General features: G+C 36.4%; 1 long non-coding RNA gene and 1 pseudogene across 2 annotated transcripts; one reads left to right on the top strand and one right to left on the bottom strand.

The window, feature by feature from the left end:
- The first annotated feature begins 3,632 nt into the window (after nt 1-3,632).
- Nucleotides 3,633-57,424, top strand: LOC144616035 (uncharacterized). Of its 2 annotated transcripts, none has more exons than XR_013554894.1 (2): nt 3,633-3,728; nt 57,330-57,424. It is a non-coding gene; the product is annotated as an uncharacterized LOC144616035 (long non-coding RNA). The 2 variants fall into 2 exon arrangements; XR_013554895.1 differs by lacking the exon at nt 3,633-3,728 and adding an exon at nt 31,361-31,446.
- Nucleotides 57,425-91,336: 33,912 nt separating this feature from the next.
- Nucleotides 91,337-91,460, bottom strand: LOC145715462 (U4 spliceosomal RNA; annotated as a pseudogene).
- Nucleotides 91,461-121,911: the final 30,451 nt, after the last annotated feature.

Here is a 121,911-nt window from a genome sequence, read left to right as displayed (position 1 = left end):
CTGACTCTAACTGACTTGAGGGACTCAAACCCTGCACTTTACAAGGAAAAGACTGGCCCTTGGCTGGCTCCTGGAGATAATAACCTCTGGGCTTTTGGAATATCCTGCCTGATTAAGAGTGTTCCTGAAACTTTGGGCAAGCCAGATAGCTTATGGTTACAATGTGATTTATTTCCCCTGGGGCCCTGGGCCACACAATCAGTTTGAGTTCTGTGGGAGCTGGAGACTGAGTAGCTGAAGTTCGTTGCATGTGTGTGTGCTGCAGCCCTATCTGACTGACTTCTAGTAAAAACTTCGGACCTTCAGGTGAGCATCTCTGGTTGGCAACACTTGATACTTGTTTTACCTTGTGAGGGGAGTTAAAGACTGTCTCTGAAACTCTGCTGGGAGAGGACATCTGGAAATTCATGTCTGGTTTCGGCTGGACTTCCCCTATGAGTCTTTTTCTTTTACCGTTTCTAGTCTGTAAGCCATACCATGAGTATCACAGCTTTTCTGGGTCTTGTGTGTCTTCCTAGTGCATCACTGAACTTGAGAGTGGTTTGGGGTCCCTGACACAGTAGGTGATTGCTGTTGCATTTATGCCGTAGATGACAGGAAGGAGCCCATGACTTTCCAAATAAGGATACTTACTGGAAGTTGAACACAATACTTCCATTCATGTATTATTGGCTAAAATCTCGTTACAAGGTCACACTAGCTATAATCTTACAGTTTGGCAGCAGTGGGCTCATCCAAAAATTGGATTCTTGTCACTAAAGTAAAAGGGGAAAGTGGATTTAAGAAGGAATAAGCACTCTTTTCCACAAGTAGGATTAATTTTGGCTTTTGAGAAAAATATACCTTTAATCTATCTGGATGTTTGCTTACTTTTTAAACTTTTACTTTTTCTATTTAATATTGTATAGTTTTAATTTAGAAGTAAATTTATTTATTGCTTTAAAAACTGTCATTGAAAATTTGGTGTTTTAATATAGATTTTTCTGTCCTCCTTATGTATTTTCTTATTTAATATATGCATGTTGTAAGCCTTATTCAGGCCCCTGTGCTAAATTAATGAGGCACTGCTAATGCAAGTAACTATATTTGATGAAGACAAAGTGTTTGGCAGGAATTTAGCTATTTTTTTTTTTCTTTTTTTTAGGACCACAGTGAAATCTTAGTTTTGCACTTATCTAACCACCACCCCCCCCCACCCGTGTATCTTCCTATCAACTAATGGACCTGTATTTATGGCGACATTTCTCAATTCCAGACTGTCCTTTTAAGTCTTCCTTAGAGCTAATGCATTCTTTCTCTGGCCTTGATGTACGTCTCATCTCTTTACTCTCCCTATGCACTCTAGATGTGCTACCTCTCCTCCTCCCTTCCCCTTTGTGAATCTATTTCCCTGTTTTCCATCACTGTAGTATTAGGTTGGCCACAATATTGGTCCTCTTAAAAGAAATTCCCTGAAAAGGAAGGAGGAGGTCTAAATCATTCTAGAGATAGGGGTGACCATGGTCTGTATCATGTGAGAACCTCCCCATAACCCAGTCTTCACCGAGATCTGCCTGCTCTAGGGTGAACACTTGACCATGAGGTGATCTGATACATGAAAACTCTGCCCGAACAAGAATTGGCTAGGAAAATGGCTGCTTCTCTTGTGAATTTCAACTGAAAATTATGGACCAAATTAGGTAGTTGAAGCAGAAGTTGAAAAAAAGAAAACATTCAGAAAAAGTGGTAGGACAGGAAAGCCATTAGAAAACAAACTAAAAGGTATGAGGGCTATTGTTGACAGTTTGTGAAAGGAGAAAAAACAAAGACCAAAGCTGAATATCATGTAAACAGAGAAACAGTAAACTCTTGGTTCCTAGGTAAAAAGAAAATCCATTTACTTCTTAGAACTCTGTCTGAGTCCCCACTTCTGTTTCAGTCTCTGTGACATTCTATCCTCTAAGATTCCCATGAGATTCCTGTGGTCCTCATGTGAACATGTATCTTTACAACAAATCTCTCATTACTTGAGGTAATCCTGTACAAACCTAACTTACATCAGCTTTTACCAATTTTAGATGATTCTTTCTCCTTTATCCTCAAATGAGTATTCTTAGTTCAGAACTCTAATCCTCTCCTTTAGTTCTTCACAACTTAGTTCTCACACGCCATAGATCTTCACAGTTCTGTTCTTGGGAGAGTTCCCTTGTACTCTCATCATGGGCATAAACTCTTTTCTTGTATATTTCTACAAGGACTCACAATTTATATTTATGTGTCAAAGCAAACCCTCGCTGGCTGCTGTTAAACATTTAAACCAACCCCTATCTTCCCTCAGCCCCTTGGTCTCACATTTCTGTTGTAAGACACACTACCCAAAATGGAGAGTATTTTCCCCATAATTCACAGTCTCCTGGAGGAGTAGGACTGGTTCTCTCCCCTTCCATTTCTCTGTATAAATAGATAAGTTTATATTACTTGTACAAAACTATAGCTGTTTTATGGTTTGTAAGTCGGATCTTGGGAATTGCTAGAATGACTCACTGGACTAAATGATATGCAGAACACATTAACAAAATGTGTGTGTCAGGGGGTTTACATTTTCCTTTTTGAAAACTTTTATGGTGACACTGTCCCTTAGCAGGTGGTTTTCAAAATTTCTTAAACAGTTGAACCATTTTGCCAAATGTGAATCCCAATATATAAAATATGTAGAGTGGAGCTGTTCTGTTGGAAACAGGAATAGAAAGCCCCAAGACTCCCTGTATCAGTGCCTTATCCTGCCAAATCCCTGTTGGCTGCTCCCTGAGGTGCCTTATTAGAGCTCCACAGCTCTCAGGAAGGCAGTTTGGAGACACTTCCCTGAATTTTGAGACCCATAAACAAAGGCTACGTGGTATTAACTGGTGGAGGTGAATAGTTGGCCGCTATTGAGGGTCAGACTTCTGCGCAGTCCTGGGAAGCCCTGAGTCGCACTCTCACACTCTCAGGGGAAGGTAGTTCCTCCTTTGTCAAGCCCCTACTTGTTCCCCACCACTTTTTTTTTTTTTTTTTTTTTTTTGGTATCTGATAAGACCATTCTCACAGCTTTATGAGTGGTTCTGGCTGACCTTTCATTTGTTTCTTGAGGGAGTATAGTAACTTATTCCAAAGGATATCTGTGCTTTCCTCCATAGCATACTGGTCAATACTTAATAATCTTCTCACATTTGCCTCCCATTAGACCTAAGATACATGTCCCATGAGCAGTGGCACTGAGCCTTTGGTTTCTGTGATGTCAGATGCAATAATTGAGGTACTGAGATGACCAGAGACGGTTGGTATCCCACCTTTGCAGACTACCTGGATTTCAGTGAGCCATTATTGAGTCTCTGAATTACACGCACACAAGGCACTAGGATCAGTACAGGTAGGAGACGCCCTGAAAGAAACCCCATCTCTGAGGATTGCCACAGCATTTAACTGTGTTGGCCAGATCGAGTCCTGCATCATCACAGGGCTGCAATACTCAGGGGTCTGACCTATCTTAGAATGACACTCTTCTTTTCTTTCCTGTTCATATATACTTTACTCTTCCTTTTTTTTTTTTTTTTGTTATTTAAGCATGATATAAATATATCTTTCACAATTTAAAAGAGTGACATGTGGAGCTCTCTGAGTTCCCAACCCAACTTTCATATCCTGATCCTCTCCTGCTCTGTCTTCGTGGGAGGTGATAGTGTAGCAACACGAGTTACTTGGAGCAGCTGGTAAGGAATCCTCTGAAGATGAGTGACAGCGTGTGAGTTCTCCCTTCCTGGGTAACTTGGGAGAACAACCATGACTTATTTGTATGACTGCTTAAAGGTCCAGAAGGTATTAGGGAACATATTCGAGGGGTAAAGTTATAGCATGACAAGTTAATCTTGTCAGAAGAGGGACTTGGAGTGATAATGTGGTGACATAGTTTGCCGTGGAAGCAGGATGAAGTTGTATAAGGATTTAATTGGTGTATATATGATCTCACTGAGCTCATGGCAAAGACTCACACCACGAATAGTAGTAATCTTGGTTATTATGGTCATGATTTTTGTTTGTTTTAACATCAAGCTGCATTTGGGTTGACTTTAGATTGACAATATGACATTAGATCGTTTTGAAGACTAGTTAATTTTGTCTTTCATTTTGCAGGTATATTGCCAGCATTGTTCCCCTTATATATGTTATTATGTATGCCTAGTATTGTAATGGGTTTTCAAAAATAGTTTGTGGAATGACTGAGTTCGTAACCTTGGCATATTGTTTCCCAAGTGTGTATTCTGGCATGTGGATGAATCCGTGTACACCTATCACCATGAATGGAAAAGTAAAGCAAAACTGCTTATTCTACTTAGTATCATTTTACTAAATTTTGGGTTTGCTAATGTCCCAAGTTTTGATGCCAGCTTTCATTTGTTCAGACTCCTCGCTTGTAGAGGGGAACTCATACTGCTATAGGAAGCCTTGGGAAGCCTTACAGATGTTTTCAGTCTGTGTTTATTAGGCATTGACAGCCACTTGAGGATGGCTTTTGGCAAAGGCAAAGTTGCTGGAACACAAAGGTTGTGCCATATGCAAAGCATTGTGCCTTTGCCTGCACTTTCTTTGCTTTCTAACAGTTTGGAGCCAATAGTGTAGAACACAGTGGCTGTTAAAACTAGGTTTACACTTCAATGAAAGGAGAAATTTTATCAGATGATAAATTTTTATAGTTCCTGCTTACGGTGTGGTTGGCGAAGGAATAATTAAAATCTATAGCATGTTCTTTTTTTTTTCTCCATCTATTTTCTTTTAACCCAAGGCCACCTAAATGCCCAACCAAATCAGTCAGCTATGGGAGCAACAAGTTTTCTTTGTGCATTATAGATATTCTTGCACTTTCTTAGGAAAGTTACAGAATATTTCCACAGAAGACCTAACTTTCCTTGATGCTAGGGTTTATCAGGGCCCCACTGCCTGTGTTTGAACGGAAGCAGTGTGCCTTTAGGGGGTGGAGAACAATAAAAAAAAAACATATCCTGTTAAGTTTTGCCTTGTGGTTGTAGTGGTGGAGGAAGAGACAGGTTCATAAGGAACTGTTTTGCAAACTGCACTAGGAAAGGGGACATACTTGTTTCTTTAATCATTTCAAATGCATCCTGAGCAGAAATCCCCAATATATTTATAGTGCTTTAATTTTCTGCACACTTTGAATTTTATAACACTGTTTGCCAATTTTATATTTTGCTTCAGGTATTCAGTTCAAAAATAGCATAACTTAGAAGTACATTCCATTTTTAAAAATGATAAAGCCATGTTCTACAAATCCTGATAAAATTATAAGGAAGGACGGGAGATGCCAAAAAATAGCTGAATATATTAACATCTACAACCCAAGCTTTGGTCATGAAATTATCCCCACTCATGCATAAACTTGGTTAAAGAGACATAAGCTAGGACCCTAGAAATATTAGATATTTTTCTTTAGAATGAATTAAGGATTTTTTTAAATCATTTTTTAAAAACCAAATTATAGCGGTTTGAGAATAGAGATTGAATGGTGTCAGGATTCTAATTTCTATGCTGCCACTAATCTTATTAGCCAAATAGACTAGGTTTTATTTATATGACTCAAAAAGCTATGTGTGGAGTGAGATAATGTTTTGCATGATTCTCTCTTCTCAGAGAGAGAGAGAGAGAGGGAGAGAGAAAGAGAGAGAGAGAGAAACAATCATCACTGGCTAATCTACAATCATGTGTTGAGAAACAGTTATGTGTCTAGGTCAGAAATATGAGAGGAATAAAAGAAATGGAGTAGGCAGGCCTATTGTCTGGTAGAAATTCAAAGGGAAAATATATTAAATGGTTTGACTCGTGACTTATAATAAATGCCATTTGTTGGTGGCTCCTAGTTGTTGCTGTGCTCGGTCAGTCTCCATCGGTGCCACCTACCCCTCCCTAAACAAACATGTCATGTTCAAATAGTGCTAGGCTCAGACCTAACTCTGAGACACGTTACCCTTCACCCTCGTGCCACTTCCCATGCCTCAAATGGTAAAGTTCACCAGGAATTCCGGAACTTTCTCTGATGTTGTATTTTTTCATCACTGAAAATGTTGCTGTTTCTGTGCTTCATGCTTCCTCACAAAAGGAAAGTATCTTTATGAAAATTCTCTAGTCTCAGAGCAGCATGCTTTTTTTCTATATCTAGAGATGTGGTCCCAAATAAGTGTTTTTGTTGACCCAGAAAATGATTGTAGGTATGCTATATAAGTGCTTTGCCTAATTCTATGCTAATAAAGGATCTCTTAATATAGGACTAGGGAAGAGATGACATTTGCAAACACAGACTTCTTCCACCAACCTCAGGACAAGAGAATAACAGCTGTAAGTTGTCACATATTCCTAATTAAGATGCATTTCTTTAACAAGGGGTCCTGAGGGGGTGCCTCGGTGGCTCAGTTGGTTAAGCGTCCGACTTCGACTCAGGTCATGATCTCACAGCTCATGAGTTTGAGCTCCGTGTCCGGCTCTGCGCTTCAGAGCCTAGAGCCTGCTTCAGATTCTGTGTCTCCCTCAAAAATAAATGAACATTAAAATCGATTTAAAAAAAAAACATAAGGGGTCCTGAAATGTAAAGTGATGCACAATTATCATTATTTGGAGGAGATATGGCTGCATTCAGAAAAACCAAGACCTTCATCTGAAAAGCTAAGTATTATTTCAGATAAGGAGAACAATGTGAAAAAAATTTAAAGCCATAAAATGCTGTTTAAAATGTATTAAAATCTTGGGGCGCCTGGGTGGCGCAGTCGGTTAAGCGTCCGACTTCAGCCAGGTCACGATCTCGCGGTCCGTGAGTTCGAGCCCCGCGTCAGGCTCTGGGCTGATGGCTCGGAGCCTGGAGCCTGTTTCCGATTCTGTGTCTCCCTCTCTCTCTGCCCCTCCCCCCTTCATGCTCTGTCTCTCTCTGTCCCAAAAATAAATAAAAAACGTTGAAAAAATTTAAAAAAAAAAAAATGTATTAAAATCTTAATAGAATACTACTTAAAATCAAAAGACGAATAGCAGCTAGGGGAAAATATTTGAAAATATATGAGCAGGACCTAATTACAAAATATATAAAAAGCTCCTACAAATTTTCTAAGGGCAATTTAAATATGAGTAAATGACCATGTTTTTTGTAAACATTATCAGATTTTATAGGGAAAAAATAAAAATTATTTTTAAGCAAAAGAAAAAGCATTCAACTTTATATATAATAAATGTGTACATTAATAATTGAAAATGCTTTTTCACATATTAAATTGACAATGTTTTTAGTAACAAAATTGGTAAAAACTGTTGGCAGGAGATTTACTCTTTTATTGATGGGAGTGTGAACTGGTTAAAACATTTTAGAGAGATATTGGGCAATATCTATTAAAATTTAAAACGTATCTACTCTTTTACTCAGAAATTCTACTTTGAAAATTTATTCCTAAAGTTTATATATATACAATTTGTGGGTGCAATTGTGTGTACAATTCTAACTTCATTAACTGAGGAATTTTTGGAACAGCCAAATATTGGAAACCACCTAAATGTCCATGTAGATCATAGGTTAAATAAATCATAAACCACTATCATGTGGAGCGCTAAGTAGCCATTAAAAAATAACAAAACAGCCTTGTATATATCATATGAAATGATCTTTAAAATCTGTGGTAAAATGAAAAGTAGTTAGACACAAAACAAGATGCATAATATGTATATAATTTGTGTCCTATGTAAACACATACACACACACACACACACACACACACACACACACACACATGTGCGTGCGCATTAGTATACAGTATAACTACAGAGTACAACCAAAACTGATAACATTGAATGCATCTGGAGCATGGGAGGGAAGAAGACAGGACAGAGAGAGGAAGATTGATTTTTTTCTTTGTATTTTTTTCATGCTCCCCAAGTGAATGGGGTTGGACAAATTAGTATTTACCAAATTTTGAGTGTTTTATCATTTATAACACCATTATTATGGAATTTAGAAATCATATGAACAGAGAGATAGTGTCACATATGTTTTACAGATGAGGAATGAGAGGTTAGAAAACTTATAGAAGTTGCACAAGGTTACAAAGTTGGTTGGAGTAAAATCAGGAAGTGACTCCTAAGGGCATTCACTTGGAACAGGCACAGCTGTCCTCCATGGCTAGGCCCAACATTCGGTCTTTTAGCTATTGCCACCCCTCTTAAAATTCCTTCACATAGCACGTGTTCAACTATGCTGATATCAGAGGATGAGCCTACCACTTCATATCTGAAAACACACACGCGCGTGCACACACACACACACACACACACACACACACACACACTGCTGAATTTATTGCTTACTCAAGTAAGGGAGAGTTATCCTGGTTAGATATATCCTCTCTGAACATAACATCGAACTGATTCTATAAAGGGCTTTTGGGAAATGTCAACTCAGGGAGTTGGTGGAGTTTTTGAAATGGGTTGATGCCAGCTACAGAAACATGGTTACTTTGGTACGACTGTGGCTGATAGATTGGCTTTAGAAACTTGCTCACTGAGGTAAGCCTATACCTAACTGGCTGCCTTTCAAAAGAGAAGGACTATCACTGGTAAGTTCGATTGCAGAAGTGTGTTCACTGAGGCAAATTATCATTAATTGATTATATTGATTTGAAACCAATTCTGTTGTCATGACTACAACATAACCAGCCTTTTCTTAGGTGTATGGAAACTTCTAAAAATGTTATTCTCCGTGATTATAGATATTTCTTTTTTCTTAAGTTTATTTATTTATTTTGGGGGAGAGAGAGAGAGTGAGCGAGCATGAGCAGGAGATGGACAAAGAGAGAGGGAGAGAGAGAATCTGAAGCAGGCTCCACACTGTCAGCACAGCAGAGCACGACTCAGGAACTGAAGTCACAAACTGTGAGATCATGACCTGAGCTGAAATCAAGAACTGGACGCTTAACTGACTGAGCCACCCAGATGCCCCTGATGGTAGATATTTCTAATACTGGGTGGCCTACCTAGCTTATCTTCTCATTTCCAAACAACCTATCTTCAGTGGCATACAAATGTGTCTCCTGGGGCACTTAGCATGTGGTATCCATTGTTGTTGCTCAACAACTTACTTATTTTCTTCTCTCATGTAAAAGATGTGTGAAAGAAGCAGTGACATTTTGAAGATAATATTCTAAAATTCTGACATCAGCCTTGTCTTTAGTAGCCAGAATCTTTGCTGAACCCAGAGAGAATTCAGATTTCCGTGCCTCTATCTGAGTAATTTGTGATTATGGGAAACTAGTGGTCCGTTTACGTGGAAGCCTGATTATTTTGGATGAGAGATGAAAGGAGAAGTTGGTGCACAAGATTCTTGAGAAAGTATAGAAAATCACAATGAAGAAGCCATTAAGAGTCAAGTTCTCTCTTAACTCCTTATACATTTTCTTTTCTTGTTTTTAATTTTAATATTTATTTATTTATTTATTTATTTATTTATTTATTTATTTATTTAGAAAAAGCAAGCAAGTGGGCATGTGTGCTCAAGCAGGGGAAGGGAAGAGAGAGAGGGAGAGACAGAATCCCAACCAGGCTCCACACTGTCATTGGAGAGCCTGACGTGGGGCTCAGTTTCATGAATTATGAGATCATGACCTGAGCCAAAATCAAGAGTCAGACACCCAACCAACCAGGCCACCCAGGTATCCCACCTTACACATTTTCTTGCATACCTAGGATGCAAGACATAGGATGAAGCACTGTTTTCATGAAAAACATTTTCATAGAGGATGAGAAGTAGCACAATAGTTTGACTTAGATCATTCAGACAGCAAAAAGTTGATAAATGTAAGAGCAGGGCAGTGTCTTTGGTCTTTCTGATTCTTATAGGTTGGTGGTTTGCAGCTCTTGGGAGATAGCATCCTTGTTGACTTCTCACAGGAGTCACCATCAGGAAGTACAGCATTGAGGCACCTTCAGCTAGGTGGGAGAGCAATAGTTTTTGTCAAGGAGAAACTAGAGCAAGAGAGGAAGGCAGGGGAGATGTTACAGGGTATTGTGGCTCTGAGGAAAGTTTGCAGACACGTGCTGTGTCTCACCTGTGGAGGTCTATGAAACACGAGGGGCACTGACTTCAAGCAGTCTGGAGACTGGGCAAATGGGGAAAAGAGCAGATTATTTGTATGACTGTCACTTCTTTAATTATATAATTGTCAAAATGACTCCTGTCTGCATTGATAGGATTTAGTACTAGCGACATTGAGTTTACATGTATTTAATTCTGATTAAAAACCAATGTTAAGCCTGTTCTTTGAATTTTGTTGCTTCAAGACTCATGAGAATTTATCTCTGTCTGTTTCTATTCATAGTCAATTTATTCATTCATTCATCTAGTCATTTATTCATTTAGATTTTTGGATAACAAATATTTAATAGGTGTTCACAAGGAGGAAAAGATAGTTTCTATACTCATAGTGGTTGTGTTCTAGTCTGGAGTTAATCGCATTGACAATATTTTTATGTGTGTACTGGAGTTATTTGCACAGTAAAAAACAGAGTAGTAGGAGCTTAAATCAACTGGGTGGAGTCAGGTAACACCTCCTGCAAAAGATGAAAACTGAGTAGCTTCTAGACGATGATGGGAGGGGAAAGATCCCAGGCAGAAGCACCTGCAAATGCCTAAGAGAGTTGTCAGGGAATGACAGGTGATTTTAAGTTACTTGAACGCTTAGGGTGGGAGTGGAGGGATGGAGAGATGCAGTGGGATGGATGTTAGGGGCGAGTAATGAAATGATCCTTATGCCTGTACAAAGTTTATATGTGAAACAATTGAAAAAGGGGTAACAGAATTAGATTTGTATCAGTGTAAATCACATTGATGACATTTTTCAATACTATAAATATAAGTAATTGCATATGGGTATACATTTGCATTCTTTATTTTAGTTGTCCAATTCTCTATATTTTTTAAGCTCTCTACTTTTCTTCTTCTCCTCCTCCTTCTCCTTCTCCTCCCCCTCCCTCTCCTCCTCCTCCTCCTCCTCCTCCTCCTCCTCTCTTCTTCTTCTTCTTCTTCTTCTTCTTCTTCTTCTTCTTCTTCTTTTCTGGATACCTGGCTCAATTTCACAACAAACTGTCTCATAACTCTTTAAAAATAGAATAAGAATCCTTGAAATGGGTCCTAGCAGGGCATCTTAAGATGCTCTCATATGACAGCCAGTGTCATCTTCCAATCTAGAAGCAGCAGTGCTGTTTACACTAGACACTAAAAATATATATGGAATCAGCTGCTTGAGAAACATTTGGTAAAGCTATTCGCCACAGAGGAATGTCCTTCTCTATTGTTCCAACTGAGCATTTGGTTTCTAGGAGTTCATCAAATAAAAGTCGAACTGCACAGTTTTGCCTCTGGGCACAGCCTTTTTTTTTTCTTCTTCCAGCTCCTCCTTCTCCTCATTAGGAATGTAATTCTCTTGGGAATCCCTGTGTAAAGAAAGACACCTGTTTCCATTTTCTTCTTCCCAGAGAGACGAACAGGAACTCTATACATCATTGAATAGATTAGTACCATGAGTGTTAGGGGTTTCTCTGAAGCATAAACCCAAAGACCAGGGAGAATCAGGGACACACAAGACAGGATACAAAGTGTTTCCCACACACGTTAGGATTTTTTACTGCTACTGCTACTGTGCGAAGGGAATACATTTCTCTTTTTCGCATTTTCTTTACCCTCCCTTTCTCCTTTCCTCTCTCTCTTCCTTCCTCTTTTTTCATTTCTTCTTCTTCTTTCTTGTAATGTGTACAGTTAGCAAACAGACACAGAGGTATTCTACTTCCTCTGGAAGTGTGAATTTACATTTATATTCTAAACTAGAAAATTATAAATTTTGTTTCTATAACATCTCACAAGTAAAATGTGTCTCAAATGGTTCTACAACTCAGAAGAGAAGTATAATTCTAAAATTATAAAAAAAATATATATAGGGAGAGACAAGAGACTAATGCATAAAAAAAGATGGTATATTTGCCTTTCAAGTACCATGGTTAATTCAATTTTTTGGTAATTCATTTTGGATGAAGTATATTTTATGAATTATGAACACAGTAATAGGGACTGATAAATTAGTTTACTATCACAAATCAGTTATCTTCAAAAATATACATAACTTCAACTAGGTTAAGGTGGTTTGATCTTGTGACTTTTTTCTTCTGCAAATTATTTTGCTCTATCAGCATGCCTTGAGGGAGTTCCCTTTGTACTATTTATCAGTCTCTTTTTTTAAAAAAAATTTTGTAACGTTTATTTATTTTGTGTGTGAGAGAGAAACAGAGTGCGAGCAGAGGAGGGGCAGAGAGAGAGAGAGAGAGAGAGAGAGACATAGAATCCAAAGCAGGGTCCAGGCTCTGAGCTGTCAGCACAGATCCTGAACTGGGGCTCAAACTCACGAACTTCAAAATCATGACCTGAGCTGAAGTTGGATGCTTAACCGCCTGAGCAATCCAGGTACCCCTTATCAGTCTAATTCTTATATTTCATGAATATTAGATAAGAAATATACCCCATCATATGTTGCATACATAACATTTAAATATTAAACATTAAACAAATCTTAATATTTGTTGTTTTTTAGGAGAATGTTAGTTTTTTAAAAGAGCATTTAGTTTGAAACTGATGGTTGAAAGCGACAAGGAAATCAACATATGTCAAAGGCACACTATGTGTCAGGCTTTGTATATACAATATATTATTTAAAGCTTACACAAATTCTAAATTAGCTGTTGTTTTCTCCATTATACAGGTGATGATGCCCAGGCTGGGAGGGGTTGAGAGTTTTAGACTTGTTTGTATAAAATCGAAGTACTGAAGTTTTGAATAAAATTCAGATCTGCCTGGCTTCAAATCCATGCTCTTGGAAGAAATTATATAACAAATTTGAAGACTAATGACACTACTGAGTAAATTAAGTGTTTTGTGCCGGATTCAGATAAGATCTCACACTCCCAGAACTTGTTTCCAAAATAGGCTTATCCTAAAGTATGATTCAGTCATTGTTTTAAGTAGTCATTTCTTTAAGCTAAGGATTGTTTCATTTGCTGTCTCCACCTTGCTGGGACTGCAAACTGGTAAGATATTGAAGCTAGAAGTTAGAAGCATATGATATATAAGGACATCTGAGTAGATTTTGGAAGAGGAAAGAAAACAGGGTAACACTGCTAACCTTTATGGCTGGTGGGGTGTGTGACAAAATAGCCATTTCCCTCTTCCAAGTCCTAACTAACACACTTGCTGTTTCACTTCTCAACTGCTATCTGATCAGGTACTCATTTACCTTTTAACTAACAAGGAATTCAACCTGGGAGCTAAATGACTTTGGTGCATGGTTTCCACAAAAGAAAGACTAATCCATCCAGTGATTCAGGTATTGTCTTGTGTATTTTTACTAGAAGTTGATGCACTTTCTGTTCTAAAGCCTTTATGTAAAAAATGTAAAGTTATTCCTTGAATTCCAGGTTTTTTCCTTAGAAATATGGAAGACATTTTTACTTAAAATTCCACCAAATAATAGGTTTAATGCAAAGTCCTTCTTTATAAGATAATTCATATAAAGATAAATAGATAGATAGATAGATAGATAGATAGATAGATGAGAGAATGATAGGTACAGGTCTTGGTTTCTCAATCTGGGCACTATTGACGTTTTGGCTTGGGTACTTCTTTGTTGTGGGGTGCTATCCTGTGCATTATAGGATATAGAGCAGCATCCCCACACTACATAGATGTCAATAGCACCTCCCCCTTCAAGTTGTGTCAATCAAAAATGTTTCCAGGTATTGCCACAAATCTCCTGAGGGACAACCACTTTTAGAACCACTGTCAAAGTGGTTCAAACTTTGTTAGGGCTGTTTGGGATAGGAAAGAGAAAGACAGTCTTGAAGACAGAGAAGGGAAGATAAGAGAGAAAAGTAGGGTAAATAAGTAAAATTAGATATGAGATGGTAGGATTATTCATAATATACCCACTGTAAACAGTCCAAGTGTTCTTCAACTGGCAAATGCATAAACAAATTGTGGTACATCCATACAATGGAAATTTAGCCATAAATAGGAATGAACTACTATTGAGCAATGCAAAATAATTTTGCATTTTTAATGAATTTGAAAACCACTATCTTAGTGAAAGAAATCAGAAACAAAAAATATATGTATCCTATCATTCCATTTAAATGAAGTTCTTGAACAGATAGAACTATAAGTGGCAAGAAGCAGGTGAATGCCTGAGGGTGGGCATGGGGGGGAAGGACTGACCTCAGAAAGGCATGAGAAAACTCTTGTGGTGATTAAAATGTACTATATTTTGGCTGTAGTGGTGGTTCCATGGCTGTGTACATTGCCAAAATGTATGAAATGTATACTTAAATTGGGTTAATTTTATTATATGTAAATTATACATCAACAAAGCTATTAAAAATAGATGTGAAGAAAAAGGAAGAGAATATAATATAGAGGATAGGATGAGGAAGACATTTTCAGACCCATCTTTGTAAATAGTCTGTGACAGTTGACCTCGCAGAAGTGGATGTGGAAGCCCAAGGCTGGAGGTGATTGGCAGGTCTGATTTTTGTCTTGGGAAAATCCTGTGGCAGTTACTATTTTTACACAGCAGCTTGCTTCTAGTGAGGCCAGTCAGAATTGTCTCAAAGATGATCTGCCAACCCCTAGATCCTTGGGAACTATCATCTAGGAACCCAGAGGCTCCTTTCAGAAACTATGAATAAGAGGTAGAAGGCTTAACGCTGCAGCTAAATTCAGCACTAACAATACAATGTCAGAGAGCAACATCTCCTCAGACTCTGAGATGCCAAGCCAACATTAGGAATGACCTTTTGGAATTTGCTCATTATCTAAGAAGAGATTCAATGTTTCTTTCCTCCTCAACCTACCTCAGGAGCTTCTTGACATAACAACCTGAGGACTTAATGCATGCTTAACATAAACAATTTTTCCAGGAAATGGTAAGCAAATGGTAAGAAAAATGCCAAAGAGAGATAGCTTCTGTCTTGGAGTTAGAAAAAGGAAGGAAGCTTTCAAAAAAAGAAGTTTAAAATTGACTTAAAAAAAAAAAAGGCCTTAAAACTGGACAAACTGGCTTAGTCACTCTCTAGCACAGTGACCTTGGATCAGTTATTTTCCTTTCTGAATCACAGTTTCTTAGTATAGAAAATGGGACAATGCATTTATTTATAGTTATGAGAATACTAAAACACTAAAATATTCATGCCCTAGGGTTGTTGACAAATTACCATAAACTTGGTAGCTTAAAAAATGAAAATTTAGGGGCACCTGGGTGGCTCAGTCAGTTAATGCATCCAACTTCAGCTCAGGTCATGATCTCGTGGTTCATGAGTCAGAATCCTGCAATGGGTTTGTGCTGAAGGCTCAGAGCCTGAAGCCTGCTTTAGATTCTTTGTCTCCCTCTCTCTCTGCCCCTCCCCTGCTCGGTCTCTCTCAAAAATAAATAAACATTAAAAAAGAAAAAAGAAAATTTAGGGGCACTCAGGTGGCTCAGTTGGTTAAGCATCCAACTCTTGATCTCAGCTCAGATCTTGATCTCAGTGTTGTGAGTTCAAGCCTCATACTGGGCTCCATGCTGGGTGTGGAGCCTACTTAGAAAAGAAAAAGAGAAAGAAAAGAAAAGAAAAGAGAAGAAAAGAAAAGAAAAGAAAAGAAAAAAGGAAGGAAGAAAGAAAGAGAGAGAGAAAGAAAATTTATTCTCTCACAGTTCTGGAGGACAGAATTCCAAAGTCAAGCTGTTGTCAGGGCCACACTCCCTCTGGAGACTCTAGGAGAGAACTCCTCCTTGTCTCTTCCAGTTTCTGGTGACGGTCAGGAATCCTGTGGCTGCATCATTACAATCTCTGTCTTTGTCTTCACATGACCTTCCCTTGTGTGTCTCTGTCTGATCTCCCTCTGCCTTTCCTTTTATAAGGCCACCTGTCATTGTGTTTAGGCCCTCCTTAATCCAGGATGATCTTGCTGCAAAATCCTTAATTGTATCAGCAAAGACCCTTTTTCCAAGTAAGGTCACATTCAGAGTGACATATCCAGAGTGACACATTCAGAGTGACAGGTAGACATATCATTTGGGTGGGGTGGGGACACAATTCAACCCACTACAAGTACTTTTAGAGAGAACACAGTGTCAGCTCAGTATTCGGTAGCTATTATGTTCATGATTTTATTTTTATAATTTCATAAGAGCTAAAGAAGTAACTTCTGTAACGATTGTTTGAATGCCTCAGATTTCATGTAATTCTATTCCTGTAAGCACAATAATGGATGAAGACAAATAATTTCTGAAATTAATGGCAGTTCTGTAATTAATTAGCCCTTTTCCTAACACTGTGTTAGTGTTTCTCTTTTGCCTTCTTCCAATTTACCGTGTAGCCTCAAATTCTCCAAGCAGGGGTGAGCATTAGAACATACAGTCATTATTTTTATTTTATATGTTATTTTAATAACAAATAAGTATTGAACAACTATGACGGTAAGAGCGAATTGGAAGGTGATACACGGTGTAAAATCTGATAATCTGGGAATTAACTCTTGCTCCATGGACTGGAAGTGGGCTGATCCGTCAGGATCTTTACATACAATATCTTATTTGCTCCTGTATTAAGCTATGAGGTACCTGTTTTAATACCACTCTCCACACAGACTCACACAGAGGTGAAGTCACTCAAGGTCACATAAGTGGTATCAGTGTCTTGGCTAGCTTAAGGACACCTCTACATGTGGAGCTATATGTATAATACACAAGATATGTAAGCTCATTATCCCACCTCTCTTTCCAAATCAGAAATTTTAATTATGTGCCTCTAAAACGTAGCAGCTTTTGAAGTTATGATTCAAATGAATCTCTGATCTGCTACGCAGGAGGATTCCGTGGAGTAGTCTAAACTCCAAAGAAGCTCCCCCCGCCCCTCCCACTTTCCGTAGGTCTCATAGCAATCTTTCCGATGTCCCTTTGTAGTGATGTGCAGGCTCGGTGTATTCTATAGATACCACAACACGAGATCAGAATGTGCAGAAGTAAAATAAATGGCGGACGAGGATCATCTGTTGTCTGTAAGGCAGCGCGATGGCAGCAATTCCCTTTGCTTTACTGCAGACTTGACAGGCATCCTGCTCCCTGACGGTGCAGCTAACCCGCCTCGGCAGCGGCTGCAAAAGCAGCTCCGGGTGATTAAATCTCAGTCTTTCTGTCAGGAAACCGCCTGTGATGTCTTTTCTCACAACTACTTATGTCTCATTACAAGCCTCCTTTCTTCTCCTTCCATTCGACTCTGGCTTTGGGAGGGAAAGTGCTCACGCGGCCTGTCTTGCTTTCAGATCCCTTACCTTTATATTTTAGGTGACAGGCTGCTTTATTTGCTCGTTTAACAAAGAAGCTCAAAACAGAGGAAAACATCTCTGAAAATATTGAAGCCTGCACATGCATTTCTAGGCTAAATATAAATGCTTGAGCTTTTCTTTTTTCTCCCCAGTAGATGATGAATACACATCATTGCTCTGTTTTCACTGATGTTTTCTAAGCAAAGATTACATTTCAGTAAGTATATGTAGTGGATGTGTACAATCTTTTAAATGTATAAAAACATGAAATTTACCAACAGATTTTAATAAGTGATCCAGCAGAAGCATAGATTTATATTCTGAGATAAATACTGTAAAAATATATGTATACATTCAGCTTGATAATAAGAATAGGCGTTTGGATGGAGGTGACTTGTGGAAAAAAAAAAAAAAGCAAACAAACCCAAATCAGGAAAGTTATGAGTAACACTGAGCTGAGGGTTAGCCGGAAGCATCATCTACATCACTCAGGAATAGATATATTTATTTAAAGAAAAAAAAAATCCCCAAAAGTCACAGGAGTTGACATGCATCTCCCATCCCTTCCTGTAGTTTGCCTTCATTTCTTTCTTATTTTCACTGATAAATGGTTGTGATGTTTTTATCAGATGACTCAATTCAGGAATTAATGAAGTTAAATGTCAAGTTATCCTAGAAAAAAGCTGGTCTACAGCTTTGGGTTGGATTCCCTCGAAACAGAGCTTTAGACGGAGATTCAGGTACAATTATTTTTTTAATTGAAATATAGTTGACACACGATGTTACGTTAGCTTCCGGTGTGCAATGTAGTGATTTGACAAGTCTATTTGCTATGATGTGCTCACCACAGTGCAGCTACCATCTGTCACCATACAATGCTATTACAATACCATTAACTGTATTCCCTATGCTGAGGGGCATGTGTTTTATTGAAGGAGTGGTGTTGTTCAGGAAAACCCTCTAAGGGAGAGAGAGAGAAGCAGAGCAGAGGGGAGAGAACTAAGGATATTGTCTCAGGTAAAGCTCAGAGTTGGCCTGGCCTACAAGGGGTGGGTTCAGGAGCATCAACTGTGACACAAAGTAGACCTCCCCTTGAGGCAGGGAGGCCGGTTTATCATTATTCATTGCTGTGGGGTTGTGTGTGAGTCTGGATGGTGAGGTGGGGTGGTAACCCCCTTAGCTCCCATCTGCTAAGGCCAATTCACCAGGGGAAGGTGCAGCTGTGAGCCATTAGCAGCCAGCACTTACAGTGGCTGGGGGTGAGTGTGCTGGCCCAGCAAACGGGTTGTTGGACTGGCATCCCACTATCCTCTACATATAACTTACTAGGGTCTAGTATACTAAAATAATGTGTTTGTGTGCGTGTGCGTGTCTGTGGTGCACGTATCAGAATTTGGCCAGAAAGGACCACACATCTTCAACAAATTGGCTAAAATTTTGCCTTTTGGAATTTATTCTGTGAGCAAATGAACTCATCACTGTTCAAAATGCTGGCACCGTGGGATCGTTAATACAGCAAACATTTCACCTCACCTTGTGTTAATTAATAGATTACTGTTCTTTTCAGAGCTGGAGAAATTTAGTTAAAAGAAATGGATGTGAATGACGCATCAATAACTTCAACTTGAACTTAAGATACTTGCATAATAGATAATATAGTAGGACCTTTGGACAGTCGGATGGATGGAAAACTTGGGAAAATAATAGCAGCAGCCTCATTGCTTTGGGTCAGACTGTCCTGTGTGTGGCTATGTGAAAATATCTGCACAGTCATCACAAAGTCATAGATCAATTTGTAGCTTATTAGTTACGTTTTTTAATTCCACAGAGCCCTTATTATGTGTAATTAATCAAGACTAGATTATTATGCTTATAATTAGTGTTAAAAGTAGCAAAGAGTTTTAGCAAACATAGGTTGAAGGAAGTAGAAAAGCTGAAGTTCACGATCAAGTACTTGGATCGTACATATCAGAAGTTCAAGACTGGAACAGGGGAGAGGCCTGTCCCCATTCCAACCAGTGAACGTGTAGATTAGTTAGGCTACATATAGTTTGTGTGAGCTGTTGATAAAGCATCTACAGCTGTATATCACTATAGTTGTGTTTCACTTCCTATAATAAACTTTCAGACATTAGATTTTTTATGTTGATAAAAGAAAACATGTGAAACATTCCATAATGATAATCTTACAAATAAAGAGAAAGAGTAGTACCCTTGCTTACAAAATAAATAAATAAAGAGTAGTATATGTTAACTGTTTGATATTTAGGTTGGTTCCAATTTTTATTAGTACTGTTAAATAATAATGCAATAAACATGCCTCAACCAAACATTCCCCTTTATTTCTGACAATCCTATCCTCTTTGCCTAAGGGTACATCAATCATTTTTTATTTTCTGCTTTATGGTTTCAGGACTTCTGAGAAAAAATTGCAATGAAAAGAAGCATACCTAAGTATTAGCTGTGTTTCCGATGAAATTTATCTGTTACTGGTGTGTGTGAATATGTTTGTGGTATTAAGTTCAGAAATAAAGTGAATTGAGCCATTTTCCTTAATTTTCTAGCCTCCAGCTATTATTACAGTTTTTAAAAATTTTCTGCTACTCAGAGATTTAAAAGAGCTTGTTTAAATTACTATGATATTAGGAACTTTATTTGGAGGTAACCTTTTAAGATAAACATTTCAGTTTCATGGTTTTTCATTTATTTGATTTCCTACTTAGATCAGTTTTAGAACTTGTATTTTTCCTACCAAAGTGTCTATTATGTTAGAATTTTCAAGTTTGTTATCTTGTAACTGTACATTATGTTCTTATAAAACACAAACACCAAATTTGTAACAAAACTCAAACTCTCATTGTATCATCTATCCCCTTTCTCAGTCTCCATTTTGTTTGTTCTTTCTTTCTCTTTCTCTCTCTGTCATAATGTTTTTTTGTTCCCTTTGCATTGAGGATTTCAGGATTAAAACACAATTAATGTTCAAATAAAAAAATTACTAGGTTAGATTCAAGTTTTACCCTTCTTATATCACTAAAGTTTCCTGGAATCCAAGTGCGATTTTTTGGCTCGAAGAATCTGAATTTTCCTTATATTAAGTATCTGCATATTATACTTCCATTGGCACATCTGTAATTTCTAGCCTAGAATAATTGCTTACTTATGTTTGTTCTTGTCTTTTCTCTCTGCATTCTGTGAAGGAGTTTTTTGTTTGTTTGTTTTGTTTTCCTCTTTCTCATTAGCAATTCAATTTTAGGCTGTGTTTTTATTTTCACAGCCTTCAATGAGCAGTTGAATTGTCACTGAGTTTTTTTTAATTTTATTTTTTATTTTTTAAAATTTACATCCAAATTAGTTAGCATATAGTGCAACAATGATTTCAGGAGTAGATTCCTTAGTGCCCCTTACCCATTTAGCCCATCCCCCCTCCCACAACCCCTCCAGTAACCCTCAGTTTGTTCTCCATATTTATGAGTCTAATCTGTTTTGTCTCCCTCCCTGTTTTTATATTATTTTTGTTTCCCTTCCTTTATGTTCATCTGTTTTGTCTCTTAAAGTCCTCATATGAGTGAAGGCATATGATTTTTGTCTTTCTCTAATTTCACTTAGCATAATACCCTCCAGTTCCATCCACATAGTTGCAAATAGCAAGATTTCATTCTTTTTGATTGCCAAGTAACGAATTTTAGATTTTTTTCATGAAATTCTACTTTTATCTATTTTTTCCTTACATTATCCTTAAAGCTAAGCCCATTGAATTTTATCTTGCTTTTAAAAAAATGTCAAGAATGTCAAACACATTTTTATTCTTTAAAAATGTTTTTTTTTCATACTTTTCTTGAAGAAAGTCATTTTCATAGACATGAACTTCATTTTCGTTGGTGTCGTTAGGGCTATGTTGCTTGTTCTTATGCTATAGTGTTTTTTATATTCCTTATTTTCTCCCCTATTACTTATCCTAGGAGAGCTACCTAGATCTAGCTTTAATGAATGGCCTTGGCAAGGTTGATGACATGTCCTTTGACCTCCAAGTAATAACTTGGTTAACAGAGGCCTCACCTCCCAGATGTAATTCTGAAAATCAGGTTGGTAGTCTCTTCTCTGTTTAATATGCAATGCTTAGTGGACATTTGTCTAGTCCAGATCTAATATGTTGAAACTGGATTGCCTCCTCTTACCAGTTTTGGGATTCTCTGACTTGTTTAAGAGTTAAGGATAGCACATGGCTGCATTCTCCAGCCATTCTGCTCTCAGGGCTTGTTCATTCTTTGCCCCTGTTTACAATACCTTCCCAATGAGATTCTGCTTTCAGATTGTTCAGATCTTTTAACATTTATTTAGTGAAGGAAGTTTCCTCCAGCTATGGTTTGAAACTCTGGTAGGTGCTGTATTAATTCACAGAGCTGCCATGATGAAGCTCCACAAACAAAGGGGCTTAGAACAACAGAAACTTACTGTCTTACAGTCTGGAGGCCAGAAGTCCAAAAGCAGGGTGTTGGCAGGACCATGCCCCCTCTGGAGCCTGTAGGGGAATCCTTACTTAACTCTTCCTGACAATCCTCGGCTTTCATTGGCTTGTAGATGCATCACTCCAGTCTCTGCTTCTGTCATCACTTGGTCATTGATCCTGTGTCTCTGTCTTCACATGGGATTCTCTTCTTCTTATAAGGAAAGACCACTACTCCTATTGGATTAGGGCCCAGCCTAGTGACTTCTTTATAACCTGAATACATCTACAAAGATCCTATTTCCAAATAAAATCACACTGACAAGTACCAGGGGTTAGGACTTCAACATATGTTTTTTGGGCACACAATTCAATCCATAACATGTTCCATGAGGTTTCCTTGTTTTCTGAGGCAATAGAAAGTACAATGCCTTTTTTGCATTATAAAACTCAGTTTTGATTTAAAAAATAGAATGTCTAGTTCATGACAAAGGTAGGCCTGTAGGGGCATCTGGGTGGTTAAGCGTCAAACTCTTGATTTAGGCTCAGGTCATGATCTCACAGTTGTGAGATCAAGCCCTGCATCTGGTTCAGCATGGAGCCGCTTGGATTCTCTCTCTCTCTCTCTCTCTCTCTCTCCCCCTTCCCCTGCTTGTTCTCTAAACACACACACACACACACACACACACACACACATTTAAAGGTAGGGCCTGTAGATTTTTTGCTCTCCATAGAAAAGTATAAGGTGGATTTCTTTTTCTCATTATTGTCAGGGAACTCTCCCATTTGTAAGATGCCGTTTCTAATCTTCTTGGTTTGGAATGGACAAGGAAAAGGTAAATGAAGGGTGAGTGTTCTTATTTTACTAGGATGAGTTGTAAACTGCCATCATTCTCTCTACACCTAAATGATGCTTTAAATTGATCTTTCATGGCTTAGTTAGAGGCTCTTCTGGGGAACCTTTTGACTATAAATCCTGTGATATCTCTTCTTTGTATACTGTTTCTCTCCGGTTGTTTACTCCCTCCTTGGCTCCTGCTTTTCCAGCAGTGACTCCAAGCAGATAGTCCCTGTTGGAGACTATTTGCCCTCCCATGCTGGCAGTTTTATTGGGAAAGAAGCTTATCTCATTTTGGCTTTCTATACAGCCTGGTGCACATCTGGTTCTTGGGAAGTACTAAAGTATGTTATAGTCTAGAAAGGTCAGCTACTTCTCTTCAGAGGAATCAACTAGCTAGCCAGTCTCTTCTCAGTTAAGATTTCTCAGGTGGTTCAGTTCTCTGTGCTTCTAAACTACCAAGACCAAATACCTACCTCCCATCATTGTAGCCTGTCTTAATATACGTTAGGTGAAGAGGTGACAAGAATTCTCTCCTTGACCAAACTCTGGCCAGGCCCTCTGAGCCCTCTTCCTAAGTAGGCTTCAATCTTGGCCTATAAAGACTTGAATAAACACTATCATAGTTTCTAACAGCTCAAGGCTACATCCTTAGGATGACCCTTCTCACCCTTAAACTGCCTGTCTGATGAAACTTAAGGCCACCAAAAGAATTTTCTGTTTGTTACACACAACACCTGAAGATATGACTCCTGTCTCTCAGTCTCTGTTGGCAAGTAGGAGCCTGACTTCCATAAACTCTAGTTAGCAAATCCAGATGACTTTCACATGAACCAACACCTCCCCTTCCTGCCTTTTGTAATTTTTTATTTCCCTGACTCTGAGTCTGTGTTCAGCCTTCTCCCTAGTCCCTCATTCTCCCTTTAAAACACTTAGTCACTTCTGTAAAATGGAAGTTGAGTTCAGTTCATGCTGGACTTTCCTGTTGCAATAGATATGACTGATTAGAATCTGTCCTTGACACTTTAACTAGTATCCAGTTTTAATTATCTTTGACAGAAAGGAGTAACTTTTTCCTCCCCTTTTCTTTAGGAGCTGAGACATATAGCACTCTAATATCTTTTTCCAAAAAATATTCCCATGCACATAGTTGTCTTGAGTCTCCATGCTTTTATATACTTGATTAGGTGAGAGACCTCTGTGTAAAGGGCCCAAGAATCATATAAATGGTTAGCATAGTTTGTATTCCCCCAGAAGCAGGCCCTGAGATAAAGATTGCATGCAAGTAGTTTATTTGGAAAGAATAGAAAACATCAGCTGGGCCAGGGAGTTAAGTAAAGTGAGAAAAGAAGGAAAGGCTCTAGAAAGAAGATAGACTATTAAAACAGCTACCATGATGGAGAATTGAAGCTTAATCGCGCAGGGAACCTCTGAGAAATTGTGTAAAATGCATGCCTCTGAATTTTTCCACAAGTGGGGTAAGAGAGAAAGTATATTTTTGTACCAAAATTGGTTGCAGAATGCTTCTTTCTAGCAAGCAAGAAAGAAAAAACGGTGTTAATTTCCTGGCACTTCCAGCCTGCTGCACCTGTGAGTAGAACTCCTCTGTAGAGATCCTAGAATCAGCCTTCAAACCACAGATGCCCAGATCCTGGCACTTGAAAAATCTCCAGATAACACTAAATAGAAAGACTCAAGGGATATGGGTGGGGATACTGACATTATTTGCTACAGTCTATGACTTGCATGTTTAGGTTCCATTTGTGTCAAGGTAGTGGCTGGTAACAAGTTCTTAAAGAAAAAAGACTTACAATACAGAGATTGAGTGTGTAAGATAGAAGTTCTGCTGCCTGCTACTGCCTTTGGTCCTAAGTCCACAACCGGTGTTTATCATTTTCCTCCTCTACCAACATTCTAGATTGTCCCACACTCTCACCTAGCATTTCTGCTGATCTCTTTTTGCCCAGTGTGGTAACATAGACTTTCATGGATGCCTTGTCTACATCCTCTCGGATCCCTTCATAATTTTTTTTTTTTTTTTTTTTTTTTTGTGCACACTGCATCTCAGTGTGCTTTCATATCCAGCAGCCAGTACTTTCATCACTTTGGCACTGGGCTACCTGATGAAGCTGCTGGAACCCACTTTGCCTACAAACGAGGAAACTGAGAAGTACATGGGAATTTACACCCACATGGGGGCAACTCTTAACCAACAATTGAGGTTCAAGGATGAAACTCTCTGGTTCTCTTACCCTTGCTAAGTAGCGCTGTGAGATGTCACACACATCTGTGGGTTGGCAAATTTCTTTCCATTGGTTTTTGCTTGATATCATGCTATTGCTTGGGCTTCCTCCTTGCCCAGTCCCATTTCACCTAATCGCCTACTAGTTTTTCCTAGGAACATCTCCTGTATAAATAATTTTTCATAAGAATACTTGTCTCAGTGTCTGCTTCTGAAGAAATCCAGACTTAGACCTTTATCTGGAGTGGGTGGAACCTCTGGTTACTTTCCCTTATCACACTGTGTGTCAGACATTTGCACAGTTAGGGTTTAGAAGCACCAAGAAAACCAGTACAACTCCTGAGTTCCAGAAACACTCATTCCTGCCACACTGTGAAACAATAGCACCATCCCCCCATGATAATCAAAGTTAACTTCCCTTGTCAGTGTAGTAAATCTGTTTTTTAACCTACTGGTAAACTGGCATAAAAAGTTCCAAATGACCAGATAGTGGCCTAGCCCTAAGTTTAGCTTAGTGGGTACCTTAGTATGCCCTTTTGTAGTACCCCTTCTAAAGCAGGTAACAGTAATAGTGAGAAGTATCACTTCTTTTGGGGATATAACATCATATTATGGATATTGTATGGGATAAAGTATGGGTAACATATTTAATGACAATGTCCCAACATTGCATAATATAATCTCCAAGACAATGCTTTAGTTGACCATTTCCAAGACCATTCTAAAGTTCTAGGAGGCAGCTGAGTTTGGATAATGTGATAAGTTGGAGGAACAGTGACTATGTAATCATGGAGTCATAGTGTCATCTTTTTAAAATTTTTATTTGAAAAAAATTTTTTAATGTTTTATTTATTTTTGAGACAGAGTGAGTAGGGCAGAGGCAGAGGCAAAGAGAGAGGGAGACAGAGCAGGCTCCACACCATTGGTACAGAGCCCGATGTGGGACTTGAACCCATAAACTCTGAGATCATGACCTGAACTGAAACCAAGAGTTAGACACAACCAAGTGAGCCATCCAGTTGCTCCCATAGTCACACCTTTTTAGCTGAAGAAGTGGACCCTTGTTCAGGGATGATAAATGTAGTATTCCATGATGACAAATCAGACAGTAAGTGAGCCCATAAAATGCTTGAGATAAGTCAACTGCCGGCAGGAAAGCCAAACCCAAATCTCTCCTCAAAGTACTGTCTTATAGAACTGTCTGCAATGATAGTAATGTTCCACATCTGTGCTATCTAATATGATAGCCACTGGGCATATGTGGCTATTGACACTTGAAATGTGGCTGGTATGACTTAAGAATTGCATTTTGAATTGTATTTCATTTTAACGTAGATAAAATTAAATGGTCACATGTGGCTAGTGTCTATAAATTGCAGAGCCCAGAAATAGGTCAGTGGATTTAAACATTTTGTTAGTACCTTTTATAAAGTAGTTTTGAAAATTTATTTACTCTCAACATTAAAAAAAAAAAAAATTAAAAAAAGGGACACCTGGGTCGCTCAGTCAGTTGAGTGTCCAACTTCGGCTCAGGTCATGATCTCACAGCTCCTGAGTTTGAGTCCCATGTCAGGCTCTGTGCTGACAGCTCAGAGCCTGGAGCCTGCTTCAGATTCTGTGCCTCCCTCTCTCTCTGCCCCAGCCCATTCGCATTGTGTCTTTATCTCTATCAAAATAAATAAACATTTAAAAAAAATCAAAAAAAGAAAAATAAAATTTATTTACTCTCATACATACATACATAATTAATTAATTAAGTTTTTGTTTATTTGTTTTTGAGAGACAGAGAGACAGAGCCTAAGTGGGGAAGGGGAAGAGAGAGAGAGGGAGAGAGACAGACAGACAGACAGACAGAATCTGAATCAGGCTCCAGGCTCTGAGCTGTCAGCAGAGAGCCGGAAATGAGGCTCAAACCCACGAAAAGTGAGATCATGACCTGAACTGAAGTCGGACGCTCAACCGACTGAGCCATCCAAGCACCCCTCATACATATTTTAAAATTAACATGAAAAACTCTATCACATATTTAAATAAAGATATAAACATATTATAATGTATATAAAATATATAAACATATTAAAAGCTTATAATAAAATGTCAGTTTGTTTCAGCCAATGTCTTCTCAGTAAACAGAAACCATGTGGTAATTTGAAAAAGAAAGTATAATATAAGAATTATTTTGGAAATTATCCCCTTATCAGATATATGATTTGCAAATATTTTCTCCCATTGTAGGTTGCCTTTTCACTTGAAGGACTGACTGTTTCCTTTGCTATACAGAAGTGTTAAAAGTTTGATTTAGTCCTACTTGTCATTTTTTGCTTTGTTGCCAGTGCTTTTGGTGTCATAGCCATGGAGTCACTGACAGGACCAATGATATGGAGATTTCCCCTATGTTTTCTTCTAGGAGTTTTACAGTTTCAAACCTTATGTTTAAGTCTTTAATCCATTTTAGTTGATTTTTGTGTATTGTGTAAGATAAGCATTCAATATCATTGTTTTGTATGTAGATATCCAGCCCCCACCCCCCCACCCCCCCACCCCCCGGCCACACACACACACACACACACACACACACACCATTTGTTGAAGACTATCCTCTCCTCAGTGTGCAGTCTTGGCACTCTTATTGAAGACAAGTTGACTGTATATGCATGGATTTATTTCTGGGCTGTCTATACTATCCATTGGTCTATCTGTCTGTCTTTATGCCAGTTCCATGCTTGTTACTATAGCTTTGTAATATATTTTAAAATCAGAAAGTGTGATGCCTTCCACTTTCTTCTTTTTCAAGATCATTTTGGCTACTTGGGGTCTTTTGTGATTCCATATGAATTTTGGATTTTTTTTTTAATTTCTGTAAAAAAAGTGCCATTGGGATTTTGAGAAGGATTTCATTGAATCTGTAGATCACTTTGGGTTAGCATATTATTTTAGCAATATTAATTCTTCCAACCCATGAACACAGAATATTGTTCTTTTGTTTGTATTGTTTGTATCTTTAATTTCATCAATGTTTTATAGTTTTCAGCATACAAGTCTTTTACCTCCTTAGTTAAGTTTATTCTTAAGTATTTTATTCTTTTTTGATGCTATTATAAATGGGATAGTTTTTCTAATTTCCTTTTCAGATAGTTTATTATTAATGTATAGAAATGCAACCGATTTCTGTATATTTTTGTGTCCTGTAATAATAATGAGTATATCTGATGAGAAGTTATTTTCCAAAATATATAAAGGAATTCTACATCTCAATAGCAAATACAATCAAACAAACAAACAAACAAAACTGACTAATAACATGATTTAAGAAATGGGCTAAGAATTTGGATTGACATTTTTCCGAAAGACATACAAATGGCCAATAGGAATAGAAAACGATGCTGGGCATCATTAATCATCAGGGAAATGCAAATCAAAACCATAATGACATCATTTTGCATCTGTTAGGATGACTATTATATAAAAACAACAACAACAATAACAAAAGGAGCCAAGTGTTGGCAAAAATGTGCAGAAATCGGAACCCTTGTATGCTGTTGGTAGGAATAGTGCAGCTGCTATGGAAAACAATATGGAGGCTTCTCAAAAAATTAAAAATAGAGTGACCAGCTGATCCAGCAATCCTGCTTCTAGGTATTTATCTAAAAGAACTAAAGTCACAATAGTCAAGATGTGGAAACAACTAAATGTTCATTGACAGGTGAATGATAAAGTACCCACATGCCACATTTTGAAATATAATGAAATATTATTTAGCCTTTAAAAAGAAGGAAATACTTCCATTTGCAGCAATATTGATGAACCTTGAAGATATTATGTTAAGTGAAATAAGCCCCATCAGCAAAGGATAAATAGTTTATGTTTCCACTTCCATGAGGTAACTAAAATAGTCACATTCATAGAACCAAAGAGGGGAATGTTCACAGGGCACACTGCATGGAGTTCACGAAGTCGCCCTCTGTAGGAACTGGGTTCTAAAAAACAAAATCACGCCTTGGAGGAGCTCAGTGCTTAAGGGAGCTGTTAATCAATGGATATAAAATTTCAACTATGAAATATGAATAAGTTCTAGAGGTCTGCTGTATAACATCATGCTTATAGATAACAATACTGTATTGCATACTTAAAAAAATCTGTTAAGAGGATAGATTTCATATTAGGTGTTCTTATTACAATAAGAACGAAAAGAAGATTTCTCATAATGAAAGAAAAACTGAATAGTCAGATTCAAAACATTCACTGTATTTCAGTGACTAAAAAAAATTAATAAAGATAAAAAAAATACTGAGATTATCCGGTACACTGACTGATTTTCAAGTTTAAAGAAGAAAACTTTCAAGTATCCAGGGAAAAGAAACAGAAGTTCACTTAGAAAGGAAAATAGGAAGATGACTTTAGAATTCTCAGCAACTTTAGGTGGCATATGACAACGGAGAAGCCTCTACAATATATAAAAAAGAAATAAATGTAATCCAACATTCCTATGATCAGCTAACTTGTCATCCACATGTTGAAGTTGACAGCCCAAAGTTCAAGAAGTAAAGCATTTACCTACTCACTGGTAAAATGTATACTGGTGAATAATTTCCATTTAACCAGAATTCTACCCAATTAATCACAGAAAATAAAACACAAAATATAATGCAAAAGGTAGATTTTTTAAAACAAAGATGCTTAATATGAATAATAATTTAATTCTAAAAACAAAGCAAAGAATTATTAACTAAAGCAGAATTTGGAATAACAGGGAATTAGCTAATAAGAAGTTAAAAAAACCCCAAACATTATAAAATGAATGAATATCAGATATAGTGAGTATCATTTCCTATCTCTGGGGCTGAGAAAGAACACTCAAGGATGAATTACCCACCCCTGCCCCACCCATCTTGGGCTGAGAACCATACTTCTTTGGAGAGGGCAGGGCTGGGCTTACTGAATGTTGGAGAAATCACTGAGTCACTGTAGCTGGTGAGACTTGCTGGGAATCTGTCTAGGGTTCTGTGGGAGCCATTCATGAGGACATGCTATGTCTCAGGACGTACTAAAAATTAACTGGAAGAGATGCCAGGGAAGGCTGCTAACTGCTGGCCATTACACACTGCACACTGCACTGAGTTGAAGAAGTTGCCCTCTATAGGAACCAGGTACTAAACAAACAAACAAACAAACAAACAAAAAACAAAAAACCACCACACATTGCAGGACCCCAGTGCTTGAGAAATGGTGATCTGAAGGAACTCAGCATCAGAAAAATGACAGTCTACAAAAACCAGAAGCAGAGAAAGCTGCACCCTATAGGACATAGCACTGCAGAAATCATACTCTAGGAGCTGAGCGCTGATGTGTGGATGGATGCACAGAGGGAATCATGGCATCAGAAACTTGTCTACCAGCAGAGCAGCACGAAACCAAGCAGGGGCAGTGCCCATGTCAGAAGGAACAAAGTGATGTTGTCACAAGCTGGGCCTGGGATCATGATCTTACTGAAGGACTGCATGTTCTGGGCATGCAGTTGGGACAGAGAGAAAATGGATGCCCCCATAGACATCAACTATAAAGTAGGAGCAAGGAACAACCCCAAAGAGCAGTACGCTGGAACTGGGAAGAAAAGCCTCTTCCTTTTGCAATATTCCTCGTGCTCCCTCTAATGATAACACCTAATGTCATGCTTGCTGCAAAGGACAGACGCTTAAAGGGTTTAAATCCATTATCACAGGATAGATAGTGAATGTAGACTGAGAGGCAATAAACTGATAACTGGCACATAGGTATTTTGTGACTTTAGCAGTAAAATAAATCTGTAACCTCAACTTTTAAATGTATCTAGTGTTATCTAAATAGTGTGTGATTTTTCTACTATTTTCATCCATTTGTAAATCATGGAAACTCTTCAAGTCAGAAATTTGGTCATTTTTTTCTTTTTATTTCAACTAGTATTTCCATTTTACTTCTGAATGGCTTCACTGTAGTTTTTCACAATGATTTCATACTTCTCTGATACCAAATATGTTTGTGAACTGAAATTAAATGTTTAAATTCATTATCATAAGGTGGAACTTGGAAATTTCAGGAACTTTGTGTAAGCAATGTCACTCAATTCTTTTAAGTTTTTCCTGGCTAAATACCAAATATAGCATACAGATCTACAAACTGTTTTCAATACTTTCTCACCTGATGACTTGACTAGGCCTTCCAAGTTGTCAAAACAAATAACTGGAAATCACTGGTTTTGTGACCCAGTCATTAGAGTCACTCACTTTCCCAATTTTGTTGAGTACATCAAAAACTGTTTATAATAGACAACATAGTTTCCAATTTTACCTGTTACTCTTTCACTTAGAACCTTATAGTCAAATATAGATAAATCTGGGATAAAATCAAATGTATAAAATTAAAAATTAAATATTTTTTCTTATGAACAGTGAACAAAGACTTAATATAGTCCTGCCAATCTTCAAATTTTCAAAGTGCCTTAAAAAACCATAACAGATGGGCAAAGAAGACACTTGAGAATTTTTGTAAGTAGAGATAAATTAATAATTTCATTTTATAATTTTAAGCAATAATTATACATATGAAAGTTATATAATTGTGCATATGAAATAATTATGCATATGAAACGTGCACTATTAGAATTAGAATAGCATGATAATAACTGAGAGAGAGGACTTATTTATGTTGCAGTGAAGGTGTTTTTCTCAAGTACAGGTCATTACATCTCCAGTGTCTCTTTGTGAATAAAGTGTGTCACAATGGTACATAATGTTCTGAACATCCACACGTTTACCCTTTGGTCCCGATTTTCAGAAATTTTGACCTTGTAGCTATCAGAGATAAGGAATTCTTTTAGAAATCCATGAAAATCTTCTGGTCTCTTGCCCAGATTGGAGATGCCAGAAGGAAGGTTAGTTGACTTGAAGGTAGATCAAGTTTCTTCCAATGGGAAGAACATGGAAAAAAGAGATTCAACAAAAACGAACAGAGCCTCAGTAATCTGAGTAACATATCAAGTCTAGTACGTGGCTAAAGTCTCAAAAAGGTTAGGAGGTATTTGAAGAAGTAATAGTGTAACTCTAAAATTTGATGAGAAAACAACTTATTGATCTCAAATGCTCAGCAAACCCTAATCAGAATAAATATAACTAGGCACATCATAGCAAAATTATTGAAAACCAAAGATGAAGTGAAAATCTTGAAAGCAGCCAAAGAAGAAAAGAAAAATTACACACAGTTGAACAACGTTATGGATAATATCTGACTCTACTCTAGGAACAATGGAAGGAGAAGATGATGGAACAAATTTATTTAAAGTACTGAAAAATAAGCTGTCAATACAAATTCCTCCAGCCAGCAAAAATGTCTGTCAAAACGGAGGTACAAAAAAAAAAAAAGAGGCATTTTTATACAAATAAAAGCAGACAGAATGCATTTCCATCAGACTTGCATTATAAGATATGTAAGAAGTTATTTATTCTTTTATTTTTACTTATTTTTCTTTAATTTTGTTTTTTATTTTTTAAAATTTACATCCAAATTAGTTAGCATATAGTGAAACAATGATTTCAGGAGTAGATTCTTTTAGCTGAAGGGAAATAACACCAGATAGCAATTCAGATCTATGGGAATAAAAAGCACCAGAAATTATAATATGTGAGTAAATATAAAAGATTGTATCTTTCTTTTCACTTCCTTCAAAGGCAACTGGCATTTTTAAATAAAACAAAACGTATTGTATGGGGGTGTTATAGTATATGGAGAAGTAAATGATGTTAACAATATCCCAAAGGATAGGAGATGGCAGGTATATGGAATCGTACTGAATAGGGGGCTTATATTTGTAAAATAGGAATTGTAAAGTGATACAATAATAACACTTAGAGACTGTGATTAGTAAAGCATGCATATGATTGCACATATAGGAAATTACATTATCTATACATATGGCTAAAGTCATTATGGGAAATAAAATCAGACACTAAATGTACTTGATTAACCCAAAGTAGTTAGGAAAAAGCAACCCTAACTACTTTGGGTTAATCAGATACATTTATTTGTTTGAGGGAAAACAACTTGGGAAAAAAAATTGCAAGATGGTAGGTAGATTTAAATGTAACTGTATCAATAATTATATTTATTTTGTCTAAACATCCCAATTAAAAGGCAATGATTGTCAGAGTGGATAAACAACAAGACCCAAATAAATACTAATGGCGTGGAAGGTGCATTACATAAGGTGATCCAGGTAGGGTGAAAGTGAAAGGATGAAGACATACCATGTAAACAGTAATGTAAGACAGAGCTAATATGGTATGTTTGTTTCAGACAAGGCAGTCTTCAACATAAGGATCAATTCATCAAGAAGTCATAATAATCGCAAATCTGTATGCATTTAATACCAGAACTTCAAAATACATGAAACAAAAATTGACACTTAATGGGAGAAATAGATAATTCACAATCATAACTTCCTTAGATTTTCTTTAAGTTTATTTATTTTGAGAGAGAGGGAGAGTCAGCATGAGTCAGGGAGGGGCAGAGACATAGAGGAAGAGAGAATTCCAATCAGGCCCTGTGCAGTCAGTGCAGAACCCGAGGCAGGGCTGGAACCCATGAACCGTGAGATCATGACCTGAGCCAAACCAAGAGTTGGATGCTCAAACAACTGAGCCAAACAGGTGACCCGCTTCCTTAGATTTTTAACACTCTTCTGTCAGTACATGATAAAACAGGTAAACGAATAAACAAACAAAAATACAAATACAAATATCAAATCATCATGTTGTATACCTGAAATTACAATAATGTTGTATGTCAATTATATATCAGTTTTTAAAAAAGTAATGATATAAAAGTTCTGAAGAACACTATCACCAAATTGGTATTTATGAAACAATACTTTCAGTAACTGCAGATTACAATTCTTTTCAAGTACACACTAAACATTCACCAAGATATAATTAATATATGTTAAACCATAAATCTCAGTAAAATTGAAACACTGAATTCTTTTTTCTGAGAGAGAGAGAGAGAGAGAGGGAGAGAGCAAGAGCATGTGTGTGAGCAGGGGAGGGGCAGAGAGACAACGAGAGACAGAATCCCAAGCAAGCCCTGCACTGTCAGCATGGAACGTGATGCAGGGCTCAATCTCCCTCTCTCGGCCCCTCATCTGCTCATGCTCTGTCTCTCTCTCTCTCAAAAATAAACATTAATTTAAAAAAAGATATTACAGGGTTAATTCTAACAGCTCAATGCCAATAAATTTGAAAGCTTAAATGAAATGGGCAAATTCCTTAAAAAATACAATTTACCAAAAAGTGCCTTAGGAAGAAATATAAAATCTGAAGACCTCTGTAGTGATTAAAGAAACTTAATTTGCAATGAAAAGCCTTAAAACAAAAAAGTCAGATATAGATGGCTTCACTGGTAAATGCTAGAAAACATTGAAGGAAGAAATAATCCCAGTTTTGTGTAATATCTTTCAGAAAACAGGAGGAAGGAACCATCCCTTTTATGAGGCCGGTGCAATTCTGATACTAAAACCTAACAAAAACTTTACAAAAAAGAGTTACGTATAAATATTCCTCATGATCACAGGCATAAAATCCTCAATAGTGCATTAGCAAATCAAATCTAGAATTATGTAAAAAAGAAAATATATTATGATTGAGTGGGGTTTATCCTAGGAATGCAAGATTGTTTCAACATTTGAAAAGGATGCAATTAACCACGGCTAGCAGAATAAAGGAGAAAAAAAAATCATTTCATCTTATTGATAGAGGCAGAAAAAGAATTTGATACAATTCAACATCAATGCATGATAAACTAAGAATAAAAGACAACTAGGAATTGAAGGAATCTTCAATTTTATACAGGAAATCTACGAAAAATCTTAGAACAAAAATCATGTTTAATGGTGAAAGATGGATCATTTTTCTCTTAACACCGGAGAAAAAGGCAAGGATGTTTGCTCTCACCACTTGCTTTCAACATTATAGTGGAGATGCTAGCTGCTCTAATAAAGCAAGAAAGAGTGCGGGGAAAGCATAGATATTGGAAAGGAAGAAGTAAAATTGACTTTATTTGCAGTCCTAAGGAATCAAAAGACAAAAAAAAAAAAAAAAACACAAAACAAAACATAAAAACCACAAAACAAACAATAACCTTCTGGAATCCTCTCCTCCAAGATTCAGCATCAAAAAAACATAAAATCCTTAGAGAAACAAATTGGCCAAGAAACTTGCTGACCTCTACACTGAAAACTACAAAATGTTGCTGAGAGAACTTAGAGAAAACCTAAATAAATGGACAGCTATTATATATATATATAAAATATATAATATATATATTATATACATAACCCATAATGTAACCCATATATATATAACCCATAATATATATATATATGGGTTAGGAGACTTGGTATTTTTAAGATGTCACTTTCCTTCAAATAGATCTATAGATCTACCATAATCGCAGTCAAAATTGCAGCATATTAATTTTTGTAAAATCTTTTTAACAAATGCTGCTGGTTATCCATATAGAAAAAAGCAAATTTCAGTCTAACTCATATCACATACAGATATTATTTGAAATTGGTCATAGGTCTAAACAAAAAGGTCAAGAAAGATAAAACTGGGAAAAATATAGGAGGAAATCTCACAATATTAGGTTAGGCAAAGATTTTTCTAGACTGTACTTTAAAAGCACTAGCCATAAAATAATAACAATTGATAAATTGGACTTCACCAAAATTTAAAACTTTAGCCCTTCAAAAGATATCATAAAAAAAAAGGTAAGCCACAAACCGGGAGTAATTATTTATAGTATGTAATTTTGAACAAGGACTTGTACCAAAAAATAAAAATAATTACTACAATCAGTAATTCGTTAAAAAATTTTTATAAGGACACAAGACTAGGGGCACCTGGGTGGCTTTGTCGGTTAAGCATCTGAGTCTTGATTTCAGCTCAGGTCATGATCTCACATTTTGGGGGATCCAGCCCCACCGTGGTGCTCAGGCTCTGTGTACTGACAGTGTAGAGCCCACTTGGGATTCTCTCTCTGCCTCTTCCCCAGTCATGTGCGTACGTGTGGTCTCTCTCTTGCTCTTAAAAATAAATAAACTTAACAACAACAAAAAAAGACTAGCATAGACACTTCATAGATTAGAGATAGAAGATGATTTAAAAACCATGGCACAAGAGTTCCTTTCTGTTATTGTGTGTAAGCACAGTACCTGCAGAGGTTAATGGCTGCTTCTTCTGTTTTCCCAATCAGGCACAGATTCCTCTAATGCAGAACCCTGCAGGGAATTCTGGGAAAACACATTCCAGATGAACCAAGCTGACACAGCACAAACCATCTCAGTAGACATGAATCACTATAATTCTATTTTTAGAAGAGAGAAAACCCAACCTTTACAATTTCACGTCCAAAGCTTGAGAAAATTGGGGGGGGGGGGAAGCTAAATTCACCAATTTTCTAAAGGGTAATTTTTCCACTTGATATTGTTAGCTGTCAAATTAACTTCTCTTACTTTATTTGCACACATGAAATTTATTCATAAAGAACTGTGCATGGTACACTGAGCAGCAGGGTATTTCTAAAATCTCTTTGCATTCACTACTCAGTTTTTTCCCCCTTATTTTACTTCCTTAGTGTTTACCATCTAACTATTATTATGTATGTCTTGTAAATATATAATTACACACCGGGTTTGCATCTAGCTGAACAACCCTCTTTCAGTAGGAAGGGGGATATTTATAAGCACAGCTGCTGTTATTTTGTGTTACTCTCAGGCCTCCCAGCTAGGGATGAGGGGGAAAAAAAAGACACACCTCTCTTCATTATTCTTCTGAAGCTGAACAGTGAATTTTGACCAAGAAACACCATTTTCTACCAGGTTTAAATGCTGGATATGACTCCTCTTAGGCAACTAATGAGCAACTCTGACACATTGCTGAGTACATTGCTGACAGCATAGTATTTATACTTAACCTGGTGCCCTGAAACTTTGTTCTTTCTAAACTGCTTCCCTTTTACAACATTCTCATTTTGTTATTAACGTTAATAATTTCTTGGTCTATGAAAAATTTTAAAACACAGAAATTGTTTTCTTCATTTCCTTATTCATGTAGTCACCCAATTACATGAATATTCCATTAAACCTTTGATAGGGAAAGAAAGTAAGTGAGGAGGAGAGGAGAAGGGAAAGATGAAAATAACATGGCCACAGCCCTCTTCTCCATCCTTTCCCTGGCTGCTGGCCTCCTCCATGCTGTTGGGGTCAGTGTGGTTTTGCTCTTTATGTGACTCACCAGGAGGGGTTCTCAGTACCATCCAATCAGACCGAAACACCTTGCATACATCTTAAGACATCACTTTCCTCCTGTTTCTGCCTTCCTCTGCAATACCCCCACTCACAAATCTATTTCCCATTAGTCCCTTCCCCTTCGCCCAACTAAATTTATTTCCTAGTGCTCCCATGCAAATTCAATCTCTCCTTGCCTCAGTCATGCACTTTTCTCTCTTCCTTAGTGCATTAGGTGTAAACCCACCTCCCAGACTTTGCTTCTGCTCTTCCACCACCAGGAATGATTTACTTTGTTCTCTTCATATCCCACCCATGTCAAAATCCATTCGGATAATTCCTTATCCCATACATGAATTTCCAATTAGTAAACATCGGGTACTAATATAATTATATCAATCTGTTTTTCTCACTTTGTTTCATGGTGTATGTTTTCTTAACTAATTTGTTAATTAAACCTTATCTGCTTTTTATGCTGTATAATTGCTGGCAGGCTATTTAATTCACAGACAACTGCAGTGTAGTGATTAGGAGCCCAGATTCTGAAACCTCATACTGGATTTATATCTCAGCTACTTACTGTCTGATCTTGGGGCAAGTTACTTAATTTCTCTGTGCCTCAGTGCCTTCATCTGGAAAGAGCAGATAATATTACCTCTATCAGGATTGATACGAAGATTAAGGGAGTAAAAAATACTGGCAAAGTGTTTAGAAAGGTGACTACAACATAGTTAGGTGCCAAGTAAATATTAGCTGTTATTAATAGTACTAAATAAATACTTGTTAATTGAAAACAGGCAAGCAAATAAAATATTTATAGGCAGAAGAATATATTGCCGTGAGAGATGATATGAAGAAGGTGTATAGTTTATAGTATATTTTGTATATAGTAAAAATGTGTAGTCTTCAAAGTTTCTCCCTTTGTCATATTTACCTAGGTAGGTCCCCAAACCTGGTCAAACCATATTCGCCACCAACCATGACAACATCTGGCCAATCATGCTGACTGATCTTAGTTTACACTCTGAGCAGTAATATTTAGTGAACCACTAATGCTATCTGAGCAATCCGTGTTTTTTAGTCCATCTACTCTTATTGTCCTTGGCCAACCATTTCATACCCCCTCTTTGTGTCTTAATCCTTTATCTGTGTCTCCCCTATCCTTAAGCTTAAGCTAAAAATCTAGCTTCCTGTCATAGTAAACAGAAGAGACCTTCCACAGATTCTCACCAATGCATGTCCTTACCTTCCTGCTCTTGATTTGAAAAGTCTCTGCCCTCCCTATTTTTAACTATGATAAGCAATTAGTGTTCCTATCTAAGGTCAACCCCCTAAATTGTGAACTAGATTTTGTCCCTCTTGACTACTTAAGAACCTCTTTCTAGCATTTGTCCTCTCTGTTGAATAATTAATATTTCCCTCCCTACTGGATCATTCTCTTCTTCATACAAACTTGGGAGTTATTTCTCTCATCCTACGTAATCTTCTCTTGACCATCACTTCCATTTGCAGCTGTCAGGCCATTCCTCTGCTCCTTAACAGCAAAATTCCAGGAGTCTTGTCTCTGCTCTCTATCCTGATTTCCTCTTCTCTCTTGAACCTACTGTGATTAACCCTCTCCTCCCATAACTCCACCCAAACTGCTCTCACCAAGGCCATTCATGATCTCTACCCTGATAAGTTGACCAAGATAGGCTTTAATGTTCCCCTTAGCCTACTAAACTTTCAACAGGTACCTTCCTGAATATAGGCCTCTCCCTGGCTTCCTTTTTCTTAGAGCATTTACTTCAAAAAATCTTACAACTGTAAACTTCCCCTTTGAGATGTAAATCTTTTCCCAGCTTCTTGCCAGTTTTATAAACCAAGATTGTATTTCTCAAGGACTGGGAACCATCATTTTGAAATGTAATCATCAAGGAAGATAGGGCCCCATCTCCCAATCACCATGGGAGGGTAGGAGCCTAATTTTGATAAGCATCCATTGGCAAATACAGATGGCCTAATCACAGTGATCAACCTCCACCTATATCCTCTAGTATTTTCCCAATAGCTCACCCTGTTCTTAAAAACTCTCCATTTTTTTTGTTTCAACAGAGTTGTGTTCAATCCCTCTCCCCTACTGCAATAGTCTTGAATAATGTCTTCCTTGCCTGTTTAGCTCTGTCCTGTGCAATGGTCAACTCATTGCTTATCTTATTCAACTTGTCAGTAATATTTGGTATAATCCATAACACTCTCTTGAAAAATATTTCTAATTCTTTTTCTACCATATAGGCTGCTATTTCTTAGTCTCACTTGCTTGTTTCTTCTCCTAAAATTGATCTTTAAAGAGAAGGCTGACCAATGACCCAATTCTTAGACTATTTCTATAGTTATACTATAATCTGTAAGTAATTTCATCTAGTTCCATGGCTTTAAGTACCATGTATATCCATTAGGGTTTGATCAGGGAAGCAGAACGCTCATAAGTGATATGGAATAAGGGATTTCTACCTTCAAAATAGAGGTAACCTTTGGCAAACAAATTACCTCTCTCCAAAGCTCAGTAACTTGAGGGATTTGGATACATGGTATCTTTCATCATTCAAGCTTGCAATCAATGCCTATGATTTGAATGCAGGAACTATGTAAAATAGCATATATATTATATAGTATTATATATTATATTTTTTCAAAATTTGATATTTCTCATCACTTCCATTAAAACCACAATCATTTCTCTCCTAGATTACTGCTCCTCAATTTGTTTTCCTTCTTCACACTTACTTGCTTCTCTATTAGTCTATTTTTCACCTAACATTTAAAATGTCTCTTAAAAAAAGTTAAATCATGTTACCTTTCTGATAGTAACCCAGGGTAAAATCCAAAGTCCAAAATCCAAAATCTAATTCCTTAAAATAAATCTGTCATGTGAATGTTGGGGCTGGTAAATCTGAAATCTGCAAGGCAGGCCAGCATGCTGGAAATTCTGGCTGGAGTTGATGTTGCAGAGTCTTGAGTTCCAAGGTGGTCTGAAAGGAGAATTCCTTCCTCCTTAGGGGATGCCAGTCTTTTCTTTTAAGGCCTCTAACTGAGTGAGGCCTGGCTACATTATGAGGATAATATGTTTTACTCAAAGAAAAAAGAAAAAAATATATATATAGCTCCATTTCTTTGGAGAAACCTAATAGCCAGTCATCTTTTCAACAAAGTTTTCACATACAACTCTTTTCAAAATAGCAACAGCCCCATATATTTGCCCCATGCAATCCCTATTTCGTGTACCCTGTTTTATTTTTCTCCAGAGCCAATATATATTATATTCATATGGTTATTTATACTTTTTCTTAGCTTATGCTATAACATCTAAGTTTCATGAAGATAGAGACTTCATTCTGTCCTCTTCCAGATCTCTAGAAGAGTGTTGGGCTTATAGTAGGCACTCAGTGAGTATTTATTGAATGAATCAATCAATGAATAAATTTTAAATAAACTGAGTTTCTGAGTTAGTTGAAAAATCCATGGCAATGACTGAGTCCTTGCAATGGCATGGAAAAAAAGATTAACTCAACACTAGGGAAGATAGTGGAGAGGAAGAGGAAATTATTATAGCATATAACTATCAAATTTATTGTAAATTGGAGAAAAAATAAAATAAAAGATAATGATAAAAAATAAGAAATTAATGGGCACCTGGGTGGCTCAGTCAATTAAGTGTCTGACTTCGGCTCAGGTCATGATCTTGCAGTTCCTGAGTTCGAGCCATGCGTTGGGCTCTGTGCTGACAGCTCAGAGCCTGGAGCCTGCTTTGGTTTCTGTGTCTCCCTCTCTCTCTGCCCCTCTCCAGCTCATGCTCTATCTCTCTCTCTCTCTTCAAAATAAATAAACATTAAAAAATTAAAAAAAGAAATTAATAACTTCTTGATTTGCTTTGATCAATTTTAAAATCAATATTGATAGTTATTGTCTATCTTGCCTCTGACTAGAAAAGCAAAGCAATTGAAGGAAAAATTAGCATACAGAAATGAAAACAAAGGAAAAGACAAAAATTTGGGAAAAGCAGAAAGAAGATAAATGGCCTTAATGAATTCTAGGGCTTAGCTAAGATTAGGAACCACAAATGCTAATGCCACCTATTTACACAGATTCTAACACTGCTTATCTGTTTGCAGAGAAGAGAAATTAGCTTATGCTAGAAAATATGAAAATGAATAAAGCACTAAATATTTATAGCCTACAGAATAAAATGGAGAAGAAAAGCTTATTTGTGGAATTTAAATATTTTATGCATTGCATTTAAAAAAGATATTCTGTACCACAGTCCTGACAAAAACAGATAAAATAAAATAAAAAGCATGCTCACTCCCTCCATGTGAGATATGCTTCCCAGACAATGCATCTCACAAAACTGAAGTGGCTTTAAAGTTCTACTCATTCATTTACTTCTTTATTCATTTATTCACCAAATATGCATTGATTGTATGTGCCAGACATGGCAATAAGCACTATGTTTAAGTACTTATCAGATATGATCCTTGACTTGTGAGCTTAGAGGCTACCATGGTAACAGATGCTAAGAACTAATCAGATACATATATAACTGCAAATTTTGACAAGAAATAAAAAGGGAAAATATAAGATATTATGAGCTACTATAATCAGGAGACTTAATTTTGATGAAATGTTAAAGAAGACCATTCTGGAGCATATTTACAATGAGACGAAGGATCAGTAAGGCTTAACCAAGCATTGAATGAGAGGATTTAAGTTTGGGATAGAAAGAACAAAATATCTAAAGCAGGAAGAAAAGGCTTGGTGCATATGTACAACTGAAATCAGTCCAGAATGTTTGGGAGAGAATGTTGCTTAGGAGAAAGGCAGGGCCAAGCCCTGTGTGCCATTGGAGACCTTGTTAAGGGCTTGGAAATTTGTATTTGGTATTAAAATATCAACAATGGTATGTGGAATTGAAAAAATACTATCAGAAAGTTGTGCACAGGGGATAAGGCAATGTTTGGAGGTATTTTATTGCTAGAATCTAGGGAGAGAGTCTTTGTAACAGGTATCACCACTAAATAATTGTAGCTTTCCTAATGTCAGGAAGCCTGCTAATGTCAGAAGCAGACTCTGGTATTAGCATTTAAGTGGAAGTAGTTTGAGAAATGACTCCAGAAGAATGGTAGGGATGGGAAGCAATTAGGCTGAATAATGGCCCTCAAGATATCCATGTCCTAATGCCTGGAACCTTTACCTTATATGGTAAAAAGGTTTACATATGTCATTAAATTAAAGATCTTGAGGTGGACAGATTATCTTGGATTATCTGAGTGGGCTCAAAATGTTATTGTAAGTGTCCTTATAAGGGTGACGGAAACGGAGATTTGTGTACAGAAGAGAAGAAGGTCATGTGACTGTAGAAGCACAAATTAGAGTGATGCACTTTGAAGATGGAGGAAGTGAAACTGAAAATGGCAAGAAATAGATTGTTTTTAGAGACTCCAGAGAATGTGTGACCCTGCCAACCCTAACTTTGACCCAGTAAAATCATTGTGGGCATCTCATCTCCAGAACTGTAGTATAATACATTTGTACTGTTTTATGTTTGTTGTAATATATTACAACAGTAATAGCAAGCTAATACAGAAGTAGATATAGGAGAATATATTAATAAGGAGGTGGACCACTCCCTATTAATTCTGTGGACCACTAGGACTCAATGCTATTGGAAATCTCTGGGAAACAGTGAAAAATACCCGTTAGAATTGCCCCAGACCTGTCTCAAAAAATTGGAATAATTATCAACCAACATCTCTTCATGATTATTGAGCATGGATTACAAAGGTATTAACTGCTTAACATTTCCAGCTTTCTCCTACTGTGCTAACTGAAAATGTGTCTGAAGCCAGGGGAAGCCTTCAGATGGAAAATGGCATACGCATGCAGTAAGAAACCATTAACATGCATAGAAATGTTGAGGAATGAAGGCACTGACAATGTCTGTAATACTCTACCCCTTAGAATTTGATCTACCTGTTTCTATGTTAACTTTCTGTTCTTTCATTGATTTTTCAAGAAAGTCTTGTATATGTGTGTGTGTGTGTGTGTGTGTGGTGTGTGTGTCAAAACAGAGAATACAGTGAGTAAGCCACAGTCCCTGGTCCCAGTTGGTTCCAAGGCCATATTTGACATTTATTATATCCCTTCTATATTACTCTTTCCAGATCTCCCTCCTCTCAGGCAGCACTTCTTTAGGTCTGTCCATCCCCCACCCCAACTGGAGTAATGAAAATATTTACCCTTAAAGGATTTAAGCCTTATTTACAGTGTCCTTGTCAGGCTGTGCTTGCTGTAATTGCCTATTCTTGGTTATAAAAAATGGAAGTGCTAAGAGAAGTCCTATGGAGTTCCCTTAGTTATAACATTTTCCTCCCTAGCCCATTATGTAGAAACAGCCTTATCTTCTTATGATAATCAGAGACAATTACCTCTAACAATATAGTAATTTCCTTTTTTTTGCTTGATGACCTGTAGGCATATAGAATAAGGGGGCATTTGTAGATTTAGGTTTTGTGAAGTTCCTACTGTGTCCAGAGTTAGAAGCATTCCTTTATCTAGAAAATACAATTTCCTCAAGTGGGCCCTCAAGAATAATGTCAAGGGAGGCCATTTCTACTTCCACCCCATGGTTTCCAGACCAATATTTTGTAACTATCATCAACACAGCACCATGTAATAGCCGCTTCAAAGTACTTACTGCCTGTTATGGAAAGTGTTCCAAATAAACAAGGTGTTATCCCCAAATAATGCCTTACATGTACCTTTGAGGGTCCATTCCTGTGTTCTATTAGTTTGGCAGTTTCCAAGTGAAGCAGTACATGGTAGGAGTGGTAGATTCCGTAGTTATGTGAATATTGTCACACCTCTTACATGATTAAATCTTTATTCACATCCAAGTCAACATGTTATAGGACCTTGTTTGGTAAATTAGAACCTTAGTGAGACTCTAAATAGGGGTATTATTTAAGTCAGTGCACAAAGAAAGGCAAATTCATACCCAGAACACAAATATTCTCAATAAGGACAAGTTGTTGCCTTTTCTGAGAAGAGAATATCTGAAATAATCTATTCTTCTAAATGTCTGGTTAGTCTCCATATGGAATAGAACTTTATTGAATTTTCTATTCTTTCTATTTCTGTCTCTGATTTTGGATGGTTGACAGGTTGGACTTTCAACAAATATAGTAACTCAATAAGACTTCGTGAAAAGGAGCCTTTCTGTTGGGCCCATGATTAGTATCCATACCTGTCAACATGCCTATCCCACTCATAGACCCATTGTGAAAGCACTGGAGTGGATTAGGCAACTGTCCACTGGAGTGGACAGAGGCAACTGACATTCACAATGTAAATCATACTATGTATTCTTACTTTGTGGTAGATGCTCTCCAGTGGATTTTGATAGGACACAAATGTGCATATGTTTTGTGTCCATTGACATAAACACATGTACATGACTATTCCACAGATTATCTTATGACAGGTCTTCCAAACCTGCCTCTTCCAAACCCCTGACAAACCCCCCCCCCAAAAAAACAAAAAAAAACCCCAAAAACCAAAAAACAAAAACACAAGCCATAGTCCTGTAGTATATTACTACCTTATCTCAGGCCACTCTGTGGCCTCTAATTCTTTCAATTCTTTCAATTGATTTCTTTCAATTCTTTCAACTGAAAACATGGGTATTGAAAGAATTTATCCAGGGGTGCCTGGGTGAAGCCTCCAACTTCAGCTCAGGTCATGATCTCAGTTTGTGAGTTCAAGCCCCTCATGAGGCTCTCTGCTGTCAGTATGCAGCCTGCTTCGGGTGCTCTGTCCCCCTCTCTCTCTGCCTCTCCCCTGCTTGTGTGCTCTCTGTCTCTGTCTCTCTCTCTCTGTCAAAAATAAATAAACACTGTTATCCAATCACTGTTTTTCAGGGCCACCATTGAGAGGAACTATAGTATTATGGCAGTTAATTTCAATTTATACAAAATACTGAGTCAACCAATCAGTAACAGACCTAAATTTCTTCTTCCTTCATTAGCTGGTCTTTGGGACTCCCCTTCAACTCATGGTTCACCTTGAGGCCGTATGTATGAGATGAACAAAAGCATAAGTGCAGCAAAGTCAGGTTGCCTGGGTGTCTAGCCAACACATTTGTGTCACAGTGCTCACTAGGCCTGCTTGTGTTGTGAATTTACCACTTCCATTACACACACACCTTGTTTTATTGCACTTTGCAGATATTGTGATTTTTGCAAATTGAAGGTTTGTGGCAACACTGTAGTGAACAAGTCTGTCAGTGAGATTTTTCCAACAGCAGTTCTCACTTCCTATCTCTGTGTCACAATTTGGTAATTCTTTCAATATTTCAAACTTTTAAATTATTATTGCATTTGTTATGGTACTATAGTCTGTGATGTTTGATATTACCATTGTAATTGTTTTGAGGCATCATGAACTGTTGTAGACTCTAATTTTAAAGTTCTCTCTTGTCTAGCAAAAGAGCGGGACACAGGATGAAAAGCGAGAGATGGCTAATGTCCAGGAAAAGACAAGAGCCCTGAGTAAGGGTCCTTGCCCTGTTTTTATTAAGATCAGAAGGCTTTCAAATGTGATGGGCATGCACAAAGAGACAACGAATTGGTGAACATCAACTCATGGGCATGAGGGAAAAGGGGGTTTTGAAGATATATGGTGTCTGGGGTTTGGGTCAATATAAAACAAAATCCTGGCACCGGGCAGATGGGCAGATGGTTGTTAATGGCAGACAGGAGGTGCCATGTCTGTTTATCTTAGCTAGCCTAGGGGACAAGACAGAAAGGGGGAATAACCTCAGGGTTAACAAGGCACCTTTTCTTTTATTAATCATGTCTGCTCTGTGTAACTTCACCAGCAGTGCAGTGCAGTGGTCTATAGCCCAATTTACCAGTTTACCTAACTTGGTCCTTTCTTCCTGTGAATGCAGCTTTCTGTTATAGTACTAAATTGGGGGGTGCTTCTGCCCTGAATGCCTAATCTTGCTTACTTCATATACCTTTGCATTGGGTGCCTTTGCACCCCTCTCTATTCTGGGGCCTTTGCCCCTCCCTCTCTATTCTGGGGGCTCTGCACCCCCTCTCTATTCTGGGGTGCCTTTGTACCTCCCTATTCTGGGGCCCTAATCTTGTTTACCCAAACTCAGGTGTGAGCATCCTATGGCTTTGTACTTCTTTATGCCTTGTTAACCCATTGGTATAAGCCTGGGGAATTCCTAAACTTATTCCCCACAATGAACCACACCTATATTACACAGCAAACTTAATTGATAATTGCATCTCCTGATTGCTCCACCAGTTGGCTATTTCCCCATCTCTCTCTCCCTCTTTTTAGGCCTCCTAATTCCCTGAGACACAACAATATTAAAATTAGTCCAACTAATAACCCTATCATGGCCTCTTAATGTTCAAGTGAAAGGAAGAGTTATATGCTTCTCACTTTATTTATTTATTTTTTTAATTTAATTTTTTATTTTTTAAAAATTTACATCCAAGTTAGTTAGCATACAGTGAAACAATGATTTCAGGAGTAGATTCCTTAGTGCCCCTTACCCATTTAGCCCATCCCCCCTCCCACAACCCCTCTAGTAACCCTCTGTTTGTTCTTCATATTTATGAGTCTCTTCTGTTTTGTCCCCCTCCCTGTTTTTTATGTCATTTTTGTTTCCCTTCCCTTATGTTCATCTGTTTTATCTCTTTAAAGTCCTCATATGAGTGAAGTCATAGGATTTTTGTCTTTCTCTGACTGACTAATTTCACTTTAAATCAAAAGCTAAAAATGATTAAGCTTAGTGAGGAAGGCATGTTGAAACCCAAGATAAGCTGAAAGCCAGGCCTCTGGCATTAAATGGTTAGCCAAGTTGTGAATGCAAAGGAGAAGTTCTTGAAGGAAATTAAAAGTGCTATTCCAGTGAACACCCAATTGGTAAGAAAATGAAACAGCCTTATTGCTGACATGGGGAGTTTTAGTGGTCTGGGTAGAAGACCAAACCAGCACACTATTCCCTTAAACCAAAGCCTAATCCAGAGCAAAGCCCTAGCTCTCTTCAATTCTGTGGAGGCCAAGATAGATGAGGAAGCTGCAGAAGCAAAGTTGGAAGGTATCAGAAGTTGGTTCATGTTAAAAGAAAATAAACTATCTCTATAACATAAAAGTACAAGGTGAAACAGCAAGTGCTGATGTAAAAGCTGCAGCAAGTTATCTAGAAGAACTAGTTAAGATAATTCATGAAGGTGGCTATGCTAAACAATATATTTTCAAAGTAAACGAAACAGCTTTCTGTTGGAAGAGCAGGACATCTAGAACTTTCATAGCAAAAGAAAAGGTCAATGCCTGGCTTCAAAGCTTCAAAGGACAAGCTGAATCTCTTGTTAGGGACTAATGCAGCTGGTGACTTAAAGCTGAAGCCAGTGCTCACATACCATTCCAAAAATCCTAGGGACCTTAAGAATTATGCTAAATCTACTCTGTGTGTTCTCTGTAAATGGAATAGCAAAGCCTGGATGACAGCACATCTGTTAACAACATAGTTTACTGAATATTTTAAGATTTTAAGCCCACTGTTGAGATGTACTGTTCAGAAAAAAAGATTCCTTTCCAAAGTTTAGTACTCATGGCCAATGTACCTGGTCAGCCAAGAACTCTGATGGGGATGTACAATGAGATTAATGTTTTTCATATCTGTTAATACAACATCCATTCTGCAGCCCATGGATCAAGGAATATTTCTGACTTTGAAATATTTAAGATTTAATAATATCTTATTATTTAAGAAATAAATTTTAAAGGATGGTAATTCCTCTGATAGGCTTGGGCAAAGTAAATTGAAAATCTTCTGGATTCACCATTATAGATGCCATTAAGCACATGAGTGATTCATGGGAAGAGGTCACAATATCAAAATTAACAGGAGAAATTGATTCTAGTCCTCATGGATAACTTTGAGCAGTTCTAGACTTCCGTGGGGGAAGTAACTGAAGATGTAGTGGAAACAGCAAGAGAACTAGAATTAGAAGTGGAGCCTGAAGATAGGACTGAATTGCTGTGATCTCACAATAAACCTTGAGCAGATGAGGAGTTGTTTCTAGAATAAAAGTCATTTCTTGATATGGAATCCACTCCTGGTGAAGATTCTATGAAGATTGTTTAAATGACAACACAAGACTTAGACTATTACATAAACGTATTTGATAAATTAGTGGCTGGTTTTGAGAGGATTAACTCCAATTTTGAAAGAAGTTCTACTATGGATAAAATGATATGAAATAGCATCACATGTTATAGAAAAATCATTTGTGAGAAAAAGAGTCAGTCTATTGATGCAACAAACTTTATTGTCTTACTTTAAGAAATTGCTACAGGGTGCCTGGGTGGCTCAATCGGTTGAGCGTCCAACTTTGGCTCAGGTCATGATCTCACAGTTCGTGAGTTCAAGCCCCGTGTTAGGCTCTGTGCTGACAGATCAGAGCCTGGAGCCTGCTTCAGATTCTGTGTCTCCCTCTCTCTGTCCCTTCCCTGCTCATGCTTTGTCTCTCTCTGTCTCTCAAAAATGAATAACCATTAAAAAAATTTAAAAAAATTGCTACAGCCACTCCAGCCTTCAGTAACCACCACCCTGATCAGTCAGCAGCCACCAACATCAAGGCAAGACCCTCCACCAGCAAAGAGATTGCCACTTGCTGAAAGCTCAGGTGATGGTTAGCATTTTTTAGCAATCGAGTATTTTCAAATTAAGGTATATGCATTTTTTTAAAGACATAATACTACTGTACACTTACTAGACTTTAGTATAGTTAAAACATAACTTTTATATGCACTGGATAACAAAAACATTCATTTGACTTACTTTATTGTCATACTCGCTTTTCTTTGGTGGTCTGGAACCAAAGTACAATATCTTTAAGGTATGCCTGTGTATGGCAAATTGATGCTGTGTCCACCCAAACTTACAACTTTGTGGTTCTGACAATACCCAACCCCAAATTGGAGATTCTTGTCATATTTAATATCCTGTAGTCAGACACTCATGATGTCCTAGAACCCAGTAGTATGCTAGAAACTACTTTGCAAACAGTCAGTAGTTCTCTGCTGCAAAGGTATGATCTAGTATTCTGAGTTATGATTATTTTACCAGGGCTTGCTAGGAGCTCCACAAAGCACCATTTGGCCTGCCAGGCTAACCCTGAGGTTATAATGATTTGAATAAAAGTAGTGCTGATATGTGATTCTAGGAAGCACTGGTAAAGGAGTGAATAGGCAAAACAAATAGGGGAAGAAACCTAGTATAGGTTGTGTTAATGATTAAGTTGTTGCTATCAGTAATGTGGCTCTTTCCTCCTGGTACCCTCCAGGAGACTGTGCCTTAGCTTCCTTTGCTTTTCTCATTGGCCACAGATATGGATTGATCAAGGCATCAGGCATGGAGGTTGTGTGTGGATGCAGCAATACCATCTGAATAATATTATCATGGTTGAGTGCCTAAACTACCAACAGTTGAGGCCAATATCTTCTAGCAGGATCAGTAAACTGCCTTTTGGAAGGTTGATTACATTGAACACTTTCCATTGTGCTTTGTTCTCACAGGGATAAACACATATTTCTTAACATGGATTTGTCTTCCTTGCCTCCAGCATGTCTGCCAGCACCAATCTTCCTATACTCTCAGAATGCTTTATCTATGCCATGTTATCTTACATGTACTGCCTCTAAGTTGAGGTCATGCATGGTTACAGAAAATGTGGCAATGTACAAAAGATTTTATTTATCTTACTAGATTCCCTGTCACATAGAAGCAGTTGGCATGGTAGAATAATGGAATAAAGATGCTAAGATTCAGTTTTGGAGGAAGCTGAGATGCAAACATTCTGAGAGGTTGGGGAACTATTATGTAGTATGTGGTATATACCTTATACAAGTAACTAATGTATTGTGCTATCTCACCCATAGAGAGTGTATACAGGTATGCCAAACAAGTCATAGAGATGAGAGTAGCCATATCTCACATTATACCTTATAATCTGCTAGAATTTTTGCTTCCCTTTTTCATGAGCTTACATTATGGATTTGGTTGTCCTAGTCCCCAAGGTAGGACTTCTGCTAAGGAAAACAGTCTTAGTTCTAACGAATTAAAATGTGAGGCTCTGCTCTGGCCATTTTGGACTCTATGACAAGAATCCAACTTTCGGGTGATTAATTGTAATAACTAGGGGCAAATTGGTTTGCTGCTGAAACATAAGTGAAAAGAAGACTATTTCTGGAATCCAGGAGATTCACTGGGGGGCATCTCAGTACTCTTTTGCCTCCAAATTGTAGTCATTGTAAAATAGTAGTAACCCAAAAAACAAAAAAAAACCCCAAAAAACCCCAAAACACACCCAAAACAAAAACAAAAAAAACACCACCACCAAGGAGACCGATTCTGCAGAAATAAAGGTTTGGGTCACCCTGCTAAGTAAAGAATCTTATGCAGCTAAAGTGTAAGGCAGGAGGTAAGAGGTATGTGAAATATGTATGGGACAAAGGAGTTAGGATTACCAAATTTGTCACCATGGAAAAGTAACAGATAACAGAAGCATATGAAGCATACCAGATATGCCTTTTGGTTATTTAAGTGTTCATTTTATCCCCTCTTTACCAGAATCTTACATAAAGAATATCAGTAGCATCTAATGTTCTAGGATTCACATAACAATCCTAGTTATGACCAAACTGCTAACACTCTGCAGTTACACATTCACTGGTGGGACTTCGTGGGTCCTCTTCATTGCTGTTTCACACTTCATCCAACAAAGTGTAAGAGAGGATGAGAAGAAGAAAAAGCAATATATTGTGTGACATAGCATTGCTTTGCTCCTCCTTGTACTACCTTTCTCTCCCATATGGACCCGAATACACATCAATGTTTTTATACAGGTTTTCTTCTGTCAGATTTCATTGTTTCATTAACTTTTCCTCTCTTCATTCCTTTTGGTGTGGGATGGAAGCTCTGTGTTCCTGGACTATCTTTTCTGGTTCCTCTGTACCTACACATTTGTAAGCAGTGTCTTTATAACGAATTCTCCTTAAATTATCCTATTTCAAGTACATCAGCAATTTCATGTGGGGACCCTGACTGATAAAGATGGCCAATAGTTTAGGATGCATTGAATCTGAGGGTCGTGGAAATTCATATTGAGGACATTTCAAAAGAGAATAGGTAAGTAGAAGATCAACCATGTGGAGCACCAGGGTAGTGATAGAATACTGGGGACACAGACACTGAGGTGGCAGGCGTAAGATTGGGATTTACTGAAGGAGAGAGGGAAGGCACAAATGTCAAATTATTAAGACAAGCAAGAATGAGGAGCATAATGGGAATAGATGGATGGAACATTTTAAAAAAGGAGAATGTCATTATCAGTGTCAAGATGCAACAGAGAGAGCTAGCAAGATGATAATTTAGAAAAGGAAACTCAATTGTATATGACTATTGCAGGTCAAAATTCTGGAGGCAATTGAAAAGTTGTTAGAAACTTGGAAAAGAAGAAGTAAAGCCATATTTTAAAAATATGTTTGCTAGGGAAGGAAGAAAAGTGACTGGACACGGTAAGATGGCATGAGGTCTTGGAGGAGATTATGCTTTTTAGGACAAAGAGCACTTCAGTATGTTTTTAGACTTGAGAAGAACACAGTATAAAGGGAGTAAATAAAGGTATGTGATGGAAAGGTATGAGATGGAGGAAAAAAGCAGTGTTCCAGAAAATGGGATTGTAAGGTCAAGAAAATATGAAGACAAATTAAGTTTGATTAGAAGGAGAAACTCTCCAACTTCTGGGCCTATAAATTAGGCACTGATATGGATGTAGATTAATTTATAGGTACTATGGCAGAATATTGAAATCTCACTTTATAGTTTCAATTTCCCTACATTTCTGTTGTAAGTAAAGAAATGAGAGGAAAGAAGACAAAGTAAGAAACAGATCTTGGAGGAAATGGGAAGCGACATTGACCACAGACAAATAAAAAAATGGGTAGTGCTAAAAGCTCAGATAATGTTAGAAAACATGAATTTATATATTTGTGTCTTTTTCTAGAAGCCTCAGATTTCTTCATTATAGGAATGAAAAGGGGAACAGATATCACTGATCCGGTTGCTAAGTATTAAGAAATAGAAACATTTAGGGGCATCTGGGTGACTCAGTTAAGGGTCTGACTTCGGCTCAGGTTGTGATCTCATGGTTTGTGGGTTCAAGCCCCACGCTGGCCTTCTGTATAGACAGCTCAGAGCCTGGAGCCTGCTGCGAATTCTGTGTCTCCCTCTCTCTCTGCTCTCCCCTGCTTGCGTGATCTTTCTGTGTCTCTCTCAAAAATAAATAAACATTAAAGACAAAAAGAAATAGAAATGTTTATTTCTTCCTTCTTCTCCTCACTTTCTCCTTCTTTTCCCTCCTTACCTGTTTCCCTCATTCCCTCTGTCCATCTTTTCTTGCCACTTTTATGTCTTCTTTCCCTCCTTCATTTCATCCCACCACCTTTCTTTTCTTTCTTCCCTCTTCTGTTCTTTTCTTTTTTCCTTTAACATTCATGGTGCACTTTTATGTGTCAGATATTGTGAAAGCTACAGAAAGCATATTTTACGATGTATTTACAGTAAAAAGTTCCAAAAAGGAGTTGGCAATGCCCCTTTGCTTGGGAGGTTGTTAATCTTTGCATAATATCAAGTGGAAAATTAAGAGTGTTTGTTTATACACATTGAGCCTTTGTTATTTTTGTTCTCTTGGTAGTATAGGAAATAAGATATAGATTACTCCGAAAGTGTTATTTTCATTACTTGTTCCTAAGGTCTCCAACCCATCAACACTTCTAATTTTTCACACAGGGAGATTTGGCAGATTATGAAACCCTTAATACCACTTACAATCAATATTGGAAGCCAGTATTATTTCTTCTGGTATATTATATAGCCACCTTCCTCAACCCTACTGTCATTGCCTCTCCTACTTTCCCCCAGTGCTCTTGATTGCATTAATATCTACTTGGAAGTATATTTAGAATTGACCATTCTCCTCCCCCAATTCAAGGGACCAAAAAGAAAACCTGGCATCCTATTTTCTTCTCCAATATCTGTCCTGGTTTCCTTGGTGTGGATGATGGGGGTGGGGGGCTCCTTCTGGACAGATGAAAATTTTCTTTTCATCAGGATAGATAACAGGGAAAATCATTTCAGGTTTGTAGCCAGAGAGCTAGAACTTGGAGAGAGAGGGCAGGAGAGAGAAAGAAGACAGAAAGACAAATTTGGATTAATGTGCATGATGTCATCCAATTCTTCTATGTATGGAACTGAGGAAGAAAATGAAAGGAAAGAAACCCTTTTTCCAAAGACTTTGGGGTTGACACATATTTTTCATGACTTGGCTCAGAGACTCAATGATGACAGCCACATAGAGATGAAGCTATATATTTTTGACCTTTCAGATTTTCCTCTCCCTGCCCACACAGAATATATCTTGTGACTAAACTAGATTTTTTTCCTACTGCAAAGTTGAAAATGAAACCCTAGTGAAACAATTCATCTACATTTCACAAAGTTAAATTGTTGAAAAAGTAATTTCTAGTATATTAATCTAAGAATAAGGGTTGACTCTCAGTAATTTGAAGGTATAGATGACCAAGTACTCTAATTGTTAAAAAGCCAAATCGGTATATCTAAAGCTCCTAAATCGGCTTTCTTCCTGGCTCATGTCATGACTGATTTTTTAGTTCTGTTTCTTACTGTTTGGATTACCTGGCAAATGAGTGATACTTAAAGGAAAGAGGATCAGGTAAGCATCTCTTATTGTACCTGGTTTTGGCCATTGACTCCCACCAAGTTCAATGACTTCAAATAAACCTTCAAATGAAAGAAAAAGAGACTGTCCCCTTGTGCTGGACAGTGGAAGCATCCTTTTGACTCAGATGACCAGCACTTACATTGTCAGAATCCCTTCCTTTCCTCTTCATTTTCCCACTAATTGAAATGTGTAGATAGTTAGGGCAAGGGCAGAGAGTATGTTTTTCCAGTGAAATGAGAGATCACCATATTTTATATTCTGTTTTTGTTTCCTCCTGACCAAACCAGAAGTTTTTATGGAGGTTGAGAAGGCAACAATTTTATTGAGGTGGACAAAGTATCATCGAATATACTTCAAAACCATTATTTTTTCCATTATTTTCTTATAAAGAGCATGTGATTTTGTCAAAGTAGAACATGTATTTAATCGTATTGGCAGATTCATACTGAGCCTTGTTTATGGGTTTAACATTGCTTCACAGAAGCTACTGGTGAATTAATCTAAAGCACAGACAACAGGAAGCTGGTCTGCATGCAATCCTTTTCCTAGGTATTTTTTTCTTTTAGGAAATTGCTGCAAAGCTACACAAATCAATAGTAGCACATTGATAGAAGAGGAGTTTTTTGGATGTATTACCAGTATATAGTGTTCAGGCAGTAAATGTATATAATTGATATATGCAGTCCTTGACACTTTCTAGCATCATCATGTATATTTTTATATGTTTTATGTGAATAACGATCAAGCAAATGAACGACACTAACAAATTCCCCAGTCTATTTTCTTGTGTTGGGTTCCTTCCTGTGCCCTCATTCTTTTGATTTGTGTCTGAGTATTATATCCTATATAAGCTGCCACAGCTGTTTGTCAGTTCTCTCTAATGGCTTTTTCTTTCTGTGAAAAGGGTAGATCACTTTAGATACTTGGTTCCTTGCAGATGTCCAGAATTTCATCCAAAAGTCCCTGTCTTGGTGATGGATGATTTTTCTTTGTTGAAAGATAACTTTGGAAAGTAACTAGTTTTAGGAAAGACATCTTGCTGAAATATTCAAGGTTTGGATATACTACCTTGAGTAACTTTGCAAATAAAAAAAGTTTGACCATTATCAGGCATCGTACATTTTCAGATTTTTATTCATGAAGGTATCCAGGAATAGTATAAAACAGCAAGAGATGTTCTAATATGTATCAAATATTGTGACTTCCTTAGCTGGGTGGGTAAAGGAATTTCTGGAAGACTGTCTTACCTGGAATATAGTTAGTTTAGATCTATTTTTTCAATTAGAAAGCCCTCATAGAAACAGTCCTGGCTATATTCATTTTTTAAAAATCCCCAGCATACAGTTGAAACCACACTAACATGACGGTAAAGGAATTTTAGAAGATTTAAAGCTACAAAAATAATTTTAAAAAATAGTGGAACATCATAGAAGAAAGAGCAAAGTTTCAAACATCGCAAGTAGATGGACAGATGGTAATTAACTTAGCTGACCGAAAAGAAAAAAAAATGGAAACTTCACTTGACTGTGGAGAAAACTTAGAAATAGCTAGTTCCCACTAGGCAGTGCCAGGAAATCTAAGAATTGAAAACAGCAAGAACCGCTGAAAAAGGGGATGGTAGGGGGGCTGAAAACAAGAGGTCTGTTTGAAAATCTATGTAGAAAGGAATCTGACCCCTCATATCCCAGTTGTCACCCTGAAAAATTGGGTGAATGCACATACCCCATGCCAGCTGGAGACTCTGGAGAGAAATAACTTGTGGGACAATGGCTTCAGGGACACAAGTCACGTGTTCATAAGTATAAGCAACGAGAGTGAGAAATGTAGACCTTCACTGGCTGGGAATGACAGCTCCGTTGTGGGGTAGGAATTGTGGGTTATGCACTGTCTCTGCTTCACTATGAGGAACACTAACCTTAAGTAACTTTATAAATACAACTAACTACTTGGTGTGGGAATAATCTTAATTTTTGGTTTCATATTCTTTTTGGTGGGAACTCTCAAATCAAATTATTTTACTTTGGGTATTTTATCTAGCCTGGATTTATTCTGTACTCTCACAAACCTCATCATAAATGTCTGAATTGTCAAATGTGTTTCAAAATACCAGGGGTTTATTATCACGGTTCTATACAATCACTACATGCTGGTCTCTAAAATCCTGCCAGATATCTCTGTGACCATCTTCATATGAGAAACTAGAAATCTCCTAAAACTTTTAGGGAGAAAGCATTTGGGATGATATAAATGTGTTTATGCAGTTAGTTTTCCTTTTGTTTCAGTCTTTTCATTTCTTTACCCCTGGAGCAGACACTTTTGGTTTTGTGGTTGTTGTTGTTTTGGCCACCCAGCTCTTCCCCTTGGTCCCTGTGATTTTGGTAGTGGTTGTAGGAGGCTGTTCCTATCACACTGAGAGCCTCCCACCTCAAATACTTACTGTGTCTTTTGGCATTTTCTGAAGCTTTGGGCAGTTCATTAAGCCCCCAAACAGAGCAGCCTGAAAGTACAAGGAGCTAATGCCGCTTGGGCAATCTTAACCAAAGAGGGTTGAAATTAATGCAGGAAAGCCTCGGCCTCCCAACCACCAGAAGAACAATGCAGAGGTATGGTCTACACAGCTCCTTAGAAAATCTCAGCTGGGCTTGAATCTCAGTTGCTATAAGTGGTAACCAGTTTAGGAATACACCTTTAATTGTCTGTCTTCCCTTCCCTGTGTCACTCTTTATGGTTCCTCACTTCTGCTTCCTGAGATTCTCACTTCCCCCCTCTCTCCCCTTCAGTTACTTGCACTGAAGTCCTTATCTCAGGCTCCACTTTGGGAGAAAACTAAATAGACAACTCCCACATAAATATTAAACTGCGACCTCATATCACCCGCTTCCACTCCCTGCAGAGAAGAAGGAAACCAAGTGCTTAGAATTTTGAAAATATATATGTTTATATTTTCATTTTACTGGGCTGCCTTAAAACTGGTATGAATGACATGATTGCTAGCATTTATGTGTGATAAAACTTTTCTTATTTTTGGCTATTGATTCATAATAAGATGAAAATTTCAGTGGTTAGCATATTGTATTAACTTAAATGATTATTAAAATAAATTGTAATTTGTGTCTGCATTAGCACAGGAGAATAATTAGAGATACAGCCGCTCCCATGGAGATGTCTGCAGAATTTGCAGGTTCTAGAATGAATGGCCCACCACTTTTTTTTCTTCTTTCTTCAGAAATGCTGGGCAGTTTGGCTTGGAAACTATTGCTGATGTGTGCTGTGTTAGCCTAAAGAACCGGAGAAATAAAAAAAGGTCTGTGCAAACATAAATTTCCAAGCATTTTTTCCTTTTCTCGGTCTTATTCTGACCTTGGAGTCTGGAACACCTTTCATTTTTTTTCTTTAATGTACAGATGGCAGACCCCTAACCAGAAAATATTTCAAATTTTATGGCTCTATTTTTTCTGAATCTGATCTTTTCCAGCCTAGGAGAGACTATTTATCATCCTAACCAGCTTCACATTGCTCTGTTCACTCTCATGCAGAGAAAAGAGTACAGGAACACCAAGAAAGGAAGATTGAAGGGAGGAGGTCTTTTGTCAATGATACTTGTTTAAATTCAACTTTAAATTTGTAATTAGAAATGTATTCTAATTATTTGTGCCATAGATAATACAAATAGTACAAAGTGCTTCTTTGAAAGGCAAACAATAACACCTGTTGTTTGTATGTACTCAGAGGTGTTGTATGTACATATAAATGCACATATACATACATGTGCATAAGTATCACTCTATGTCAAGTATATAACTATATTTCATAACTGGTCTATGATATATCTAGTATATAATACATGATCATAGTTTATAATATTATATTTTATGTATGTGATACATAATCAGGAATAGTAATATAATGTGCATACCGTTCTGCCTGTTCTACACCTTACTTTTTAACTTAGTGTATCTTAGCCATTTTCCCTTGCTGAAATATATATATAATAGAATCAATATTTTGATGTCTGTATAGTACCCATTTTAGGAATATGCCATCAATTATTTAACCAACCTTCAGGATAGGATTTTGGTATAGACCTTGGCATTTTTGGAGGTCAATCTTTGCTAATACAAATAATGTTGCAATAAATATCCTTTTATAGATCAAATTTTTCTCATATGTCACCAAGTCAGTAGGATCAATTCTTAGCAGAATTGCTGAAATAAAGGGTCTGAGAATTTATAATTTTTATAGAGATTATACTATTCTTAGAGTTTTACTAATTTATACTCTCACAAGTTATGTTTGAGTGAATCTGTTACCTGACAACCTGGCTGACTTACTTTTAGATTTTCAATAATCTGTTAGATGAAAAAAATAGTTCATTGGATCAGTAGTTTACTTTGATTTCTTTTATTATTAAGTAGGTTGAATGCCCTTTTTTATGTTAAGAAACATTTGTATTTCCTTTCTGTGAAATGCCTTTTAATTTCTCTTGCTTATGTTTCCTATTGGATTATTATCTCATTGATTTGTAAAATTCATGTATATAAGAAAATTAGTCATTTGTGAGTGACATTAGTTGTAATTTTTTTTTACTTGTCATTGTCTTTTGATATTTATGGTATTTTTTATATGCAGAAAATTTAAATTTTGGTGCAGCTAAATGTATCATTTCTTTTGTAGTTTGAGTTTTGCAACTCACTTGGAAAGGCTTACCTTTTCTGAGATTATAAATGTGTTTATGTTTTATGTTAGTACTTTTAAAATGTCTTTATGTTTAAATCTTTGATCTATTTGGAATTTATTTTATTTTACACAAATTCTGTATCATTGAAATACTATATCATTTTTATCATACTGCATTCCTGTATGTATTAGATTGAATTCAGGATTTTGTCATTTCTGTTCTATTGAGCTATTTTTCTAATGCATAAATGTGCCTAATGCATAAGTATCACACATTCTTAATGACTATAGCTTATGAAATGTTTTACTATCTGGACAGCTAGTTTTTTCTATGTCCCTATGATTGACATTATCCTGGTTATTTTTGCATATAGATTTTGAATATATATTTAGAACTGCCTGTTTTGATTTTCTTAATGATATTTTTGGGGGGTCATATTAAAATATTGATTAGTTCACATAATTGATATCCTTCTGTTATAAAGGATTGCAATTCATATCTTGGCTTTGTAAATAATGCTGCAATAAACATAGGGGTACATATATCTTTCTGAATTAGGATTTTCATTTTCTTTGTGTAAATACCCAGTAGTGAAATCAATTACTGGATCATATAATAATTTTCTTTTTAAGTTTTTGAGGAACCTTCATACTGTTTTCCACAGTGGCTGCACCAATTTGCATTCCAACCAATAGTTCATGAGTGTTCCTTTTTTTTCCACATCCTTGCCAACACTTGTTATTGCTTATGTTTTTGTTTTGTGTGTGTGTGTGTGTGTGTGTGTGTGTGTGTGTGTATTTTAAATTTTAGCCCTTCTGACAGGTATAAGGTGATACCTCACTGTAGTTTTGGTTTGCAATTCTCTGGTGATTAGTGTTGTTGAGCATCTTTTCATGTGTCTTCTTACATCTATATGTCTTCTTTGAAAAATATCTATTCAGATCTTCTGCCCTTTTTAATCAGATTATTTGTTTTTGGGGTGTTGAGTGGCATACATTCTTCATATATTTAAAATATAAACCCCTTATCTGATATGTCATTTGCCAATATCTTCTCCCATTCAGTAGGTTGCCTTGCCATTTGTTTTTCTCTTTCAGATTTTTATTTAAATTCTAGTTGGTTAACATATAGTGTAATATTGGTTTCAGGAATAGAGTTGAGTGATTCATCAGTTACATATAACACCCAGTGCTCATCCCAACAAGTGCCATCCTTAATAACCATCACTCATTTGGCCCATTCCCCTCCTTTTTCCTTCCATCAACCCTCAGTTTGTTCTCTATTGTTGAGTCTCTTATGGTTTGTTTCTCTCTCTCTTTTTTTTGCCCTTTCCCATATGTTCATCTGGTTTGTTTCTGAAATTCCACATGTGAGTGAAATCATATGGTATTTGTTTTCCTCTGACTGATTTATTTTACTTAGCATATTACATTCTAGCTCCACCCATGTTGTTGCAAATGGGTTGCCTGTCATTTTGTTGATGGTTTCCTTCATTGTGCAAAAGCGTTTTATTTTGGTATAGCCCCAATAATTTTGTTTTTTTTACCTTGGGAGACATATATGGAAAAACGTTTCTACAGCTCGTGTCAAAGAAATTACCACCTATGTTTTCTTCTAGGAGTTTTATGATTTCGGGTCTCACATTTAGGTCTTTAATCCATTTGAGTTTATTTTTGTGTAAGGTGTAAGAAAGTGGTCCAGTTTCATTCTTTTGCATGTAGCTGTCCAGTTTTCCTAGCACCATTTATTAAAGAGACGATCTTTTCTTCAATGTATATTCTTGCCTCCTTTGTCATAGATTAATTGACTGCGTAAGTGTGGGTTTATTTCTGGGCTCTCTATTCTGTTCTTTTGACCTATGTGTCTATTTTTGTGTCAGTATCATAGTTTTGATTATTACAGCTTTGTAGTATATTTTGAAATCTGGGATTGCGATACCTCTAGCTTTGTTCTTTCTCAAGATTGCTTTGGCTATTTGAGGTATTTTGTGGTTTCATATAAATTTTAGTATTCCTTTTTTTTTGTTTTGTGAAAAATGTTGGTATTTTGATAGGGACTGCATTAAATCTGTGGATTGCTAGAAATAATTTTTAAAGAAATTAATAGAATTTATTTTTTGAATTAGTTTTGGTTTAACAGAAGTTTTACAGAAATTTAATAGAAAATATGGATCCAGTATGATGTTTTACTGTTTTGGGTCATCTGAGTGTCCAGTCGGTTGAGCCTCCAACTCTTGATTTCAGCTCAGGTCATGGTCTCACAGTTGTGAGACTGAGTCCCACATCAGGCTCCACACTAACAGTGCAGAACCTGCTTGAGCTTCTTTCTCTCCTTCTCCCTCTGCCCCTTCCCAACTCACACTACCCCCTGTCTAAAATAAAATTTTTTAAAAAGGAAATGATTTTTTTCCTGTTTTTTAGAAGTGTCTATTTTTCTTAATGATGTTTCTAATTTTGCCCTCATTTCTATAATATTATTATTTCTTTTCTTCTCATTCTTCCCTGATTCCTGATGATTTGTCAAATTTATTTAAAATGGTAACTCTACTATTGCCCACTTTTCACTGGTAACATGACAATATTTGGGGGTCAAATGCACTTTGTTTGGATCTTTTCCCTGTTTCTTTTCTTCTCTATTCTTTTAATCGTCATATGGGACCTACCCTGGTTTCTGTTTAATTAATACAATCTTTTGAATGAGATAAAGTCTTTATATTTCAGCTATTTGCAAAATGTCTGTGTGAAGGTAGATCCAGGACTGTACTCCCTCTAGTAGTAATTATGCCATGACATGTGGTTATGTTTGTAAGTGAATTCTTTTCACTTTTATTTTCCCCCAGCTCACTGATACTGACCTCATGGGTTTCTCATAAGCAGTCTTTCTACTCCCCTGTCCAACTGACAGATGCTTTCTGCAGATCTGGCTTGGCCATGTGGATCCTTGTTCAGTGCCTTCTTCCCTGCTTCTTAAAATTTGATGACAAACTGGATCTACGAAGGCTCCCTCCCTTTGTCTCTGCTCTTATTGTTCCCAAACAGACATTGTTGATCTGGCACATCAAGTGCTCCTCTCATTTACAGAACCGCAGCCTGGGACATTCTCTCTTGAGCCACCCTGTACCTCAGTAGACCTTCCCTATTTTTCACAGTCCTTCAATAATTTTGTAGTTCTGGCTTGTAGAAATCTTCGAGTTTCATCAGAGATGGAATTTGAATTTTTTTTCTCTTTCTTATTATTTTGGATGGTTTCTAAGAGAAAGAAGGGAGAAATTATTGTTTAATGCATTATTTTTAAAATAAAAAATCTGAACAATTCTTGAAATTCAATTTTTAATATTACAAAGTCCAATTTCACTCTCGTTTTTTAGTTTTGAATCTTTGCTGGAAACAACTCTCCAGGACTGGGTATCTGTACACCTTGGTAAATGTAAAGAAATGCTTTAATTGAGAGATGCTGAGACAGCTTTGAGGAGGAGTACTGGGGGTGATAAAAGGAGAACAGAATAAGGAGTTGTACTATGTTATTTTCATTGTAAGATAAAGCCAGAACTTTGATGTGTATGTGTGATTTGTTTGGTGGCAGTGGTTTTATATAATTTTGTAATGTTATATAATATGAAATACTGTGTTTGCTTAGAGCTATACAAACAAGAATAGAAGCTAATGGTTCTTACTTCCAATTAAACAAAAATCAGAAATAGTGACTATAAAAGTCACTGTTAAATCTAGTGACTTTTATATTAAAAAGTGACTATAAAAATCACTATTTAAATAATTAAATGCAATTACCAGTGTCTTATAAGTTCAGTTCTTCAGGTGGAGAACACATATTATCAGGAAATAATCTGATGAAGTTATCAAGTTAACTCTGTTATTATGTTATTTCCTTCACTGTTCTCTCTAAATTAGTAAACTAGGGTGTTTGTTTTGAGAGAAAAGTAAAATTAAATAAAAGGCTTTTGTTGAGGCATATCAAAGTTTTCATGCAAAGTTGAATTTGAACTATTGTTACCTCAATTCTAGACTGAAATCCTAGGAACATTTGATAATGCAGGGATAAGTTTTACCTTAATTTCTGCTTTTTTAATATAGCTGCCTAATCTTATTAAATATGTAAAATCAAATAACTGGTGGCTAAGCTTTTAAAAATTAACACAAAATGTGTTTGATATAAGTACTTATCAGGAATTAGTTGGTAAATGTAGGCGTAGAATTCTACGCATATTAATTGATGAAGATAAATTACATTCATTCCAAAGAATTCCCCAATTCCCCAATTACTTATTGGCCACTAGACTTTAAATAGTGTGTGCTGAATTGAGTAGAAAGAAGTAAAAATTTAATATGACAGGAAATTACACTTAGGATCTGTTAATAATTTCATCCGGATAAGAAATAAATTGTAAAATATATGACATGCTTTCCTCCAAAGTATTAATGAGTTATTTTATAATACCAGAAATTCATCGTATGCAAAGAACTGAAAGAAACAGTATACAAGTTAGAAAGAACATGGGCTCTGAATTCAGTCATATCTATGCTCAAAATCCAGAGCCCTGCTTCTCTTTTTATAGGAAATGTGATCTCGGCCAAGTTATTCAACTTGAAAGTCTCCTCATTGTTGAATTACTGATGCCAGCACCTATATAACAACATCCTGAGGAAGGGTACATGCTTCAAAGCACCTCACTTTGGAAGCAAGTTTTAGGCAGGGAGGGAGTCAAACTGCAATCACATGTCCAAATTCACATTATCATTGGACAAGCATTACAAGGGTTTATAGTCATCGTTTTCCCATTTGTCTTTGTATTTTATATTAGTTCTCTCTCGGTTCAGAACTTTTACAAAGAAGAGGTGATATGTAAAAAGCTCTTACCACTTACCATTTTGGCAAATTACTTAACCAGTCTGTGGTTAGCACCTTCATCTATCAAGTGGGGATAACAATAGTAGTTATTTTCTTTGGTTTATTACATACAGGGGCAAACAGTCATAATTTACCAATCCATTTGTTCTCCACAAAAATAGGGAAAATTATTAATTGTATTGTGCATTTTAAGATAGTTTTAACCTTAAAATGAGGAATTCAACCACAGGCTTCCCAAAATAGAGTCATGAATATTAATCATATGGATGGACTTTTCCTGTTGGAGGTTTGTGGCATCAGCCCATCAAGCACATGAATGTAGTCTTGCAAGTTAGAGCAGTTTGAGGGCCTAAGTGATAGGGAAACCATTCAAACAGTAGATCCATGCTTAATTACCAGTAGATACTACCAGGAGATAAATATGAAAACTGTGTACATGAAACTTTGGGTAACTTAGGAAAGTTTAGATTTGTAATTATTGCAAAAAAGACTGTTACTGAGAATGAAGAAGTTAGGGAGTATTAGTAACCATTGTAAAAGATACTATTCCAAGAAACAAGAGAAAGAGAAATTCAGGCAAAACTAACAGCTTTGCTTACTCATATTCCATCTGAACATCTCATGTTTGAATTTTGTTGAAGAGTACTTACTAAAGGAATTAATAATAAACGTTGTGAATAAAGTACACTGGAGTTCTACTCTGCTACAGTGACAGGAAAAATATAGGAAATATCCCCCTTGGTAAGTTATCTTTTTCATCTAAAAGAGTAAATACATATATCAAGTGTGACAATGTAACATTTGACTAGAATTCACAACTAAAGGCTAGATAATGCCCTTTAGTTCTGCTGGTAACGTGGTCTTCATGATTATTCAGTTCTCATGTAACAGAAATAAACCCACTTGGATCTTCCATTGAGCATCTAAAGACTATGCCCTATGGATTGGATGAGAAGTAAGGTCTAAGAAACAGAAAAGTTTGCCTTTTCATTTTAACCAGTATATTTAGAATATGGATAATTTGTCAGAGTTATATATTATAAATACCTTCTTTCGATATGTAGTTTGGTTTTTCATTCTTTTCTTTAATGTTTATTTATTTTAAGAGAGAGAGCGTAAGAGAGCATATGCGAGTGAGGGAGGATCAGAGAGAGAGGGGGAGGGAACCTTAAGCAGGCTCCATGCTCAGCATGGATCTCATGGCCTTAAGATCACGACGTGAGCCAAATCAAGAGTCAGATGTTTAACTGACTAAACCACCCAGGCTTCCCTTAATGGTATTTTTGATGAGCAAAAGTTCTCCATTAAAAAGTTCTTCAATTTAATGGCATTCAATTTGCCATTCTTTTCTTTATGATTGATGCTGTTTCATGTGCCATTTGAGAAACTGCTGCCTCCTTAAAGCAAAGGAAGAGAGAATGCCAATATGAATTCACCTGAAGCATAATTTTATCCTATATATGACATAAATCAAAAGCATTGTCATTTAATCCATGTTATCGGTACTACAACATCCTAGTTTTATTAAAAAATTATTGGTGTAATAGTAAGTCATGAATTCTACTAGTTTACTGGAAGCAATACAGACATACCTACTAAACTTCTAATACACATAGATTAGTCTAAAATTTCTTGTAAAACATTCCATTCTTAGACTGATCCAACTTTTACAGGGTTTTTATATATAGTGACTAAAACTCTTCCTCTCTGAGATGTCTATTCATTTGTATAGGTGCTCTTCATATGGTGCCTAATTTCTCCTCTATATACCAGTTCTCCAGATACTTAGAGATAACTCTCATCTGTCTATGAAGACATTGCTTTTAAAAGCATCATGTAGGTGAAAGAGCACTTGGTTTTGAGGTAAAATGGAAGAGAGTCAGCAGACACTTAAACCATGGATCTGAGGCTTACAAGTGATTTTAGGAATCTAAGTGGGATTATGGGACACATCTGACTTGGGGATGTGTGAGCACTGAGCACGAATGTTTGGAGAATGCTTTCTTGAGGGTTTTCTGTTTTTAAGTGAGGGTCAAAGAGGTACAGGGACAATTAGGAATGCAAAATCACTGAACTCGTTTGGGAGAGTTTATAGAGAGTAGTATTAGTGGCTATAGAGTCCATTGAGTTAAGGCCTGACAAAAGGTCTTTGTATTTGTTGATTTTTAATTCATTGTAGGTATACAATTTTAGGAAAATGAAGGGATCAACAATCATATATCGGGGGCTAATGACAATCTAGAATAGTTAGTATGGATAAAGTAAACTTTTCTTTTTTGTGGTAATAGAAAAAAATATTTGAAGCCTGAAGTATCTAAAAGTGGTCATGTGAGGACTATTAGCTCACTGGTAAGAGAGAAAACATTGAGTTTTATTGTCATATTGAGAAATTTGTGCTTAACATTGAAAAAGTGACACTTAAATTTTAGAAAAAGATTGGCAGTGATAAGTCTACTTGAGAGTGCTGTCTACTTTGTAGAAAGTTGCCACTTTACATTTTGCCAATTTTATGAGTAGTTGTACATAGAAACCTGAGCTAACTTCTGTGGTATTTCTGATTATTCACACAATGCTTTCCTGCCCTTAGAGATCAAGTTGGCTGGGAGGTCTCTTAAGTATCTTCTGGGCCTTTTGAAAACACAGGTAAATGAGAGACAGGGTATCCCAGAAAAGGAAGAGATAATTGAAGAGGTCCAAGAAAATATGTGAAGTTATTTAGAACCCAGGAAGAATGGAAGTTAGTCTTGGAAAACAAACAAACAAAACTTTAAATCAGAAAAGAATGGAAAACAGGAAAAAAAAGTGGGATAAAGATAAAGCTTCAGAGGTGCTAATTATCTCTATAATGGCAAACATATTCTGATATATAAATGTATCAAAATGTCGTATACCTTAAATTTTCACAATATTATATGTCAAATATATTTCAATTAAAAAGCAAAAAAAGAAAGAGCTATGGAGATATGTAAAGGAGGAAGAATGGGGGTGAGGGTAATTAATATTTAATAGTATCAATCTTTTTGTAAACAAAGGAGGCTTGATAGTTGAGAATAAAATGTCTCAGTTATATTTAGTTTTGAGAAGAGTAAAAAATACATACAAATTGCCATAATCATTTTAAGAATCATGATAATCATTATGTTATGAATAAAAGGAATTAGGTAAAAGTTATATTACTGAATACCAGTACATTAATACCATGGATTTGTGTATAAAAATATCAAAGCACAAGCACATATTAAGTAATAACAATATTACTCTTTTTTAAATCTGGACCCATGAATGAAAGTATTCTGTCGTTTGTCTGCTAACCCAAGTTAGTATTTTCTCTGATGCAGAAGCAATCGAGGACTGATTGTTGGTTGATGTATTCCAGAGAGGCCCAAGTTTCCTCTCATCAGGAAATATTAATGTCCCTAAATATGCTGAGCTTCCTGGAAGTATTCTCCTTTTTGCCCATCACTTCACTTAGAGTCTTTCTGAAATACCATCAATCCATACTAGGAATCAGTCCTTCCAAGAGGCTATCTTTCTGTAAAACATGACAAAGTCTCTTTTCTTTCAAAAGTATCCCACAGGGTGCCTGACTGGCTCATCTGACAGTTGATTTCAGCTCAGGTCGTGATCCCAGGGTCATGGGACTGAGCCCCCGCATTGGGCTCTGTGCTGAGTGTGGAGCCTGCTTAAGATTTTCTCTCTCTCTCTCTCTCTCTCTCTCTCCCCACCCCCAGCCCCTCTCTCCCACTTGTACTCTAAATCAATCAATCAATCAATCGATCAATCAGTCTCCACATTTAGAACTCTTTGCAAAGTCATTTAGTTTCCTGTTCTTCTAAACAATATACCTTTTCAAATTTATATTACCTGTTGCAAGAATCAGGATAATTTGCATTCTTTTGCTGTAGAGTTAAAGGACACCTTTCAGTAGTTAAAATAGTTTAAATGTTAATTTGAGAGCCTAATTCATGACCAGAATATTGCCACGATATTAGAAAGGCTCTGGTTTATTTCATGTAGGTCTGTGTTACATCATGGAGTTGGTTTATAGGTAAAATAATCTTCTATATTCAGTGACATTTGGAAATCAGTATGATGCTTGCTAATATTTTTCTCAAATGTGGAAGGAAACTGTTTCACTTCTCCTTAGATGTTACTGCTGAGTGATAGCTTTTCCTAACCCTAATTAGTCCTTCTAGGTTCTGGCTCTTTCCCATGCCTGTCCCAGAAGACAGTCCCATACCTGCAATGGAAAAGTTTTGTCAGTATACTATGCTACCTACCAGATAACATTATACAGGGTAAATATATACCTGGGATTCTAAGCGCGTATTTAGTTTGTGACTGCCAAGAATCCAATCACGCATACAACAGACACTAATGGAGTGCCTTCTGCATCTTAAGACTATGTGCTAGCCATACAATGGTAGGCATACAATGGAGGAGATGCCAGACAAGTCATTGCATTTTTGGAATTAATAGACAATAAGCTGAAGGATTTTATTTTATTTTTGGGACAGAGAGAGACAGAGCATGAACGGGGGAGGGCAGAGAGAGAGGGAGACACAGAATCGGAAGCAGGCTCCAGGCTCTGAGCCATCAGCCCAGAGCCTGACGCGGGGCTCGAACTCACGGACCGCGAGATCGTGACCTGGCTGAAGTCGGACGCTTAACCGACTGCGCCACCCAGGCGCCCCAAGCTGAAGAATTTTAAATGGAGAGGGTGCTATGAACACAATAAAGATGGTGGTGGGATAGAGAATGAATAGGAGAGGCTATGTTAGATTTGGAAATCAGAGAAGACTATTCTCTGAAATTGTTGCAACCTGAATGATTGGGAGACTATCCTGTGAATATCTGAGAGAAGAATCTTCTGAGCAGAAAGAAAGCGAGTGCCCTAATGTGGGATCAAGTTGGTGTGTTCCAAGAACAGGAAGAGACTTGTGTGGTTTCAGAGCCATGGACAAAGGGAAAGATTTGAGAAGGTTAGACAGGTGAGCAGAAACTAGTTCACATAGAATATGAGAAATTATGAGATTTTATTTCAGGTACAATTGAAAATCACTATAGGGTTTTGAGCAAGAAAACTTATGGTCCAGTTTTGATTATACAATGATCATTCTGGATATTATATGGAGAATAAGGGAAATGGCTGATCCAGGATGGGCAGTTAAAAGTATCTTCCCATTGTTTGTGTGAAAAATTATGAAGACTTGTGCTAGGAAGGTGGTGGCAGAGATAAGAGAAAGTGGTAGATTCAGGATTTATCTAGGGGTTAGACTTGACTGATTTGCTAATTGGTTGGCTGTAGGCAGTGAAGAGAAAGAGACAACTCAAGGTTGATTCCTGGGCTTTTGGTTCAAGACCTGAGAGGATGATGATGAGATTTATGGAGACAACTAAAGCATATATTCCTAGAGATAAGAAATTCCAGGATGACTTTCTGATTATCCCAAGTTCTGATTTTGATAACTCTAGAGTATTATTTTAGGAGTCCTCTTAGGACTCATAGCCTGCTCCTCCAGCTTCTACAATCATTTGGACAGCACCTAATTCCCTATATTACATTTCTTTATCTTTTACATGCTAGAGTGATCTCTTTTGCAACTCTGATAGTGTGAGCCTTGAGGAAATCAAGAATATAGTTTCATTGAAGATGAGAAAGAAGGGTTTTGGAATACAAGTGTCAACGTGTATTGACGTGGGCTGGATCTTACAAATCATGATATCATCTGAGCTGAAATCAAGAGTAGCATGCTTAACCAACTAAGCCACCCAGGGATCCCTATAGATAAAACTTTTAAGTAGTCTCGTTGTGATAGGGAACAGAGACTGCTATAGCTATAGCAGGGCAAATGGGGTCAAAGAAGGATGCCTTTGGAATGGAGATACTTTAGATATCAGTTATCTTGCTTTTGGTTGCAAGTTGTAGGAATTCCAATTCAAATTGGCTTAAGCAGTAAAAAATGTGAATGGTCATGTAACTGGAAAAAACCCCTAGAATTGGTGACTCCAACTGCATTTTTCTGCAGCTCTCAGTTCTGCAGTTCTCTACACTTTTCTTTGTGCCCAGTTTCAGTTTTTATTAAAATAGTCAAATAATAACAGTAGTTCTGGCCTTCATATATTTACAAAATGTAGACCAGAGTGAGAGGAAAGCACAAGTGCTGACATTCACTCTGATTGGACCAATATAAAATCAATCAATGTCCAGAGGAATTTCATGAACTAATTGGCCAGGGTCTGGGTGACTTGTATAGGGGAATGACATTACCTGGATTGTTTATATCTTGAAGCTGAAACTGGAGGTCAATCTCATCCACCATTTGGCTGATGGACAATGGGGAGAGGAAGGACTGGCAAATTTCATACCCTAATACATTGTCTGTGTGCTATGGGAAAGAAGCTAGAGGAAGAAATCAATAATAAAACAGAGACTAGAGGTAATTGTAGATGGAGATCTCTGAGACAGTAGGAGGAGTACTCCAGAGCTTAAGTGCAGGGGCTGGTGACTGCTTGGAGGAGGGTAACCTTCTACACAGAGAAGAGAAAGGGAGAAAGTGTGGCTAGGGAAGAAAGAAGCTTGCTACACGCAGAGGAAGGAGGAGTTCTCACATGATGGCTTCTATTTTCCCAAGGAAGCAAAGACAAGATCATCAGTTGATGATGAGGAAGGCAGAGAGGCAGAGGATTATTGACACAAGTGGAGAAGGTGTGAAATCATCATTTTGGAGAGTGTAAAAAAGAAATGTGAGGTGTCAAAACAAAAATTCAATTGAATAAATTTGAAGATCTAATTGGCTTTATTAAATGATTCATGAATCAGCCAGTATCCCATCTAGCAAATAGAGGGGGGATCTGAGGTGAATTACAAAATGGAGGTTTTTATAAGCAGAGTGGGTCAAGACAGTTATTAGCAAAAGAAAACGACTGTTTTGAGCAAGGTTACTTTACCTTAGGGGGAAGTAGAGGATGACTTGTCATTCAGGTTACCTCATTTTCTTTTGATGGATAGAGAGGATTCGTGTGGCAGACTCATTGGTGCTGGTCAGAAAATCCCCGACTGACTGGTTAAGACTACATTTCTGGGAAGGTTGAAACTGCAATTATATTAGGTATTAAGCCTCAATTTGGGGACTTGGCCTAAGTGATGCCATTTGGGGCCTGTGATTTTCTTTTTAACAAGGGGAGATACAGAAGAATGAGTGAATGATTGAGAATAACTATCAAATTCCTATTTCTAGTTTGGAGGATTGCAATTCTCTCAGACACTCAGGTTAACAAACTTGGAGTAATTATTTATTACCTCTCCTTTGTTTTCTATTTTCCACATTCAATTTCCAGAAAATGATTTTCCTTAAGTTTTTTTGTTAATAGCCATTCTTTCCCACTCTCCCTCCTCTGATGTGAGTTGTCATCTTTGCACAAGAGGAGTATTGTGTAAGTCTCAGCAGAAATTTCCTTATCTTCAGACTCTTCCCTCCTTGATCCAATCACACTGCTGTCAGAATAATCATCCCAGTTTTTGTCATGTTGTTTCTTTGTTTGTCCAAGTTTCAAAGGGTTTAGGCTAGGCCTTCCTTACATTGTTTCCCTATACTTTGCAGTATAAAAATTTCTAGTCCTATCAATCTAGTCTTTTCCTTTGACCACAGATGTATGTCAGACTTCTTTCCCCTTTTCTGTGTTCACTCATAGTTCCCTTTCTAGAATGTGCTAACGTGATATTTTCAGGACAATAAATTATACTCATTCTTTAGGATTCCACTGTCCAAAAGAACTTTCTGTGGTGATGGACATATTCTGTATCTGCATAGCAATGTAGGGGTCAAGGGTCAGCTGCCCTAAGATGGGCTGCTTTGGCATGAAGATTGTTTTGAGTTAAAGGAATCAAAACACAGCAGATTCAGGAAAACCTCTTTACCTCCTCCTCAACTGCCTAAAGAACTAGTAACAGAGATCTCTTTTTACTTAAGAAATTTATTTACACAATAGAGTTACCTCTGTTTTCTAAACATCTTCTCTCACCCTCGTAATAGTCTTCTTCTCTTTTGTATCCCTAGACCCCCAGTCCTCTTTTTAGCTCAGGATGTAATACAAGCCTCATGTTACCTGATTATCTTTGGAATTTTATGTCTGTGTGTATTCCTTGTAAGGACAAAACTAGATTTGATTTTCTCCTGTTCATCTGCCATGTAAAATTAGTTATTAGTCCAGCTAGAAGAACATTGTACAGGGGAAAATTTCTGCCTCCCCCACAGCCACATGTGGCTATTGAGCACTTGAAATGAGGTGAGGAACCTACATTTACCTTTTAGTTTTACTTATATTTAATGTTACTTAGATTTAAATTTAAATGTAGAGTCATGTATGGCTAGTGGTTACCAAATGGACAGCACGCCAGGAACTATACCTTATCCCATTACTTCCTTGAAGTCACTTAACCAGTTAAAATTTTATAAACATTCTCCCTCCTGGAAAGTCCTGCAGCTTTGATGATCTGTATAGCACAGTTGTACATTTATTTCTATATTTTTCTACTTTCATGTTTTTATACTTGCCTTGTTTCTCCCTGTCTTATTTTTCTCTTTTACTTACAATGTTGAGCTGATTGTATAACCCTCAATACACACTTGACTAAAGTTTTGAATTATTTATGTTTTAAGGAGATGCTTCTCCTCTACTAAAACAAGACAAAAAACCAAAGATGAAAATAGAGGAAAACTCTGCCAGGTCACCCTTCTGGCAGGAAGAGAAACTAAAATGGCTTCTTCTCCTTGTTCTTTTTACCTCTCTCCATTGAATGGCTTACATTTTCATTTCTGTCTGGAAAAACTAAAACAGCATTATTGTCATGCGCTTTGCAAAGACTGTTTTCTGATATGCAGTTAATAACAGTTTATTCCTTTTAGGACAGTAGTATCTTAATTGTTGTTATGTGACATGTTACAATTATATTGTTAGTTTTACTAAAGACTTGCATATATAGCATTTTTCTGGGAGCTGTGGGACCATCTGATTTCCACAATTTACTAGTCAAACTGGTACTCCAGCAATTAAATCTAAAAGTTTTTAAATTTGAGGACATTCACCTTTTTAAGTAGGAAGTAAAGGGGCCATGTTGCCAGTCTAAGGGAAGTTAAATGGATTACTAAGTAATTCTGTAGTGCCCCTCTCCTGAAGGGTTATTCAAATCCACTCGCATAATACTTGGTTTTTTTTTTTTTTTTTTTCTGTAGTGATTAGCCCACAAGCATTCAGTTGAAAGAAATGTAGCATTCTCCTTTCCTTCCAATGGAAAGCTGGCCTTCACTTATGCAAATTGATGGCCCTCATGCTGGGGGCCCACAAGAGAGACCCTGACACAATTGCATCAACAGAGATATAAATCCCTGTACTCTCCTGCCTTCCCTATTCTTGAAGCTGCTTCAGTGTTCAGTAATGTTCATTTGCATGTTAACACTAGCAAAAAGTATGCAAAACTTGAATGCCCAACTTTTCAAAGGGGAGGAGGGAATGTAGAAGGGAGGAGGACAAGGGAGAAGGAAAATCCCAGAGCAGATAGTTTGGCTTGGTTTTGCTCTCTAGACAATGAGAGCCTAGGAGCAAAATCTACTTGCCAGTCTACCTTCCTTGAAAATAAAATGTAGTCAAGCCCATTTGCCTCTTGTCAGATGAGCCAACTTGATTTGTTTTCCAGGATTTTAAAACTTGGATTTAAACTCTTAAACTTATTTGTAAAGTATATGGGTTCAAATACTCACAGTGGCTAGCCCATATCAATCTTGCCTCTAAGGGCAAGATTTTTATCTCTCCCATTTGTTTCTTCATGGGTACTTCCTTATTTTACACACAGGAACGCACATACACCCTCCATCATGTAAATAATGTCAGACACTATATGTCATATAGTAGCGTTCTGCATAATGACCAAGTGGCTTGGTTTGGCTAAATTTTATGTTATTTATAGTGACTTACACTATTCTAGTCTATTTGGATGCCTCTATATGATACAAATACTTTTGTTTCTTTCCCTTATATGTCATAAAAATATAGGTGCAGTGAAACAATGAGAGAACATAGAAGCAATGATTTACTTAAATGAAAAAAAAAGTTTTTTTGGCTATTGGGGAAAAAAGGGTACTTCAAGAATGGTAGAGAAAAATGGATGTTTAGTTAAATGGGGCGGGGTGGGGGGACATGGAGGAGAAAACAGAATAACAAAGAAAGAATGCTAAAAAGACAGTAGTTGCAGAGAAATCTGACATTTAAACCTAGGCCCCTCCCGGTACCCATGGCAACTCCTCTGACAACTTGGTAAAAAAAAAAAAAAAAAAAAAAAAAAAAAAAGACAAAAAATCTATTCTCTCTTTGCTTTCAAGGATAATCCTTGCTTTTTTATTTTTTCTCCCTGGGAACCATGACACTTTTTTTTTCTTTTTTGGGACCATGCAGGAATTTCTTTTATAATAGACCTAATAAATAATGGAGGGTTAATATCCTTTAGACAACTAGATGGGAAATTTGATCTTCCCAGAACACATTTTCACACTTAGATGTGACTTGGGTGCTAAGAAGCATCAGTAGGGTGAGTTTTTATATTTAGGATTTGTGCTATTTTTTAATTCTTAATCAAACACAGCATTAAATATAATTCAGGTAGCATGAGGAACTTATTTTAATTGTTCTGCTGAGCCTAGCATGTGATAATCATTCTCTCTCAATTTGAATGAAGTTTCTATGTATTCTGTCATTTGGTTATCTCTGGTTATATCATCACTTAAGATTAGATAAAAGTAATCAGTATATACTAAATCTATGACATCAACTTCTGTTTCAACATAATTTCCAAACTGAGGGTCATTTTTCAAAAGTTCTGTTACATTAGGATGTGATTCTAGTTTCAGAGGGATTTGTGAGCCCCAACACTGTGGGGTGGGAGACACAGTTTGAGGGAAGATAGAATTACTGCCCAATGAGCCTCACTGCTATTTTATATGTAATTTATTCAAGATTGTTTTCATTTTTTTTAAAGTGGGGTGTGAGGAATGGTTATATTTCAATGTTTGTTTGCAAATCTTAAGTCTGAATTTTAGGAATGCCAATTTGTGCTTAAATTTTGTTTTTGTTATTGTTTCTACTTTTAAGATAATGCATATGCTCAACAGAATTAACATGGTCTAAGAATACAGGTTGCCTTTTTTATGTTTTGGAGAACATTTTTAGGAAGGTTCAATGTCTGTAAAGGGTCTTACTGTTTAATATCTCCCAGAATCTTGAGATTATTTCTCAGAAAGATTAATAATCTTTTAACAGTGAGGAAGTTTATTGAGCACTTACTCTGTGCCATGGTCATTTATATAAACTATTTGTTATCCTCTTAACACATCCATAAGGTAATATTTTGTACCCATCTTACAGAAAAGAAAGATAATGAGGAACATATCCACTGTCACATAATTTGTAAGCAGCTGAGCTGGCATCAGACCTAAGCTTATTTAAATCCAAATCCTAATGCTGATTTTTACCACCTCATACAACATTTCTGAAACAGTGCAATAAATCCCATCTCTCTTCTTTGACAGACAAAGCAGGCTTCAAATAGATGAAAAAGGAGGTTACTTTTTTTTCTTTTCCTCTGCTTTTTGTTTGTTTCTTTATTTTTATTTTTGTTTTTGTTTGTTTTTTGTTTTTGATATAGGCTTACTATATTTTTATTTCTGTGGAAGAGTGACATGGAAGGAATGGAGAGAAGGGGAGAAGGGAATTCACACCTTTGAGTTCATGCCTAGAAAGGCCTGCCCATGCATGGAGAGGGGAGAGGGAAGCTTTCTCCAGGACAATGTCAATGGCTGATTTGCTACCTCATCTCTGATATCAGCTGCCTCTGACATTCTTTGGCAGAGTGTTGAAAGTTAGTCACAACCATGAACATGAGAGAAAAAAGTGTCATGATCATTTGGGCACTGCAAACAGAACTGGCTCTAATAATTATGTAAAAATATATACATTGTTTTGGAAATGGCCATAGAAATGGGCTGCTCAGATTATGATTGGCTGACAGTTTCAGCTGCTGCCCCTCTGTATTCACTCCTTTATTCATTCTAAAGGCCACACTTTTTCTAAGTCACGACTTTAGCTCCCCATTGGCTAGGTTGAAACATCCTTATAACTGCTCTGAGACTCTTCCTAACGGAGTCTCTTTCTTTTCCCCTCTCCTCTCACTGGTATGAAACTTGCACTTGTGGTCTGAAGGCTTTCCCTACCTTCTGCCTTCTGTTTTTTATCCTTGGTGGTGTTGCAGGATTTTTTACCTCAATACCTGGGGTTCGTTGTCTCACCACTTTGAAAAATGAAGAGGTGGACACAAAATAAAATGAGCAGCACACAAAAGTTTATTAGGGTATAAGATTAGAAAGTAAGAATAGTAGGAAAGCTCTCTTTACAGAGAGGGGACATTTGAAAGTGAATGTCTGCAGACTATAGTTAAGGGTCTTTGTTTTAGAAGACCTTTGTACCTTCCCCTTTGTTCCTTCACAAGTTTTACCTTTATTGGCTGGATAACTCTAGGTGCTGGGTTGTCCATTCCTGATTGGCTTATCTCCATTGTATGAGGGGTAGTGTATAGCCATACCATTCCTTGTGGGTCATACAGTTTATGGTCTACTTATTTTTAGTCAGGTCTTTTGTCAAATTCCTGAGGGAAACCTGAGGGGGAGTAGGTGGTGTCTGTTACATTCTTAAGAGGAACCTTACGCCCAAGGGGATTGGCTGTAGTCAGACCCTCCCAGCATTGTTCCAAAATATGTGTTTTCCCCCACCCTGGGACCTCAGGTCCTATCCTTTCCCTCTCTGCCTATTTTATCCTATATTTTCCCCATCATAGTAGTCTCTTCCTCTGATAAATCTCTTCAACATTTAATTCCATCTTGGCATCTGCTTCCTAAAGGACTCAACTTACATATGCTTCAAGGTGGTTGACCTGGAAGGCCAATCTTTTATATTGAACATGTATGTGTTCACATCTCGACACACTATTCTTTCTACATGTTGTCAACATTAGCCTCATGACCTAAAGAACTGTAGCTATTTTAAAAGTAAAAATGTATTAATGAATTTAAATCCTGATATTCATCAGCGTATCTGTCTTTAAGTTACTGTCTACTTATATAAAATCAAATTTTGTATAAAAGGACTAATATTTCTTAAGTGGATATGCTACAGTGCTCCTGAAATTCACTATAGATTATTTATGTGGTTGTAGATGGTCATGACGGGCACAATTAAGTTTCTGTGATCAAACTCATCAGTAAACAAGTCTGTAGCTCTAGAATTATTTGAGCAATCTACTGAGATTTTCCCCATTTGAACTTCAGGGTCAATATCCCTTTTTGCCCAAGCACCACCTAAGTGCCTACTCTATTAGGAACCATATTTTTAACTGAACCAGTTAATACTTTTAACAGTAGCCTGTTAGTCCCCAGTGTAATTTTTCTGCTAAATTCCTTGTAAATGGTATCCTTAAATCTAATGATCCTTTTCTACAATCATCAGTTATAGACTGTCACTACCTTTACAGCTAGTTAATTTCTCAACGAGTGTCTCTTTCTCCTGAGGGCCAAGAGAGGGAGACATAAATTTTCCCATCATGAGAAATTGGTTGGGTAAGTTGTACATCAGTCCAGAGAAACAAGTATGTCCAGTTCTACAGCTTTAAGTTTATAAGTGTTGTACTGACACCTGATAGGTATAATCGAATGGTGTCTCAAAAGTTATACAATATGATAATTCTAGCTTCACCATTTACTAGTTTTGTGACTTCAGTCAAGTTAAGGAATACTTTAAGCCTCAGTTTCCATTTGCAAATGTCTATTTTTTTTTTAATTAAAAAAAATTAATGTTTATTTATTTTTGAGAGAGAGAGAGAGTGTGTGTGTGTGGGAAGGCAGAGAGAGAGGGAGACACAGAATCTGAAGCAGACTCCAGGCTCTGAGTTGTCAGAGCCCGATGCGGTGTTTGAACCCACAAGTAGCGAAGTCAGAGCTTAACCAACTGAGCTACCCAGGTACCCCTAATTTTTTTTTGACAGAGCACAAGCAAGGGAGGGGCAGAAAGAGGGAGACACAGAATCTGAAGCAGGTTCCAGGGTCTGAGCTGTCAGCACAGAGCCTGACACAGGGTTCAAACCCACAACACATGAGATCATGACTTGAGCCAAAGTCGAATGCTTAACTGACTGAGCCACCCAGGTGCCCCTGCAAATATCTATTCTGGATAGCATCTACTCCTAGAGTTGTTATGATGGTTGCATGATGATCTGCATATTTAAGTAATTCTCATGCAAAGAAAACCCTTAATAAATGTTAGTTATCATTATTAATATGTTAAAGCTCAAAGTGCCTAAAGACAAATATTTGGTTTTCTCTGATCTAGATTTCTTTCTTCAAAATATCCTCAATGGACAACATATCTGATACAAATCAGGAAATTAACTGGAAAAATGTGAACCTACTATGTTAGTTATTATTCAAGTTCTGGATTTCCATTGAAGTTTTAAGTTTTTACTTTGTTTCTAAGTATATGGACCTATGACGTGTGTATTTAACTTAATGCAGATTTTAACTACTTTAGTAAAAGAAGATGGATGGTGCATTATATGGCAAATTGTCAGCCTAGAGATGGTTCTATCTAAAAGTCAGACTAAAGATGAAGTGTTACCTGGAATTCTCTAGCTCTCACACCATGACATGAACAATTTCTTTAATTATTCTAATAATGGAATTTAAAATGCAGACCTTCCTGGGGTGCCTGGGTGGCTCAGTCGGTTAAGCGTCCGACTTCGGCTCAGGTTATGATCTCCCAGTTCGTGGGTTCGAGCCCCTCATCAGGCTCTTTGCTGACGGCTTGGAACCTGGAGCCTGCTTCTGATTCTGTGTCTCCCTCTTTCTCTGCCCCTCCCCTGCTCACGCTGTCTCTCTCTGTCTCTCAAAAATAAATAAGTGTAAAAAATTTTTTTTAATAAAATGCAGATCTTCCTCAACTTATGATGTGACTATGTCCTGATAAACCCAATGTAAGACAAAAAATGCATTTAATGCACCCAAACTACCAAACATCATCACTTAGCTTAACCTACCTTAAACATGTTCAGAGCAATTACATGAGCCTACAGTTGGGCAAAATCATCTAACACAAAGCCTGTTTTATAATAAAATGTTGACTATCTCATGTAATTTATTGAACACTTCACTGAAAGTGAAAAACAGAATGGTTGTATAGGGACAGAATGGTTGTTTAAATGTATGTATTCCTTGTTTCCTCTTGTAATTGGTGGCTGACTAGAAGCTGTGGCTCACTGTGGCTGCCCAGCCTCACTAGAGACTATCATACCACATGTCACTAGCCTGAGAAAAGACCAAAATTCAAAATTCAAAGTACGCTTTTTGCTGAACGTGTATTGCTTTCACTTCACAAAGTTGAGGAATTGTATCACAAATAGAGGACTGATATACTTGGTACTTCCCTTATTTAGAATGGAGGTAATGAGAAATACAAGATTTACTTCTCACTTGGGTTTCTAATGTTTTTTAAAATGTGTCTTTTTCACATTGCATTAAAATTTGGAGAGTTAAATGGTGACTACAGTTGATAATACTGTATTATATAATTGAAATTTGCTAAGAGAGTGGAATTTACACAAAGAAATAAAGTAAATATGTGAGGCAATGGATGTGTTAATTAACTTGATGGGAATTCTTTCATAATGTACAGTTGTATCAAATATTCCTGTTGTACCTTTTAAATATATTGCAATTTTATTTGTCAATGATATCTCAATAATGCTGAAAAAATTGGAGAGTTAAGCTTCAACGTTTTCTCAAAGCAAATTTTTTTTCAGATATCTGAAAGAAACAAAAAACAGTCTGATTGTGCAAAGCTCCCTGTGCACAGTGGTGATGCCATTTGGGCATAAATACTGGGCTGAATGGGATTTCCATTGATTTGTTTATTGCACCTTGTTTGGAGGCTAAAGGTAGATATCTTTTTGTGACACCAGCTACACAAGTGTATCAAGTGCCATTTCTTTCATCAGGACAGAGTTGGGGTTAGGAGAGCTTGAACTTTCAAGGGCACCTTAGAGCTTAGGTTCTTCTTTCCCTTCCCACTTTGAAGACCCCACTTCCTTCCTGTTGTCGTCTTTCATCTCAGTTTCTCCTCCATTTGGTTTTTTTGTTTCCACTAGTACCTAGTCTTTGGGGTGGAAAATGAATCTAGAAACAGCAGCAGAATATTTCTTTGCTGTAGTCAGTCTGAAAGTTCTTCTGAGCCTTTATTTTTAGTTTTGTATGAGATGAAGTTGTCCTCACAGTTCCAGTGAGGAAGCTAAAAGGAAGGGAATGAATTGAACAATAAATAGGCATATTAACATTAACATTTTTTGTTTGTTTTTATTTATCATTTATTATGGAGGAATTCAAATGTCAAATATAGGGGGAGAAGAGAGAATAGTATAGAGAATTCCTGTGTTGTTGTAACCCAGCTTCAACAATCATCGACATGAATCACTTTTGTTTCATTGATCTCCCTGTACTTCATCTTTGGTTTTGATCTTCAGGTATCCTGAAGCAAAACCCAGACATCATATCATTTCAACCTTAAGCACTTCAATAAAGATTTGAGCAAATAAAGACTTTTGCTTCCATTCTTGATGCAATTGTGCAGGGTGGAGAATGGTCAGTATAGTATTCTTTTATTCTCTATGGCAATGTAGGGTAACTTGCTTTGCTGATAAATATTGACATTAAGAGTTTAAAACTGTTGGTCATGCTAACTGTACTATTTAATGAGAAATATTTTAGAGGATTTGAAATTCTATATTGCTAAATTCTTTATAGGATAGATATATCTTTCTTGTTTTGTAGTTATAAATACTATAGTTAGGGCCCTAACAAATGTAGTAATGCAGGTTTGAAATGCAGCAGGCATCAGGCTTTCAGTTCTTCCTTAAGTCCTGAAGTCAATGGTCAGTATTTTCAAAAATCCTTTCAAGGGGTTGAAACTTGATAGGTGAAACATTAAAAACAAACAAACAAACAAACAAACGACACGTGCTGTGCCCAAAGCCACATGATTGCATTTGGAGGGCTGTGTACAGGGTTCATGTTTTACTCCTAAAAGTGGAGGAAGAGAGTATATTGAACACTAGACCCATAAAGGATGTTACTGCCTTCCTACTCAAGGTACAAATGAGTAATTCCTAACAACTGTAGATGCAGTAACTGATTGCACAGCAGAAGACACCAATGAGATTTTGATTATTATGTTTTCTTTCTGAGATATTGATAGGATGTATTGGTAGGTCAGTAAATTGACTGTTGACCATTGTGCTTACTCTGCGGAAAGAGTTTTAGTACATGTAACCTCTGAACTGATACATGTTAGTTTCAACCATAGTGACACTGTTGGCCTTTCTGTGTCTGTTCAGGGTCATGGACATTTCTTTGAGGTCAAGGGATTGGTCCCTTTTTTTGGTATATTTATGTTTGGATTCTGTTGCATGCATACGTTTTGCTGGCCGCTTCTTAAACTCTTAATATTAGGTTTGTTTTTCCTCCATGTCTCTTCAAAGGATAGTTGGATGTTTATTCTGTAACTCTACTTTTCCTGTTGCTTTTTGATCATTTGTTTAGTTGTCATGAGCACTTCCAGAACAGATATCATTTCTTGACTGTTTTATTCATTCCAAATTCTACTCAAGAGTCTTTCCCATAAACCTGTTAAAATTGGAGAAATAAAATCTGATGGAAGAGCATTCCACTCTCTTTTTCCTTTCTCTAAGGTGCCCTCTGAGGTTCCTGATTCTTTTGCTAAAACATTTCAAATCATTCTTTGCTTTATAAATTCAGTAATGAGAAGTTTTAAAAATAGTCTGTTTCATTATTAAAAAACTTACTTTGTTAGAAAGCCATTATTTTGTTGTATAAAACTCTGCCTTTCTGTTTAGCTTATACCCATTCATGCTTTCCATGGGAAAATCTTTCAGATATTGGAAGGCATTTATAGCATTCTTTTCTTAACTCAAGGTCAAATCTAGGCTAGAACTCCTAAGGTTGGTTATTGCAAAGGGTCTGTATACACATGGGCACTCTCTTAGTCTCATAGATTCAGTGTAACTTATGTATTTTAAACATGAATGAAGTGAGAAAGTGTCCTCTGTACTTAAAAAAATAGGCAAGAAGAGAAAAATTTAAAATGTGTTCCCCTGTACAAATTTCTGTGTAATGCTATCTGAGCATATTTATAATTAAAGATAGATTCCAATATAAATATCCATATGCAATATACATTTAAAAGTCTTTGAGAGAGAGTGAAGGAAAAAATCCATAAGAAACTCTGAAAGATAGAGAACAAACTGAGGGTTGATGGAGGGAGGTGGGCTGGAGATGGGTTTGATGGATGATGGGTATTGAGGAGGGCACTTGTGATGAACACTGGGCATTATATGTAAGTGATGAATCTTCTACCCTTGAAACCAATATTTTACTGTTTTCTAACTAACTAGAATTTAAATAAAAATTTGGAAAAAAAATAAAAGTCTTTGAAAAGTCAAAACATGAAAGTGAATTTATAATGCCAATAAGCAACAAACAAACAACCCCCCCCCCACTAGAATATTGTTTTCGTGTACAAGTTTTTTCTTAAAATTTCCAAAGATAAAAATTTGTTTAAAAAGATTTAATTGCTATTTGTCTATCTTTCCTTTGTCTCTGTGCAAAATTATAAAATGGCATAAGATAGAATCAGTTTTCCTTTTTACAGCTCACACATCTGCTCTTTTCTTTCTAGTTTCTGAAACTTCAGAAATCTTGAATATTTTAACAGTCTTTATATTTTCTCATGCTGCTTTCTACAGGCATTGAAACAATGATGTTTAAAAATGTTTTGTGATTGATTAGTGATGGAACACTACCCGGCAACCAAAACACAGGTTATATTTAGCAAACCATGACTGCAATACGTTTTGATTTCTAATTGAAGAAATGGCTATATTTGTTCTCAAGGTCAAAAGCTATGCTTAATGAAAAAGTCTCAAGAGTTCTAAATCTTTAACAAACAGAAATATTCTTCAATATTTGAAATATGTTCCAAAAAAGAGGCTTAGTTTTACAATTTTAAAAGGTGTAGTTTGTGTAGTTCAATGAAGAGAAGATTTAATGAACCCCAAGTTTTTCTTTTTTCTTCTCCCTCTTCCTCTTTTTTTTAACTAAAGAGGGAATCTTAAAACACATCTTAAAATCATGATGTGGTTCAAATGGCCAAGAACATTATAATACTTGAAAAATAATGTTAACTCAGTTTATCCTTTCTTTCTAAATTTTGATATAATCAGGAAATGACTTACTGTGTTCTTGTCATTAATAATAAAGCAGGCCATAAGTAGAATGTACTGAGCCACAATCAATTCATTTTGTTTTCTTGTAAAACAGGGAGGAGAATGAAAAATAAAGCTCTCCGAACTGCCTAGTAAAACAACCATCCTTCCAAACCAGCAGCTTCAATTAATTCTGTACACTGGCACTGTAGAATTGTGGTGACATTTACTGGTACATTACTTTTCTTGGGAAATCAGCTTATTTGAAATATAAAAAAGGAAAGGAAGAAAAATTGGCGAAGTTGTGTTGAAGTTGTGTTTATGTTCTTTTTTTTTTTTCACTTGGTAAGCAAGATATTTTTCAGTGTAAATTCTTTATAATACAAATAGGTGTCTGTCATCTTCATTTACTTTGACATACTTCTATTGCTTCTTTATATGCAACACACACATACACACACACACACACCCACACACATATATATATACATACATATATGTGTGTGTATATATATATATATATATACGTGTATATATATATATACGTATATATATATATATATAAAATCTAGGCGGATATTTGCTTTCAAAGCCAGATTTATCACATTTATGAATTCAGCACTCCATATTCTGTTCAAGTATTCATATCTTAAAACCTAGGAAGGAAGATAATTGATGCTAGGTCAGTGTGATTTATAATCTCTAATTTGTTAATGAGATTTAATGACTATCTATCTCTACTTTGTCTCCGTTCAGTGTTATAAAATGGCAAAAGAGTTAGTGACCATTTATTTCTTCTAACTTGACCGTGTTTGTCTTGAACATTTTTTTCATCCTAAAATAGACTATGCCTTTTTCATTATGCCATACAGTGCAGAGTGTTTAAAAATATTTCATGGAGGATCTTGGTGAAAAAAATAATTTTCATGGAGGAGGTAATAAAATGTCTTTGTCAAGCAAGTGATTATATTTCATTTACAAAGAAATTGGGGCCCTAGAAATAGAGTGTAAAAATTCCTCCTTAGAGCCCATCCTTTGAAAACATTTGTTATGACGCCTAGTGATGTGTTTAATTATTCCTCAGTCAGTCAGAGTATGTCATCTAAAGTGAAGACAAGGACTGATTGAGTAGTTCTATTTAACAGTAGTCTTAAGTTACTTCTTCATAAACTGGAGCTATGAATAATTGGTTAAAATCTTTAAGAGATTATAATATGATTATTCCTAAGCATTAAGTGATATGTCTCACATATCACTCTCACACACATATTTGCAAAGAAACACTAAGAGGAATGTGTTTTTCAAACTCTTTAATTACTTTACAGACTCAACTCATATTCAACTTGGAAAACTTTAATTAACGGTACCAAATAACTTCTGAAAAATTAAGAAAACTTTCTAGCTTTATATCTAGAGAGAATTTTTCTACATAGATTTCTCTTTAAGCTATTCCGGGAGCCATCTCAATGTTTTTTTTCTTAAATATGTCAGCTTTACTGCATCATAGTAAAAGTAGTTTTAAATGTATTTGCAAATGTGACTGTAGTGAGAGGTTTGCACAGACTTTCCTCTTGCTGCTGAGTAGCAATTTAGGTTAAGGATTTTAGAGATTTTTTAAAAATTGTTTTAATGTTTATTTTTGAGAGAGAGAGAGACAGAGAGACAGAGCACGAGCTGGGGAGGGACAAAGAGAGACATGGAGTCTGAAGCAGGCTCCAGACTCCCAGCTGTCAGCACAGAGCCCCGTGTGGGGCTTGAACCCACAAGCCGCAAGACAATGACCTGAGCCGAAGTCCAGCATTTAACTGACTGAGCCCCGCCGGGCGCCCCAAAATTTTATTTTATTTATTTATTTTTTTTTCAACGTTTTTTATTTATTTTTGGGACAGAGAGAGACAGAGCATGAACGGGGGAGGGGCAGAGAGAGAGGGAGACACAGAATCGGAAACAGGCTCCAGGCTCCGAGCCATCAGCCCAGAGCCTGACGCGGGGCTCGAACTCACGGACCGCGAGATCGTGACCTGGCTGAAGTCGGACGCTTAACCGACTACGCCACCCAGGCGCCCCGCCCCAAAATTTTAGAGATCATAACGTTAATATTTAAAAGTAAGTCAACTAAATGAAACAAAATAAATGGAATAGACAAATTCTTTGGAGATATTAGTTCAGTATTTTATTGTATTATTTTGTCTTAACTCCACTCTTCTCCTTTACTTTCCAAAAGATTTCCAGGGAATGTCTTTTCCATATAACTCATCCTTGTAACTTTTGAATTCTCTTCCATTGTTTGAATGGAGTATGCTTTTTCTGGATTTGGACCTTAAAAAAAACAATATTGTTAATAAATTATGCTGGATCGATTGGATATCCACCTGAAAGAAAGTCTCCATACTACTCCATTATTTCACTTGCATCTTTCAACATAGATACCTCTCTGTCTACAAAGAAAAATTTGTAACAGCTGTTAGAAAGATAATATGTCCCATGATGTTTTCTAGTATTTTAAGCTATCGATGTTAGTAATGTGCATCTATGATATGCATCTTTAAATATGTCTCTCATTATATGCTTAAAAATTCTAGAATTTGAATTATTAGGTTAATGGAATACTAATATATGAGTAAGCTTCTTTGGAAAGGTTGAACCAATTTTTATCACCAGTAGAAGAGGTGGAACATACCTGTCTGCTTAGACCCTGATTAACACTGGTGAATACTCATTTCGTATTTTCTAACTGGTAGATTAGAAATGATATTATTTTAGAATTTATGTTTTGAGCTTATTTATATTTGTAATTTTCTCTTTTTATTATGGCATTTTCCTATTTTTCTAACACCTAGTTTTTACTTGGCTTGCAATTTATATAAACACATACACATGCACACACACATTAAGGGCATGAACTCTTTTATTCATCATATATGTTGCAAATATTTTTTTCCAGATTTCTATTTCCCTTTTAATTTGATGATCTATTATGTCCCCTAGAAGTTTTAAATTTTATACATTATTAAAACTATAGAGTATTTAGAGATCTTGACAGTCACCCTAAAATTTATCTTTATGTTTTCTTTAATGCCTGGCAAATTACATGCAAATCAAATCACAGGAACTGATAAATCCCTATAGATTCCTCATTAAATATTCCAACAATATCTGTTTATGACTCTGAGATACACAAAAGTAAAGAAGACTACTACACTAATATTTCAAAGTAAACCTTTAATGAAAAATAATATACATACTGTTATGTGCACAAATTGTTAGTGTACAGATTGATACATTTTCCTGAAATAAACTATCATCCACATTAAGTAAGCACAGTGCACATTTTTTTGAATCTTAGGAGCCCCTATTTATGCCTCTTGAAGTCACTATCCCACAAGGAGTTGCCACTATTCTGGTTTATAACACCAAAGACTGGTTGTCCAGCTTTTTGAGCTTTGTATAGATGGAATCAAACAGTGTGTAATCTTCTGTGTCAGGTTTCTTTCATTTTGCATTATGTATGCAAGATTCATTCATGTTGTTGCATAGAATTGTAGTTCTTTTATTTTTATTGCTGTAGAGCATTCCTTTGGGTTACTATAACACATTGTTTATCCATTATGTAGATTAGAGATAAGTGGTAGGTTCCAGTTTTGGCTTTGTGAACAGTACATTTAGGAACCTCATTGAACATATTTTGTGGTGAAAATATGCACACACTTGAGTGTAAGAATTAAATTGCTGAGTCACAGCATTTGTGTATATATTCAGCATTAGTAGATACTACAAATAGCTTTTCAAAATGATAGCACAAATTTAATGTTTTTAAAACAACATACATTTATTACTTTATGGTTTCTGTAGGTCAGAAGTTGGGCTGTGGCTTACGTATGTTCTCTACTCTGGGACTCACAGGCTGAAATCAAGGTGTTGGACAGGTGTTTTTCTCATCTAGGGGCTTTACTAGGGATGGGTCCTCTTCCAAGCCCCTTGAATTCCTGGGTAAATTTCATTTCTTTGCAGCTATAGAATAGGCAGCTTGCTTCTTCAAAGCCAACAGTAGAGATAGAGTTTCTACTCTTTGAGACCCTTTTTCAAAAAGGCTTATCTGGTTAGGTCGGGTCCATCCATAATAATTTTTTTTATTAACTTAAACTGATTGGAGACCTTAATACATCTGAACAATCCGTTTACCTTTGACATCTTTCATTAGTTATGAGCAAGTTATAGATCCCACCTACTGATCAGTCAAGAGGTATATATTACACAGAGACACAGAGGCCAGGATGTTGGAATCATGCTCTGAGAATTCTGCCTTCCACATTTGGTCTTGTTTCTCTTTTTAATTTTAGCCAGTTTGGTGACATGGCATTTTAATTTGCATTTTCCTGATAACATGAAGTTGAGCAACTTTCCACATTTTATTGTCCAATTGAATATCCTCTTTTAGTAAGTGTCTGTTAAAGTCTTTGCCATTTTTTCTATAAGTTTGGCTGTCTATTGATTATTGATTTATAGGAGACCTCCAGCGTCTTAATGCCTTCTTAATAAAAGTGTTTAATTTTAACTTAACCCATCTTATTATTTTTCTTTATGGTTAGTGTGTTTTTGCAGTCTCCTTAATAAATTTTCGCCTAATCCAGCGTTATACATACGGTCTCCTATAATTTCTTCTAAGAGCTTTGCTTTCACTTTCCATATTTTGATGTTCATCAGTCTAGAATTGATTTGGGGATATAGTGTTAAGAGTTTATTTTTTTAATGTTTATTCATTTTTTGTGAGAGAGAGACAGACAGAGCATGAGCAGGGGAGGGGAAGAGAGAGCAAGAGACACAGAATCTGAAGCAGGCTCCAGACTCCAAGATGTCAGCACAGAGCCCAACGCTGGACTTGAACCCATGAACTGCAAGATCATGACCTGAGCCGAAATTGGACGCTCAGCTGACTGAGCCATCCAGGTGCCCCTAAGAGTTTTTTACTCTATGGATATCTTCTTATGTGTTCCACAGAATCAGTAAATGTCCCCAGAGTACCAGGAGTTGTAAATCATCAGCTAACTATTCTGTTTCTCTTCCCTCTGACATTTTAGCTCCTAGATCTAGTCCTCAAAGGTTCTGTAGCTCCTTAATACATTTAAATGGATAATTGTAAAACTTTATCTTTGATTTTGTAATAGTTCTAAGTGGGAACCTTGTCTTACTCTACCTACTTTGAAGTAGTAAATTACAATAAGTTTTTAAATATAAACATTTGCCATTAAACTTCAAACTTCTTCACAGGTATCAAGATCATGTCTGTAAAAATATCACAATGAAACAAGTTATCAGAACTTGTTTGGAATGAACAAAAGAATTACTGCAATACTGACATGACAGTGCAATGAGTTGGCTATTAGAATAGAAACAAAGCAGTCCTTAAGCAAAGGCTCAGTCCTTAAGCATCCACTTGAGCTCAAGTCATGATCTCATGGCTTGTGGGTTTGAGCCTCACGTTGGGCTTTGTGCTGATAGGTTGGAGCCTGGAGCCTGCTTCGGATTGTGTCTCCATCTCGCCTCCCCTCACACTCTGTCTCTCTCAAAAATAAATAAACATTAAAAAAATTTAGAATAGAAACAAAGCAGAACATTAGGCCTCCCTATCTGGTGATCTGGAGAAAACTTTACCATAAGTTAATGTATTAGTCATCTGTGATTGCATAACAAATCACCACAAACTTAGCAGCTTAAAACAACATACATTCATTATCTCATGGTTTATGTGCATCGGGCATCCAGGCACAGTTTTATTGGGTTCTCTGTTTCAGGATCTGCTATTAAGGTGTCAGTGGGCTGTGTTTTCATCTGGCTTGACCAAGAACGATCTGCTTCTGAGCTCAGGTAGTAGTTGGCAGAATTCATTTCATTATGGCTGCATGCTTGAGGGCCCTGTTTCTTTTTTTGCTCGCTGTTTTGGCTGGAAGCTATCCTCAAGTCCTAGAGGCCACTCACGATTCCTTGCCACGTGGCCCTGTGGTTGATGGTTCACAATGTGAATATTCGCTTCTTCTTGGCCAGCAGGATAGTCTCTCAAGTTGGCTAACAAAATGTCATTACAAGAGTGCCATCCCACCACCACGGCCATACTCTGTTATTCAGAAGCAAATCACAGGTCCCATCCAGACTCTGGGAGAGGGGCTGATACAAGACATAACATTAGGGAGTGGAGATCATGGAGCCATTTACAATTTGCCTACCACAGCTCCCTGAATCATAAGTATGATATTATCTTCACAGGAGTTTACATTTAAATTATACTTCTGTCTATAATAATGTTGAATGGAACATGTACATCTAGTTTTAGTATTTATTTTTTCTTCTCAGAATCTTGTTGCTCTCATCAAACAGTATATGTTCACTGCTTACTTGGATTGTATGTAACGTAGAACACTTATTTTTTTTTTTTTAAATATTTGTGTGTTCAAAGGGCTGGTCCTTTGTCTCAAACAAGAACCAACTTGATACAGTTTATGCTCCAAAGTGCCTTGCAGGATAAGATGGAAGGGAGACTCCAGGCAAGGCCACATCCTTTTCAACTTTCTTTCCTGGCCCTCTCCCACTTCAGACATTCCACTTCCCTGAAATACTCCTTCAGTCAATAAATTTGGCTTTTGGGTACTTAGATGAATTCTCTGGGGAAGCCTCCTAGCTTTTCCTTAGTGTGTTGTGTAGTTTGAATGAAAAGAAGTTATGATTATCTTGAAAACCTAATGAAATTAAATATCACAGGGTCACAAAACAGAGACATTGCAATTCTACTTGCTGGTTTTTAACATACACACACAGGTCTTTCTTCAAAAACTGCGGTTTTTTTCTCTTTATTTTTTAAAGATTATTTATTTATTTATTTTGAGAGAGAGGCAGAGAGAGAGAGAGAGAGAGACAGAGGGAGAGAGAGAGACAGAGACAGAGAGAGAGAGAGACAGAGACAGAGAGACAGACAGAGAGAGACAGAGAGAGAAGGGGAGCAGAGAAAGAGGGAATGAGAGAGAATCCCAAGCAGGTTCCGCACTGCCAGCGCAGAGCCCGATGTGGGACTCAGACTCATGCATGAACTGCAAGATCATGACCCAAGCTGAAGTCAGATGCTTATCTGACTGAGCCACCCAGGTACCCTTTTTCTTTATTTTTTTAAAAAGGAAAACATCTAGGTATGATTATAGTTGATCTCCAAACAATTCTGGGGTTAGGAACGCCAACCCTGTGTGCTCAAAAATTCACGTATAACTTTGACTGTCCCCAAATTTAACCACTAATAGCCTACTGTTGACCAGAAGCCTTATCAGTAATGTAAATAGTTGATCAACACATATTCTGCATGTTATATCTATCATATACTATATTCTTACAATGAAGTAAGTTAGAGAAAAGAAAATGTTATTAAGAAAATCACAAGAAAGAGAAAATACATTTATAGCACTGTAGTGTGTTTATCAGGAAAAAAAAAAAAAAGAAAGCACATAAGTGGACCCATGCAATTCAAACCCATGTTATTCAAGGGTCAACTATATATGCATACTTAATAAAAAGGTGTTACTCAGATTAATTAGTAACTCATACGTAGAGTGCTATTTGATCCTTTGAAAGGTTTTTGATAAATTCAAGTGCCATTTAACCCACTTCAGCTTGTTCCTAGTTTGTGCAATGGGCAGTAGTGATAGTCATTGTTTCCACAACCTACATAGTGTGGCCACAGGCCCCTTTCAATAGCCATGAGCAGTGAAGAGCCAGTACCCCTGCTTTGGTGATAAAACAGCTACCTGTCCTAGTTATAGATGTATATACCAATTTATTTTTCCACCCAAGGGTAATTTTGCTTTAAAATCATTAGAGAGCACTCTATTTAACATAATGTTAAAGAAAGCTTTTTGTTGAGGCAAATAATTTATTTTTTTTAAAAAAGGAAATAGTAACAATCATTCCTATAAAACCCAATTTTAGTGTATCAGGTTTGCTTAAAGCAAAGAAACTTGTTATTAATTTATACATATATGTAATACAATTAATGAGCCAGAGATTAAAATTTAAACCATACCTGATGATCTTGAGTCTGCCTTAATTTTCTTTTTCTTGCCAACATGTGTATCCCCAGGATAAGCCCGTATAAATTATTTAGACTTGGAAACTAAATATTCAATTTCGCATTATATATTTTATAGATAATATCATGATATATTCTCTGCATATATTTCTATAAATAGACATACAAACAAACACTCGGTCTGACACCTGGAAATCAATTTTCACTCTGCTTCTCCTTCTCCATCTTCTTCGTCTCATGCCAGATTATTTGTAACTAGTTTCTGCTGATTCTAATATCCAAACATTGCTCTGTCCTCTTATTGGGAAAAGTTTTCAATTAGCAATAATCGCGCCTCGGATAAACCTCATTGGCTACGATACTGCCACTGCGCAAAGCTGCTCTGTCCTCTTATTAATCCTCCTTGACTTCAATAAAAAATCTTATCATTACCGATTATTGCTCTAGCTTCATTTGCTGGTGGCTCTTCCTTCTATCTCTTTACATCACAGCTAAAAATTTTTTGCCTAACATAGAAATGTGAATATGCTACTCACCTGTTGCAGACACATGAAAAGCACCATTCTATTCAGAATATATTAAAGACCAAAATCTTTATGTGACATTTAAGACCCTTCACAATCTGGTCTCTGCCGCTCGTCTATATTCATGCTTTGTTCCATGTTAAAGGCCTTTTGTTCATGAAACATGTCACACTTCTTCATTCCTCTATTCCTTAGCACATTCAGTTATCTCTGTCTGCAGTTTCTTTTTTCCATTCCTTTATCGGTGAGGTATTGCCTATCCATCATGACATCACTTAAAGGTTAACTCCTGAGTGAGTTCTTTGTCATCACTGGGCAGAGTTAGGGACTTCTTTAAGCTTTACTTAAACATTGTGAATGCCTCTCTCACAGCATAGGATTACAAGTTCCTTTAGGACTTGGACTGAGTTTGATATTACCAGCTTCAGCCTAGCAAATTGCTTGTCACACAACACTCAATCAGTTATAAGAGTTTTGAATAAGTGAATGGCTATGGGTTCATAGTCTACTTTAAATCACTAAACTGTTGCACAATTCTAACTTTTTAACACTTTTAAGAAATGGAATGGACTGCTCAGTCACTTTTAATCTATTACAGGTCCTTACAATGTAGTACCTGACAAGTGCTAAATTATCAATGATTTTTTGAATGAATTAATGAATTACTAAACGTGGTTCCAGAACACTGTGAGCAAAAGAAGCCTGTTAGAGTTCTTCTTTTTGTAACTATTTCTGTTGCACAGTTTCTTCTGGACTTGATAACTTTAAGGAAGCTTATACAATTTTTGTAAAATTATGTTTTATTGGTTTAATTACTGTTTCTTTAAAAAAAAATTTTTAGTATAGTTGATACACAATGTTACATTAGTTTATGTTTAAATTTCTTTATGTTAGGGTTTCTACAAGTGCAACTACCATCTGTCACCTTATAATACTACTACAATGTCACTTACTACAGTCTCTATGCTGTGACTTTTATCCCCATGACTTATTCATTCCATGACTGGAAGCTTATATCTCCCACTCCCCTTTTTACCCATTTCTCCACCCCCTTCCCTCTGGCAATGATCAGTTTTCGATATTTATAGGTCTGATTCTGCTTTTTATTTGTTATTCATTCATTTTGTTTTTTAGGTTCCACATATGAGCGAAATCATATGGTGGTTTTCTTTTTCAGTCTGGCTACTTCATTAGCATAATGCTCTCTAGATTCATCCATGTTATTGTAAATGGCAAGTTTCATCCTTTCTTATGGCTAAGTAATATTCCACGTGTGTGTGTGTGTGTGTGTGTGTGTGTGTGTGTGTGCATGTGTGTATGTGTACCACATCTTCCTTTCGCCCTTATCCATTTATCTATGGACATGTTGGTTGCATCCATATCTTGGCTATTGTAAATAATGCTGCTATAAACATAGGGGTACATAAATCTTTTCGAATTAGTGTTTTCATTTTCTTTGGGCAAATGCCCAGTGGTGGAATTGTTGGGTCATAAGGTATTTCTTTTTTTTATGTTTATTTTATTTATTTTGAGAGACAGAGCACAAGCAGGGGAGGGACAGACAGGGAGGGAGAGAGAGAATCCAAGCAGGCTCTGTGCTGTCAGTGCAGAGCCTGAAGTGGGGCTCGATCTCACAACCCGAACCATGACCTGAGTTAAAATCAAGAGTCAGCTGCCTAACTGACAGCCACTCAGGCACCTTGGGTCATATGGTATTTATATTTTTAATTTTTTGAGGAAACTATATATTGTTTTCCACATAATTACCCTTTCTTTTAAATAATTGGCTATTGACCTCAGAGAAGTATACTATTTTCATATTCAAAGTTGTTCCTATTCAATTCCTGTTCTTTTCAATTTTTAACTTTTGAAGAGTAACAGATTTTAATCCCAACTTGAAGAGAACATAAGTCTTATCACAATGAATATTAAAGTATGTCTTTTGATTTAGAAGTATGTTCTTTACATTGGTGAACTATGCCCAAAACTATCAAAGACTACTACATAATAGTACCCCCACCCAAAAAAAAGACAAAGGAGAAATATAGCAATTTTTGTTCCAAAAACTCTCTGCTGAATATGTCATGACACTCTTTGATGTCCTTCCTCATATTATTAACACTTATATATTGTTTGCAATGTTTTCTGATAGCTAACCATCTTCATCTTAAAGATTAGAGTTTAATTTTGACTCTCAAAAGTTATCAATTTATTAGGACAACTTGGGTAGGACTGTGACTATTTTGAAAGGCTGTATATTATAAATGTATTAGAAGATAAATCAAGGGCAATGGATGACAAGAAGAAAGAAAGTAATTTTCATTGTAGGAATCATGGAGGCAATGTTGAAATCCTATGTTTAGAGAATTTCAGCATTTGGAGATAAACAGGTTTTTATAGCTGAAGGTATACTGTGACTACCCAGAGGACAAAAATATTTTCTATTAATGAAAATTCTCTAAATCACCTTCAACCCACCACTCAGATTATGCACATCTTCCTCCTCTACTCTGACCACCATCCCCTAATAGAAGTTCTGCTTTTTTCCAAAGGAAATGCTGGAAAATACCTGAGAAAGAAAATATCTTACTAGCGTGTAACTTTTCTTACATAGAGAAGCTACATAAGAAAAAGCTGAGAAACAATGGAGAGGGGAGAGACAGAAAGACATGCTTCATGGACTAAAGCAGAGAGGGTTGTTAGGGGTTTGATATGTAAGACACTCCAGAGCAGTTGTATATACAAGAGAACTAGGCGTTAGTGGGAGGAGAAATTGAAATGGGTTTTTATAGATTAGAAGTCGGATCCCCTCTAATATGCCTAAAGACATGCAAGTAGAGTAGATTTCCATTAAGACCCTACTTTTGGTTCTTGGCGTGAACTTTCATAAATATGGCTCTGTAGACACTTGTGTGAGGGCCTGACTTCTATTAAGTTTATACATTCATAGATCTATACAGGCACTTGGTATATTTTAGGTAATGACAGATGGCTTAGTTTCACTGATATGATGAGATTATGAAACTGTACAGTGAAAATTATGGCTGGAAAAGTTTTGTGTGTTCATGTGTGTTTGCTTGGGACAGGGGCTAATCAGCACGTGGTGGGCCCTGAATACTGTGATGCTGAGATTGGGTTTCATTAGGAGACAACAAAAAGCCATTGAATAACTTTGTTCAGACAGTAAAGGGAGCATTGTTATGCAGGTGTGTACCCAAAAATTTTTAATTGTGCATTTCATTCATTAAAACATTGGAACACATACTACTATAGATGTTTGTTTAAAAATTATATACATATTGGGGTGCTTGGGTGGCTCAATCGATTAAGTGTCTGACGTATGCCCAGGTAATGATCTCACAGTTTGTAAGTTTGTGCCCTGCATTGGGCTCTCTGCAGTCAGCGGAGAGGCTTCTTTTGATCCTCTGTCTCCCTCTCTTTCTGCCCCTTCCCTCTCTCTCAAAAATTAATAACCATTTAAAAATTATATACATATTAATATCTCAGAGACATTATAAAATACTAACAAGAATAGAAATACAAATGCTGTAGCATATTACTATGTTATACATATTTAGACCATTTTGAAGACTGCTGGTATAGAAGAAGATGACAAGTGGAGGTAGAAATGGCCAGGTTGTGGACAATGTAAAGGTTGTGATACTTGACCAACTGGAGTTTGGGCCTAAAGGAGAGAGTTGGAAATGATGGCTCTCACATTTCAGACTTGCTAAATACATAGGATAGTAGTTTAAGTAATAGAAACATGTTGTTTGGTTTAAGGAAATTGCTTTGAGGGAAATGTAATAAAATCAATTCTGACAATGCTGATTTGGACTGCAGGTGAATAACAAGATAGAACAATCTGGCAGAAAATTAGAATTTCAGCATTGGAAGCTAAAACCAAGACCATGATTGGAAATGGAAGTTTGTAAGTTCTCACAATAGATGTGATAGGTAGAACTAGAGTAGGAAGTTAAGTGAAGAAAAACACAACTGAGGGAAGAAGGCAAATCTGTGAAGGCCATTTGCATTTGTGGAGTAGGTTTGGGTTTAAGGGTCAACGTAAGGAGAGAGGGACTGGTGGAGGGAATCAAGGGAGAAGACAAGACTCCAAGAGAAGAGAGATTTTTAATAGGACTGGTGTGTTCAACAATATCAAGCGTTGGTGGGAAATCTATAAACAAGAAACCAAGAGAAGTTTACCAAATTGAGGATTAAAAGGCGTTTTGGGTGTGATTAAAAAGCTGTAATGGTGAAGCAAAAGATGTCAAAAGTCTGAAGATGGTACTGACTTAATTTTCTGGGAAGAAAAAGAAAGTTCTACTAAATGCAGACTTGAAAAAGAACGCATTTTTAGAAAACGATTATTGAACGTTACCCTTAGTTATATATACAATTTAAACATTAAGGAAATTTGAGTAAAAATTTAAGCTATAGGCGTGTCATTCTGATCACATTTTTATTTTAATTGTTCTTTTATTTGTATGTTAAATTGTTCAAAGAATACAAAGGCATATGAGCAAATTTATATATTTATGTTTTATTATCTCATTTTGTATGTTAATAATTTCCCGTATTTTAATAGTCATCATCATGATTATTTTAATGGATGTATGATAATTCATCTAAAGATATACAATTCTTCCTGGATCTTGAAGTGATTTTTTTATGCATGAGAGTGAAGGACCCTCTGTCAAGAGGGATTGCAGAGCGGAAATGTTAATTTTGGTTATTTTCTTTGGATACATTGAGATTTGGTTTCTATCTACCTCAAGCTTGCAGTATTTGTTTTCTCTGCTGGGAAGCATACATTTTCTAGTTGCACTGGATGAAATAACATTTTCCCCTGAAGTCCTTCATAATTTATTTCTATACTTGATTGAAACACTGTATTTAGAACTTTATAAACACACACTGACATTTTGTTTAAAAACAACATGATCCATTTAAAACATTTTTTAACACATTTAAAGATGTTGTTTCTTGTTCCATCCCTGTGTTTTTGCATATGTGGAAAACTACTTCATATTAGTGTTCTTCCTGCTGTTTGATTTTGAGATGGACATCAAAAAATTTCTAGAAACAAAATTTCATAGATTCTTAAAATTGTGATAGAACTTGTAGGATCATTCACTTTTTCTGAATTAGAAACCAGTCATATGGGAATCTTGTAGTAACAAAGATCAACAAAGGAGTAATTCTCCATAAAAATGTTGGTGTTTCCATTGAAGATATTGGTAAAAGTATATCAACATTATTACATGAAGTTTTAAGCTTATATTAATTTTGGTTGCTGTAATATATCAAATTGACCACATTGATGAAGAAAATCACCAGACTGATGATGTATAATATAAGATCACATAGGAGGGGTGCCTGAGTGGCTCAGTCAGTTAAGCATCTGACTTCAGCTCAGGCCATGATCTCACAGTTTGTGGGTTCAAGCCCCGCACTGGGCTCTGTGCTGACAGCTCAGACCCTGGAGCCTGCTTCAGATTCTGTGACTCTCTCTCTCTCTCTCTGCCCCTCCCCCACTTACTCTCTATCTCTCAAAAATGAATAAACATTTAAAATTTTTTTTTAAAAAAAGATCACATAGGAATGACTTTACTTTCAGGAAACTGACAAAACTCTTTTTGTTATAGCTCAAACCAATTTACCCTTGTTTGATCCTCAGGGGGTAATATTCCCAGTTTGTTGATATGTGTTATATATAATAGAACCATGAAATTTACTGGTAAAAAATATATCATATATATCACTTTTTGTTTTGGATCCATTAGTCCTGTCCATTTGTTACAGAGTAGAGTAGTTAGAATGCCATTCATTGCTTAAGCATTGTGTGTGTGTGTGTGTGTGTGTGTGTGTGTGTATGTGTCTTTATGTGTACATAAAAAACTTGAAAGTAGATGTTAGGGAAGTAAATCTATAGTTTCTGCCATTTAAGGACTTGCAAGTTCATTTGGAGATAAGATACATAGGAATAAGATTACATGGGTACAAACTGCATGGTCTGGTACAATTCACATGAATGCTCGAGGCACTGAGTAGGACAGAGTGGCTTGGAGATCAAGGGAAGGCTCTGTAGAGATAAGTATGGTCTTAGTTTTGAAAAGGATGTTATATGCATATAAATGTATATAGGAAGCAGGAGCAGAAGAGAGAGTGAAAAAAGGAAGAAAGAAACAGGAAAGAGGAGATGCTGAGGAAGACGTTATGTATCTGCCATGATCTAGACTCTATTTTCCATGCTTTATAGATTTCTCTTTAAGCATGGGACAAATAAGAGGTGAATGTATCTTTTTTTTAACAAGTCAGGCTGATTTTTCCCCCCAGTCATTAAAGTATTAGGTGTGTGTGTGTGGGGGGGGGGGGGGGGGGGTGTTTGTGTGTTTTCCAAGTAGCTTACGGTTGACTTTTCTTCTGCTTTTTGTTTCTTTCTTTTGTTTTGTTTTTTTTTTTTTTAGCATACAAAGTGGGATCACAAGTTTAAAACTCATAGCTTGAAACTCTATGGCTCTCCTTTGGATTTTAGGACTCTCTGCAACTTAAGAGATTCCTTAGATATCTAAATGCTTTCTCTCAATCTTATTACATAAGCATACTTTTATTTAAATAAATTTTGTAAGATAATCATGTCTTGTAATAGAACATCAATAATGGTCTCCCTTTCGCTTATGAGGAAATGGAGACACTGGGATGATGTTCTGTAATTTATGTAGTAAAAAAGTGTGAGAGCCTATAAGAATTTTCATTTTAGACTCTCCCAAAATTCTGCTTAAAACATATTTTTGAGACCTTTATATTTGTGGTTGCTGTATCATACTGGCAATACTGAATTATTATTTTGAGGGGGAGAGTGAGAGAACACGAGCAGGGGAGGAGCGGAGAGAAAGGGATAGAGAGAGAATCCCAAGCAGGCTCTGTGCTGTTAGCATGGAGCCTGTTGAGTGGCTCAAACCACGAACTACGAGGGGAGCCTGGGTGGCGCAGTCGGTTAAGCGTCCGACTTCAGCCAGGTCACGATCTCACGGTCCGTGAGTTCGAGCCCGACGCGGGGCGGGGCTCTGGGCTGATGGCTCGGAGCCTGGAGCCTGTTTCCGATTCTGTGTCTCCCTCTCTCTCTGTCCCTCCCCCGTTCATGCTCTGTCTCTCTCTGTCCCAAAAATAAAATAAACGTTGAAAAAAAAAAAAATTAAAAAAAAAAAAAAACAAAACAACCACGAACTACGAGATCATGACCTGAGGCAAAATCAAGAGTGTGCACTTAACTCACTGAGCCATGAAGTATGTTGGATGCAAGGTCAGTTAAGCAATATGATTTTCTAACTCCCCCATAATGTTCCTGATTATTGAAGGACATCAAGTGAAGGAGGCACAGACTGCGGTTGTCATTAAAGTGCTAAAACTAGTCAGTGTATTTTAAACAAAGTCATGTAAAATAGAAAAGACATTTAAAAATTGTTTTTAGGAGTAGATAATATTACAAAGAGGTAAAGAGAGCAAAAGCAGACACATGAGAGTTAAGGAGAGAATGAGCCGATTGTGTAGAACTTGTGAAGTTTACTGAAAAGGTGGATGCTGTACATTCTGCTCGCAGAAAGCACCCTTTGAGGTAATAGTAGAGAATATCTTTGAATATCTTTATGCATTACTTTCCATTGGATATGGGGATCTCTACTGGACTTTCTTTTTGCTATTTTATAAGCTAATGGAGAAGGTGCTTCTCTTCTCTTATGTCATTATATCTCTACCAATAGGTGAATCCTATTTACTTCTGTAATCTGCAAAATGCCTAGTAGTTGACAGTCAAGTTTTCAATAATGAATGGTTTATCCTGGGAATTTGTGTACTTAGATTACAGTTTGTTTACCTTATATATAGTTTTCATTTTGTTATTTAGACAAATTTCATCTAAATATTGTTATTGGTTTTATTTAAAAATTGTTTTTGATGTTTATTTTTGAGAGAGAGAGAGAGAGACAGAATGTGAGTGGGGGAGGGGCAGATAGAAAGGGAGACCCAGAATACGAAGCAGGCTCTAGGCTCTGACCTGTCACCACAGATCCCGACACGGGGCTCGAACTCACAAACCATGAGACCATGACCTGAGCCGAAGTTGGACACTTTACCAACTGAGCCACCCAGGGACCCCTTGTTATTTATTTTAAAAGTCTGATCTTCAGTCTAGTACTAACTTACTTCAAAACATTTTTTAAATATTTATTTATTTTTGAGAGAAAGAGACAGTGTGTGTGTGTGCATGGAGAGGGACAGAAGGAGAGGGGGACAGAGGATCTGAAGCGGGGCTCAGACTCATGAACTGTGAGATCGTGACCTGAGCCAAAGTGGGACACTTAACCGACTGAGCCACCCAGGGACCCAGTAACTTACTTTTCTATTAGCTTTCAAAAAATGAATCTTCAGTTCTAAACGTTAAGTTATAATTCCAGTGGTGTTTCTATGTGTATACTCTCTGCCATTATTACTAAGGAAATCTGAAGAATCTTGCTTTCTTGATATTCCAAAACAAAAGTTTTGAAAAACTCTCCAAATGTTTATACAAAAAAAATTATGATTTTTGATACTGGAAAAATTTTCAATGCTTCTGAAGGATTTCTACATACATTATTTCAGAAATGGAAATAGTAACTTATTGATGTTTTCACATAAAAAATGTCATGAAGGTCAGACATTGATCTGCTTTCTCTTTCCTGCACTTGTACTGGAATAAAAACGTTTATTTAAAAGCTATCAATACTCACTGTTACTGTTGTTTCCTGTGTAATGTCATATATTTGCCTAAAAAGAAAACCTATTTACTTTTGAGGGTCCTTAAAAGGACAGCTAAATCTTTTCTATTTAACTCATATTTTTTATCTAAAACATTAGCATAATAAAATACAAAGAAAAAATTTTAATTTTTTTCCTTATAGGTAATACTTATTATGAAAGTTACAGACCTGATATAGGGATACTTGCTTTAATAAATACAGGAGTTAAAGGTATTAAGTAAGACCTGCTACCAAAATCTTAATCACAACGCTGGTCACAGTGACTTGTTTATTGATTAGTTCAAGGGATATTGGCTGACTTTTGACCATTGTAGTAATTTTCCATAAGAATCATGTTTGATTTTTCAGTTAAATGTCTGTATAGGCTGCATATCTTGTGATTTTATCACAGATGGATTCCTGGCTGATTACTTCATTTTCTTGACATAATAGGTGCTGCTTAGATATTACACTTTTCTGTAGCCTCCTTGTGGGTCCTTGGAGACAGGGGTGGTAAAGACAATTTCTCACCTTGGAGTTCTTTCTCTTCATGGGTAGTGTAATTCTATCTCTTCAAGTAATGGTTTCACTGAAAGTGACAGGTTTCTTCTTTGTTCCTTGCTACTTATGTCTTTTCAAATTTCTAGGAAGTGTAATTTCTAAAGCATGGTCACTGACTAGGTCACTATTGTTCCTGAAGTGGAAATTACTTTAGTGAAGCAGAAAGTTAGGCTTTTCTTGTATTTCCTACCTCTTAATTAATTTTGTCTTAAAAAGCATTTAGCAAATACCAGTTATGTGCCATATATAGGTCCAGGTCTTCAAAATTCAGTGATGAGCAACATCATCTTAGTTTCAAGGTCATATTCCTAGTTCAGCAGAAGACACAGAAGCTGGAGGCCAATAATTCAACCCCTCATGATAACTAACTCATCTTCACACACTGATCGTCACCCTCTTAAAAAATTAGGTGTTGTTGGTGTATATTTGCTTAATTAATAAATATTGAATTATGTAAAATTTTTAGGAAGTTGGTCAGATGAAAGATAAAGTCAAAAAGATTATTCTCTTTTTAAAGAATAACCTGCTAATAATATACTCAGCTTTTATCTGTGATGCAGTTTTGGTGCCTAGATATGCAAAATGTTCTCCTTTGATTACTCAGTTCATTAATTAAAAAATCAAAACCATAAATGGTTATGACTAAAAGATACCTCTATTTTAAAAAATCAAATCATAACAATGGACAGAGAGAATGGTATAGTTGATACACACACACACACACACACACACACACACATATACATACATATATACATATATCTTCACTGTGAGTGGGATATGATTATGTAATATATTGAAAATTGTTATTTATGATATTTTGAGGATGCACACCAATTCAAACTAGAGGTCCTGAACTGGTTAATGTTGGAGGTTAAATGTCAATTCCATACTTCTTTCCTGCTTCATTATTTCCTGTTTGCTATTCTCTGTAGATTTGTGTTTAAATATATTTCATATCTTTCTGAAGAAGAGTATATGCAGTGCCTGGGTGCCTCAGTTGCTTAAGCATCAGACTTTGGCTTAGGTCATGATCTCATAGTTTGTGAGTTCACGCCCTGCATCAGGCTCTCTACTGTCAGGGCAGAGCCTGCTTCAGATCCTGTGTCCCTCTCTTTGTGCCCCCCCCTTCTCTCTCTCTGTCTGTCAAAAATGAACACAAAAAATTATATAAAAAAGAATATAATCTATGATTTTATGTGTCAGCTTGACTGAGTCACAGAGTGCCCAGATATTTGATAAAACATTATTCTAGGTATGTCTGTGAGGATGATTCTGCATCAGATTAACATTTGGAATGGTAGATTGCCCACTCCTAAATAAGACAAAAAGGCTAAGTTAGAATTTACACTCTCTGCCTGTCTTTCAGCTGGACATCAGTCTTCACCTTTGGATTTAGGCTCACACTGGAAATTACACCATTGATCCTCCTCGTTCTTAGGCCTTCAGATTCAGACTGGAACTTTATCATTGATTTTTTAAGTTTCCAGCTTGCCAACTACAATTCCTGGGATTTCTCAGCCTCCATACCCACATGAGCCAATTCTTTTTAGTAATATATATTATTAAAATATATATTATTGTATTATTATTATAGATTATAAATTTATATTTTATATACTTAAAAATAAATATGATTTAATTTATAAAAAACTAAAATATAAATTTATAATATATATTTTAAATATATAACATGTAATATATATTGAACATATAATCTATGATTTTATATATATGTTTTTCCCTGTTAGCTCTGTTTCTCTTGAGAACCTAGACTAAAACATAATCATTGCCTTTAGAATATGTTCCTAAGCAGTTTAGTCGGAGTACATTTGGTTAAATCTGAATCCAAACCTTTCGTTTTCCCTACATTCATCCACACATCTTTTCTCTCCAGGTTTCCCTCACATAAAATACTCAAATGTCAAAAGAAGCATTAAAGACATACAACATCGTCATAGGAAGTCCAGATCCCTCATCTAGTTTCAAATGCTCACTGGAACATTGCTGTTAACATTGGGAATATATACAACTAAACATACTTTCACCTTTTTCCCCTCTGTCTGAATTTCTTGTTTAAGATGGATATATAAACATCTTGAGAAGATACGATATGGCAATACTCATTCTCTATGGATTTTATATTTGCAAAGTTGCTTACTTACTACAATTTATTTATACTGCCAAATCAATATTCAAGGCACTTTCTTGGTCATTCACAGACATGCATGGAAATGCAGACAGTGGCAAATAATTTGAGTCATGCAATGCACATGTTCACTGCTGAGGTTGAACAAACAGACTTTCTGCCTTCTTGTTTCTGCTCTTTTATTACAAACAAATGTTCTTTTGTGATCTATTTTGTGCCCATACTTTTTGCATTTTATGCTTTTCTTTGATTTTACTATATAAAATGGCCCCCAAGCATAGTTCTGAAGTGCTCTCTGGTGTCTCCAAGTGCAAGAAGGCTGTGATGTGCTTTATGGGGAACGTAAGTGTGTTACCTAAGTTTCATTCAGGCGCATGAGTTACAAGGCTATTCACTGTGAACTCAGTGTTAATCAATAATATATATTAAATCAGGTGTTTTAAACAGAAACACATAAAACAAGGTTATGTCCTGATTGGGTGGTGAAAATGTGACCAGAGGCTCACAGGAACCTAATTGTGTATTTCCCCTAAAAGCAATGGTTCAGAGTTCATGAATTCAGTGTTCATGACAATTGTATAGAACATAATTACCATGAATAATGAAAATTCACTGTATGTGGTCAAGAATAATAAGAAAAAATTAGTAAATTTTTCCCCAGGTTCTCATTGCAATCCTTAGGCTTGTTATCTTGGATTTAACTTCTAGGCTACAGTTTCTCTATTTGTTTAATAAAAATGATAATTCCTTGAACTACTCTCTGAAAAGTGTAATTTTAAAGATTAAATGAAGTAATATGTGTAAGAGTGCTTTGTAAACGGAGATGCTATAACAGGAGCAGTAAGCACAATTTATTTAAGAATTGGAAACTATGGTAAGGATTTCATAATTACTACTGTTTACAAATGTTTAATAAGAGTATTCAATTCTTGATTTAGTAAGACCAGGAATTGCATTGTTCAGCTGTTGAAACAGTTTACATCTGAAATTCAAATTTCATTTAACTAGAAGCATTGTCTCTTCTCTATGTTTTTCAACTTATTAAAATACATTACATTGTATAGGAGTAAAACTGAATATTAAAGAATATTGTGGGCTTGCATGTATTTGTATCTTTTGTTTTCTCTGCACCATCTCTGCTTAATTTACTAACACATAAATCTTTCCTATTCTCAGTGCTGCAAAGCCAATTTAGCAGAGGAAGAATGAAGCTGAATTCTGTTCTGCCTCATGCATCACTAACAAAATTGCTAGGCCAGTTAAGTTTTGATTGCAGAATATTTATTTTTGGTGACAGATGTTGCTGATGTAAGAACCTAGGCGATCACAGCTTGAATTAGTCCTGGGTTGAGGTTGGAAAAAAACTGAAATGGAAAGTTTTGCCAGAAGAAAATAACGCCACATCAAGACGGCATTTTTAGCATTACATTTCTGATAGTATTTGTGTGGTGACTAGGATGAGCCTACATATGCAAGTAGACAATGATTTTTAGTCAGAAGATGGACACAAACTTTTATGAAATCACATTCTTAAAATTCTTAAAAGTGAGGCTATGGAACCCAGGAGAAGTAGATTTGCTAGTTTCTAAGCAACTGGCTCAAAACAGGGTCTAGAGTGGAAACTAGTGACTAGAAATCATGTGGTTTCTGAGTGGAAGGGACAGCTTTATGTGCCCTTATATCTATCAAAACACTCAGCATATCCTATTATAATAATTGTTTTCCTTAACTTTGTGTCCCAGTCATCCACAGGTGACCGTAAGCATGTTTGTATGTAATAGATTTTCAGTAAGTGTCAGATGAAAAAAATTCTGCATAAGATAGAATTCCCCATATCTCCACTTGAATGCCCTCACGTGAGAGGAGAACAGACATTGGGATACTTGTCACTTCGGCAAGATCCTTCACAGTTCTATACACAGAGGTTTCGTGGCCTCCAAATGAATCACTGAGAAAGATGCGTCAGAGGGAGGCCTCTGAGAAGAGCTTGACACTATGTGTTTTGCTACAATCCCACCTTCTCTCTTGAAAAAATAACATTGTCCAAACCCATAGGATGTGCAATACTAACAGTAAATGGTGATGTAAACTCTAGACTCTGGGTGATTATGACGTGTTAATATAGATCCATCAATTGAATAAATATATTACTTTGGTGAGGCTGTGAAAAAAGGGAAAAGTTGCCTATATAGGGGTTTATGGGAAATAGGTGTATTTTTCACTCAGTATTGCTATGAACCTAAAACTGCTCTAAAAAATAAAGCTTATTAAAAAATAGCAAAATGTTGTTGACCAAAATGGATCTTCAATTCTTAGTCTGCAGTTCTTGACAGATGAAAAGGTCACTAGAAATCCTGTTTCTGATTCATTCCAAGGGTGAATCAAAGGATGGACTCCTGCAAAGCAAATTAGTGGAGGAGAAAACTCAGTAAGTTTGATTGATTGTTTTATCTGTCCCAACAGTACGTTAGCTTTTAAGCACTCTAAGGAAGATTCAGTTTAATATGAATTGCTCATGTTTAAATATCTATATAAATCTAATCCTTATTTTGAGATATATTAGAAGCATGATTAAAATACCCAGTGAACCATACTTTAATTTTATCAAGTATATTTTGGATAGTTATATACTTGTGCATTTCATGATTCTATGGCAAGACAGTCATGCTTTTATTGCTTTCTCTTGGGAGAGGGCATTCACCTATTTGTTTCTGAAAATCCAAGTAAATGATTAGTGAGTCATGAACCAAAAAGCATGAGTTGTTTCTCTTCCAAAGACAATTTTCTGCTGTGCATAGTGTTTTTCAATAAACACTTCCACTTGCTGGAATATGGGACAATTTTCTTACAAATGTTGCTTGGAAGTGGACTTTTAAACATAGGGAATAAAAATACACACACACACACACACACACACACACACACAGACTCCTAAGTGCCAATAATAGTCATAATGATGAAACCTGACTTTCGGGTTAAACAGGTAGAGAAGTGATGGCTGTCATGCTCCTTGGTGATTGCTCAGGCTCTAGGTCATTTCAGGCAGGCAAAATCTCTGATCTGATATAACACTTCTTGCCTAATGAATGGCTAAGTCCCAAATGTCTGACAACTCTACATCTTTCTCATTTCCTTCAGACTGTGAGAGAGGAATAATGTGTAATTTAGTAATGTGAAAAGCTGACACATAGCTGTCAGATGTTTCATCTCAGCCTCCTTTCCATAGGAAGCACAATGTTGAGTTGGTTCTAACTTCCCCATGAGATTATTGATTTTATGTTGCCAGAGAGACTGGTGACCTCAGCTCAGTAAGGCAGACTTTTCCCATGCAGGCAGAATGGCAACTCCTAATATTCAGGTATAATTACTGTGGGACCAAATGTCATATACACATTTCTTGTTCCCTAGTGTGAGATACTACTGATACAAATCCAAAGTCAAGACTCATTTATTGGGGCCTGATTAAGAGCTAGGATTTAAATTCACAATTAATCCCAGGTTCATATGCTTGTGGTTCCTTGATAATTTTTGTAATGTCAATACAGGTCACTGTGTACTGGAGAAACCGAATCTAGTTATGAAAGGTGCAGCTGATAGCACCTTTAATTGAATTGAACTAATACGGCCGGGTATCTTAGAAGCAGAGCATTGACAAAGTGTAGTTTGCATACTTTAAATCAATGGACAAGCCAATAACAAATATTATATTACAGTAATGTGTATAATTTATTTTGTTATTTTCAATTACAAAAAATCTCCTGTTCACTGTACAAAATAAACCACCTTTGCTGGCTTTGTGTGTGTGTGTGTGTGTGTGTGTGTGTGTGTGTGTTTGTGTGTGTGTGTGTGTGTGTTTGTGCACATGCAGCCCATTAGCCTATTTAGCTCCTCTTGTCTAGCCATTCACTTGTAAAAGCTGCTAATTCATCAACAGAAAGTGGATACAATCTACATACCAAATGAGTTAGAGGCAGGGAAGCAGTGGATTGCCCACATCAAGTAACTTATGAATAATGTTTTACATAGCTTTGTTCTTTAATGGGTTGTATAAATTCCTTCTTTATTGTATTGACCCTTGAGAAAGAAATTAAGGAGAAGTGAATGGTTGTGAAATATTTGGTATAAATAGCAACAGCAAGACAGGAGTATTTAAAAAGTAATGTCACATCAATGCCAGGTAGTTGAGGTGCAAACTTCTGTATCATCTGGTTGCTATCTAGAGAATAGAAATGTCAAACATTTGGCATTTCTTTTCTGGATTTCGATTCCATCTTTTCTCCCTCTCTTTAAGAGAGTGGTTTTAAGTAGAAGTACTTGCTTCAGCTAAGTGGAAATTCAAAAAACCCAGAAATAAATAATTTAAAACTGGTATTCAGATGCAGAATATATGGAATTAACTATGAACCCCTGTTGGGAAAATATAATTACAAGCAAAACCTCTTCCCAATCCAGAAAAACTCTCCACAAAGGTAGAAGAGAAAGAAACAATTTTTATTCCTGACAAAGTATTAAACCAGACTGCAACGTGCATCACAGACAATCAGCAAAGAGGTTACAGACCGAAAGAACCTTCACATTTTTTTTTAATAGTTAAGTAGTTACAAGCCATTGTGTATGCATTATCGAGACAAACGATAACTAGTCCTCAAGCAAGAGAAGTTGACAGTACTATTTGTCATACATAGTTCATCCTAGGTTCATCTTGTAATTGGGGTGACCACGGGTGTTAGCTAATTGGCTTTATTCAAATGAAAAAGAAATCTCTCATATCTTTATGACAAAAGGAAGTTTTGGAGCTTGGAGCTAGATGCCCATTGAGTTAGGCTTCTACATCTACAGTAAGGGGAGGAGACTATCTGCATCTTTAGATTTCGAAGAGATGGTTCCCAGGTCCTTGAGAAATGCATTCCTGGTTCTTAAAGCTGGCAAGAGTCTTATTAGCTTTTTTTTTTTTTTAAGGTTTATTTATTTTTACGAGAGAGAGAGAGAGAGAGAGAGAGAGCGAGCAGGGGAGTGACAGAGAGAGAGGGATACAGAGGCTCTGAAGCAAGCTCTGTGCTGTCAATGCAGAGCCCGAGGAGGGGCTTGAACTCACAAACCGGGAGATCGTGACCTGAGTCAAAGTTGGATGCTTGACCGACTGAGCCACCCAGGCACCTAGAGTCTTATTTAGCTTTTAAAGAGATTTATATACATTTCAAAAAGACACAGAAATAAATTCCAAGTTTTCTAAGGTAAATGCTTTAAGAAAAGGAGGGGGTGAGGGGAGAGTCTCTTCCTTTATTTTCATCAGGGAGAGTTAAGCCTTTTACTTTTTAGTTAGTATTTGCCCTTGTGAACATATATTACTATAAAAGTAATATCACACTTTTCTAATGATCTCCATTACCTTTTCTACCTTTTGTTGGGCAAGTTGCAGCCATCTAAATATCCACTAAGTTTATAGTAGAACATAATGGGTGGCCATCATTTCGTATCAACGTCTTGTTATGAGGCACTCAATTGAAAGATACTTGTAGGGAGGAAAACTTGTCCCTTTTCCCTCCTAGATTCTTTGGCTGGTCTAATAATTAAATTGATATAAAACAAATTAACAGGGGAAAAACAAATTTAATTTTGTATGTACAGGGCCCCCAAAGATATAAAGCTCAGAGAAGTGACCAAAGCAGGCAACTTTAATCTTGACAAGAAACAATAAATTTGTGAAGGATTGGTGAGACAAAGAGGTTTGGGCTTGGCGTAGTAAATTAGTGAAGAAGTAACAAGGTTTGTGTATAGTGCCTTCTCAGCCCTAAATTCCCTGTCTCTGGTTTTGAGAAGGCCTTCTACTCTCCTGGTATAGGAACAGTACCTTTCACATGGGAGATTTATTTTCTGCCTTGCAGGGGTAGTGCAAAGGAAGGTTAGAGTGTCCTTACTTTGACTGTTTCTTGGGCTACTCTAATTCATTAAATAATCAGATTGCCAAAGTGGCACACTCTGGGGTGGCACACTGTTCCCCCCGCCTCAGTACAGATCAAATGTCCAGTGTTTAATATACATAGCTTTAATTGTTTTAAGTCTTGAGGACAAACTCATCCTTTGGGCTATTTCTTTTTTTCCACTAGGTCTAAATCAATAGTTATACTATTGTAATAGTTAATTACATCTGTATGCAGTTACCTTTGTTTATCTATCCATAAACAAAGTAGAGAGAACTTGTCTTTCTAAACTTAATAGACTAATATTAGACCTTTTCGCAGTCAGTATTTGTAAATGCGAGATTTCTGTTTTTCTGTTAATTGGAGTTTTTTTTCCTTTTCTATGTTATCTTTCCAATCAAACTAGTTAGCAACATATTTTTTGCTTGAAATTTAGGGCTTAGGTACCTGTTCGCATATTAATTACTTTTACTTTGATATTGTCAAAAGTTACTAATGAATTTGGTCTCAGTGTTACTCTATCAATAACAATTAGATTATTGGACTTTAAGTTCAGATCCTGCTTATACTGAGAGTACGATTTACAGCTGATTGTAAATGAGACTGTGGGGAACAATTACTGGGTGTACAGAAAGAAAGAGAAATTCAATAGATAACATGTTTGTTATCTAGTGAAATGTGATTCTTTAAGTAATTGAAATAACCTACTTAGTCAATGGGTTACCTTGAAGAAGCTATTAATTGCTATCAGTCCCAGGTGTATTATCTGTAAGATGGGAATCATAATTCCCATATTGTGAAATTATAATGAGGATAAATTGAGAAGATGTATATAGGGACTAAAAACAGATTGTAGCACAAGATGAATGGTAACTAAAGAGGCTACCAGCATAGGCTTATGCCTTCTACCTAGGATTTTGAGCATTCCCATTAATGCGAGGACCATGCCCCATCAGTTTTTCTTCTTTTGCTCATACCAACATGTTTCCCAATAGTATCTTTCCTTTAGTCTTCAGGTATATTTACATCCACTCTGTCAAAAACAAATTATACATGTATATATATGTATATACATATATATACAGCAACTTAACCTGACCTATTTAAAAGAAATGTTTCCCAATAGTATCTTTCTTTTAGTCTTCAAGTATATTTACATCCTTTATGTCAAAAACAAATTATACACACACACACACACACACATACAGCAACTTAACCTGACTTATTTAAAAAAAATTAACATTAGTAAAGTATGATTTTTGCATAATTAAATGTACTCATTTTAAATAAAACTTAGTTTTTGTGAAAAACATATATGTGTATATATATATTTAACACCACCACCACATTCAAGACTTACCACAAATAGTCTTTTATGCCTCTCTTCAGTCAATAACCATCTCAACTCCTGCCAGAGGAAACACCAATATCTCCTTTCTGAATTTGTAGAACTGCATTTTTAGGATTTTCATATAAATGGGATCCCATAATATATACTGTTTTGTGTCTGCCATCTTTTTTTTACTATACTAATTTTGAGTTTTATCCATGCTGTTGTATCCTCCTTTTATTACCAACTACTACTGGTAGTTGTATCTTCCTTTTATTACCAACTACTATTCCATTATATTGTTATATCATAATTTGCTTATCCATTTAATTGTCATTGGATATTTGGGTGTATTTGGATGTTTTCAGGTTGGGCTATTATAAAAAACCTGCTACCAGTGTTTGTGTGGACTTATGTTTTATTTCTCTTTGGTAAATATTTATTTTTTTAATGTTTATTCATTTTTGAAAGACAGAGAGAGATAGAGCAGGGGTGGGGCAGAGAGAGAGGGGGACACAGAATCTGAAGCAGGCTCCAGGTCCTGAACTGTCAGCACAGAACCTGATATGGGGCTCTAACCCACAAACCTGAGATCATGACCTGAGCCGAAGTTGGACACTTAACCAACTGAGCCACCCAGGTGCCCCTCTCTTTGGTAAATATTTAGGAATAGATTGTTAGATCATAAGATTATATATATTCAACTTTATAAGAAACTGTTGAAATATTTCCCAAAGTTGTTGTAATATTTATGTTCCCATCAGCATATGAAAGCTCCAGTTTCCACCATCACTTGGTATTGTCAATCTTGTAAACTTCAGTCATTCTAATTTATGTGGACTAAAAATACTTTGTGGTTTTAATTTGAACCCCCCACACACACCTTTTTTGGTTGTTTTTCTGAGACTTGGAATTTGTTGCTTCATTTTTTCTGAGGAATAAACCCCTCATCTCTTACCTAGTTTGGGTGTAAGTTGTCTCTGGAGGAAGACAGAGGGGATCTGGGTAACCTCTTTTAAAGACTTTGAGCTGAGGGCTACCCCAATTCATCCTGCCCCTCTGTGGTTTCTGTGCCTCAAATTCTGAGACTTATAGGGAGATTTCTGCAGCCCAGACAGCTTTCTTCAACTGGTCATCCTCCTCAACAAGAACTTAGTCTCAGCTTTCTCTGTGCTATGTCAGTTACCCCTTATCCGTCTGCTTTCTGTTGTCCAAAACTTTGTTGACAGCTCTCAGCTGTGGCTATCTTCTCTCTAGTTCTGTTTGTTCTTATGGGTTTATTACTTTAAAAAAAAATTCTTTAATTCATTTAGAGGAAGGAGAAAAAAGCACATTGAGTTCTGCTCCTCATTTATATCCCTTAACTTTTCATCCTTCTCACTTCTGGCTTCACTATTCCACACAGAAGTTGTCAATCACAATGCTCATAATCTCTTTATGCTTAGTTTTAGTTGATTTTACTTGTCTCAACCAAACCTCATTTCCTTCACCAAAACTCCTTTTGTCCTTCGTATCTGTGTCTCAACTTGGTATGTTTCCCTCAAACTTCTCTTTCATTCCATTTTTTGTCTTACTCACTGGTTCCCCTTTCTCCAACCCTTAAATTATATGAACAAGCCTGTATTGGGGAGATGTCAGCATATTTATATTTCCAGTGGCTCTATGATACAAGTTATTTCAGTAAAACTCCATGAGAATTTGGCATCACTACTCCTCAATAGCAGCCTAATTCTCTAAGGGAAGAGAGTTATTGCTCTATATGCATTGTTGCCTGAGCTCTGCAAGATAAAATGTAGAAGGGAGCTTCGTGATAATTCTCTCTAAGGTTCTCTGGTTTCTTTGATTCCAAGAAACTGTCTCATATATATAATGTGTTGACAGTGAGAAAATTGACCATTTCAAGCAAAATCTAAACCTGGGGATAAAAAAAAAAGACAAAATGAGTCCTTTTTCATTTCCTTTCAGAAAAGCACAATTTAAAAACTCTCCTGGCTGGAAAGAGAAGATCCTGGTCATGAAAATCTCACAAGATTCTGCGTAATTTTGCTGTGAACCTAAAACTGCTCTAAAAAATAAGTTTATTAAAAAACAAAGAATCTCACAAGGATGGTACTAAAACTGGAAAATATGCTTTAGGGAATAATCAAGCAATTAAATTCTCAACTTTAAAAATGTCTAGGGTGTCATAGAAAAAAATTGATGATTATCTTAAGATTCATTTTCTGAATTCTCTTTAGTTAGCAAATTGGGAGACTTATAGGGACATAGAACAAATTTAAAATAAACTCAGATCTCCAGTTTTGGGTCTGAATTGCTCAGCAATGCATTTGTATGATTTGATAATTTCAGAGAAATTATTTTTATTATTATTTGTTTTAGTTTTTAACTAAAACCAGTCCTTTTTTGTTGGTGTGCCAGTAAGACATTGACTTCTTTTTTTTTTTTAAATTTTTTTGTTTTAACGTTTATTTATTTTTGAGACAGAGAGAGACAGAGCATGAACGGGGGAGGGGCAGAGAGAGAGGGAGACACAGAATCGGAAGCAGGCTCCAGGCTCTGAGCCATCAGCCCAGAGCCCGACACGGGGCTCGAACTCACGGACCGTGAGATCGTGACCTGAGCTGAAGTCGGACGCTTAACCGACTGAGCCACCCAGGCACCCTGACATTGACTTCTAAGATGCCAGTTAATTTGTATTTATAGTAAACTTCTCTGACAGATACTGTCAAATGTTCTTGATGGTTAACATTTCTTACCATAGCTGTCAAATGACCAGGTCATATCAAGCTTCCTTGTACTTAGGAAGAACAAATTGTTCTACAGAAAATGAAGGGAGCTTAGAATATTTGGCAGACTGGGGATGGTATGTGGAACCTTTCACCTTTAGGTAACTGAGGCGAATCTTAGGTGGTGGTGTGTAAAGCTTATTGGAAACCAAATGATGATCTCTGACTTATGTTCTTTCTAAAAGGAGGGTTAATGAACTATACTAAGATTATTTTATAATAATATGCATATTTAGCATGAAAGTCCTGGTTATTGGAATTAATGTTTTCTATATGATATAGGAGTACTCTGTGCTATTAGCACAGAGCCCAATGGGGACTTGATCCCACCAACTGTGAGATCATGACATGAGTGGATATCAAGAGTCAGACCCTTAACTGACTGAGCCACCCAGGTGCCCCAGGAGTGTTTCAATTTTTATGTAGCTGCATTTCTATATAGGGCATTCTTTTCTACAAAATATGAAACTTAATAATTAAAGAGAATAATTTTATACTTTGTCTAGCAGAACTGATTTTCTTTTTTTTATTTTTCAATGTTTGTTTATTTTTGAGAGACAGAAAGAGACAGAGTGTGAGTAGGGGCGGGGCAGAGAGAGAGAGAGAGACACAGAATTCAAAGCAGGCTCTGGGCTCTGAGCCGTCAACACAGAGCCTGACGTGCAGCTTGAACCCATGAACCGTGAGATCATGACCTGGGCCAAAGTGTGCCGCCCAACCGACTGAGCCACCCAGGTACCCCCACGAACTGATTTTCTTGATCAGGGATCACTTCCTGTGAGGACTTCCCTTCATGTTGTGGTTTTTCTACTTCTTACTACGTGCAGGGAGATTAAGAATGGTGTCATGTTTGAAGAAAATGATCTCATTTCATCTCTAAAATATTTTCTTGTACCTATGTATACATTTTTTGACATATGAATAAATAAATGAAGTGTTTTACATAAATTAATCTTTCAGTTAACTTCATAAATATTCCTGTTTTCCTAAGCACAGAATATTAGGCATAGCTGTGGTAGCAAACTATATCTTATTACTATTTATTTTAATTTAATTTTTATTTTTTATAACAAATGAATCTAAGCTTAGTGAATAATAATGATGAACAAACATTTGTTGGGGTACCATGGATACTGAATGTGTCTAGAAATACTGTCAGATAGATTGAAGCTTGATCTTATTAGAATACCTATTATCTAAGGGTAAATCAGAGGTGGAAGTGATGTGTGGGGAAAAGGAGAGGGTGTGAAAATCTTACCCAGACTTCACTTCTCATTACCATCTTGCATCCCCTTTGCATCAATCTTTTTTATTAGCCTATATTTCAGTTTCTTATCACCTTCTTCTTAAGATAAATTGCCTCATCCTTATCCTTGTGTCCTCTCTAACACTTTTTAAAAAAATCTTTTATTTATTTGTTTTCAGGGACAGATTATGAGTGGAGGAGGGACAGAGAGACACACACACACACACACACACAGAATCTGAGGCAGGCTGCAGGCTCTGAGCCATCAGCACAGAGCTTCACGTGGGGCTCAAACCCACGAACCCTGAGATCATGACCTGAGCCTAAGTCAGACACTCAACCAACTGAGCCACCCAGGTGCCCCATCTCTAAAACTCTTCTAATTGGCTCTTCTGTCTCAAGATACAGGAGCTGCTAACACATGTCTTTGGCCTTGATAGCCAATTAAGGCTATTAAACATGCTCAGTGTTCCTGCTTAGAGCCTTCTTTAATCTCTCTCTCTCTCTTTTCTGTTTCTTTTTACTTCTTTCTGTAACATTTGACAGTGTTTACTACTCTACTTTTTAGTCTGTAGTATACTACAGTTCTATTCTTTCCTGCTGCTCTACTTACTTCATTAACTTCTATCAACTTAGGCTTTTTTTTTTTTTTCCTACGCACACTTTAAGTGTAAATATTGAAAGTGTTCAGGGTTCTCTTTCTTCCTTTATTATTTTATCTTATCAAATTAAATTAAAAATTTCTGAAGCCTACCCTATGTTAAGTACTGTGTTATAAGAAACAGAAGATCTGGTCTTGCCTTCAAAGAGTCACAATCCAGTGAGGGAGATAGACAAGACATTAAAGCATGAGAATATAGCACAGTACTGGGCTATCTAGAAGAGGAGCTATATTTATTTAAGTATGTGAATCCAGGGAGAGGCTTTATTCCATCTATTTCCAATGGATTCCTGTAAAGGTGACACTGGAATATTGGGATTTATAATAAGACATATATATTTGGTCTTTGTCCTGTTTCTGACATAGAACTCCTAAAATCTTTAGTATTTCTTATGATGAGAGTCATAAACGTGTCTTGTTATGTTAATGAGGTGACTTTTGGAAAGCACCTAGGATGGGAGCTGATTGCCAGTGAAGTCAACAATGTGGTTAGAGGGTTAGTACTTTTAGTCCCACCCCGACTCCTGGGGAGGAGTGAAGGGCAGTAGCTTGAGTTCAATTGCCATTGGCCAATGAGTTAGTCACTCATCTCTATGTAATGAAGTCTTTATATAAATTCAAGGTGGGTGGGAGAGTTGCCGAGTTGATGGACTTTTGGTGAGAGTGGCCGTGTTCCTTCCCATGTACCTCACCCTGTGCATTTCTTTGATCTCTTTTTGCGATAAGCCAGTAATCTAGTAAGTAAAATGTTTCTTCGAGTTCTGTAAGCTGCTCTAGCAAATTAATTTAACCCAGGGAGGGTATCCTGAGAACCTCTGATCTATAGCTAGTTGGTCAGGAGCCCAGGTGATAACCTATACTTTCCATTGGCATCTGACTCACGGGAAGTGGGGTGGGGAATAGTCTTACAGGATTAAGCCCTTACCTGTGAGTCTGATGCCATCTCCCAGTAGGTAGTGTCAGAATTTAGTTAAATTACTGGACACCCCACTGATATTGGAGAATTGCTTGATAGGGGATACCCTCCCCCAATGGAATTTGCAGGTGACAGTTGAATCCTAATAGAAGGATCTTCAGTTTTAATTGGTACTAGAATTATTTTACACGTGAAACTGGTTTTGAAGGCCTGAGAGTTATCAGGTGGAAATGGAGTGGTGGTGGAATGAGATGAATGTACCAGGCAGAGGAAACAGGTTCTGCACAGGCTCTGTGGACTTGTGAAAAGACAGGATCACCTGTTGAACTATAGTGGATTAATATGATTGGAACATGGGATAAGTCTGGGGGAAGAGAAGAAGAATGAGAGTGGTGTTAGAAGCAAATTTATAAAAACCCTTGTATGACACATCCTAAAATTTATGTGCTGGGTTATAGCTGTTACCCCTTGACTTTGATCTGAGGAACATTTCTTTCTTTTTCATGAAAACACACTCACCAATTCAATAAGGAGAGGCCCACTGAATAAATGGAATTTACTGAACATAGTGCTTTTCTGGTGGCCTATTTAATAAAATTGCTGAGCTCTTCTAACAACCAAATCATTACTAATTTAATTCTTTTGATCCACACCCTAACATATACATGTTCAGGATTAAAAAAAAAAGAGCAATAATATCTCACATACCATTTGAGCCATTCTGCAGAATCAGATTTATACAAACAAAAGTAAAAGGATTTAAGTATATATGCTCAGGAATGATAAATGTCCTGTTGAGTGTAGCAGCAAAAAAGAAACCAAGAAATCCTGAGTGTCTCAATAGCAGAATGCTTGAATAAATGTGATATCTGTTTTTTTTATGATTTATTATACAGCAGTTAAACAAATCCTACATTAGATCTATTGATTTAAGGGATTACCATGGTGTTTTGTTAAGTGAGAAGAGAATGAGCTGATGATGGCCTTGGTATGCCAATGCCTCCCTTACTCAAGTTTTGGGGTGACACCTTATTCAGGAATGACTTGAATTGTATTTCCATTCATGTTTTGGGTGATATTTTCTTTTTTCTCCACGTTGGATCTCCTTTCTCTTTGAATGATGGCCTTCTCTACATCACTAATTTGTGCTTGTGATGTATTGTATCTTACTGATGTTAGGATTGCAAAACTAATTTCAAAAAGAGCATGGTTTCTTCACTTTTAATTTCTCTGCATTCATTTAGTGTTTAAAGTACACTTTTCTCCCCTTCGGTCTCATCAAATTTCAACTACCACATTCCTATTTCTCTAGATGATGTATTATTTGCATCTGCACAGATCCACATAATGCTAAAACCCTGGAGGTGTGATTATCCTGAAACACAAATTAACATTTGCATCAGCTGTCTGCAAGGGAGGTGAAAAATGCTTTTGCAGTGTTGCTGCCCTGGAAGAAGTTTAATAAATTTTCCTAAATATAGATAGAGAAGAATACTTTCTGACTTAACTACTATAAGATTTTTTTTATTATTATTCAGAGGCTTTTCCTTTTGACTGTCTTCACTTTTTCATTACCATATGTTCCAGAATGAGAAATTAAAATTATTTTACTTTGTGTTTTTGCTGTTTGCATCTTTAAGTGGGCATCATTAAATATTTTATGGAAATTGTTCAAATTAAGTAGTAATTAAAGGAGCCTGTTTCCTTTTTAAAAAAATTTTTTTAAAATGTTTATTTATTTTTTGACAGAGACAGAGAGAGAATGTGAGTGGGTTAGGGGCAGAGAGAGAGGGAGACACAGAATCTGAAAATTTTTTCATCCAGGCTTCGAGCCATCAGCACAGAGACCGATGTGGGGCTTGAACTCACAGAGCTGTGAGATCATGACTTGAGCCGAAGTCAGACGCTCAACCCACTGAGCCACCCAGGAGCTCCAAAAGAGTCTGTTTTCTAAAATCGTGCGTGGTATTAATGATCTTTTAGATGTGATTTTCAAAATTCCAGTATTTTTCTTTCCTTTATACTTTCCTACAGAGTATTGTATATGTGGGCTTGAGTCTGTTAGCATTTGATAGGAAGATGTCTTCAAGACACAGTATTCAGACTGGCTCTGCCAGACCTCTGGATTTCTTCATCTTGCTTTTTCCTCACATTTTTTGGTCATCTTATAGCCCCTGTAACCTAATCATATACTGAATAAGACAACGGGAAAGATCTTAAATGGTCTGTTATTTTTTCATGTGTTTAAAAAGTAGGTTAATGGTATAAGAAAAACTGAAATAATGTGCTAAGATATTTTAGATTGTCTACAATTTTAAATCACTCAGGTTACCCTTCTTTCTCCTTTCTCATGTGGAATTTCAAGTACTATCAATTGAGTCAATTATATTTTCCATTTTGTTAATTTTTTCCTCAGAGTCCTAATTTTTTTTATAACCTTGGACCTGTTGATCTACTGTAATGTGCATGGTATTTAGCCATTTCTGAGAAAGCTGTAGCAGACCAATCTTAGTTTTTCTTCTACGCTCTACTTAATGAAGATTATGAAGAGGCTTGTAGTAGCACTGCCATTTGTGATTTCATTATTGTTATTAAGTGAGTGCCAGTTTTTTTTCATACGGTCACTGATGATTGGGGCTTTAGCTGTTCTATATAATAAGGATAGAAGTCTTTGAAAACACTGTCATCTTTGAACCTAATTAAGTACAGAATGATATAACCATTATTAATGAATGGCTCCTTTTTTTTCAGTTTAATTTAAAATCTAGAGCTTTTCTTTACTTCCCCAAATAATTGTCCTTGTGGTCAAAAGCATAACAAGTTAGAATATTGATTAATTGTGGAGAAAACCATAAATCTCATTTTCATCATTGTTTATATTATTAATACCATAGAAGAATCACATGAGAGAATAGGCATGGTAAGGCCAAGTTGTACATAGCCATTACTTGGTCAAGTTTCTTTGAGATTTGGATATATTCTCTCTCAACTCTCAGAGCTAATGCTAAGTGCAGGGAAGGCAAAGCAGAAAGCTCTGATCCCAAGTTAGCTTACTCAGGCACCAGAGACCCCTCTTCCCATCCAGGTTTTCTTTCAGGAAGCAATATCTGGTTGAAATTCACAAACATTTTGTGAATTTAATATTGTATACAGACTTGGAAAGATATTTTTCCCCTTGTACCATAATGTTGTCAGCTGTGTTTATGAATTCTGGTGACCTTGGAGAGTGTATTTTTCCCCTTTGGTACCCATCAGGAACAGAAAGACTCCAAGAAAATATTGCATTCATAAGGAACAGTTTGAATGTAACCAAACAGATGTTTCAAAAACATACTTTTCTTAATCAAATATGGTCTGTGATGCACAGAATATCACAGAGTTTGATAAAAGCCTAGACTACAGACGCCTCATTGAGCTGAAATACAAGTGTGGCATGGCTTGTTAGCAGAGCTTAACAGCTTGTATACTCTTTCACCCTGTTACATGCCTAATAGAGTAATAAAAATGTATGAGGGATAAAAAAAAAATGTTCTGATTTGTGAAACACAAAATCTCTGCTGTGAATTAGAATATTTTTTGGAGTTACAACTACATTTTTTGTACGTAATTTAAACTGCAACTAACTAGCAGTTTGTAGAGAGCTAATGCACATGCATGTATGTTTTATTTACATTTGTGTGTCTATTTACCTTTCACCATCATTGATACACATGCACACTTTGTTTTTAACCAGGATAAGGTTTTCTTTCTAAATTAAGTTTTTAGTAAAGTGACTGTTTTATTAATAGGCCTCTCAGCACTCCCACCCACCCACCAAGAAAACAGCCAAAAATATTTAGAGTTTTAAATAAATTAAATCTTTTGTTAACATGCCTCATTATTTAGCCACTACTTGTGAGAATGAAACGATGTGTATTGTTAAGGATGAAAACACTTTCCAAATGTTGGCACTATTATCAAACTCTTAAAAATAACTTAAAAGCAGCTCATAAAAATTTGTATCATAATATTTGAGTAGTTATTGCATTTCTCCAGACATTTCCCCTGCATTAGGTTTGCCAAGGTAATAAGGAACAGAAGGTTTGTTTAACTCTTTTTCCTAAAGTGGGATGAATGACTTTTAGAGACTAACTTCCTGCTGTGGAATGATCTATTCTAACTATACAGGTCAAAATTGACTTTTGTAATCACTGAAGAGTTACAAAGAAAATGGTAGCTAAATATCCATGAACCAAAATACATTTCCCTCCCTTCTTTTCCCCTTTTATTTCTAGTATTCACAAACCTAGGGTAAACCTTAATAGGTAATTCATATTTTTTCAAAATTACAATTTTATTTTACAATTATTATTATAATTTCACAATGTATGTAATAACCTTTTCTTCTAAATAACAGGGTTTTAGAAATTATTGCAGTTAGTTCAAGTTTATATATTCAGATCTTGCAAGAATTGGAGATCTATGCTAAAAATATATTTTTTGGTGCAGTGCCCAACTGGCTCAGTCTTTGGAGCATTCAACCCTTGATCTTGGAGTTTAAGTTCCAGCCCCACATTGGATGTAGAGACTATTTGAAAATGAAATCTTAATATATATATATATATATATATATATATATATTTCTTTTAGATACTTTTTTACTTTTTGTTTTAGATAGTACTATAAATTTCATGATATGAGTATTTCATTAATATATAAATTTAAAATTTAGAAATGGATATTTTTATGAGCATGTCATTTTTCATGATTATGAGCATAATGCATGGTCACTGGCAAATAAAAACAAAACAAAACTCTACAAATATAGGAGGATCCATTACTCAAATTAGGTCTATCCATCTAGGAATAACCACTGTTATGGTTTTTGATATATACATCCAGACTTTTCTAATATACCTCTAGATGTTAGATATATATTAATATCAACATTATTCTATTATTTTACTGATATATTTGATGACATGTATTTATTACACATGTGTTTACATGTAAACATATGTACCTATATAATCCAAAAAGGTTTTATAGTATACAGATAATTTTATAACCAACCTTATATTTGCTTATGGGAATTAAGAATAAGAGCTAGAACTTGAGTCTTTATAAGAAGGTAGAGAAGACAGCCATGCCATTAGTTTAAGTTTTTACTTTATTCTTTTACCAAAAAAAAAAAAAATTCTTACCCTATAAATACAGTAAAAGAAGAATAAAGAAAAATCATTCTATTTAAATAAACTCTAATAAGTCTGTGTTCTCAGTTTTACCCATTATACCATTTATAAACTATATCTATCTTAAAGCCTTCTTTATTTCTTCCTTTTCCTTGAAATATTACAGGGATATATATATAAATATATTTCTATATATATATATATATATATATATATATATATATATATATATTCTCCTGCCTTATATCAATATTTATGATGGTTGAGGACATGGTAGGTAGGCAATTAATAATGAATTGATAATGTATATGGTACCTTTCTGGGATGGGACATCTCTGTTCATATAAACATGAAGGCTTCAGGAGCAGTGACATTTTCTTTACTTGTGAATCCCATGAGCATTTAATGAATGAAATATTTATTTCAATCCTTTTATGGCCTTGCAGAATATTTCAGAATATCCTCTAAAAGTATATAGAAGAAAATCTGCTTTTTTGGAAAATTCTGCTTTTGGATGTGGAGGGAGACGAGGCCTATAAATCTTTTTAGTCTCTTAATATTTTTATTTTAACTTTACTTAGATATTGTCCTTTTAAATTATAGGCATCCAAAAATAATAAATAATGTAGAATCTTGTATCATGCGAATAAGGAGCTATGTTTATTTTTAATTATTAAATTTTTATGTTGCTGAATAATGTGTATACACTGAAAATTCAACTAATTGAATTTTGAAAATTGAATTAGTTTGAAACATAAAAACTAAAACTTTCTGTTACATTAATCCAG

Source organism: Panthera onca, chromosome B1 (assembly GCF_046562875.1).
Source record: "Panthera onca isolate mPanOnc1 chromosome B1, mPanOnc1 haplotype 2, whole genome shotgun sequence".
NCBI classification, from domain to species: domain Eukaryota; kingdom Metazoa; phylum Chordata; class Mammalia; order Carnivora; family Felidae; genus Panthera; species Panthera onca.
Note: the sequence above shows the minus strand (reverse complement) of the source record. Positions and strands in the feature narration are given on the sequence as shown.